The 144,179-nt window shown below is 37.6% G+C and overlaps 1 protein-coding gene across 20 annotated transcripts; it reads left to right on the plus strand.

Annotated features, from left to right (window-relative positions):
* The first annotated feature begins 6,973 nt into the window (after positions 1–6,973).
* Positions 6,974–77,612, plus strand: IL15 (interleukin 15). Of its 20 annotated transcripts, XR_008997876.1 has the most exons (10): positions 7,019–7,419; positions 8,962–9,026; positions 31,536–31,653; positions 61,206–61,304; positions 62,309–62,406; positions 63,752–63,836; positions 68,999–69,043; positions 70,922–71,059; positions 75,538–75,649; positions 76,645–77,612. XR_008997876.1 is itself a non-coding variant. In XM_057502655.1 (9 exons), the coding sequence occupies exons 4-9, from the start codon at positions 61,293–61,295 to the stop codon at positions 75,589–75,591; spliced, it is 432 nt and encodes a 143-aa protein (XP_057358638.1). In that variant the 5' UTR covers positions 7,019–7,419; positions 8,962–9,026; positions 31,536–31,653; positions 61,206–61,292; the 3' UTR covers positions 75,592–76,637. The 20 variants fall into 20 exon arrangements, 18 of the variants coding, with proteins under 18 accessions (XP_057358637.1, XP_057358636.1, XP_057358638.1 ...); XM_057502655.1 differs by lacking the exon at positions 76,645–77,612 and having other exon boundaries at positions 75,538–76,637; XM_057502645.1 differs by lacking the exons at positions 75,538–75,649; positions 76,645–77,612 and adding an exon at positions 73,469–73,893 and having other exon boundaries at positions 7,039–7,419; positions 8,808–9,026.
* Positions 77,613–144,179: the final 66,567 nt, after the last annotated feature.

Genomic DNA, 144,179 nt, shown 5'->3' on the forward strand with positions numbered 1-144,179 from the left:
AATCCTGAGCAGCCTATCTGTGCAGACACCTCTGTAATCCACTGTGGCTAACTCCCTTTGCAATAGTCCCAGACTTTGGTACGCCCAGGTGAGTACAGGAATATCTTAGGTGGGGATGAAAGCATGAGAAGAAAACTACTCCTGGCCAACATGGAACTATACAGAACCAGCTGGACATTTCTCCTCGAGCCTGAGCACTGGTGAGCACACTGCCTACGTAAAAATCTTCAGAGAAGGTCATTGGTTTCAAGCAACTTTACAAATTCTAGGAAATAATGAAACATTCTGTAAGACATGTCAAAAACTCTTTCAAAATGCTGAGTAAAATTTTTTAAAAAAGCAATCACATAAATGACCATCTGAAGAAGAGATGGAAATTCTCAAAAGTCAGGAATGAAGCAAGGATACAAGTCCAGGAGGTAACTGAATGCTGAAGCTGTCTAGTGACCCAGGGAAGTATCTCTGGTAGTTTAGAGCTTTGGTTTTAATGACTGTACCTAAAAGAGAGGGAAAGCAAAGATTAGGGCTATTGATTAGCAAAAGACTAGATCAGAGATCTGTGTAAAGCCCAGACTTATAGAAGACCTAAATCAGGGAAGAAAAAAAAGGAGACGTTTCTGACTGGCTGCAGGTAAAGGGAAAAGCAATAGTTTTCCAAAATATTTCTGTTCACATGCCTGCTCTTTAATAGTCTTTGGACTTGAATTCAAATTATTTGCAATTAAGGAATTTTGTTTTAAAGAAGATCTGGGCTTATAGCTTTAGGGGACAGAGAGAAAGTAGGAAATTCTTTCTTGCTGAACACATCCTTACATCAAACCTCAACAAATTCCCACAGTGTCAACAAACAATGCTCAGAATCAAAGATCATAAAACATGTAAATAAAACAAGGCATTATGAGTGAGAGTGAGAGATAGAACAAATAGCAGATGCAGACAAATATTAGAATTATTGGAAATATAAAATGAGTATAACTAACAAAATTATGCAAAATAAAATATGAAATAAAAAACATGAGTAAGGTCCAAGCATCTATCAAAGATGAGCAGGCATAGTTCCATAAAAGTAAAATTGAGCTTCTAGAAAAGAAAAATATAGTCAGTGAAATTAAAGCTAAGTTCATAAATTAACTGTTTGAGAGAATTAATAAGCTAGAAGATATAAATTCAGAAATCACACAACTGGTGCTCACAAAAGCAAAGGGGTAGAAAGTACAAAAGAAAAGTTGAGAGACCTGGAAAATAGAATGAGCTTCTCCAACACATACCTAATCAAAGTCCTGGAAAATATAACAGACTGAGGAGAGGCAATATCTAAATGGTAATGGCTGAGAATCCCAGGAGAACTAATGAACTCTCCTCAGGAACTCCAACAAATCTCAAATAAGATAAACTATCATATGTATGTACAAAATAAGAAAAGTGGCAGAGCACTGGTGCTAAGATTGCAGGTGATTTTTATATCTTTCTTTATGTAATTCTGTACTCAATTCAAGTAGGAGATAGAGATAGGAGGGGGAAGGAGAAAGAGAGAGGATTCCGGGAGCTGTATTTGGTTACAGTGATACCATTAAATGGGAACAGAGTGTGAATCAGGGAAGGTTGCTGGGTGATGGAAGCAGAGAAAGGGAAGAGACTTGGTGGGGGTGCCCATTCAAGCCCTCTCCATGGAAAGAGCGTCTTGATATAGCATAATTACTTGATTGGTCTATTGAAGAAAAAGCGCACGTTATTACACAATCCTAACACTGTTAAACATTTAAATCATATAATGGAAGCCTGAACTATGTTAAATTTGCTGAATGTAATACAGGAAGGCCTCCTGATAACCAAGCACTGGCCTCCAGCTGGTGCCAAGCCTGACCTCAATTTGTTCACACCAATGAAAACTTTATCATGTAGTGTATCTTACATTAATCTTACAACACTTGGAAAGTGAGGTATGCTTATCATCATTTTATAAATGTGAAAACCTAAGACAAAATTTGACTTGTCTAGGATCACACAGAAATGAAATGGGGAAGCCAGTACTTGAGCCCACATCTTGCTCTCTCTCGCCAATGCCCCATGTCCCCTAGTGTATATTTGCTTCCTCCCATGTGCCAAGCACTCATCTCCAATCCTAAAACCAGCACCACAATGTAACAAACACTCTGCTCTCTTCAATCTGTCCCAGCTCTGAGGCATTTATCAATCTGATTTCTGAGACACCAACCTTCGCCAAGATGGTTCCACTATCTCAGTGAGGAAATCAATATCCAAAACAGCTTGAGAATGAACACATGCCAATACACAAAGAAGCATGTTCAAGTGCAAACAAATTAGCCTCAAGGAAGAAGAACATGAATTGCATGTGGAAAAGTCTCCTTCAAGGAAGTCTCTATGAAATCTCTTAGATGACCTTTGCAAGAACATTTGGCTTAACGTATCAAACATTAGCCAGAAAAGGAGCTAGAGAAGCCCATTTGAAGGGACAGAAGTAGGAGGCAGCAAAAAGAGGTGTTCTTCGGGGTAAGTATAATTATAGAAGATTGTAAGAGGAGATGCAATTCTGTAGATCAAGCTAATGGGAGGCTTTTTGAGATAATGGCCTAAGAAATTGGTATCTGATTTTGTGGACAAATGTCTTAAGGTTCAACTGTGATTGACATCCAGTATGTAAGGTTGGTGTTTGATCTTTCCCTTTGCAAGCCAAAATGCCACTTTATCACTTATTTCTCTCTATGATAATTAAAAAACTACCCAGTAAAACAGTTTTTTCTGCTAATTTGGAGGCTTTTTGTTGAAACCTCAGGTGCAGGTACGCTTTTTCTTTCTCCATATATTAAAGACTATTGAATTCAGATTACACAAAACACCAGATCGCTCAGCTGTAAAGCTGAGTGCTCCATAGGTTTCCACACATAAGTGTTCATTTCACAATTACTTTGAAGAAATATCACATGACCATTTTGACCAATGATATTTGAATCAATGATTATGAGTCTTCTACTGGTATAGTTGATATATGTTAGAGTACTTCTGAAAATTGATTTTGATCAATGTTTTGAAGAGAATTTAGTTAAAAGCTCAATGAAAAGTGACTGTAGGATTAAATATACATATAAACCACAGAATTATTTAAATTATCAAATTATTTCTTGATACTTAAAAAGAGCTGTTATATATATAACACATACACATGTATATACATGTATGTGTATATGTATATATGTACATACATGTACACATGTCTATAAGTTCTCAGATTTTGATTCTAGCAAGGATTTAAAATGATGAAATGATAGGTGAAATTATTTTTGACCAAAATATATTCAACAGACATTTATTGAGGGCCTTGCTGCCAGGCACAGGGTCAAAATCAAAATCATTGTCAGTTTAAGTTTGTTGATGTAGACATATCATTCATTCTGACTTTAGTCTTTTACTGAAATTATTATATGTTGTAAAAAAATGCATGAATGTAAATTATAGAACTAATTCAAGAAATATGTATTTTCCACATGTCAGCAAATTTATGTGATGAAACGTAAAATCCCTCTTTACAGTTAGTCAATGAAATAAATGCCAACACAATTCATATTGTGTACATTTATGATACACTCTCACTATAAAACTAAGGTAATTAATTTTCTGGAACTAGATTTTGATTGGTAAGTTCAGCCTTAAAAGACTGTTCAGCATGGTATTGTTAGCACACTAAATTATATCTTGGTTCTACTTAAAAACCCCTTCTGCCTCACTACTAAGTACCAAAATATTTATGATTCCACATACTTCTAAGTATATTAAAAATTAAGTATGTTATTATTTAACTGGTTCTAATTCCTCTCCAGCTTGAAACTAGAGGTCTTTTCTCCTCCTTTGCCATGGGTACACTCTGACGCTTCAGTTCAAACAAACCCACCCATATCCTGCAGGGACAGGCCAGAATCTGTCAGCTACTTGTTCTGCTGTGTCTGACATGCAGCAGTACCTGCCAGCCCCTTGCTGGCCACTTCATTCAGGTAGCCTGGGCTTGTGGTGGGCTGCGGCACCCAAGGCAGTTTGATTACAGAAACACAGTGAGAACAGGAAGCAGCAATTCAAGGGGACTGAGGAATTTTCTCCCTAGTGGTGGTTCAGATTATCCAGGAGCATACAAAACTGTACTCAAAGACTGTGAGTCTTTTCTTATGAGCTCTTCCCTCATGAGCCCTTTATTTTACAAACTGCAGAGGGTAGTTGCCAATTTAAAGGTGGCAGAGGGGAGGGATATGTACTAAAGCCAGACCACCTGAGTTCAAATCCTTGCTGTGCCACCCAGTTGCGTATGACCTTAGGTAAGCTGTGCAATTTCTCTGGACCTTGGATTCTCCTTCTAGAGATGCAGTTAACAGTAATTTGTATCCTCACAGTCTGAGAATTTAGTGAGTTAATATTTGTACTTAGTAAGCCCCTGGAGTCACACTGTAGGAACTATAGAAGTATTAGCTAGTATTGTTGCACCTCTGAAAAAGCAGCAATGTAAGAAGCTCTTGAAAGCTAAAGCAATCTTGCAGAGGAAGAGTATTATTCCTCTATTATCAGGACCACTGAGAAACTGAGGCAGGAGCGACCTTGTGGTACGGCTGCATTTCAGGAGTGCGTTAGCCAAAATGGAAGCACTGGCCATGTTTTCCAAAGACCAGAAGATTAACTAGCTCTGGGCTTTGGTTTATTCTTGGAGTCATAAATAAAGTCATAGTCATGGACTTTGGACACTTAATCAAGTGAACTTTTAACTTCTTCCATACAGCCTAAAAAGCTACAGAAAACATTTACAAGTATACTTCATTTTACTGTGCTTTGCAGATGTTTGTTTTTTTTCTATTGTTTTTTTTTTTTACAAATTAAAGGTTTATGGCAATCCTACATCAAGCAAGTCCATTGGTACCATTTTTCTAATACCTTTTGCTCACTTTGTGTCTTTGCATCACATCTTGGTAATTCTTGCAGTATTTCAAACTTTTTCATGGTTACTCTATTTGTTATGGTGATCTGTAATCAGTGATTATGACTTACTGAAAAGCTCAGATGATGGTTAGTATTTTTTAGCAAAGGCATATTTTTAAATTAAGGTATGTACATTGATTTTTTTAGACAAAATCCTATTGCCCACCTACTAGACTACAGTGTAGTGTAAACATAACTTTTCTACACACTAGGAAATAAAAAAAATCATATGATTCACTTTATTGTGATATTCACCTTATTGCAGTGGTCTGGAACCAAGCCTGCAATCCCTCTGAAGTATGCCTGTATTAATAATATATATTAAAGACAACTGCTCGTTTAGCAAGCACTGTCCCTGGAATGAAAAATCAGATATTAAATGTTTATTAAACTCTGATTTCATTGATAATTCTTTAAATTTAAGGAAAGATTAGGGTCACTTCTGTGAAGTTTAGTTAACTTTTACTTCTTTACACATTATGATTTTATTAGTTATCTTAGGGCAGTTTCAAATAATTTCATCATACTTGGTCTTCGTTTACTTGCTCACTGGTGTGAGTAATTTTCAATATGTTGCCAAACAGCCTGTGGCAAATGAAAGTGCAAGTTGCATATATTAGAGTTTTTTGTTTGAGCTCAGTGCAACAAAAAACAAATTATGATGAAAACCCAACTTCACTGAATTTCAGGCATTTATATAACGGATTAAAAAATACACCTTTTTCTATAATTAAGAAAACAAATTTGACCTACATATTTGGGAGGAAAATAGAGCAAAGCACATGTCATAATCATTTTCAACTAAAGAAAACAAATTTGACCTACATATTTGGGAGGAAAATAGAGCAAAGCATATGTCATAATCATTTTCAACTTTACTTTATTGTTACCTATGTTATTTTTTTGCTCCCCAATCTGCCTAAAGTCTTTTAATATACCACTTATTTTGTTGATAATGACTACCTAGAGCTCAACTTTTTCATAAATATATGAAATTCTTTTATGTGGAATTTCATGCACATTTGATATTTAAATCACTGCCAATTTTCTATTTTGTTTTAACATAAATGTAATGCAAAGAAAAGGTAGTTGAATATTTTCTATTTGATATTTAAATCACTGCCAATTTTCTATTTTGTTTTAACATAAATGTAATGCAAAGAAAAGGTAGTTGAATATTTTCTATTTGATATTTAAATCACTGCCAATTTTCTATTTTGTTTTAACATAAATGTAATGCAAAGAAAAGGTAGTTGAATATTTTCTATTTGATATTTAAATCACTGCCAATTTTCTATTTTGTTTTAACATAAATGTAATGCAAAGAAAAGGTAGTTGAATATTTTCTATTTGATATTTAAATCACTGCCAATTTTCTATTTTGTTTTAACATAAATGTAATGCAAAGAAAAGGTAGTTGAATGTTTTCTATTTGATATTTAAATCACTGCCAATTTTCTATTTTAACATACATGTAATGCAAAGAAAAGGTAGTTGAATGTTTTCTAAACTCGAGGGAGACTTATTTTTTCTGTGACATTACTGAAAAATTTGGGGATACACCAACCACCAGGGATTTTCAGAGATTCACACGTGTGCAAGGTCCTCCAAAGTGCTTCCAAAACTGGGCACGAAGGCTTTTCTGCTGTGTGGCACGCACATCATTCAGCCTCAAAGAACTCAGACCCTTCCTTCAAATGTAAAATACATTTCACAGGGTCCCATTAAATGATCCCATTAAATGACACCTTGTGTATTAATACTCCATTATGCACTCGACTGGAGAAGTGAATGATCTGCAGACTCATTCCTTCACGTTCACCCTCTGTGTCAACTGTTTGGGAGAAAGTAGTCACCCGGGTGTCTTCCTCCGTTTTCTCGAGTAAAATTTCAGAGCGTTCCTTCTTTCAGTCAACGAAGCGTGCCGAAGGCTGGTCTGGACCAGCCACGCATCCCTATCAAACGCATTTAACCTTCGCGCGCGCAGGTCTCTGGCCTCTCTGGACAAGTCTCCCGTGCCATTCCCATGCGTTTTCTTTGCAGGTGCTCCAGGAGGCGCGGCTCGAGGCCGGAGCTGCGCTCCTGCGAGGCGGGCCAGCTCCCTGGCCTTCCTCAGCCTACCCTCCAGGTTCTGCGCCCCTGGGCGTGGCAATGGTGCAAACTTGCCGGGAGTCCAGCTCCGGCAGCGGGGAGTCGCGACACCTGGGGCACTTTTCTGGAAGCTGCTGCCATCCCGCCCTTCCCCCAGCCTCCGCCGGGGTGTTTATCTTTGCCTCAGCTACTGGCTCTTTCCTCTTTCACTTTTCTTTTCGCTGAAGGTTGGGACTCCCTGGGTTCAGGGCGCCCAGGGGAGCCCCAGCCTACTCGCTCGCAGCAGTCGCAGCCCAAGACCAGGGCAGGGTGCCGGGTGGCCGCCCCCGGCCCTGCAGCCCGGACTCCATGGAGGTACAGAGTGGCGCTTTGAGGGAGGTGACGGTGGCTGGAAGGGCGTTGGAATTTTCCCCGCTCCGGCAGGACCTACCCGTTGTCCGCCGCCCCGCCCTCTTAGGGGAAACACTTGACCGTGTCTTCAGTTCTCGGTTGCGCTACTTGCAGAGGTTTTTCCCCTTCTGACCCTTTATTCCTCTCGTGCACTGTCGCCATCCTCCGCTTCCAGAGGAGCTCAGATTGCGGCTCCCCAGTGCACTGGGCGTTGCTGGCTGTGGGCGACCGGGAGGCTGCGCTCGGTTCTGTGCGCTCCGCCGACTCCGCAGCAGGCTGCCGGAGGGTGGGGGACGTGGTCCTGGCTGTCGCTGCCTCCTCCCCGTGTCGGAGGAGACGCGGTCTGACAACACAGAGCGCTGAGTCCTGCAACTACCTAATCCAGCTCAGAAAGTTTAGAAAGGTACCGCAGCTTTGCACTTCTTTGCCCACTCCCAAACTTCCTGCCGGCCAGTGCAAACTTGGGTGTGAGCCTGCGCGTCTGTCTCCCTCTTTGCAAAATCAAATTACCATCTTCTTTGATCAGGACGCTTGTGTTCCTAGGGAGAGGAATTTTCAGGAATGATCACTGTTGGGTATTCGGGCCTGGGTCTATATTATTAGTTCCAACACTGGACAAGCACTTCTTTCTTAGAAAAGCTGTATTAGAAACTTGGAAGAAATGCAGGAGACTTGTAGTGCAATAAAATGCTTATTTAAGGTGGATTTCAACGAAATCTTGTTAATTTTTTCAAGTGTTGCTCGACGGCATATAGCAACTGTACAATTCACTTGAATTTGTGTAATTCCATGTATTTAAGATTTTGTTAACTTCTACGTATGTATAAGATAAGATTATTCTTAAATAATGCTTATAACAGATTCTTAAACATGGTGAGTCAGAAATTTCAAAACTTGTGATAAAGTGGTTGTCACTAGCTGTTGTCTAATGTTATGATACTATGGCATCTTGTAACAGGCAAACTCATCTTGTCAGTGTTCCTAAAGACACTTTATTGATGCGGCTGAATAAATAAGTCATATATGAATGGTTACAGCCTCCTGCTGTGGCAGAGGCTGCCAGGTGAGCTATCCTACTGAGAGCAAGAAGCTACAATGTAGATTAAAATATTAACTGTCATTTTATTAAAAAACAGTGGGGTAGGCATGGTAGTGGAGGGAGGAGGCTCAAAGAAAAAATAGATACATGAAGGAAAGGACTGAAGACAAAGTAATAACCATTCTAGATGTAAACAGTGATGAAAATTAAAAATTTTAGTTAATAAGGAGTCTCAGAAAGTTCTGAAAGTTTATGATGATTGTATTTTAATGTCACATCCTTATATCTCTCCCTCTGTTTTCTCCTTTCCAAGTTTTAGTGATACTCGGAATGGCTTTCCTGAAGTGTTGTTGGCGCTGTGGCAGTGACAGAGTGACAGAGTGGGGTTAGGCTGGTCACTGGCCTTGCGCCTCATATAGACAGAGTGTTTCCATACTTTGGATTCACTGCTCTGTGCTCATTTGCAGTGGAAACTTCAGAACCTGATTTGAAGCTATAGTTCGGGAATTTGGAATTTTCCTGCAGATTACTGGTGGGTTTAAGAAAAACAATTTGATGCTTTTTGTTTTAGTTCATGAGATTAATACATAAATTTCAACAGCTATATCACAAAACATAATGTTTGTCAGTGAAATACATGTTTATAAACTTCATCGGATGGTGGAGAAAAACAGTGGCTTAAGGTTGATTGAAATAGAGTTTGATAATGGAAAGATTTCAAACCCTAAAAGGTTCTCCATGTCAGATTTTCTGTCTGCATGTACTTCACGAAGGCTGTGAATGAAGCCCTGAAATGTTGGGTATAAGTGGACTTTTTTTGAGGAAAATATCCATAATTCAGCTTTTAAATGGGTCTCAGATCCAAAACAGTTTAAATCATTTTAGAACTTAGTAGATTTTTTTCTTCCTGTCACTTTTAGAGTCTACTGTTAAGTTTTGTTCAGTAAGTAACTGTTCTTTTGAAGGTTAGTTAATGACAATACAGAGATTACTATGTTTAGGCCCACTTGAGTTATGGGATATTGTATGAATCATAGCTAATATTTGGTGAGCTATTACATATCAGACATTGTTTAAAGTATGTATGTATTTTTAAAACTCCTCATAATAAACTTTAAAACATTACATTTTTTAGTTGAAGAAACTGAAGTATAGAGTAATTAAATAACTCTCCCAAGTTACAAAGCTAGAAAGTGGTAGAGCTGGGATTTGAACCCAAATTTAAGATCTCTGTTGTTTATGAAGGATGATGTATTTCCATAGAAATATTTCTCACAATTTGACAGTTATGATCAACCACTATTTTTCATTTTGATGCAGAGTATCATAATGGTAGAATGTTGGTTTTAACGTAATGATTATGTGGCATTCTGTTATTGACAATACTAATTATATACTTAAAGATTATCTTTATAATCAAATAATATCCACATGAGTGTCTGTACGTGTTTGGTCCCTTGGAGAAATTTCTCTTATGGTGCTCTAAAGAAAATATTTGTTTAATTTATATCAGTTTTTGCTGATAGAGCTTAACAAACAGTAAGCACATGTGGATTGATCTATGTGTCTGTATCTATTACCCGTCTGTCCATCCATCAAAATAGAGGCTGAGATTCATGGAAAGATCAGAACAGACTTGCTCATTAGATCACAACGGATGTGGTGTAGTCAACTATTTGAGAAGTGCCCTCTTTGGAAGGCTTTATGGTATAAGGGTTGTCAAAAAGCCAACATCTTTCTTTAGTTCAATATTAGCTCTTAGATTTATTTGCCCAGTGATTATGGGTTACTGCATGAGGCTGTTGAGGCTGAATGTAGCTTAAGTGCTTGCTGCTATCCTATTGGCATGGATTGGATGTGAAAATTACATAGGGAAATTGAAAGAACATTTGTGGCTTTAGCTAATAGTGGAATATATTCACTACTAAACTATTTAATGGTGAATTTTGCTAATTAGCTATGATCAATTATATATATTTATTTATTACTATTTATTACTTTGCTTTAGGTCAAAGAATGTTATCCTTTTTGTTTGTTTGTTTTAAGTTATTCAGTGCTAAAATCAGAAATAGGAAATAAGAAGTTCTTTGAACTCAGTTCAATTCATTAATGTTATTTGTACATATTTTGTATCTAGAGGCACGGTATGTGTATGTGTTTATTTCCCAGTGTCTTATTCCACTGCAAGCCTAGTAGTGCTTTGTGGCTCATTTTTAGAAAGGCAGAGGGCTGTATAAAAACGTATTAAAAAGTCCGAATGTCTATTAGCTAACCATTTTCTAACTAAGTTGTTTCTTCTCCAAATGTGAAGCTTCCTCCAAGTGTTGGCAGGATACATAGATGAACAGGAGAGGGATAGAAAGTATTTTGTTGCAAAAAGGAATTGAAACTGAAAATGATCCTAGAAGAGAAAAATAATGATGGTTGTAAGATTGTTGAGAGCTACTTACCATACCTACGGAGCCCAGTGACATATTTAATTATCCTTGTATCGTTTCATTCTCTTCACTGGGCATTTTGCTCATATACCTTCAAACAGAAATTTGAGAAACAGAATACTCCTTGCACACTGTTAACACTGACCTCTAGAACTTTCAAATAATTATTATTTAATTGAACATTTTACAGCATATTTTTCCAGCGTCTTTTCTTACTCCTCAGCAACAAAAAGTATATGAATTTAAATTCAATTAAACATGGTTTTATTGTAAAAAATCTTTGTTATTTTAAATATTATTTGTATACAATTAGCCAAAATAATCCATTTACATTTGATAAGTAATCATGAGGCATAAAACTAAACTATGTTGTAAACTATATCAGAGACATAGATAGGGGTAGTGTTGCTATCAATGCTTTAATTAAAGAAAGTTTCTCTAATATCAGTTTTTCAAATTGCCCCATTACTTGGCACCCTGGAGAGTTGAGGCACATAGTGAGATTCTGGATAGGGGAGAGACAGGCCTTTCTTTGGTAAAATGGCAGAAGGGTGATTATAAAAGAGGAAGTAAGAAAGAGAACTTGCTAGAAATCGCTCGCCTCAGGCACATTTCAGGCATATCATTTATAAAAAGGGGTGCCTATGGATTGGGAACTGGTTCCTTTAGACCTCTCTGTGCCTGTATAGACCTTGGAAAGTAATGGGGTTCCCAGAGGTGCCTGTTCTTCACTTTGAAGATCTCTGATCTGGTTCAACCTTATCACCCACTTGCTGCCCTTGGTTTCTGGATTACCATGGCTCACTGCAACTGAAACGAAGTGTGGGGAGGCAGGCAGGGAATAGTAAAGACCAAGTCTGGCTGCAGTAAAGGCTCCCCACCAAGAACAGTGGGGAAATAGTTTCCAGGGCTTGGGGCTTGGATAGCATGCAGCCTGGCTCCTCTTCTGACCTTGGCTCCGGTCCATGTCTTTTGTGATCTAGACACACCTGCTACTCCTCTTCACACTGTGTCATCCTTCATGTGATCTGCTCAAAATACCCACTCTCTGTAACTTTTGCTGCCCCCTTCTACTGTCCAGACAGAATTATTTTATCCCTTATATGATTTACTTAGTGCTATCTACATTCCCCTTTTATCTCCGTAAATTCACCTTAGTATATATCTGCCTCTACAGTTAACACTTTGAATAAAGACATGACGATGTGACTGTCCCGTGTGCCCAGCCAAGGGTTGGTCACATAGTTGACTTGGATTGACTTCATTGAGAGTCAGACCATTCAATAGTTGACAGCTAAGCAGAGGAATTTAAAATAGGCTGGAAACAAATGTAACATAGCAAAATATTGTTGCATATTATAATAAAAATAGTATTTGGGGAAAATTAGTCTGAGGTAGGAGTTGTTGAAGAAAAAACAAATTAAGAGATGAGGAAAACAGCCAGAAGAGTATCACAGCCCTTCTAGTGTGCACTCTCATCCCTGTTACCTTCTCGAGGACACAGCTCTAGCGATTACCCTTTCTCTCCATCATTGGCTTTTTCCTCTCTCTGATGGGTCTAACCTGTCACTATACAACCATGCTATAATTACCCCCCCCCCCAAAAACCTCTCTTGACCTCATGTTTCTCTTCAGCTACCTCCTGGTTCTTCTTTCCCTATATTATAGGAAAACTTGCAAAGCCAGTTTCTTTCTTTTCATTTTGTCTTGAATCAGCCAGGCTGCCACCTCACTGCCCTGTGCACCCTGCCATTGGATACAGAGGTCCGTGCTTGGTCCCCTGCCTGTGTGCCCCTCAGCAGGGCCTGGGGCTCTTCATTCGGCTTCCAGGTTACTCCTCTCCTTATTCTCCTCCTACCTCGCCAGCATCCATTTCAGTCCTTTTGCTGGTTCCTTATTTCTCTAACCTCAAAATACAGGAGTCTGAGGGCTCAGTCCTTGAACCTTTCTCTATTTTTACTCAATTTCTGGGTGACTGCATCCACCCTCAAGGCTTTTAATACCTCTCTATACTTGCGATTTATCTCTGGTCATGACATGTCCCTGAACTACACACTCATATACGCATCTAATAACATCTCCTGAGTAGATACCTAGTATTCATTCACTGGCTCCCTGACTTGACTTCTCAGAACTGCTTCTCCCATTTCCTGTCCCATCTTACTTGATGACCGCTCCATTCTTTTAGTTGCATAGATAATCAATCGGTGAATCTTTTGAGTTGTCCTCTTTTTCTCTTGCCCCACATTTAAATAATTTAGCTGTCCCTTTAAATATGACCCACATCTGCCCTTCTCACCATCATTGCTGATCACTCCTGGGTCCAAGCGCTGCCACCAGTTCCCCTGGCATTATTGCCAGAGCTGGTGTCCTTGCTGCTACACCTATACCTCCATCCTCTTCCCACCTCCAGTCTGTCGGTAACACAACGCAGCAGCCAGAGTGTTTCAGTAACCCGTTTTCAGTTATCTGCCCTGCCTGCATTAAACAAACAACACCACCCCCACCCCGCCGCACATAAAAGACCACCCCAGAACTCAATGGCTAAAAAAACAATAGTTTGTTATTTGTCATGATTCTGTGAGTTGAGCTACGTTCAGCTGGTTGGCTCCTCTTAGGCTCCTGGGAACGAAACATCCAAAAAGGTTTCTTCATTCATTTGTCTGCAGGGCAGCTGGGCTGGCTGGAAAGTTAAGGGCCCCTCCTTTGATTCTTTCTTTCTTTTCCATAAGAAATAACTTGTTAACAGTTCAATAGTCTGCTTCCTGCTCCTAAAGTGTTAGGAATCTAGAAACCTTTTGTGTCTTTTTTTAAATGGTGGTGCTTTTTTAGTAATAATTTTCATATAAACCTTAGGGGTTTCCTGTAAAATTTTTGAGACTCACTCCATTAGAAAAAGACACAGCGATAAAACTCTTAAAAGAGGCTCTTTGCTTTGGGTGCAAGTTGGAATGCTGTAGGGAAAACCTTAAAGGTTTTTAGAAGCGCTGTTTACTTGCTGCTGGTCTGTGAGGTGCTACCTTAAATCTTTCCGAGGTCTTGAGGGATCTTCCAACCATATGCTTGATTTGTTCGAGAGCACATGGTACTAATAGATCTTAGATTTGATCTTTGTCATAAGACTGCGCCTTTCTTTGAGAACCTTGTTTCTTCCTGTAAAGACAAAAATGACAGTGTTTTATTTTCCAACGTAGCAAGTCTTGGATTGAATGATTTGTCTAAATTCTGCTAGAACATTTTAGTTCATCTTTCTTTTCCTGTAATTAATCTTAGGAGACTAAATGAAGCCAGTGATCACATTCACAAATCTTCTTAGCTATGTGTACAAGTTCAGTAGATACATTTTCTTTTACCTTATTGCAAGAGACATAGTTGCCAATCATTACGGCACTACATGATTGCCCTCTCCCATCTCCCCCTTTCTAGCTTCACTAACAGGGCTCTTGTTACTCCTCAGGTGTTTACCAACCACCTGGTTTCATATCAGTTTCAGGGTCAGTTACTAATTGCCATGTAATAAACTACCCCAGCATTTAGGGGTGTAAAATAAGAACCATTTTATTTGTTGCAAATTTTGAGGTTAGAAATTTTGATGGGACACAGTGGCAATGACTTATCTCTATTTCACGACGTCTGTGGTCTCAGCTGGTATGACTCCAGTGGTCAAGGATTACCTGAGATGTCCCAGGTCACTGGGTCCGATTATATAGGGCCTCAATTCTGGCTGTTGGCTGGGTTCCTTAGTTCTCTTCCACTTGCCTTTCCACATGGCTAGACTGGGCTTTCTCACAGCATGTGGTCTCAGGGAAGTCAGGCTCCTTACAGAGTCTCCAGCTTCTGTAAAAGAGGAAGTGGGAGCTGCAAATGCTGTTAAGGCCTGGGTTGGGATTTCCCAGAATGTCACGTTTGTCTCATTACACTAGAAAAAGTGAGTTCGAAGAAGGCCTTCCCAGATTCAAGAGAAGATGACATAGATGCTGCCTCTTGCTGGGTAGTATGTCATGCTTGCTCATGGAGGGATGATGCTGATAGATGGCAGCCGTCTTTGAAGATTATCAGCCACACATTGTGATCATGTTAAAACAGGTCATGCCTCTCCTCTATTCGAAACCCTCCATTGCATTCTCATTTCACTTCTATAAAAGCCAAATTCCATTTGCAATGGTTAGTAAGGCTCTAAGTATGTGTGCTCTGCTATCTCATCTACTATTCTTCTTTAGCTCACTGATTCAGCCACACTGACAACCTTTGTATCCATCAGCCGCAATGCTTTGTTCTTACCTAAGCATCTTTGCCCCTGCTGCCACCCCTGCCTAGAATGCTCTTCTCTCAGATCTGGCCTGCTTACCCCTCACCTCACCTCATTCAGGGCTTGGCTCACAGTGTCTTTGCAGTGAGGCTTTGCCTGATTGACATACTTCATACTGAGCTCCCACCAGCACTCTGCTTAAACTCTTCTCCAAACCCTGCTAACTATCTGACATACTGCTAGGTTTATAGTACTCTCTTCAAAACTCTCAAGTTCAAATGTGTTTGGAATTCATATTTTTTTTCAGTTATTGGAAGGCAGTTGTTATGAACTGAATTGTATCTTTGTCCCCCATGCTAGAGAGGTTTACTATTTTAGCAACTTTCAAATACACAATGGTCACCATGCTGTACATCATATCCCCACAACTTATTTATAACTGGAAGTTTGTATCTTTGACTTCCTTTACCATGCCATCACCCTCCCACCCTCCCACCCTGGCAGCTACCAATCTGTTCTCTGTATCTACACGGTCATTTTTCTGTTTTTGGTTTTTGTTCATTTGTTTTTAGTTTAACATACTTATCTTTAAAGAATCATTTCTTGTATGGAGTTCTAAAACCCCAACTTTACCTCCTCTCTAGCCCCCTGGAAAATTGGCCACATCGCGCCTTTGTGCTGTCTCAACCGGAGGGATACCTCTCTAATAGTATCTGTAGTATTTTTCTGTACTGGCTTGTATTCAGATTGCCTTTCTCCTTAGGTAAAAGATAAAGGATGACAACAATTGTGATGGTGAGTTAGAGTTAAGGGCTGAAGTTGGGGAGATACTGCGTGTGTCCTTCTGTGTTTAGCACCTTGCCTGGCACATCATAGACCTTGAATAATGTTATTTTTGTTGCCAGTCATCTATCATATTACTGAGGGGTCAAATACTGTACTGAGGAAAGAAGTTTGACTAGATTTTCCTGGAAGTAAATCATCAGTGATTACATAGCTGTTGGAAAACCATTCCCAGCATGTTCCTGATTGTCAGGATTAGGAAAGGAAATAGAATTTCCTCAGGGCCTAATTTGGACCAGGCTACAGATAAAATCTTTACATTAATTTTAGGATGGTCCTTAAGAGCTTTTTAGAACTAAAGAAAAAATAAGGCTTTATAATGTTTTGTGCCAGTTTTATTATTAAGGGAATAATTTTATAAATTGAAAAGTAAAGCTGCAGTACATGAAACTAGAAACAAGTCATACCCTATTCTCTAAATTCCTTCAAAGAGAAATTCTTTCATTTTCTTAATTCTATTTGCCAAATATTTTGAAAACAAAATGATCTCAGTAGTACAAAAAAGATGAAATTTTATAAAAATAGTAGTATTGTTAATATTTAATTTATTTAGTGCTACTCCTGAGAATCCAAGGGAACAAATAACAGGCATAACAACTTTATTATGTCAGTTTAAAACTTGCAATAACCTGAAATGTCAATTTGTATTTTATATCATTAGATTCCATGACTGGAAAACAAGATCCTTGTTCTCATTGTTCTGTGAAGGAACTCTAAAACTTCAAACATGTGGTTTTACGATGGCTTATTAGATTTGATACTGAGGTGTTTCTCTTCTAAACCTTAACCTTTCTAATTCAAGGGACATTTCTCTGCCTGTGCAGTTTATAAAACATTGGCTTCCAGACTATGGTTCTGAATCAGTGGGCTAACTATAGATACCAGAAGCCCTCCTGAATCATAGCAGATATTTATTGAGAACTTTCTTTGCGCATGGCTCTCTTGCAAGTGCTGTGAAGGATATTAAGATGAGCAAAATGAGACTCCTTTCAGGAACTTATTGTCTGGTGGAGCAGGTAACACTTGTATATGAAGAGCTGAATTATCCAGTGCACAGAATGGACTGTCCATTCTCTAAACAAGCCATGCTTTCTTTCACTGCTAAACATGTGAATATACACACCCCTCATTGGGAGTGCACTGTTTCATTCCATGTCTTTTCCCTGCCCCTTTCTCCTGACCCATTTACCTGGTCCAGAAGTCTCAGTCTGATGTTTTTCTTTGGCAACATTTTTCTTAACCTCTAGTATTGGGTTAGGGATCTCTCATTCTATACTTCATTTAGTAAATATTTCAAGAGTTAACATTTATTGTTAGCCATGGGCCAATTACTTTAACTTGTGTAATGGTCCCAAAGTCCTTGAGGGGCTTTCCTCATCACTTTGAGGGGATTACACTGAGGCACCAGGGCTTCAGCTAACTTGCCCACAATCCACAATCAGGTGTCCCCAGAGCCTATACTCTTCACCTAGAAGTGCTACCTCACTGCACAAACTATAAGAGGCATAAAGATTCAAAAGTAGGAGATAAAATTATCATTATTTATAAATGACAGCCATGGAAATTAACAAACTACTAAAACTAATAAATGAGTTTAGCATGATTGCCAGGCAGAATACCAACACAAGATCAATAGCGTTTTTCAATATAAATAAAATATTAGCTAACATAACACAACAATAAAACACACAGCACAATTTCCCCGGCAGGAAGACAATTTTACCATGATTAAATAAGTCTTACTTGAGGATTGTATAGGATGGTCTGATATTAGAAAATCTAACAATATAATCTTAATGGATGCAGAAAAAGTTATTTCCAAGCTCTTAGATAAGACCTTGATAAAATTAGATGGGAGCTACCAAGTGAATGAATGAATGAATGAATGAATGACAACTACTGAAAAGCTCCTAGTAAACCTCATACTTAATACAGAACTTAAAAAGAATTTCTTTTAGTGGGAACCCTGAGGATGTTAGTATCAGTGCAACTAGCAGAATATTGATGACAAAGATAATGATTGCAGTCCTTTTTCCAGAGTACTTACTATGTGCCAAGCACTATTATAAGTGCTTTATATGTTTTGTTTATTGAAAGAGCAGTGAACTTTAGGTTCTTTATTATCTTGGCTTTCTGTATCTTTTTGCTTCCTCCAGAAATTATTTAAAACGGGGTCAGTAAAGTGTGACTTTTTTTGAGCTCTTACATGCCTGTGAGTATATTAATCTTGCTGCATATTTAAATAATGGTTTGGGTATCTAATTCAAGTACAGCTTATTTTCCTTTGACATTGTGTGGACTATGAATATTTTTTGAAGTTTCTTTTTGGTTTGAATATTCTTGAATGCCAACTGAAATATGCCAGACTGTGAGGGTGTGTTTGTTTTTAATTTATCTTTTTGCCAGTTTATTCTCTTCTTTATTTTGAGGTCTTATGGTTATAATTTTTGGAAAAATATTGATTGTTACTTTCTCATTTATTTCTTTTATTTATATATTTTTCAGACCAAAAGTAGACAGAAGTTGAAATTTCTACTTTCATCCTCCATGTCACTTGACTTCCTTCATTTTCCCCCATGTAATGTTATTCCTAATGCCATCCAGGATACTGCTAATCCAATTGTACAGCCCATTCTTTCACTCTTCAGTGGTATTTGTCTGGCATTCAAGCTATCTACTTAATTCTTTACTTTATCATTTTTGTTTTTTAAATATTTATTATACTCTATTATTTCTGCATAGTTTCTTGCTCTTGGTTCATGTTTCCAAAATCCCCCTTACTACTCTACAAGTTATTATTCTTTTAAATCCTTGTATTACCCATTCCACTAGGCTTTTCTCATTTGGCATACATTTCTCCAGTTTTGTCCCTCTTTATAGAGTTTCCACTGTATATTCTTCCCCATGAATTTCTCTCTCCCTCTCTTTTTTTATTAAAGTATCACTGATACACAATTTTGTGAAGGTTTCATGTGAACAACATTGTTTTCGACATTCACCCATATTATCAAGTCCTCATCCTCCCTCCCCCACTACAGTCAGAGCTTCTCTCTTTTAAATTAAGATCATCATTGGCTAGTGTTATCAGCCAATGACAAAAACCTTGGTCTTCCAAATGGGTTGGTGTGGGTGCCCTTCAGGTTGAAGAGACTAGACTGCTGTATTATGGATTTAACTCCATGACTCTCCATTCTTCCGATGCCTCATTCCCAGTCTCTTGTGCCTAGTGATGTGGTAGTGATGGGATGAGCATACTTAGATCCAGAGTGGGCTTCTGCAAAAAAATCGTGTTGGCAATTTTACAGGTTCTGCGTGCCCCACATTCCAGGCCTCACCAGCAAGTATCACCAAGGTCGACATGCAGTGAAGCAGGGATCTCCCGACCCAGCTTTCAGGGAGAACAAGGGAGAGAACAGGACATGCCATTGAGAGCTTTCTTCCTCATCATGTCCTCCTCTTTTGTCTCCTTGACTCTGTCCAGCTCTGAGCCACCAAACTGAGATACAATTTCTTTCCTTTCCCAAGGGATTTTCATAGATTTGACATTAATTCCTGATCATGGCTTAGCATTCCACAAACCACCTTATTTCTCAGGAATCTACAGGGTGGATTTCCAAAGAGGGAGCCAACTGCCCTTGCTGGTTCTTCATGTAACTAGGAACTGCCTGGGATTGATTGTTGTCTCTGCTCTCAACTGATTCACTCAAGAAAGAGTAGATAAGTAACTATGTGGTGATATTCATAACTGTTATCATCAAGCCACGCTGGGCAAAAGTCTCAAATATCTCAGTGAACAGCCAAAGTGTGGTGGCTTAGCTGTGGTGTGAAGGAGATTGTAAAACTTCCATCTTCCCATTCCTTCAAGGTAGAAAGGTATTAATTGGGATAGTGAGTTAGGAGGAAGCAGAGTTGTTCTAGAGCAGTGGTGGGTGGCATGTTGACTTTGGTGTTCTGACCCAGAAAGCGCTCTCGGGAAATAAGCAAAGTCACTTGCATTGTAGCAGCATTTTGCCCGTGGCAGTGTTGGTACAGGACAGTTAGATATAAGGAGTGAAATTAAACCAATTCAAAATCTACTCATACTGCCCTTTGATTATCATCAATACCTACAGAGCTGTAAGCCCTGTGCAGATTGCAATCCTTGATTTTAGGGCTAAGTAGACATGTTTTGAAATTGAAGCTAATATGGAGAGGCAGCACATGACCTGTGCTCCCTGTTAACCAAATGAACTACTGGAGAAGAATTAAACTAGGAATCCAAGACACACAGCAAACCCCAATTTTACCTCTTTGTAGAAAACTGGACAATACGTTTAGTTTCTCTAGGCTTTTTTTCTCTCCTGGAAAATTAAGAGGATTAGACCAGAGGAATTCATTCTTGCACATGTCAGATCCGATTAACATGACTTGAATGAATTTGATCATATGCTGATAACTAACCTGTGACCTTAATAGATATACTTAGGTACTGGGAAGGAACTTTAGACAGACTCCAGTCTGGCCCTTTTAAAGATAAACTGTGGTTAAGAGATATGAAGGGCCTTGCTAAGGTCACATAGCTGTTTAAAGACAGAGCCAAGACCAGGGTCCAAATCTCTAGATTTCTAGTCCATTTCATGATTTTGGTAAGACTAGGTAGACTCCAGATTTCATCAAGGAGCCTTCACTTTCAATATTACATAAACTACAGTTTTTGAAATTGTATCATTCTAACAATGAATAGAATGGAAAGATGGTAGTCTGCATGGAGTCTAGTAAGAGAAGAGATTGTGAACACCACCACCATTGTTGACACAAATCCAAATAGAAACGCTATGTCTATAGAAATTAATGGTCATGGTCCCAGCACTTGGTAGTGACACATTTAATGCTAGTTTCCTAGAAGGCTGTGTTCTATAACTGAATCAAGACAACCTATTCTGTTTTTTATTCTAACCTAGAAGATAGATCCTACATGGCTTTACAATTTCCTTTGTTCCTATTCCATGTTTGTCAAAAAATCTTCTTCTTAGTAATTTGGCCATTTAAGTTAATCATGCAGCCTCTGTTATTTAGGAATGGCTCTGATGCAAGAAGCAGCCACACACTTTTACTTCTTTATGGTCCCCTTACCCCCAGAAAAGGCTCTGAAAAGAAATCTGACATTTTAGACTGCAGATATGCAGCCATTTAGGTCATCCTATAAAAGTACACCCAGAAAAAGGGTGCTAAGGCTGTAACAAATGTGGAATCCCACAGAAGTCATGAGGCATGTTGAGTGTTTACTGATGTCTTTATAGCCCATTTTTCTTTGCATGAAAGCTGAGGATCATGGAAGAAATGATTGAAAGACAGAAAAATGGAAAGCAAAGATGAGAAAGAATAAAGGAATGGCAGTCTATTGGTGGTAGTGGTTTTGGTAACCACTATTCAAATAAGAGTATTTAATGAGACCAGTGAAAGATGAAGTAAATAACTAAAGCTGATTAAGTCTTCTAATTTTGGGGCAGGCAGTCTGTTAGCTGTATCCCAGGGAATTACACATGGCCTTGGTAGAGGAAAAAGAAACAAACGGTGCTGTAGAAGATAGACAAGTTCTGCTGTGCAGTTCAGAGAAAAGGAGGCCAGCAGCCACCTGGACCGCACTGGAACTCAGGAGTCCAAGCACTCTGTCAGTTGCCAAATAAGTGTTATTAATAGAGGCAGTGTGCCTCTTGGCAATTTTATAAACGCTACTGCTTTGCTTTGTAGAGTTGACCAGTTAGTGGAGCCTGGTGAGTCATGAGTTAGAAACAAGATGTTTGAGATTACTGCAGCACGTGTGAGGCCACTGTGTTGATTCAGAGGTCCACTGTTCAGGGTACATCACTTGATGTATCTTATAAAAATCCAAGTATTTGGAATGGGAGAAACGAGAGGCCTAATGAGCAAGAAAAATAAAACATTAAAAGAATGACAACCAGCTCTAAGGTAAATGTCTGATGGCAGAACTGAGGGATTATGTGGTCTAAAGTACATGGGTATTTAATAAAGGATCAACTTTCCCTTAGATATTTTTTACTTAGTAGTGTTATTTCTGAGGATTGTGGTAATTGTACTTCTTTGCTTCTCTAAGGGATTGGTGAGAAGCAGTAGAGATGTTTGAATCCAGTTATTTGAGAGTAGGAGATATGCTATATAATTAAGCTGTCATTTTCACTGACGAGTTATTATCAGCAGGTAATAAGAAATGTGCATCATTATAAATTGTCATAAGGTGTTTCATGCTGCAACAGATGAAGTATGTCTTCCATGAAAGCACTGAACAATCACGTAGAGATTGGTGCCATTATGGCTGTTATAAATCAGAACATACACTTTCATAGTTAAACAATCATCTATAGTGGCAGTACTGGAAAATTGTTTAGTAATGATTGACTGGTTTTTATGATGAAGAATAATTCTCATATGGATCTTTTAATATAAATATCTGAAGAATTCAAAGAAGAACATTCATTTTAAACACATACTTGGAAACTTTCTGTTTTGAGGCTCATTTATCTTTTACTGTAAGTGTATGAAGAGTCAAAAAGTCACCAAAATAGCTTTTATATCTATTTTTAAAGTTTACAATTATAAATATTTAGTACTCTTATTATGTGAAAATACAGAATAATAGGACAAAAGAGTTCAAAACTGGCCACAATGCTCTTCAGGTCCTTCTGGCTTTCTGTTGTTAGCAGCCACAAGGTATCAACTGAGTGGCTCAGCCTGTGCAGTAAAATTCTTTCTTTTTTAAAAAAATTTTTTATTAAGGTATTATTGATATACACACTCTTATGAAGGTTTCCCATGAAAAAATAATGTGGTTACTACATTTACCCATATTATCAAGTCTCCACCCATAACCCATTGCAGTCACTGTCCATCAGTGTAGTAAGATGCCACAGATTCACTATTTGCCTTCTCTGTGCTACACTGTTCTCCCTGTGATCCCCCATGCCATGAGTACTAAACATAATACCCCTCCATGCCCTTCTCCCTCCCTCCCCACCCACCCTCCCACACCCCACCCCTTTGGTAACCACTAGTTCCTTCTTGGAGTTTCTGAGTCTGCTGCTATTTTGTTCCTTCAGTTTTGCTTTGTTGTTATACTCCATAAATGAGGGAAATCATTTGTCACTTATCTTTCTCTGCCTGACTTATTTCCACTGAGAATAATGTCCTCCAGGTCCCTCCATGTTGTTGCAAATGGTAGGATTTGTTTCTTTCTTATGGCTGAATAGTATTCCAATGTGTATATGTACCACCTCTTCTTTATCCATTCATCTACTGATGGACACTTAGGTTGCTTCCATATCTTGACTATTGTAAAAAGTGCTGTGATGAACATAGGGGTGCATATGTCTTTTTGAATCTGAGAAGTTGTATTCTTTGGGTAAATTCCAAGGAGTGGGATTCTCAGGTCAAATGGTATTTCTGTTTTTAGTTTTTTGAGGAACCTCCATATTGCTTTCCACAATGGTTGAACTAGCTTACATTCCCAACAGCAGTGTAGGAGGGTTCCCCTTTCTCTGCATCCTCACCAGCATTTGTTGTTCTTAGTCTTTTCAATTCTAGCCATCCTAAATAGTGGGAGGTGGTATCTCATTGTGGTTTTAATTTGCATTTCCCTGATGATTAGCAATGTGGAGCATCTTTTCATGTGTCTGTCGGCCAAGTGAATTTCTTCTTTGGAGAACTTTCTCTCCATATCCTCTGCCCATTTGTTAATCGGGTTATTTGTTTTTTGGGTCTTGAGATGCATGAGTTCTTTGTATGTTTTAGATGTTAACCCCTTATTGGATATGTCATTTACAAATATATTCTTCCATACTGTACGATGCCTTTTTGTTCTGTTGATGGTGTCCTTTGCTGTACAGAACCTTATTAGTTTGATGTAGTCCCATGTGTTTATTTTTGCTTTTGTTTCCCTTGCTTGAGGAGATGTGTTCAGGAAGATGTTGCTCATGCTTATATTCAGGAAATTTTTGCCTATGTTGTGTTCTAAGAGTTTTATGGTTTCATGACTTACATTCAGGTCTTTGATCCATTTTGAGTTTACTTTTGTGTATGGGGTTAAACAATAATACAGTTTCATTCTCTGTCATGTAACTGTCCTGTTTTGCCAACACCAGCTGTTGAAGAGGCTGTCATTTCCCCATTGTATGTCCATGGCTCCTTTATTAATGAACCATATAGGGTTGGGTTTATAGCAGGGCTCTCTTGTCTGTTCCATTCATCTATGGGTCTGTTCTTGTGACAGTACCAAATTGTCTTGATTACTAAGGCTTTGTAGTAGAGCTTGAAGTTGGGGAGCATAATCCACCCAGCTTTATTGTTTCTTCTCAGGATTACTTTGACTATTCAGGGTCTTTTGTGGTTCCATATGAATTGTAGAATGATTTTCTCTGTAGTTTGTTGAAGAATGCTGTTGGTATTTTGATTGGAATTGCATTGATTCTGTAGATTGCTTTAGGTAGGATGGCCATTTTGACAATATTAATTCTTCTTATCCATGAGCACAGGATGTGTTTCCATTTATTGGTATTTTCTTTAATTTCTTTCATGAGTGTCTTGTAGTTTTCAGAGTATAGGTGTTTCACTTCCTTGGTTAGGTTTATTCCTAGGTATTTTATTTTTTTTGATGCAATTGTGAATGGGATTGCTTTCCTGATTTCTCTCTCTGCTAGTTCATTGTTAGTATATAGGAATGCCAAAGTTTTCTGTGTATTAATTTTGTATCCTGCAACTTTGCTGAATTCAGATATTAGATCTAGTCATTTTGGAGTGGATTCTTTAGGGTTTTTATGTACAATATCATGTCATCTGCAAACAGGGTCAGTTTAACTTTTTTTTTTTTAGATAATTATTTTTTATTGATTTCATGTGTACAACACAGTGATTCAACATTTATATACATGATACAGTTTAACTTCTTCATTGCCAATCTGGATGCCCTTTATTTTTTTGTGTTTTCTGATTGCTGTGGCTAGGACCTCCAGAACTATGTTGAATAAAAGTGGGGAAAGTGGGTATCCTTGTCTTGTTCCCAATCTTACAGGAAAAACTTTCAGCTTTTCGCCATTAAGTATAATGTTGTCTGTGAGTTTGTCATATATAGCCTTTATTATGGTGAGGTACTTGCCCTCTATACCCATTTTGTTGAGAGTTTTTATCGTGAATGAACGTTGAATTTTGTCAAATGCTTTTTCAGCATCTATGGAGATGATCATGTGGTTTTTGTCCTTCTTTTTGTTGATGTGGTGGATGATGTTGATGGATTTTTGAATGTTGTAGCATCCTTGCATCCCTGGAATAAATCCTACTTGATCATGATGGATGATCTTTTTGATGTATTTTTAAATTCATTTTTCTGATATTTTGTTGAGTATTTTTGCATCTATGTTCATCAGGAATATTGGTCTCTAATTTTCTTGTTTTGTGGTGTCTGCCGGGTTTTGGTATTAGAGTGTTGCTAGCCTCATAGAATGAGTTTGGAAGTATTCCCTCTTCTTCTACTCTTTGGAAAACTTTAAGGAGGATGGGTATTAGGTCTTCAGTAAATGTTTGATAAAATTCAGCATTGAAGTCATTTGGTCCAGGGCTTTTGTTCTTAGGTAAGGTTTTTGATTACCAGTTCAATTTTGTTGCTGGTAATTGGTCTGTTCCAATTTTCCGTTTCTTTCTGGGTCAGCCTTGGAAGGTTGTATTTTTCTAGAAAGTGCTCCGTTTCTTCTAGGTTATCCAATTTGTTAGCATGTAATTTTTCATAGTATTCTCTAATAATTCTTTGTATATCTGTGGTGTCTGTAGTGATTTTTCCTTTCTCATTTCTGATTCTGTTTATGTGAGTAGACCCTCTTTTTATCTTGATAAGTCTGGCTAGGGGTTTATGTATTTTGTTTATTTTCTCAAAGAATCAGCCCTTCCTTTCAATTATTCTATTGTTTTATTCTTCTTGGTTTTATTTATTTCTGCTCTAATCTTTATTATGTACCTCCTTCTACTGACTTTGGGCCTCATTTGTTCTTCTTTTTTCTTGTTTCGTTAATTGTTAGTTTAGATTGCTCATATGGGATTGTTCTTCTTTCCTGAGGTAGGCCTGTATTGCAATATCCTTTCCTCTTAGTAGGGCCTTTACTGTGTCCCACAGATTTTGTGGTGTTAAATTATTGTTGTCATTTGTCTCCATATATTGCTTGACCTCTGTTTGATCCATTGGTTATTTAGGAGCATGTTGTGTAGCCTCCATGTGTTTGTGGGATTTTTCGTTTTCTTTGTGTAATTTCTTTCTGGTTTCATGCCTTTGTGATCTGAGACCTGGTTGGTACAATTTCAATCTTTTTGAATTTACCAAGGCTCTTTTTGTGGCCTTGTATATGATCTGTTCTTGAAAATGTTCCATGTGCACTTGAGAAGAATGTGTATTCTGCTGCTTTTGGGTGTAGAGTTCTTTAGATATCAGTTAGGTCTATCTGTTCTAGTGCGTTGTTCAGTGCCTCTATCTCCTGACATTTTTTCTGTCTGGTTAATCTGTCCTTCAGAGTTAGTGGAGTGTTGAAGTCTCCCAGAATGAATGCATTGCATTCTATTTCCCCTTTTAATTCTGTTAGTATTTGTTTCACAAATGTAGGTGCTCCTCTGTTGGGCTCATAGATATTTATAATGGTTATATCTTCTTGTTGGATTGACCCTTTTATCATTATGTAATGTCCTTCTTTGTCCCTTGTGACTTTCTTTGTTTTCAAGTCTATTTTGTCTGATACAAGCACTGCAACTCCTGCTTTTTTCTCCCTATTAGTTGCATGAAATATCTTTTTCCATCCCTTCACTTTTAGTCTGGGTATGTCTTTGGGTTTAAAGTGAGTTTCTTGAAGGAAGCATGTAGATGGGTCTTGTTTTTTTATCCATTCAGTGACTCTATGTCTTTTGATTGGTGCATTCAGTCCATTTATATTTATTGTGATTATCGATAGGTATGTACTTATTGCCATTGCAGGCTTTATATTCGTGGTTACCAAAGGTTCCAGGTTAACTTCTTTATTATCTAAGATTCTAACTTAACTCACTTAATATGATATTACAGACACAATTTAAAGGTTCTTTTTTTTCCTCCCCCTTTTTCTTCCTCTTCCATTCTTTATATATTAGGTATCATATTCTGTACTCTTTGTCTAGCTCTTGATTGACTTTGAGAACAGTCAATTTAATTTTGCATTTGCTTACTAATTCACTGTTCTACTTTCTTTACTGTGGTTTCATTGCCTTTGGTGTCAGCTATTAAACCTTAGGAACACTTCCATGTAAAGCAGTCCCTCCAAAATAGACTGTAGAGATGATTTGTGGGAGGTAAATTCTCTCAGCGTTTGCTTATGTGGAAATTGTTTAATCCTTCCTTCAAATTTAAATGATAATCTTGTTTGATAAAGTAATCTTGGTTGGAGGTCCTTCTGCTTCATTGCATTAAATACATCATGCCACTCCCTTCTGGCCTGTAAGGTTTCTGCTGAGAAGTCTGATGTTAGCCTGATGGGCTTTCCTTTGTATATGATCTTATTTCTCTCTCTGGCTGCTTTTAATAGTCTGTCCTTATCCTTGATCTTTGCCATTTTAATTACTATATGTCTTGGTGTTGTCTTCCTTGGGTCCCTTGTGTTGGGAGATCTGTGCACCCCCATGGCCTGAGAGAGTATCTCCTTCTCCAGATTGGGGAAGTTTTCACCAATTACCTCCTCAAAGACACTTTCTATCCTTTTTTCTCTGTCTTCTTCTTCTGGTATCCCTATAATGCAAATATTTTTCTGTTTGGATTGGTTACACAGTTTTCTCAATATTCTTTCATTCCTAGAGATCCTTCTTTCTCTCTGTGCCTCAGCTTCTTTATATTCCCCTTCTCTAGTTTCTGTTTTGTTTTTCGTCTCCTCCACTGTTTCTCATCTGCTTTTAATACCCTCCATTGTGCTCTTCAATGATTGGATCTCCGACCTGAATTCATTCCTAAGTTCTTGAATATCTTTCCATACCTCCATGAACATGGTAATGATTTTTATTTTGAATTCCGTTTCAGGAAGTTTCATGATGTCTATGTCATTTTAGTCTTTCTCAGTAGTTGTATTAATAATTTTACTTTGAACTGTCCCTTTGGCATTTCATGTTTGTATATGGCACCATCTTGTGCCCAGAAGCTCTACTCTCTGGACCTGCTCAGCCCCTGAAGCAATGTCAGGGGCCACAGGGGGTGGTATTGGTGCCTGGGGGGAGGAAAGAACTGTTTCCTGCTTCCCGGCTGCTATTCCTATCTCCATTGCCTCAGCCAGTGGGCTGAGCACACAGGTATAATCCCCTATGCTTTGCATTTGTAGTTGCTGTAGACAGATCTTCCCTTTGGCTGGCCTAACACCAGGGTAGGGTTTGCCAGTTCATGAGCCAGGTGGGGCTGGCTGGGATAAAGTTGCAGTAGGCTGCATATCATGGAAGGGATCCTTGGCACTGTGCAGCCAGCCAGGGAGCTGGAGTGCTTGAAGATTGTAAAAGTTCCCAAACTGCTGGGCAGAGTGCACCCAGACAATTTTGTCTACCTGTCCTTTCTCCTGAGCAGTAAGGTCTATGCAATCCTTACCCCTTTAGCAGCCCTCCTGCTAAGGGCTTCCTTGTTATGAAGTTTCTCAGACTGCCTGCCTTTCTTTAGTCCCAGAAGAGCCAGATATGGATCCCTGCTTTCCACAAGCAGCTGGATTCTCAGTATCTCCAGGAATTCTGCCTGTCTTAGCTTTCCAACTCCCTAATCATGACATAAAAGTATTTCTTTATTCTTGAAACTCTAAAGCTGTGAGCGTTCTCCCCATTTCTTTGCTGTCCTTTCTCTTGGTATTGTGCCTTTGTCTTTCTCCACTTATCTCTTTTCCTTTAGCATTGTTTGTATGTTCTTCAGAACTCAGTTTGAATTCACAAGCTATAAAAACTTCACCTTGACTGGCTTGGCTGTCTCTTTCCCTTCAATTCTGCAGTATTAGACTTTGCCCCTTTCATGGCACAGTTTGACAGACTTCTCCTTTATGAGATTTAAGAAATCATATCAAGGGATGTCTAGTCTTCCCAACTAGACCATTGAAATCCAAAGTATGAAAATGTGTGTTCCCAGGATTCAACTCCCAAGAGCTTGTACAGGTGGTAAATTCACCACGTCACTAACACATGTTCAGTTCACCCAATTTTTTTTCATAAAAAGACTTTGCTGAGGAAGGAACGAGTGCAAGTTTTATTCATTGTAAACTGACACTTTAATAGCACTGAACTAGACTCTAAGGATGTCAGTGGCCACTATCTCTTTTGCAAGTCATGGGGGAGAGGTGGAGTTGCCTGGTTGTGAGGGGTGAGAAGACTGGTTCATGTAAGTGGCGATATTCGCTAAGAGGCCACAGTTTCTGAGTGAGTACTCAGTGTGCGTTAAGACCTGCTCTATGGGACTTGCATCAAGGAGCTCCTTGAACCTCACAATGACCCTCTGTGGGTGATTAGGCTTAACCTCTTCCACTCTCTCTGCTCCTCCCTGTGGGATAGCTCACTAGGTCTTATTATGCCAGTCCCCTTGCAAGGGCACTAGCCTTCATCCACAGCTTTGTTGATTCAAACACAAAGTCTGATACTTTTCTCTGTTATTTTTCTCCCTAGTTACATAGGCTTAAGAGCAATTTAGCAATCTCATGAGCTGACAAGATGTCCATCCAGGGAATGAGATGCCTGTCTGTATTCGTTTGCTCAGGCTGCCATAGCAAAATACTATACCTGTACTTGTGAAGACTGAAGTCAGGATCAAGCTGCCAGCCAATTCAGTTTGCTGGCTTCTTGCCTTCATGTGGTGGAGAGAGGAGACACAAGCCCTCTGGTGTCTTTTCTTATAAAGGCACTAATCCCGTCATGAGCCCACCCTCATGACCTCATTTAACCATAATTACTTCCCAACAGTCACACTAGGGGTGAGGGCTTCAACACACACATTTTGGGAAGACACAAGTCAGTCCAGAGCAGCATCTGCCTTGTGCGTGGTCCCACAGCACTTCCCTCCATACCTCCAGCTGGCGATTCCCGCCACCGCCTTTCCATGCCCTTCCTGGTGTTCTGGTCCTCTGTATTTGATCAGGGCTAGGATCTTGGGGGTGGAATTGATGGTTTAGACATAGTAGAAGTAGTAAGGGTTTGCCTACCTCTGAGTTAGCCCTGGAGTGGTGTCTAGACCTAGCTATAAATTTACCTTTAGAATGAGGGAAACTTAATGACTTCTTTATCCCCCAACATGGGGTTCTAGTCACCAATTCCAAGGCAAGAGTAAAGCCACAGTCAAAACCTATTAGAATACCATTCCTTACCTACTGTCTTGAATTTGAGCCTCTGCAAGCAGCATTCCCTTTGTTAGAGTTAGCAGTACTCACTCATTCCGAGGAAGGCCAGCTCACATACCACCGTCTCACTGAAGTCTCTCCACGTCCCTCATCTTCCTCATCTCTACAGTATTAATTGCCTCACACTCTGTTTTTAAGTGGGGCTTTCTTCATACTTCTATAAAACACTAAGAGCATTCATTAGTTGTTTGCAGTTTTCTCCCCTCAACTGGTTGGTGAGTTCCTTAAGGATTGAAACCAGTTATTAGAGCATCTAGTAAAGATGCTTATACACAGTATGTTTTGAGTGAATATTTTTAAATAAATAGTTCAAGAAGGTGCCAGAGTGCAGGCATGCAAATAGATTGGCTACACTTTTGGACTTAAAACTATATTAAAGATTTACTAAATTATGAATAGTCCAAAGTAAGATTATATAGATTTTTAAAAGTTATTCTAATTAATATAAGTATCCTTTATATCACAGACCATACTGAACTTTGGTGAAGATGTTTTCTGATTTATTTTTTAAATTAGGAATTGTGCTACTTACCATTTTAAAATGGCATAAATAAGTTAGACTACCTTTTCTAAAATGGGAAATATACTACTTTAAACTCTGTAATCTTTTGGCATATTCAAACTCCTTCAAATTATGTATCACTTGAAAATTTGATGTTATAATGTTGTGTTTTACTACTGAGTGTCTGAGTGGAGATTTTGCCACTTTACTCTTAGAATAAATGTTTGCAACTTATCTCTCTTAGAGTTGATCAGTAACTTGACATCAAATCCATGAATACATTGGACAGCATATTTGTTTTGTGCTATGTGTTGGGAAAATTGAAAAATGTTTTACTAGAGAATTGTATGAGATGTTACCATTTATTTTCAATGATACATGATTATTTGATTTCCAAAATGAAGTAGCTATAGTCAACATGGATGTTAGTTAAATTACAAAGAAACTGAAGATTTTAGGAAAGAATAATAAAATCCTATCGACTTTTGAAGCTTTCTCTACATGAGTCTTCCTGTCTTTTCTAGCATGATCGTAAAACCAAGGAAGAGGAAGGGAGGATTATTCAATATATAATTTTTAATTTTTTTATCCCTATGTTTGACTCTCACAGCATCTGTTCATACCTATGGCCACCTGGCTCTTAAAGCAATGTCCTGTCATGTGCCATGCTGCTGATGTCACAGGAAGCAAAGTTGGTGTTAGCACATAGCCAGCCTACAGGAGGTTGTGTAAGTAAGGCTTTAAGAATTATGACATGCAGTTGAGACCTTTTATGTAACAATGTAATTAATAATAAGGAGGGTGTGCAAAACAGGTGAGGTTACATGTATACTCAGAATTTTCCAAATGAACATCTTGGTTAAAAAAGAAAATGCCCTTTGTCATCAAATGTTTAACACATTTTCTGAGGGCAAAGAGCATTACACAAAACAGAGGTAAGCAATTTTTTCTTTTGGAAAGAGCCAGATAGTAAAAATTTAAGGCTTTGCAAGCCAAATGATCTCTGTCACAGCTACTCAATTTTGCTTTTCCTACTGGAAAGCAGCTGTAGACAGGGATAGGCTTGGCTCTAATCTGATAAAACTTCATTTACAAAACAGATGGCAGGTAATTTTGGCCTGTGGGTCAATCTGCCAACCCTCAGATGTTAAATTAGTCCTTTAGAAAAATATCCTGCAGTATGTGTATAAATCAGGATAAACAGTAGAGTAAGTAAAGAGGTTTGTGAGAACTAAATCCTACAAGGATGTTAAGAGGAAAAAGGCAAATGCCTCTCTTGCATGATCGTTTCTGGCATCAGAAAATAATAAAGGAAACATGAATTGAAAGAAAAAGCATGAAGAGCATGCCTTTTTCCTGTAACGACCCACAAAGTAAAAGTTATTGTCTGACTTTGTATGCTTCCTTGAAACTGCTCTGTTTCCTAGAATTTTTATTAAGAATTCCCCAATCTCAAGAAACAACTTACTGACCATTTTAGGGATAAACAGACATTAGGTGTTTGCTAGCTCTGAAGCCTCAAAGAAGCAGCAGGAGGGCATTTTGGATGTTGAAGGATAGAACCTGAAAATTTTTACAATAGAACATAGCTCTGAATTGTTTTGTCACTGAGTTATTTATGAAAATGAATAAATATTATTTCTTAAAAACTCCATTATGATTAATTTGGGGGCCAAAAAAAAAGAGGGAATTTTTTTTTTAATGATATCATCCTGGAAATATGCAAGAACTTAAAAAAGAATCTCCTGTCAGTTGTAATGAAGTCAAAAGAAAAGTGTTAGGTGCTGTCTGTTGAGTTTTCCTTGATTCCTGATTTTTAGTTACAGCTTCCTTTGGGGTACTCAAAGCAGAGGAACTTTAATCTGGGTATTTTGTAGTAGCCCATAATAGCTGTTTTTGTCTGCTGTGAGGGTAGGTTGAGAATATAGGCAAGGTGGAATCAAATACTTCATGTATCTCTTCCAGTTTGCACTGTAGAAATCAAGTGTAACCTGTTCCTTAGTACGCACCAGGGTTATTGTAACCAGGACCCAGAAAGACCCTTCTCTGGAGGATGTTTCCTTGAAGGTAGCTTTTTGCGGGGCAAGTGATTGGGAAGCATAGCAGGTTCTATCGTAAAGAAATGTGGCTACAATGACATTTGTGCAAATCCCAACTCACTTGTAGTGTTTACATGATCTTTTTTGTTTTTTTGATCTTCTTTTATCTATTCTGAGAATAAATGTATTTATAAAGCTGAATGTGGGTTTAGACTTGGTTGCCAGGGATCTCATCTGGGCATGCTTTGCTCAAAGCCCGCCTCATCTTTTATTTTGGCTGGGGCTGCAACTTATGGCCTCGAGTAGCCTTGAGACCCTGTCTTTAAATCAACTTGTTTCAAGCTTTTAATTTAAATTTTTTATATTTTTCTAATTACCAAGGAGATCATTATAGTAAGAGTGGAAACTACAGAAAAGTATTAAGAGGGAAAAATAATACCAATTATGCAAGAGAACTTGTTGCTTGATTCTTTCCAGGATTATTTTTTTCTGTATGGTTGTTACAAAAAGACTAAAGATTTGCTTTGTAGTTTTGTTATTTTAACAGCAAACTCTGACATTTCCCTGTGACATTACATAAGTAAATATTGCTTTTGATATATATATAATATTCCATTTTAAAATGTGTCACAATACATTTAGATTTCATTAATTTGTGGTTATTAAAAACAGTATTTCAGCAAATATATTTTTGAATGAATGTCCAGATTTCTGAAAACTTTGCCAAGAAAATTTCGCAGGAGGAGAATTAAGGTGTCTGCCATTACAACTATTTGAGTGATGCTCAACACATACTCCAGAAAATATGTATAAATTTACATTTTTATCATCTCTTTGTTAGTGTTGGTGACATCGCACCCTCATCAGCGGTGACATTTATCAGTTCTACAACAACTCCTCTGGGTTCCATGATGAAGAGGACAGCAGTTTGGGGCTATTGGGGACCATTCAGAATGGGATTGAGGGAGACCCACAAACTAAGTCTATAGCAAAACCCAGAGACAGTGAAAAGCCATAAAGTCCAAACAGGTGTCACTATAGGCAGAGACAACTCTGGTCAGGAATCCCTGCTGGAGTGACACCGAGGGAGACATGCAAGGAACCCAGGGGTAACAGAAGTCAGCGATCACTTAAAGATAAGTACTCTGAGGCAGAAAGAACCAAGCTCCAACAGGAAGTCAGTGCTGGGAGAAATAGAAAAAGATTCTTTATCCCAAAAAGCATGTCTTTCAAAAAGGGGGAAAATGTGTTGGAAGGAAGAGGCTGTGTCCCTGAGTGGCAGTTTTTAGTGACCAAGCTGGAATTGCTCAGAAAATGTGCAGAGGCCGCCTCTTATAGCCTCTGATGAGCTTCGAAGGGCCATCCTGACAGGTGGAGTCATGCCCCTGCCAACACCATGGGCTTACTCCTTGGGCTTTCCTCCCGACACAGAAAGGTGGACGAGTTAATGGGCTGAGTGGCTAATCTTTGACCAGCTGACACAGGAGCTAGTAATAAGTCCTTGCCCTTCTCTCTGCCTGAGGGTGACGACTTAAGGAGCAGGGTGTATGGCTGTCTACCCTCCGAAGTTGCCAGCCTGCTAACTCCGCTCTGCTGGCTTTCAGCTCTCTCTTCTTTCCCATTCTCACTTCCTCCTGTTTTCCTGGAATCGTACTTCTTAATAGAATACTTTTTCTGTGTCTAATGATAATGGCATATCTTTATTGTTTGCTTGATTTCCACTGGGATTTCTCCTCTGATTCATGAGCTATTCAAAAATGTATTGCTTAATTCTCAAGCAATTGAAAATTCCCTCATGCTTTTGTTACACAGCCAGAATTCTGTCAGAAAATAAGCATTGAATAATTTCAGTCCTTTCAATTTTGTAACGACTTGCTATGTGGCCCAACATACGGTCAACTTTGGCACATATTCCAGTAGTACTGAAAAAGTGTGAATTTTGTCATTGGTGGTACAATCACCATACATGATAGGTAGATCAAGTTTGTTCATGATTTTTTCAGACCTTTCTATCCTTCTGGAATTTTTCTTTTATTGTTGCTCTGTTAGCTTTTGAGAGAGATATTTTAAAATCACCCACCATAATGTGAATTTGCCTATTTCTCCTTTCTCTAGTTTTGTTCATTGTGATTTATAAAATTTAAAGCTATGATCCTAAGAGGCAGTCTTTTGGATTGTGTTGGTAGATCAATCTCTTCCATGGGAGTGAAATAGCCCTGTCTTTCTAATAAAGTTTCTTGCCTTGAAGTATGGCTTTTCCAATCTTAGTATAACTACCCCAGGTTATTTATTGTTTGCATCATATTTATTTTCCCTTCTATTTACTTTCAGCCTATCTTTGTTCTTCTATTACAGATGTGTCTTTTGTAAACAGCATGTAGCTGTGCTTCATGTTTTTGTGTAGTCATTTTCATTGAGTATTTAGTCCATTTTCATGTAACATAATTACTGATATAATTGTGCCTGTCTCTACCATCTTTTCTTTTGTATTCGACATCTCTTTATGTAGCTTTTTCCTCCTTTCTTGCTTTTATTTGAATTAGTCAACTTTCTATCATCCTTTTTTCCTCTATTAATTGTTAATTAATATTATTTTACTCTTCTTTTGTTAGCTTATTATTATAACATGTTTTTTAAAGTTGTTACCCTAGATACTAGTTGTTACTTAGATATGACAACATGCATTATTTGTGTATTGCATATTATCTAATGGTTAATTTAAGAAGAGATCATTTCAGTATAATGTAACCCCTTCCAGAGGGATATAAACTTCAAGTTATTTTCATGAGGTGAGAATATCATTGACACCTAAGCTTGGTTAAAATTTCACAAGTAGAAAAGTAGTATTCCCAATTTAATTTATGAATATCAATTCAAAGCTCTTCAGAAAAACTATTAGCAGAAATAATCCAGCAACTCACTAAAAGATATATTATGATGTAGTAGGATTCATTCTAGGAATGAAAGATTATGAGCTCTATTAAAATAATTGATCATGTTAATTAGTCTAAGGGGAAAAGTCATATGTTAATATCTATAGATACTGAATATTCATTTGACAAAATTCAACAGCCATTCTAAATGTTTACAGAAAAAGAGACAGCTCAATAAAGTAAGAGTTGAACATCTTATAATCACAGCAAACTATGTGCTCACCCATACACGCACACGCAAATTCAGCCCAAAGACAGCATCATAAGTAGTGGCAAGATGCTAGAGCACTTCTGTTATTTCTGCTAAAAGTACAAAGAAAGATAAGGGTACACCACTACTAGTGATGCTATACCAGAGTTATTAGTCAACAAAGCTAGACAAGAGAAAGAAACTCAAAGTATAAAATTTTAAAAAGGTGGAAGCAAAACTGTTATTTGTAGATGAGTTAAGACCTAGAAAACCCCAAAGAATCTAACTAAAAAAAATTTCTATGACCCAATTTTAGCATGTAAAAGAGAGAAAAAAAGATAAATCTGACTCATTAAAAAAAAATCCATTGGTTGTCCAAAAAACAGAGAAACAGACAAAAAGGCAAGTACTATGAGGAAATTCAAAAGAGAATGATAAATTGGGAAAAAACATTTGCCTCTCAAATCACCCAGAGTTTTCTGTCTAATATATGTTAGAAATTGTGGGGGGTATAATAATGTACCAACCAACAGAATGATGGGCACAGATCATGAATGGACAATTTGCATAAAAAGAAATACAAGTAGTATTTCAATTCACAAAGAATATTCCACCTCACATAAACTGCTAATTGCTATTTAATCTTATTGAAGAGATGTGGAAATATAAGTATACATTTCTAAATTTGCTTACATTTCATTAGGAAGCTTTCAGAATCCACAGACACTAATAACAATGGTTGTGGGTGGACAGGGAGAGAAATAAAGACACAATTTCCAAATAAATATCTTTTTTTATTGTTTTGTTTTTTTAACCACATGAACATATAACCTTTACAGAAAAAATAAAATGACATGTAATTTTCTGAAAACTTGTAAAATGAGAAATTTCATCTCATTTTATTTTGTGTTCTTGATTGCTGTAGACATTCAATTCCTTTAAGAGTTCATTTGTTATTTTTATTTTCACTCTTTGAAGTTATCTGTTCTTTTATTCAAAGATATTTTTGTTTTTATTAACCAAATTTTATAATCCATTAATTAATATATAAAGAACCAGTACATTTTAACATTTTTATTTCACTTTTTAAAGTCCGTTCATCCAATCATTTTGCTCATTTTACATTCACTTGTAGAACTTAATCGTTTTTACTTTTTCAAATTATCAATCTTTGTTGAATTTTATTAAAATTGCTCTAATGCTTATCCAGAAAACATATACTTTACTTATATACTTTTTTCTACACATCTTTTTTTAAAAGCTGGAATTTGTCATGTGAAGTGAAATGAGAATATAATTTTTCTCAGAAATAGCTAACCAATGGCTTCACAGAGTCCTTGTTAAACAGTAACTATTCCCTTACCTGCTACTCAACGAAACATTATAATGCTGAATCTTGAAGCAACAAGTAAGGGAAAAGGGCCAAAAAATAGTCACCAGGGTATCTTATTACTGAGTACAATGGAGATAGATACCTATAGTGGTTTGCTAATAGTTTTGAAGTTGGTATTACTTAAGGAAGATTTGATTATATTAGAAATTGTTATTCTATTTCTATTATTAAGAATTTATTATTTAAAAAAACAATGGGTGCTGAATTTTGTCAAATATATTGTTAGGACATAGTTGGTGCTGTATTGAACAGGTTGGGTTGTCTGGGATTTGAAACCTTCTCTACCACATTCCCACATATTAGCATTACATCACAGCCTCAGGCTAGGGGTTTATGCTGTCAGTTTCATCATTGGTAAAATGAAGAAAGCAATCATATCTGCCTCACAGGGGTTTTAGAAATGGCACATGTGTTTTGCATCCCCCTTGAAATACAGTAGGCACTCAATCAGCAATGACTAGTATTATCATCTGTTGAGATTATGGTGTGATTTTTTTATGGGACAACTTAAAGTGAAAGAACTTTAGCAAAGCAAGTCTGACTGGCATCCCAGCACTCTCATCTTATTAAGATCACACATCTCTCCACCCTGTGTTTGCTCACCTATGGTTAAATTAGTACCTGTTTTTTACTCTCAGTATACTGCTCACTTTAAAAAAAAAAAAGCATGTGCTTTGTCCAGTCAGCAAAATTAAGAAACTGCTTTGCCTTCTGCTTCTCAGGACTCTGTTATTTCAATCATAGGAAGGAAGGGTGGAGTTGATACTAATTCTTAAAACACTAGTTTTTCTTTTAGTTCTCTTATAGTGGGTGATAATGCGGAGTGTATTTCTTTTTTCTTGATATTCTAATCTACCTAATATTTAGAAAGTTGTCAAAACAGTCTCAAGATTAGTCATTTACACATATATACTGAGGGTCAGTCCTATATGCATATATGCATGAACATCACTATTGCCATCTCCCAGTACTCAGCATATTTATTTAATCCTTTATCTTAATTTTAATTTTCTGATACAATAGGTTATTTAAGTATTCTGTGGAAATGTAACCTGACATTGTTAACATTTTTTTATGGGATGTTAAGCTTTATCTACTGATAGGGCTATTCAGGTAGAAATACCCATTGGGCAGGGATTGGCCAACTTTTTATGTAAAGGGCAGATAGTAAATATTTTGTGGGCCAAGTATAGTCTTTGTTACATAAGCTTCTTTAAGAAGTTTTCTTTTTAACTACCCTTTTAATTTAAAAAAAAGTGTATGAAAAACAGATTGCAACCTCATTTACTCCATAAAGCTGTAGTTTGCCAGTCCATTACAGTTTATTGCAAAAGAACGGACCCTTGACAGAGATGTTGGGGTTACAGATCTAGATGTCTTTAGCATTAGCATGTATATAATTTGGAAAATCAATAGTGAGCGTGGACACTATATGCAGTACCTTCATTAAAATAGAATATTATTGTGAAAATAAAACTACATAAATAAATAAATTAAAGGTTTTTGCCCAGAAATAGATTTTATAAAATTATGTCCTACTTTTTGTGATCCCTGAAGTTACATCAGAAGGATTTTCATCAACTAGATACAAAAGTTGGCTAAATAAAATTAACATAATTTTTAAAAAGTATAATTTAGAATTTAACATAATAGTTTGAGAGAATTCCTAACTTCTTGATTTTGTGGAAATTAACGCAAAATAAGGTTTGACTTAACTGGGTGTCATGGGGGCAAAAAGTGATGCTTTTGGTTTATGATGCTGTTATCTTGACAAACAATAGAAGGAAATGAGGTGCAAGGGCTGTGGCCGGCTGCACTGCGGCGCAGAATGGGACTGGGGTCATCTGTGTTTACCTGGGCTGGGGTGGGTATACTCTTTTAAAACTGGCCAAATTAATGCATTATAAAAGGAATTTAATAGGACAACTTGAGTTCTTTAATTCTATCCAAATTAATGAAAATCAATGGTACAGTTTAAAGAAGCCTCTTAAACTAACCAAAATTAATGAGTCCATTTATTCTCTCAATTCAAGTAGATTACTACAGAGTAAGTACATTTTCCCAACTAAATTTTATTGATCATTAGTTTAGCCAAGGCATTTTGTTTTTTTAAAGCAGATTTTTAGGGAGATTCAATCTTTTCCTATTACAACTTAAAAACTATTTTAGTTTTAGTTAGGATAATACCTATTTCAGATAAACTTGAAATCTATGAAGAAGTATTATTTTCTTATAGATTCAGAGTTCAGATTGTAGAAAGCAGTTTTAGATAAATTCAGTATTATGTTTAGCTTCAAGAACTCAGTTCTGAGAGAAACATGGGTAAACTGGATTTTACTTAGAAGACAACAAGGATTATAAAGTATCTAAGTACTATCTCAAATAAAAAATAACCCAAACAACCAGCATGGGAAAGAAAGACCCTGGTTTTTACTGGGCATGGGAATGGGCTAAATATCAATTTTCTTAAATATTTAAAATAGCAGAGGAAGCAGCATATTGATTTGTCCATCCATCCATCCATCCATTCACCCTTTTAAAAATAACTTGTGTGTTGGTCATCATGCATATGCTCGAGATACAGACATGAGTAGGATAACCCCTACCTACAGAAGATCAGAGACTAATGGGGATACTCAGTTTTGTGGGCACACTTATTAGCTAGGGTAAACTAATCAGCTTTTGTTTCCTCTGTGAGTCTAACCATAACTAGCCCATGAGGTTATGGTTAGGAAAAGATGAGGTTGTGAAAAGTACTGCAAAGCACTGTAGAAGGTTAAATGATTTTACATTATAGACTGAGGGATTTATTAACAAGACATTACTAACTCATTTTCCAAATTTTTTTACTTAAAATATATATTATAGTGAATCAATGATCTCCTGCTGTGTAACAAACCACCAAGTTTAGTGGCCTAAAGTCACCACATTTTATTATTGCTCATGATTCTGCTGGTTGACTGGGCAGTTTTCCTGCTAGTCTTGTCTGGGCTCATTTAAGATTTCCTCATATGGGGCCTGGGGCTGGCTGTGGTTCTGAGTTTTTCTCTCCATGTAATTTCTTCACTTAGTAGTTTTAATAGTTTAGCTGCATTTTCTTTCATGAGAGCAGAAGCATTCAAAGATAGAGGAAACAGAGTGACAGGCCCTCTTAAGACCTAGCCTTGGAAGTTGCACATTATTTCTACTACATCCACTCAGTCATAGCAAGTTAGAGGGACAGGGCCATCCTGGATTAATGGGAGGAGAAAAACTCCACCTCTGATGGGAGGAGAGGTGTGGTCACATTGCATAAGGACACAGGAATTAGAGAGCTTGTTATGCTATCATTATAACACAGTAGGCTTTCATTTCACTATTGATAAATGTAAATACTTTTCTGTATACAGTGGCTAACAGTTGTCTTTATTTTCTTGTATTTCAGTCATCTATACTAACAAATAATAATAGGAAATAAGATAGAGTTTAAGGCCTTCTTTCATAGTAATTCTTTATAATTATTGCAGCAACTTCTAATTGTGTTATGAATAATGAATCTGTATATATGAGAAAATCTACTAATTTGAGTGTTTTGAAGTTTTGTTAATCGATCATTACACTGCCTTCAGTGGTTTATCAATAAGAAACAAATTCTGTCTCTTAATAGCAGTCACTTTTATTCTTTCCTGACAAAAAGATAAATACATTTTAATTCAGTTTTCCTTTTATTTCAGCATATGAACCAAAGCTTAGAGAGCATAGAATAGGGGGTAGGGAGTAATTTTTGTTATCTTTTTTGTTTTAGTCTGATAGTTTCAATGTCATTTCTACTTGGCTAATCTCCTTGCTTTTTAAGTGACCTCACAACAAAATAATATTTTGTCACATTAATCTATCATTGTTTTATTGTCTGAGTAACTTTATAATATGTATATAGCACAATATCTAGAGGGTATGTATGACAAAGCAGAAATATAAACTTGTCCATTTTGCTAAAAACCAGGAATTTCAAACATTAGAGAATAGCAAGAATTTTCCACTGAAAAATATACAGGATCTAGATGGAATGGTAGACTTAATACATAAAAGCAGGGAGTACTACTAATCACTTCTGCTTTGGTGCTCCCAATTAAAAACAAAATGCAGAAAAGCAGTGGTAACAGAGTTAAAATATTCCAGTTTATAGACAATTATTTATGTATCTTGATTATAGTCTCTAGCTATAGGGAATGTCTTTCATTTTCTTGAAAATGCAACATAGCTGCTTATCTTCTAGCCTTTAGATATGTTGTCCCCTTAGCTTGAAACACTCGCTGTCCCCTACTCTCTTAAGGTGTGTCTACTTGTCCTGTAGGTCCCAGCTTGGCTGTTAGCCCTCCAGAAAATCTTTCTCAGAGGAGCTACCTCTCTTGCATGTCAATAGCACCTTCCTGTAATACTTCCCAATATTACATAATAGCTGTGGATTTGTTTACCTTTGTCACTGGACTGTGAGCACAGAAAAGACAGGTATGACATTGACCTTTATCAGGTTTTGGGGGGTAGGATGTATAAGTCTGCTGGCCACACCCTATTACTCAAAATGGTAATTGACAGATTTGGAGTCTACCTGGATTTAGTTGAACTACAGAGCTTTGTCCCTATATTCATCAGAGACCCTGACTTTATCCATAAGCATTATGGAAACCAACCTTTTTGCTATATAACCAGACTATACTGGTAATGTAAAAAGTACTGCTTTACTGGTTCCAACACAAACCATACAGCACACTGGTCCTATAAAATAGGAGATCCACATAGCCAAGAATCATGTAAAGTAAGTTTTCTATGCTTTACATATTTCTGTGATCTGCACTTACAGCAGTTTAGTCTACCCTACTTTATTACAAGCTTTGGTTTCTACTTTGTACTCGTCTCCTTTCTGCTTATCTTATGAATATGCCCTAAAGACTTGGTTAACTAAGTCATGCTCATTTCCATTTCTTTAGGAAATTTGAATGCAATCATAGTTTTTCTCCTTGTTTATGTCCTTTACACAGGTAATGAAGTGACTATAATTCCTATAGCAGTGTGCTAAGGGAACTGCAAAAGGTATAAATCAAGAAAAATCCCATTCTTGATCATAAAAAGCTATCATTAGCTAAAGACCACATGGATTTTTATGAAGCAGAGTATTTGATCTGGTGCACCCAATGAAAAGAAAAAAAATAGATTTGTCACTTTGTTTATTTTAAATAACACAAGCAAATATATAACATATATTCCTTAGGCTGTTGAGTATAATTTTTTTTGAGAGAACCGTTGATTCCCTGGCAGCTTTTGAATCTTCCATTTTTTACCCCATTAAGACAGGGGTAGGAATCTGTATTTTTCCCATGATTTACCAAGTCAGACAGAGCCTCACAGACTATAACCAACTCACTTGTACGTTGTAGCTCGTGTGTTGAACTAAATCCAATCCTGGTTTAGTAACCTGGGACACTTCACTGAACATCTCTAAACCTCGTTGTCCCCCACTATAAAATCAGCAGTTCCAAAATTCTTTTGTTTTAAACACATCAATGACATACTTTGGTCAGTTTCTAAGTTGCTGGAAATATTTATTTTAGTTTGACTGCTTACAAATTTGTTTGCTAGATATAAAGACATATGAAAACATTTTACTGAATTTCACTGTGTGTGAAAATGATACTAAAATTGGAATGTGCATGGGGCTTGTCATAATTAAGTTGTGAGATTTTTTTTCTTCTTCACATAATAAAATGCTTTCTTGGGTTCCAGTTTTTTGCTCACAGTTTTTTTTTTCCTTTTTCTTTTATTTCACCAGAAATAGCTTTTATTTTGAATTTTGTTTGGTCACAACTTATGCATGACTGTTCTTACTTAATGAAACATTAATATTTTTGCTGTGTTTGCTGTCTAGGAAAATTGACTTAAATACTAAACCACAGATACCATGTTAGTAGACTATGGCCAGTGTTTGCATACTGTCTTAAGCAAACTTGGTTTTGCCTTTGTGAAATATGTTCTGTGAAACAGTGGTGCTATTGTACTGATGGTTTCTCCTCCAGATTGATGGCCCAGTTGTGGTAAGTCAAAACATCCACTTGATGTTTTAAAGTGTTGGAGGAAATTAAATGAACTGGAGTCTGAGCTCTAATGTATCTCACTGAAAGGGAAGATATTATGGGTAATGTGCACATACGAAATGATTTTTCTGGTAATAAAGCTTGGAAAATAGCAACCAAAACATAACAAAACTATTCATGCTGTCATTCAGCATGTAGAGAACAAAAAGAGTTTTCACTACATAGGAACCTATACCGCTGCTGTATGTTTGCAATGATGTTTTAGTGCAAGGGAAACAGCTGTTTATCTGTTTTTCTTTTGGTTTTATTTTCTTTTTACACTGCCATTCTGTCAGGACGTCGCTTCATAAAGCTGTAGGATTCTGATAGGAAAACTACTGAGTCTATGTGTTTTGGAAGCCAATGTGTTGATTTTCGAGCTGGATAGCAATATTTTATTATAGCTATAGGGAGAGTGTGAGCACGGGTATTAAGAGGCAGGAAGCCTAATGCCACCCATACTATGTCCAGAAGTGAGCTCTCTCCTGCGTTTTAAGTGCTTCATTCTACTGAATGAATGTTGTAGTACTGCTTTTATTTATTTTATTTGTTTGACTACAGAGACTTGTCAGATGGTTCTGGTTCTATTGAACACTTGATGAAAAGTTTTGTTGTATAGCTTCCTTCATTTAGATTGCTTTATGCCTTGGCTATAAAAGAAAGTTCCATAAAATTTGATTGAAAATTATCTTTATGATGCTGCCCTGTGTGCTATTAAAAGCTCAGAACCTGAGTGTTAGTTTTAATCCATAGCTGTGCTTGCTCACTATATGGACATGTCCTTCACTTACCATGAATGTCTCTCCCACCAGCCTTTCCCCAGGGGCACAACAGCCTTGTTCAGCCTATCCTCGCTGTATATTGAAACCAAGATTTTGGGGTGTCTTCCTGAGGTATTTGCATTTTCAAGGACCAGATTCCACTTACACTCAGTAATTTACCTCTTTTTTACCCAAGCATAGCTCTTAAGAAGGACTTCATTCAGGTAGTCCTCAGTGAGAACTAACTAAACATTTTGGGGAGATTTTTTAATTGAAATGAGCATACTTTATTGCCAATTCTTCCGTATTGAAACTTCTTGTTCTCCACTTCCATTTTGTGTCCACGTCACCCCAGCTTGCATCCTTTTTGGCTGACATCTGTGATGTCCAACTCAGCCAGTACAGATCTGTACTTTCCCTGTAATTCTACGACTTGTTAGTGGCCCTGTTTTAACTTAGTTAAGCAGATCCTGAGAGAGTACTTGTCTTCTGTTATTGTGTGCATTTCTTCTTTCCCCAGAATACCTTTCAATTCTTGTTCTGAAATCTTACATAAGATGCAATGAGAAACAAAGTTTCTTACTTTTTTTCCTTTTAATTTACCTTTTTTAATTAACCTGACTATAAAGAAGGAGAAGACATTCTGTTTAAGGGTAATAGAAGTCATGATTATCTTTTGCTTTGCCTGAAAACCAGTTGCTTGGCTTCCAAAGGGAGTCTAAGCTATACAGAGATTTCTTCACATTTTCCTTTAAAAATAAATTAATGAAAAGATAAGTTAAGTGGCAATCCAGATAGGATGTTTCAGCATTCCTTAATGGCCCATGGTAGCCCAGATTTTGAAATGCTCTAAATGGGAAAAGAATTTTCTGTCATTTTATTTTCTGTGAATAGTGTCGGTTTGATGTAAATATTCAGTTCAAGCATGATAATGGGTGCCCAGGGGAATCAAGGTGAAATAACAGGATTCTTAACATATTTTTCATTCCTGTATAATTTGTTTCATATATTTCTTTGGAAACTGAGAAAACATATTTTCCCCCTAAAGGCAATTACTCTATGTGACCTTTTTACCCTACTACAGGGCCTTCCTCTTTTCAGAGAGTAACCCACAGAATCTCTGAGTGCTCAAGTTAAGTCCTTAATTGGCTTGGTAAGGCATTGTTAGTGCAGAAAGCTTATTCTCTCCACTGATTGTATATAACTCCCAGACAATAAGTGACCCATTTTGTCATTCCTAAGCCTGAGAATCCTGACTTTCTTTTGGCACCATATAGAATGTGGATTCCAATTTAATTCGCAGACTTATAGCTCATATTGAAGTAATTTCTGCCAAGAGGTGATTTTTCTAGACAGTTGTTCAAAATTTTTGATTAAGAGTCAACATTAGATACAACATTTGAATGGGTACACTGTACTATAGAGATTATTAATGTAAGACTATTCTTTTAGTGCACTTTGCTCTTTCAGAAATAGTTTTTGCTGAGCTGCAGGGTTTTTTCTGAGCATTTGTTCAAAGTTAACACCAAAGGCAAGTTTAACTATTCTCTTCCCATACAAATTATTAATATATTAATATTCAACTTTGTTCTCCTTATCTATATACCTTCCTCCTCTTAAGTTAAGATGCGTATTTGTTGAAAGATAATGTAAACAATGGAAAAATTACTTATTGGTGACTCACTCTGAATTTTCTTTGTTGAGCCTAATTTGGAAAATAATGATAAATGAATTCCACAAAATTAATTTTACCTAGTTACAGATTTTTTCCCCCATCAAACTTTGATCCAAACTATTTAAGCTATAAGGTACTAGCTAGAATTTTTCCATCAGAAAATCAGTGCTGTTAATATCCCTGTGACTACAACACACGTACATAATATTTAGTCACATTAAAAAATGCATGAGCTCTGTAAGAGCAGAGATTTTATCTCTTGTTCTCTGCAGTGGCAAATGTGCTCATGTGTAGGTATGCATGCTCACACACGCACACATATGCACAGTAAGAAGTCAATGTTGGAAAGTTGCCTGGATGGTTAGGGAAAGATTAGGAAAACATGGTGCAAAAGAAACAATATGAATTTGATATCTCCTCTGGGTTGCTCTGATAACTGCACCATGGGAATCTGGAACAACATCATTTAATAACTTCTGCCTCACTTTTATCTTGTCTGTGTATTAGGACAACAATCCCAAGTCTACTTTCACACACAGGCATTGTAATAATAGTTGTCTGATGGTGGAGAAAGTGATACTGAAGGGGAAGAATAAACTTTCAGGCTGAGAGGGGTACACACCTAGTACAAACTTTGTGGAAAAAAAAAGCACTGCTCCCTTTTCAATTTTATCTATAGTAAAGGAGGCTATAACCCAAACATATTGTATATTGATTTGTAGAGATACTAGTGACCAGCTTTAGTAGGCACATCAAAATACAGAGAAAGTATGAATACTTGAAAAGCCAATTTTAAAAAATACCCTTTGGGAGGCAAGAATGACAAAGGGAGCCACAGTCTAGAGGGAAACTGCTATCGGACGTGTGTGCTGAGGAGGCTAGGAGATTTCTTGTAGGATCAAAACTAATTATGACCCAACCCCATAAGTACTTATGACTTACACAGCTATTAATTAACACGTGGGCAATCAATACCACTTTTCAGTTTTGAATAATTGACAGTCTTTCCTGGAAAAGGATGACTATTGGTGACCAGTAATCATAAACTAGTTTATTAAAGTAGAAGGACTATTTGTGAGATTAAGGTAATAGTTTGTAATGTTAGGGTTGGGACTCCGGGGCTTCTCCAGAGAACAAGCCACGCAGGCACGGAGATGTAAATCCAAGCAAAGTCTTTATTCAGCCAGCTAGCTGGGGCCGACAGCACCTCCCGTGACACGCAGGTCGAGTCCGAGCTGTCGACCCCCAAGCAACTTTAGGTATAGATTATATAGGATTTCCACAGCCATTACACCAACGCCCATACATTACCACAACCAATGAAGTTAAAACACACCCCATGTTTTAACCAATAAAGTTGAAACAGGGACCTGCCACTTGTCTGACCTTCGCACAAGCATCCCTTAACGTCTTGTCAGGAGTCTATGGAAACTGGGTGGTTCTCGCTCTAGGGTGTTTCCTGCATTGCTTTACAGTAATAGGTAAAAAACTGGTCTGAGTGTTTATATATTAGTTGATGTTGAAAAATGATATGTGTGATTTTTTTCTTCAGTTACACATTTAGTCATTAATTCCTGTCAAGTACAACTGTTAGGTACCTAATATCACTATCTAAGAGTCTAAAATGCATCTCACTGCCCAGAAAATCAAATCAGTTTCCTCAGTTTGACTGTGAAGGTCATGTGCAATCTGATTGCAACCTGCCTATTTATATTTTGTTGGGGAGGGAAAATTTTCCTCTACCCTTCAAGATTTATTCTGCCTGGTCTAAGAATTATATTGACATGAGACAGATCAACAGGAGAAAGTAAAATTTAATTACATCCCTACAAGGGGCTCCATAATAGTATGAGGCTCGCTGACAGGCAATTGAGTCTTGTAAGCCATCCTGAGATAAAGAGAAGGGGATAGGCATCTGGGACTTCAAAGTGGAGGAAGACAATTCACAGGAAGATGAAAGGAGTTAATGTTTGGTAAACAAATATTTGCTGGGCCACAGAAAATCAATGGGACAAAGAAAGTCAATTTAACAAACAGGCTTTGCTAAGCATCTCCCTGTCTGCCACAACTAATTCATATTACACTGTAGTTATCTATGGTGATGGCTCCCTTCCTGGTGCAGGTCCTCTATTCAAATTCTTCTAGGCTATTAGGGGGAAAGTCAAAGCCTCTTCCTAAACCTTCTGTTTCTTAATAATAACCAGCCTAAAATAATCCATATGCCAGCGAGACACATTTTGGGGTAGCAACATTCAGGGTAGCAATTTCTTTTGACTTCCTTGTTTTCAAGTTAGTGGCACCTCTTAGGTTTTCTCATACTCGAATGGTATTATTTATGCTGCATTTGTATAAGCTGAAATCTCCTCCTCTTCCTATTCAAATTTTATTCACTCTTCAATACTAGCCTCAGTTGCCACCCTGTCTAAAAGCCTGCTCCATTTGTAGCAGCATTTGCTCATTCTTATTTATTATTCATTTATTCATGTATTCACAATCACTCCACAAATATTTACTGAGTACTTTTTATGTTACAGGTGCTGCCCTCTCCTAAATGTGACTTTTTATTGCATACATAGTCATATCCAAGTAGTTATAGGGAGTTTCTACTTTAATGTTTATTTTACCTGCACTATAAAACTTACCCATCGTGGCAATGGTTATGTTTCTTCTTTTAGAAAAATCATGAAATAGTGTAAGACATGACCAGGCAAGGAATTATAAGACTGGTTCCATGCCTCCTGTTGGCTGCTACTTTGTTCTTGGTAATTCAAATTAATGGACATTTATTAAGCTTCTATCATGTTTATTGCAATGTTAGGCACTATAGGAGATACACAGATAAATGTATTTTATGTATGTGTTATGAACATGCATAAGAAAAAGTCATTTTATGGAGCCAATAATCTAGAAGAAAGATCCTTAGCCTGGTATCGAGTCCTCTAGAGGACTGAATATTTTAGCTGCAGAGGACTTTATCTAAATTTTGGCTTCATGCTTATTTGCATTTTTCTGAGGAAAAAGCACATAAACTTTTAGACATTAAAGGTGTTGTTGATCATAAAAAAATAGAGGTTAAGATGTTCATGATCTTGAGATGTGCACAAAACAAGCTCCCAACTAAAGAACAGTAGTCCTAGATGAGCAATATCGTAAGCTGGGTAAAGAAAAAGGTAAAATGGTATCTGACTGTGATCACTTCAGGAAAAGATTCCTGAAAGGGAATTGTCTTAGAATATTGCCATGCATCTTTTAGCCTCAGGTTCCTCTTGGAAAAAGAGGGTAGATTATAGAATCTCTGTTAGTCTTTCCAGTTATAAAATTGTTTTTTATTGACTCAATCATCAAATGCATATCAAAATCCCAGTTGCCTCATGGGAACTCAGAAGACATTTTAGTTACTTCTGAAACTTTAAAAATTTGTCCAAAATTTATCCATTATCTTGAGTTGAAATTTTAGATTGAAATTATAGCATTAGCTTCCCAGTGTTCTGTAAATGAGAAGACTTATCAGATGTTTATACACCATTACTCACACTCTTTCACTTGGTAGATCAGAATGTTTAGTTCATTATTTCACTTTCTTTATTTGTAACATTTTAAAATATCTTTGTGTTTTATTATGCTTTCTGTTAGAGCATTTTGGATCTGCTCCTTAGTCTTGATGCTTTGGGAGGAAGGAACTATCTCTGTTGGATTCTCCCAGAGGAGGACGCCGCCCCAAATCACTCACGGAAGGCGTCTCTTGATGCAACAAGCAAGAGGAATTTATTCAGAGGCCAGCTAGCTGGGGTCCATGCATTAGCCCAACGCAGTGGGTCTCAGCGAGGACCCCGAACTCACAAAGCCAGAAGTTTTTTTAGCATTTTCAAAGGGGCAGTATTTTCTACAGTCACAATACAGTGTTTTTTTTTTTTTCATAGACACATAAATTTTCGGCTGACGCCTCATCCTGGGGGTCTGATTAGATAAAATCACTTTCGGAATGTTTAGGGTGGTTCTAGCAAGATAAGCTTAACTGATTGAGGTTGGCTAACTAAAGGTCACTGCAATTAACACTGGCTGACTAACTTGTTTTTCAAAGTTCTAGTAATTTTTCTCCTTCTAGGTTAGAAAATGGTGTTTGAGCCTTTAAGATGGCTGTGCTTATGCTAACTTTTGATTCTTCAGGTTCTACATTTCAGATCTGCCTGATGTGATGTACACCTGAATGTTCACCAAACACATTCCCTTAACCCTTTAAGAACCCCTTAAAAAGGAGCTTTATAAATGTTGAATGAGGAATGATAGGATGCATATCAAAGTACATCAAAATGATCAATAAATTGCTTATTTCAGTATAGCACAGAGTTTAAGAGCATGGGCTCAGGAGTGACACAGCAGGTTCAAATCTGGGCGCTGCTGGTCCTCCGTGAGTCATCTTTGGCAAGTTGCTTAAAGTCTGTGTCTTCAACTTCCTCATCTGTAAAGTGGGATAATGACAGCATCCACCACATACATTTACTTGATTTAAAATATTTGGAAGACTTTCTAGTACATCACAAGTAAGAGAGAATCCAAGTTTGCATAAGCTTTTTATAATGTTGGTCCCCTTTAAGAATAAGATTACTGAATTATAAATACAAAGTGACTCAACTAGAACATTTTTTATGTATCTACACTGGGAAGAGAAATCACTAATTACAGATATAAAAAAACTGAAGAATACCACAAACACTGCAAAGTATTATCAGCATCATTAATAAGCATCCTGTATCCTTATATACTTTATTTCCTACAAACTTTTGTCTTGGTACACTCAGATTTTCTCTTTTATGTGATAATTATTTTTAATATTTTTCTATACAGAGAATAGAAGGAAAATTTATGCTTTTCTCTAGCAAGTAGATTGAGATTTGTTTTTCATTATTGATGGTTTAGGAAATACTCATTGACCTTCATAACGAATTATCAGAAACACCACATTTCTAACTGCCCCCACTGCTTTGTGCTTGGGGGTCCTTCTTGTTTGGAAGGAAGCCTCAGAGAAGTCTGGCTTGTAGGTCTCACTTGGCATGATCTCAGGCCAGTGCCTCTGTGGTGGAACCACCCGTTTCCTCACTGCTGCCTCTTGACTCTCCATCTCTGCCGTTTATTTATCTTAGGCAGGTCTGGCTGTGAGAGATGTGGCTGAGGGAGGGAGTGGCTGAGAGCCTGGGACAGAGGGGCCCTGGTACACTTTGTTCACATCCTTAGAGCCTCAGGTAAGGTCCAGATTCTCCACGAGGTCTACTGGGATTAGATAGTCACCGGAGTCAAAATGATTGAGGAAGTACTGGCCTGCCTGCTGATAATACCTGCTACAAACCCAGGATGACTTCTAGGAGGTGGAGGAGACCACCAGGCTGGGGCTAGCCTCCACGTCCCACTGCTGCTTCCTCACCACAGGCAATACAAGACAGAGGCGTTGGAGCGCCACTGATGTTGTGGTAACTCTGCCACTCACGTTAAGGGCTAAAGGCTAAATTAGCATTTACCATTGTATTTTACTCTTGCAAAATTTTCCATAAATCCCTAGGAATTTGGTGGTGAATATCCTTTTTTGATCATATATATATATATATATATATATATATTTAATTTTCAGGAATAATTATCTTGTTCCACTTTGTCCCAAACAGGGTAAGATTTCAAATTACCTGCTTTAACTAAAATGGATTTTGAAGTGGGTTGTGCCAGAGAAAATTATTGTTTAATATTTCCTTTTCATATTAAGATCAGATCATGCTGAGCTAAAACTGTTACATACCTTCATTGTCAAGTATTTGTAGCGGATGTTGTATTCTCCGTCAGGAACAAAGTTCGTTATCCCAGCTCCTGTCGACTGACAGTCCTTTCTGGGGGAAACCCCCGCCACTCAGCACACACTCACTCACTAGGGGCAGCCAGCATCCGCGGTGACCCGGTGACGGGGGTGTCAAAAAGGCCGTAACTTCCCCTGCCTGGTGCAGTCCGGAGGGCCGCCGCAGCTACAGGACCCCGCAAAGCCCGGTCAGGGGCTGCAGAGCAGCTTCACTTCTCCCTCTGCCCAATTCAGCTCTCTTCCTGCCCCCACAGGTAGCGGTCCTGGAGACATTTCTCAGTATAGATCCTGCACATAAATCTGTCAGAGTCCCTTTCGCAGAGAACCCTCCCTGAACCATCATCAGGTTTTTAAAAAGCACATCTTTGCAATAACAGCTTTTCTGTAGGTGAGGATAGAGATCACTTAAGACCCTATTTCAGAAACGTTCTGATTGAAAACGTGCTTCTAACATTCCAGGCAGTGTACTGTTAGAGCCCACAAGCATGTTGTGATTGCCTCATGACCCTGGTAGCTGTGACTGATAACCCGCAGCAGTCAGAAGCCTTTCACGGAGGCCAGCATTTGAAGAAAGGCCAAGGATTGTCCTTTCCTTTCTCACCGCAGTTTTCTCTTTACACGCTCTCCTTGCTTGATCTTGTCTGAATGTGTGATTTTAAGCCAGTCAGTGTGTTGTATCTCCAACTCTGCCATCTCCTGAGCTTCTAATCTGCATATTCATCTGTCTGCCCTACGTTTTCTCTGGTATCCCACCAGCCTTCCAAGCTTAACATGTCCGACGCCGGGTGAATCATATTCCTCTCAAACCGGCCCTGTCTTGTCCAGTCTCAGTGGCCCCACTACCCTGATATTCCAATCCATAAGGCCTGTCATTCACCCTAGACTCACCCTCCACCGTGACTCCACATGCCTAGACTGTCGACAAGACCTGCCGGTTCTGCTGGGAACTATTACTCCAACAAGTAGTACTCTTTACTTCTTTTCAATTCCTATTCCTACTTCCTCAGTTTGGATCCTTAAACGGACTACTAGAATAATAATTGATTCATTTTCCTACCATCGGTCTTGTCTCACCTCACAGTGGTCAAGATGATCTGTATCAAATGCAGATTTGATCATGCCATTTCATTCATAAACAGAGTGAACAGCAAATTCTCCTGTTAAGCAAGGCTTTCCATGACATAACCCATTTGTCATTTACTTTATTTCTGTTCCATTTCTTATAAATAGCATATTTAAAAATTTTTTATGTCTATTATTCTACCTCTGTACTGTTCAAATTCAATACAAATGTTTTAATGAGCAGATATAATTTTCATCACACCTCTGCTTGTGTGGTGAATGCACTTGTATGTTTAGTCTTACTGCTGCCACTTTATTTTGTACTTTTTACTGTTCTGTCTTTGTTAAATTGTATCCTTTTTGTCCTACCACCACCTTCTGTTAGATGGCTCAAGGTTTTTTTTTTGTCTTTCTCCTTTATTTTGTGGTTTAGAAATTATAATAATATAATTAGGTTTTATTTTTTCCTGTAGTAAACTTTTATCTTGATTTTTGCAATAGTCATCATGAATTCAGTTCATATTCTCCAAACAAAATAATAATCTTAGCATGAGTTTGCTGCTTATTCTTCTTCCACATTATTTCCCACATGGAGATTATCTGTAATCTTCCTTCCATATTTGGAAGAGTACATATTAGGTCAGTTGTTGCCTGGTGTTGACATGGGGGTGGAGTGACCTTAAAGGGACATGAGAAAAATTTTTGATTACAGATATGTTTTATATCATAGCTGTAATGGTGATTTTAAAGGTGTACACAATTTTTAAAACTTTGCATACTGTATACCTAAATTAGGTGTATATTAGTATCTTGAAATTATATCTCAATAAAGTTGACTTGAAAGTGTGGCAGAGAATGTCAGAAAGAGCAACAAATCATTAGCAGACTATAGAGAAAGCCCAGTAGAAATTGCATCTCAAGAAGTTGTAATGGCACAGTTTTTCTCTCAATGCTTTGTAGCTTGGAATTTGAAGTTGGCGAAATAAAATAGCAGAAAAATGACTTGTGGAGGGTGCTATTTAGGATAGTGTTACAGTGACTGAGACATGCTGGATGGGGAGACACATGCAGCTAAGAGGCTGAGAGTTCTGAGAATGGGAACAATGTCATCATAAACAAATGAAAAATCAAATACAGCAAACATCTAATCTGTGCTTATCATGTATCTAGTAAGCTAGGTTGGATATACAGTAATGAACAAGATAAACGAGGTTTCTAACAAGAATCTCATGTTTGTAAAATAAATGAATGAGTGGGGTAAAAAGAAGCAATGTACTTTTAAAAATGTTGCCATTAGTTATTTAGACACAAATATAAATATTACTTGTTTTATGCTCCGCACTTTCTTATATACCACATCTTTTTCTTTTTGCTGGTATAACCTTTTTCTTCCCCTGAAATGGCATTTTCACATAATTATTTCACAGACATTCTGTGGATCTTATGTTTTCTAAGGTCTGGTATGAAATAATGTTCTTTGCCCTCTTTCTCAAATATCAATAGCTTTCTAGTTTCAAACTTACTTACTCTTAAACTTTGAATATTAGTTCTATTGCCTTGTAACCATGATCAGATTCATTCTGATTCTTGTCCTTAAGTCATTTGTTTTTACTCCATGGATGCTATCAGCATGTTTTTCTTTATCCTGGAGTTAGGAAATTTAATTAAAAATTAGTATGTTTTTTATTTATCCTTTTTGTACCCATTCATTGTGAAAGCTAGTGTCTTCCTCTAACTGTGAAATTTTCTTTTATCATTTTTTGGAAATATTTCCTTTTCTCCATTCTCTTTGTTCCTTCTAGAGTTCCTTTTCAATACTATGTTGGAATTTCCAGACCTGTCTCAAAATTTCTGGCTCTTCATCCTTTTGTGGGCTGGGGTAATTTCTTCACCTTCTCAAGTGTTGTGAACTTACAGAAAGTGGTCTAGAGGAACAGATCTCATTGGCTATTCCTGAACAGTAGATTAAATGCCATAGCTGTGATGCTTTGAGAAAGCTCTATTTTTTATATGTATGTATGTATGTGTGTATATATATATATATATTGCTACATAGAACTGTGATCAGAGAGTGGTAAGACCATCTATCATGTATGCTGTGTAGCTACATGTATGTATCATTGTTGTCTGTCTTAAATGATAAACTATTTGAGGTATTTCTATATGAACATTTTATAATACCATCTATTTAATTAGTGCTTTTTCAGTAGTTGTGGTAACTAAAGTGTCTAAATTTTACCACTGCCTTTGTCCTTCCTTGGCAATACAGATATTAAATGGTTATGATTTGCTTTGGAAGCATTTCAATATAATTAAACAATTTGTCTGGTTTTAAGTATTCCTAAGAACTTAAATAAAAACTAAGAGATCCACATCATCAGAAGTTCACAAACTATATAACCTGTGAGTCAAATCCTCCAACCATCTGCATTGATGGTTGAAGTTGTATTGGAACACAGTAATACCTATTCATGCATACATTGTCTGTAGCTGTTTTCACATTGTATTGGCAGAGTTAAGTAGTTGTGACGGACTGTAAGACCTACAAAGCCAGAATTATTTAATTATGTGGTGCTTTAGAAAAAATGTTCAACAATTCCTGCTTTGTACAATTGTACAGTTCTGTCCACTCTTACTTACCACTACTTTCACTGTCATCAAATGACTCACCTTTCTCAGTATACACACTACTATAACCTATTTACATAGGTCCTTGCTCAGGCTTTGTCATCCAGCTAGAATATTGTTTTTCTCCTTTTACTCAATTCTAAAATCTACCCATTCTTCAAGGTATGATTCCAATAACACTCCATGAAGTCCTATAATAAAAAAAGAAAATTAAATATGCTGGACACAGCTTCCTTACATATGCCCTAAAATTCCTTGATTCTCTCTTGCTTGTACTTGGTGGGCATACACCACCATGAGTAAATCCAGTTTTCTCCCTATTTCAGGCCTACCTATTCCTTGGCACTCAATGTGCCTGGAGAAGACGCACACAAGCATGCTGACTGATCTTATTTTCTGACCTTTGACCACGGACTTCCATTAGGCATGGTTCTCTTAGCATATTTATATTTATTCATTTTCCGTCTTACCCTGATGACTGTTTCATATGTTCTCCTCTGTCCTCAAACTGTAACATTCTTTCTTTTGTCCTCTTTCTCATTCTCTGCAGATGACTTTTTGTCCTAATTCACTGAAAATATTCAAGTGAGAGTTGAGGACTCAGCCACCATATCTACCTACCTCTCAGGTACTGCATCCATCCTGACACTTAGCTTTCTTTCTGAGACAATAGATGTCTCAGCTTCCACCCACTTGTGCAGGAGATACTATCCTCATCAAAAATATCACTCTGGCAAGAGGCCCATCTCTCTCTAGCTCTGTTTCCCTCAGGATGAAGACATGCTGTTATTTCCTCCACCTCTACCACCTATCACCACCCCACTCATTTCTCCTTTTTGCATTGGTATTCTTCAAAGTTGAAGCTTTGAACATTGCCTGCACTAACAATTCAAAAATTCCTTCCTCCCACTTCTCCTCAACCCATTTCAGGCATGCTTCCACCTCTGTCATTCCGCTGAAAGTGTTCTTTTCAGAGTCACTGTGCCCTCCAGGTTGTTAAGTCCCACTGGTCAGTGATCAGTCTGTGTTTTCCGTGACCTGGAAGCACATTTAACATGATCATCATTTCTTTCCCTGGTTATGATCGCTTCACTTGATTTCACACACTCTTGATTTTTCCCTTTTTCGCTGGTGTTCCCTTTGAGTTTTTCCTTTTCTGGTTCTTCTTTTTCTCCCTAATATTGAAACTCCTTGGCTCGGTTTTTGGCCCTTTCCTCTACCTTCCCTTGGCGTCTCAAACAGTGGCGCTAATCCCCAATCAATATATTTCAGGCTCAAACAACCTTCCTGAACTCAAGATTCATATATCCAATAGCCTATTTGACATTTCCATGTGGCTATCTAATAGACCTCTCAAACTCAACACACGTCCTAAACTAAAACTCCTGGCTTTCCCCTTCCATTCACAGCGTCCGCTCCACCCACAACCTGCCTCCTTTCTGTTGATGGCAGCTCCATTTCTCAGTTGCTTAGGGCAAAAGACTTGGAGCAATTCTTTCTCTTGGACCCCACATCCAGTCTGCCAGGAAATCCTATTGTTTCTGTCCTTAAAGTGTTTCCAGACTCCAACCACAGCTCCTAGCTCCACTGCCATCCCTTTCGTTGTAGCCATCATGCCTCTCACCTGGTTTCCTGTAGTTGCAAGATTCCCTGCGTGAATCCTGCCCTGCCCTGACAGCCTGGCCTTAATAGAAGCCCAGAGGCATTCTTAAAAAGGCCATTCAGATGGTATCAATTATCTGCTCAAAATGCTGCAATGTTTTCTTACTTCAGATCTTTAGAGGGGTTGAAAGGGCCCAACCTGATGCCCCTCCAGCTCTGCCTTTCTGGCGTCATCTCAGACAACCCTCTGCTTTTCTCCCTCGATTGGCCCTTTTTTCCCAGTCCACAAACTCAGGCCTGCAGCTGTCTTTGTGCCTCTGCTCCAGCCGTCCCTCTGCTTCAGATGCTCTTCCCTGAATCTCACTGGGGCCCATGCCCCAGCTGCCTTTATATCTTTGAACAGATTTTGTTTTACCTAAACCTTACCCTAACCACTCTACCTAAAACTGCAACCCTACCCTTCTTACTTCAGTCTGCATTTTCTTTTTCCTGTATCATGTATCACACTCTGATAAAATATATAACTTAACTTATGTATATTGCAAGTGGGCTTTTCACCTGAAGTCAAGGTTCTTTGTCTTCTGCATTCATTGATGTATCCCAAGGTCACACAAAAATGCCTAGCACATGGTAAGTACTTGATAATTATTTACTAAATGAATGGACAGCTACATTGTTGTACATTCTTTATATTCCACAGAAGTACTCAACCTTGATTTGCTCTCATTTTTAGCTATTTGATGGAATAGATGAACATGTTTTCCAAATAAACCAATACTTGTAACTCTTCTTTTGTTGCTAAGTCTATTGGAATTTGTTTTAAATGTGTGACTAAGCATGTAAATAATTAAACAGAATAAAACAAAACAGAACAGCAGTGTGTTAGATTATATTTCCATGCTAGTAAGAACTGTAATATTGGTATAGAATTTAACATGTTTACAGTTATTTTCACAAGTCACCCCAGGACTAAAGCTGTTAGAACTACCCAGTTGTGTTGATTTGTCAGCCCTTACCAATGCCTTGATGTCTCAGGCCTGGGCAGTGGCATCCCACTTGGATAGCAGTGCTGCTGTAAGGTCAACAGGCACCCTGGAGTGAGGAGACCCAATCACAAGATTAGAAAAAAAAAAAAAATCCTGCTTAAGCTCAGTGAGCTCCTTGAGGCTAGGCCTGGAATTTAGTCTTTTTTTATTCCCAGGTCCCGGCATCCAGGGGAATGAAGGAAAAACCAAAGATGGCAGTTGTGAGGGCAAATCATGACCGTGCGTAGTTGGTGTGCCAGCATTAAACACTGCTTCCTGTCATCCAGAGCCATGGCATAGAAGGAGTGGAAAATCCATTCCAGCCCTGTGTTTGCCTGCTCAGAAAGTGATTGGCTTGGTTTTGGCCACTTCCCTCCACCAGTTATTTTGTGAGAGGCGAATGAGATGATGTGTGTGAAAGAACTTGAGTTATGTTTCAGATCAGAACAATTTGAGACCTGTTTTTAAGTTTTCAGAGAGCAGTGGCTTTTGATTATTTACATGGGATGGGTGGTGTACTTTCTATATATATAGAAGGGGCCTACATTTCTCAACCACAAAGTTTGTGAAATTTACTGCTTCCCTCCTTCCCTTACCCCACCTATATTGTGAGGTAAATTTTTGATGGCTACATGCAGGGTATTTAGCTGAAGCAAGTCATTTAATCTCTCAGAATCTCATTTTCTTACCATAAGATAAGAATAATATATCTCATTTAAAGATATTGCCAGGATTGAATGTGATAGTATATATATTTGAAATAATTTTATAAATCTGAGAGCACTAGGTAAACACTTACTCTAATTAATATAACATCATTAATAATTTTTATAGTAAAAGTTAACATTGAACCCTAACTAAGGTGAAAGCAATAGAGTATTATACTTTTTCCAGTCTTTTTGACCCACATGGATTACACACACACACACATACACACACACAATTTCTAGTAAAATTATTGGTCCACAGAAGTTTAGTAAGAGGCAGGTTAATTGCTTCCAAAGTTGCTATGAAAACCAGATTCTCTGCTGTCAACCCAGTCTATTTGACATTTCCATGTGGTTATTTAAAAGACCATATCAGTTCTTTTGGCAAGTGATAATCAAAACTGTAAAAGTTTCCTTTTCAGCTACACTGGTCTCCATTATCATTTTTTAGTTAGAGAGTTTTGAGGCAATGTCCTGCCCAATTCCTCCATGCTTTGCACTGAGCGTTTTGGTTATATCACTTAGACATCCTTGACTTACGCTAGCTGGAGCTAGTTGAGCAGAGCGATGAAAGTCCACTGTGACCTTGGTAGGAATTAAACACCCTGCATGTGTGGAGACTCACTGCTGCAAAAGCCCAGGAGTGAAACCCCCGTTGTTTACTGAAGTAGCTTCATATGGCCGTATTAACACGTGTATCTTCCTTAGTATGACTTGGTCCCAAGACAGTAACTACAGTTTTTTTAACCATGTGGAGTTTGGGGTATAACAATTTAAAAGGATACAGGGAATTTAAGAGGGTTTGGATGAAATTACAGATAATTCTGAAGTTTCAAAAATTGGAGCACTGAGATAATATAGACAAAGAGAATGATTATGAGAGTAACAGAGAGTTTGCTTTAATTAAACCAATTAGATCATATGCAACAGGTGATTTAGATCATATGCAACAGGATTAGATTTAATGTAGGTTAGACTAGATTTAATATGTTGTAGGAAAAAATGGCATTCCTATTAGATGTACTCTTCTAGTATCTGTAACACCTAGATAAATGCTCATTTGTCTTTTAAAAAGTTGATACATCATGTATTATAAAGCAATCATTTTTATATTTCAGAAACATCTGAATAATAAAATAATTTGTAAAATAAAAATTACATTAAATATTTGTTTTTATTATGTTAATGTTATGGAAAATACTGAAAAAAAGCCTGGACTGGATCACCGACGGAAAAAACTAAGCGGCACTCGGAGGTCTTGGAGTGTTGAGGCTTTATTTCACACAGGCGGGCTCAGAGGGGAGTAATCTCCCAAAAAGTCTGAGCCCCGAACAAAGGAAAAGGGAGCAATTTATACCTTTCTGCTTCCTTATCTGTAACATTCCTACGTGCACAGCAAGCGAACAGGCAAGGGGGAGGGAGTTCAGAGAGCGAACCTTGGGACCCGGTGCGGCAACACGGGGAAACCAAGGGAGTGTTTTTTTTTGTTTGGGTTGAGGAGGGGGCGAGGCAGCGGGGGAGCCACCTCGTAAATTGTTGTCCTTGTAGTGTTGTTTATGTTGAGGAGGGAGGGGTGCGAGACTGAGTGGAGCCACCCGCTAGGTTGCTGTCCTTGTAAATTTTCCCTTTCATTAACATGAGTATGTAAATTAAATACAAATTAAAATTAAAGAAAATTAAATAATAAAATTAGTATAGTTTATAAACTTAATTGTTGTGACTATGTCAAGGGACATGGCCTATTTTTATTTTGGGGGGAGGTCAACAAATACATACTATTTTAAAAGGAAAAGTTTGTATTTTATATACTTTAAAATTTTTATTTAATAAAATGGAATTGAATATGGGAATGTGTAAACTTTGCCTTCTTTGATGATTTCAATTAGAAAAATAGAAATTTTTTTGTTACTTATGAAATTCTCAAATGGTGTTTCAATTAACAGTGATTTATTTCAAAGACTTAACAGTCAGTAATTTATATGACTCCAGGTATTTGGTTGCTTCACTTTTCACTAATATGACTTTGCAATTTGTTGATTTAGGAGCATGGTGGAAAGGGTTCAGGCTTTGTAATCAGAGACCTGGCCTCAAATCCTGGCTGTCTTGACTTGCAAGGGGCTTGGAAAGCTTACCCAAATGCTACCAACCCCACCCTACAGGATAGCTGTGAGGATTAAATGTGATGCATATATTAAAGTGACTAATAGGATGTCCATAGAAAAGTACATGCTCAATAAATATTAATTCCCTTCCCTTTCTTTTCCCCACTAGTCTACTGTGTTTTTAACAGATCATCCTTTACCCTGGATTGTATTGTAGGAAGTATTCTGAATGGATGGCTGCTGGAAACCCATTGCCATAGCCAGCTCTTCTTCAATACTTAAGGATTTACCCTGTCATTGAGTAATGAGAATTTCGGTAAGAAAAATCAGATGAAGAGAGTATATGGATTTTTTCTTAAAAGGTCACTTCAATCTCAGATACTTTATAATGTTACATGACTCTTCTCTGAAGATCTTGGGATGTCACAGATGTCTTTTCACACACAGATTGTTCTTATTTTGAAAATGAATAAAATAGCTTTTTAACTCTACTAACATCTTGATGTGCTTTTCATGTCATAAATGTGTTGCTTCACTTATGTCTCCCTGTTTTGTTCTTTGAATGTTTACTCAGATAATTATGTAGGGCAAGTTAATGGAGGGCAGGATCTGGGTATTATTCATCCCTGCAGTTTAGACTAAATGAAGCACTGATTCTAGTGGTTAAGGTGGAAATCAGCACTGCTTTCTGAAGTTATAAAGGTTTTTCCAACATGAAAGAGACAATCAACAGTATCAAAACTCCAGGAAGTTTGAAGTGATTTTCCTAAATTACCAAGAGACCTTATTTTATATTGGCTCTTAGGATGGCATAGAGTATCTTTAATTGGTTCCTTTTCTGTCTGGTTTTTCTCCAGGTAATATTGATTATATAACTAATTTTCATAGCATTACATGAAATTAATATATAACTAGTACACCTATATTAATTATTCATGGTATTAATCTGTGCTATATAAAATATGTTGGACTATTAAAAAGGAAAAAAGAGATGAGAGGGAGCTTAAGGATAATAGAAACAAATGAAGTGCTGCTGTTAGTATATATGTAATTTAGTAAATATGTAAATTTTCTTAAAATTATTATCATTGAAATGCATCTGGAGAAATACATATGAAAGAATTTTGCACACAGGAGACAGAGCCAGAGGTGGGGGAGAAAGCAAAAAGATAAATTTGTTTCATTAATTCTGATAAGGAACATTCAGTCTGAAATTTTGATAAGGTTACATTTTGGGACCTCGAAACATGACAAAATATTATTTTAAATCTCTCTTTCTAACTGAAAACAATTTACTCATTTTGCGATTGTATCTTTCAGAAACCATATCTGAGAAGTACTTCCATCCAGTGCTACTTGTGTTTACTTCTGAACAGTCATTTTTTAACGGAGGCTGGCATTCATGTCTTCATTTTGGGGTAATTTTATCTTTCAGCATAAATATCATACTGATAGCCATAGTCATTATTCTTCAGTATCTCCTCTGTTGAATTGGTTTATGTTCAGCTTCTTTGAATCCTTAGGTGCTCAGCATTTGAGTGATGATAAAGAGCAAATTGTGGAGATTCAGGGAAGGTTTAGTAATCACCCTACTGAGCATTTTTATATCCTGATGTACTCCAGATGATGTTATATCCTTCACATAAATTGGACCTCTTGGTATCTAACTGAACTTGGAAGTTGATTCCTTATTAATATCCTGCATGATTTTCACAGCAGTAAAAAAAAATAGATACATAAGGCTAGCCCACATTACTTCTTTATCTATTCCTAGCACTTCTCCTATCCTTTGAGCCCTATCCTAGTTCAGTGTGAACCAGTTCTTTCTTTAGTTAGGCCTTCTGTTTTTATTCCAATTAAATACTCATATTTTTGTTAAAATGCCTATTAAGTTTTTTCTTCCTTCTTAGAAGCAGCTAATACAGTGCACAGTTAGCCCAAAGTACCCAACCTGTAGTTGTATAATCTGACTCTCAACTCAGTTTTACTCTACTATTGCCTGCATACTATGGGGCGCCATAGATTTGTGCAGGTAAATCTTTCTCCCAGGAAAGATTAGTGTTGGTTCTCATGCTTCTGTACAAGATCCGCCAGGGAGCAACTATTTCTCCTGAAGCTCTAAGAATCATTCCACAGCCACTTATCAGTACAGGAGTCTTTTGTCTTGGTATTAAATTTTGGTTTTACCAAAATAACTAAGTATATAATCATGCAACTTAGACTGGGCTCAAGTCTGTAATGTTTGTGAAGGAAACTGCTACAAGCATAGTAATAGTGTGAGCAGCATTCAAGGGGCATGTTTAATCTACTGCAAAGATGATCTGTTGTCAAAATGATTACATGAGAATGATTATTAAGAGTTAATTTATTTATTAGACTAAAAAGTCTGATGAGACCGCCACTTAAAAAAAGAAATAGTAATTCATTCAAAAATATTTACGATAGCACTACTATAGCACTACCACACATAAGGCACTATTTTTATTTCATTATGATAAATTGCACTAGGTTATTTATTAGTTATCACTTTCACTTTCTCTAATCCATGTTGGTAAGTCCCCAGGTAGCCTAAAGTATCAAAGTTGTACTGGGTGTTCAGGCCTTCTATTTATCTACAAGGCTGTCAAATGCCCGAAGACAGGGACAGCACTCATCTTTTCACTAGTCATAATAAAACATTCTTGGTTGCTCCTTTGCCCATGGTAGTCATCAGGACAATATTATGCTTATTCAATATGCTTCACCCTTTGGTTTTGCTTTCAGCTGTATCAGTGCAGGTCTTCCTAAAACAGAGGCACAATGGCAGGATGTAATAAGTGATTTGAAAAGAATTGACAGTCTCATTCAAGTGAGTACTCATTTTTCTGAAAATATCTGGTATAATTGCTTTTGAGTATTCCTCTCCCTGTGTTTTGCTGTTAATCTTAATGAAATCTTTCTGGAAACAATATTTTTGTAGAAATTGTGAGCCTTGTAAGACCTCAAATGAAATCTTACTACAATTATCAGATCCCAATTGTCTTTAAAACTCAATTTGCAAGTGGTTCAGCATAAAGAACTCTCTGTCGCAGGAGATACTCTCTTCTCCTACCAGAGAAACCAGGTGACTTAGTGGCATTTGCAGGAGGAAAAGCCCTTCCAGGGCCTGAGCCAAGGAAAGGCTTTCTGTCCTGAGAGGTAGAGAGCCCCTTCTCCCACCTAGAGACACCAGCTGGCCTGGCAGAATCTGCAGTGGGGTGGGGAGCAGGAGACTCACTGACAAGTGTGGGCAGGCAAGGGCTTTTGCCCTGTGGGTGACACAACAGGGACCAGTGGGAGGCCCAGGGGCACCCAGTGAACCAAGCCTTCCAAATGGAAACCAAACTGCCATGGGAATCACAGCATACAAACAGAAGCCAGAACCTGTGTGCTAAACCCAATCAAGGTGGCTGCACACCAAAATGGAAGATTGAAATAGGACCAGGGTCTCCCCCAACATAATCTCCAAGATACTGGAATACAGTTGAAAATCAGTCATCTTACCAAGAAGCAGGAAAATCACAACTTGAATGAGGAAGACTCTGAAACAAATGGATTAGATATCCAGCTAATTACTTGACAAAGACTTCAAACCAGCCATCATAAAATATGCCGCCAAACAATTACACGTACCCTTGAAACAACTGAAAAAAATCAGAAAGTCTTAGCAAAGAAATACAATATGTAAAAGGAAACAAACAAATGGAAATCATAGAACTGAAAAATACAATAACTGAAATATAAAACAAACTGGAGATGAGAATGAATATGACAGAGTATAAACAGTGAACTTGATGATAGAGTAATAGAGAGAAAACCTACCAAAAAATGTATAAGCCTCAGGGATCTTTGGGACAATAAGTGATCCAGCATTCTTTGCATTAACATCTCAGTGGAGAGAAGAGAATACAACTAAAACACAAAGATGGACCGGATTGCTAACAAAACCAAACCAACTTTATGCTGTGTACAAGGATTTCACTTCAAATACAATGACATAGGTGGATTGAAATTAGAAAGAAAGAGGAAATATGCCATATTGTAATGGGTTGAAAAGTGTCCCCCAAATAAATGTATGTCCACCCAGAATCCCAGAACGTGACCTTATTTGGAAAAAGGGTCTATGCAAACATAATTAGTTATGATGAGGTCATGCTGGGGTGGGATGGACCCTAATCCAATGCTAGCTGTCCTTATAAGAAGAGGACGTAAGACAGAGAGACTGACATGGGAGAAGACCATGTACAAACAGAGGCAGCTACAGCCAAACAAGATTCAAATGATATATTTACAAGCCAAAGATTGCCAGGGGCCACTAGAGCCTGGGAGAGGTAAGGAAGGATTGTTCTCTAGAACCTTCAGAGGCAGCATGGCCCTATGACACCTTGATCTTAGACTTCTAGCTTCCAAAACTGTAAGAGAATAAATTGTTATTTTAAGCCATATACTTTGTGATGCTTTGTTACAGCAGCTCCAGGAAACTGTACATACACACACAGTAATTATAAGAAATCAGAAGTGGCTGTATTATTACCAGATGAAGCAGACTTTGTAGCAAATAAAATTACTAGAAACAAGAGGAACATTATGTAATGGTAAAAAGATTAATACACCAGGAAAACAGTGATCTTAAGTGGGTACACACAGAACAATTGAGCTTCAAAATGCAAGAAGTAAAAACTAATAGAACTGAAAGGAGAAACAGCAAACCCACCATCACAGCTGAGGCTGTTGTCACCTCACCAATGATGAGCAGAACTATGAAACAGGTAATTAGGAAGGGTACAGAACTGAATGACACAGTCAACCAACAATATCTAATTCACATAGATAGAACAGTTCACCTAACCACAGTGAATAAACACTTTTTTAGGCGCCATTCACCAAGACTGAGCATATGCTAGGCCATAAAACAAATTTTAACAAATTTATCACAACCACAATCATGCAAAGTATGTTCTCCCACCTCAGTAAATCAAATAGAAGTCAGTTATGCAAATACAACAGTAAAATCTCCAAACACTTGAAAATTAAATAAAACACTCATAAATATTCCATTGGTCAAAGAGTAACTCTCAAAGGATATAAAAAATTACTTAGAACTGAAGGCAAATGAAAATCAAGATATGTGGAGTTCAGTTAAATTCTTATTTAGATTGAGCAGTTATTACTTGTAGTCACTTTTTAAATAAGTTTAAGTTATAAAATTTTAATAATTACTTATGGGGAAATTTATAAAACTAAATGATTATGTTAGGAAAGAGGACCAATGTCATATCAGCAATCTTAAGTTCCTGCCTCAAGAGGGTGGAGAAAGAGGAGCAAAATAAACCCATCACAAACAGAAGGAAGGAAAGAATAAATATTAAAAGCAGTAATTAATGAAACTGAAGTCAGGAAAAAAATAGAGAAAATCGATGAAACATAAAACTCAACTGGGGACAAAAAATGAATAAAATGAAAAACCTCTAGTTAGACTGACAAAGATTTAAAATGACACAGACCATCAATATCAGGACTGAAATCGAGGGCTATCACCACAAAACCTGAAGCCATCAAAAGGCTAATGAAGAAAAACTAAGAACAAATTTACTCTTATAAATTTAACAACTTAGACAAAATAGACAAATTTCTCAAAAACCACAAACCACCAAAATGTAATAAAGATGAAACAGATGATCCTAGAACTCCCGTAATTGCTAAAGACATTGAATTCACCATTTATAAGCTCCCAGAAAAGAATTCCAGGGACAGCTGGTTTCACTGTAGCATTCTACCAAACATTTAGAGAAAAACTAAAGAATTTTACACAATCTCTTCCAAAAATAGAAGAGGGAACACTTTCCAACTCATTTTAGGAGGCAAGTATTACCTTGAGGATAAAAACCAAAGAGCATCAAAAAGAAAGCTAAAAATACCACTCATAAACTCAGATGTAAAAATTCTCAATAAATGGTGTATTAAAAGAATTATGTATTATGACCAAGTGAGAGTTATTCCAGTTATACAGGACTGGTTCAGTACTTTAAAGTCAATCAATGTAACCCACCATGTCAACCATCTAAATTACAAAATCATATAATCATACCAATTGATACAGAAAAGGCATTTAAAAACACAATACCTATTCGTGATAAAATTTCTCGGTAAGCAAGGAACAGAGGGGGAACTTCCTCAACTTGATAGAGAGCAGCAAAGATACAGATACAAAAATCTAGAGCTAACATCATACTTAATGGGGAAAGACTGAATGCTTTTACAGGAAACAAGGCAAGGATGTCTTCTCTCACCACTCTTACTCAACATAGTATTGGAACTTCAGCTAAATTGGCAGGACAAGAAAAAGAAAAAGTAGATACATTAAAAAGGAAGAAATTACAAATCACCCCAAGTCTTTTTTGGGAGACAGTACCAGTAAATAGTTATATTTTGTTTTCAGAGTGCAAATTAAAACCACAATATCTATCACTATGCACCTATAAGAATATTTAAAATAAAATAGAATGATAGTGCCAAATGCTGGCAAGGATGTGGAGAAAGTGTATCACTCATATTTTTCTGGTACACTAAAATAGTTTGGCTGTTTCTTATAAAGCAAAACGTGCATTTGCCATATGACTCAACAATTGCACTCTTGATCATTTGTATGAGAGATGTAAACTTACATCTACACAAAAACATGCACATGAATGTTCATAAAGCTTTATTTATAATAGCTAAAATAAAACTACCAAACATCCTTCAACAGGTGAATAGTTTGTGGTACATTATATCATGGAATAATACTGAATAATACTAAGCAACAAATTACTGATACAAGTTACTGATACAAATTACTGAATAGACCTCCAGAATATTATTATACTGTGTGAAAGAAGCCAGTCTTGACAGACAAACCAGAGTACATCCATACATTGGGATATATACTCAGCAATGAAAAGAAATGGGCTATCTAACCATGAAAAGACATAGAGGAACCTTGAAAGCACATGACAAAATGAAAGAAGCCAATCTAAAAAGGTTACATATTAGATGACTCCAACTTTCTTCTGGAAAAGGTAAAACTATGGATACAGTAAAAATATCAGTAGCTGCCAGGGGTTAGAAGAGAGAGAGAAACAAATAGATGGAACACAGATGATTCTGAAGACAGTAGAACTATTTTGTGTGATACTGTATGGAGGATACATGTCATTATGTATTTGTTAAATCACACAGGACAGACGACACCAAGAGTGAATTCTGATGTAATCTGCATTTGTAGTTTAAAAATGCATCAGTATTGATTCATCAGTTTTAATAGATGTACCACACTAATGCAAGATATTAATGAGGGGAAGGTGGGGATGGAGGTAGGCAAGGGGATATATGGGAACTTTCTATACTTTCTGCTCATGTCCTATAAAATCTCAAAAAATAAAAGTATATTAATTTTTTCAAAAAGCCAATCTCAAAAGTTTATACTGTATGATTCTATTGACATAACATTCTTGAACTTATATCATAGAAATAGAGAGTGGAGAATTGGTTGCCAGAGATTAGAAGGAAGGGGGTGCAGGAATGTGTGGGGATGAAGGTGGTTTTGGCTATACAAAACTAGCAGGAGGATCCTTCTGATGATGGCCCTGTTCTGTATATTAACTGTGGTGGTGGTTACATGAATTTACACATATGATAAAATTGCATACAACTACACACCACACATTCATTAATGTATATAAAACTAGTAAAATCTGAATAAGGTGGATAGGTTGCATTGATGTTAATTTCCTAGTTGTGAAGTTGTACTCTGCTCATGCAGGATATACTACTGGGGGAAATAGTGAAGGGTACACAGGATCTCTCTGTATTTTCTCTTACAATGGCATATGAATCTAAAATTACCTCAAAATAAAGAATTAATTTTAAAAGATTAATGTTTTCAGTATATTGTTCTCATTATATCTAATGCAGGCATAGTTTTTCATTTTATCTAATTTTGTTTCCTTTCAGTCTGTGCATATTGATGCCACTTTATATACTGAAAGTGATGCTCATGTGAGTATTGTTTTTTTTCTCAAAATTGCTATATTATTGAGTTTTCAAAAATCTGTGAAGTGTATATTCATAAATTGATTGAAATATGTATAGTTTTAATCTAACTTTTGGTGTGTTCTTATAGCATAGATCAATGAATTTATGACTAATTATTGTGGTTCTAGGATTTGGGGACAAAGCTACATATGGATGCTATTTTTTAAAGGTGCCATATCAAAATATAAAAAAGCCTTTTCCATCAATGTCAAACAAAATATGTTATACATTTTGAGCATGCAGTTGGATCATCATGCAATTAAATGCAAGAATCATGTTGACTGATGCAATTTCAAAGTATTCAGCATATCGTTTGTTTCCAGTGCTGAGGTGTACCACCATCTTTAATCATATTTTCTACAAATTGCCTAAAAGCTTCATGTTCTACACTTTGCATAAATATCTACAATTGTCAGAAAAAGATTTTGGCTGGTTGGTTACTCTCTCTGTGGGAAAGAAAGAAACACAACCCAAAAAACCTGTCAGAGTTCGAGAATGATCTTGACCTTGTTTCATTACACACCTACATTTCCTAAGGCACATGTTATTTCAGTCACACTGCTGGTCCTTTCCCTCTGGATTGGTCACTAAAAACCAGGAAACAGATCCCCTACTTCTTCACCTCATGGAAAACAAATTCTGTGCTGTGTGCATTCAGAACAGTAAGTCTTCTTTCATTATTCCTCACCTAGAACTTCTATGAAATAGAAGGCTTTGCCCCCACCAAGACTTTCTAAGCACTGAAAAGAAACCATAGTCAGAAACCAGAAAAGACAGATAGCCGCCAGCCACTTAGGGCTGCTGCCCTTGGAAGCCGTTTCCCTGCCTGGGCTTCAGCATGTTTCCCCTGCTTCTTTGCATTGTTTCAAAGTAGGGAGCAGTCAGTTAACCACCAACACTCAGTGTCCTGAGATATTTTTTTTTGCAAGAAGATAACCTTGCAACTCATGGTTTGTAGAAAGAAACTGAGACAGAAATTGAGATTTAAAGCCTGACTCATGTTCTTCCTAGCTGTGTTAGCTTGGAATTCACTAAACTTTTCTGAACCTCAGTTTTATTATTTATTTTATTATTAACATGGTGACAGTATTTACCCTTTCAATCCTAAGCAGCTGCAGTGAGGGATAAGGAATACTGTCAGAGCCAGGTACATGGGTGTGTTCCTTCATTGATTCATCTGTTCAGAAGCATTTATTCAGTGCCTGCAGGGTCCCAGGCATTGTGAACACAAAGTCAAAGACGTCATGGTCAAATCCCCAATATTCATTAACTGCTTCATTTCTCTTAAGTTTAAGTTTTTGTTCAAGTAATTATTGTGGAAAATGTATTTGGGTGGTATCTGAAAGGTATCTTTCTGATTTAGCCAGTCTGTGAGTAGATAATACTCTTTCTTTGATTTTTCTGATAAATTTCTTGGAATCACATCTGCCTCTCAAACTTTGGAATTTGCAGAAATAGTGTGATTAGCAGCTACCACTGTTTAAAATGTTAACAATACAGTATGATTCTAAAAATTCTCACATTAAGTATCTATATTAATGTTTTGAGAGTATTATCATCCGTTTAAGTGGCTTATAATTTCCATGTGTTCTAATTTTATGTTCTTTCTTCTGTACAATGTTGCCATCATTCTTGACTGTTTGTTCTCTCTTTTGGTTTTGATTTTCAAAGCCAAAAGAGAGAAAAAAAAATCAAACAACTTCCTTTGTAAAACTCTTCAGGGGTATTGTATTTTTTTATAAAATATTTGGATTGACTTTCTAAAAAATGAAAATTACATCTATATGAAAGTGAATAAGAGCAATTTTTTTTCAAAATGGCTTTTTGTAACTCTATTTTTAGCCCAATTGCAAAGTTACAGCAATGAAGTGCTTTCTCCTGGAGTTACACGTTATTTTGCGTGAGTCCAGAAATCCGGGCATTGATGAAACAGTTGAAAACCTCATCATTCTAGCAAACAGCAGTTTATCTTCCAGTGGGGTGAGTTACCAATACTCATACAGAGCTACGTTGGATGTTTTTGCTTGATTGGGAGAACTCATTAGTAATAATGGACAAGCAAACCCTCCAAAGGGCACTCGTGAGAGGGAGCTAATTCTAGGAGTGACATACAGAAGAGGCACCATCACTAGTGTGCATACAATCCTAAACCATTCATTCACACTCATTCAACGTTTACTGCATGATGCCAGGTATTGTGCCTCGGAGCTGGAGTGGCAGTGGAGGAAAGGTCAGGTCACTGACTTCAAGGTGTTTACTTACCACCAGGTATGGTGGATAGATGTTAATCTAATTACCTAAGTAAGTGTTTAGCATTAATAACTGCAGCCCATGTTATTGGGTTGTTACTCTGTGCCAGACCTGTTCTTTAAGGGCTAAATGGTTATTCATTAAATCCACACAGTAACTTTTTATGATAGATACCTTTGTTTTAAGACTGAAGAAATTGGAGCATGGAGAGCTTGAAGCCTCCCTGCTATCCACACAGCTAGTAAAATGGGGAGCCAGGATTCGTATGCAAGCAGTTTCACCCCATAGTCTGTCTTCCTATCTGTGAAAGAATAAATGTGGCAAAGGGATAATAATAAGATTATTAATAATCTGGGTCAATTCAGGAAACATTAGCAGTATGGTTCCAGGAGAGCAAACCCTAGGGACTGCCGTGGCAGGCTGGGGGGCAGCTGTGCAAAGGCACCGAAGCACAGAGGATCATGGCTTTCATGGTGAGACAGTAGTTGCCAAAGCAAAGTGGATCAATGTTTTATAAACGAGGAAGGTATAATAATTATTTGTTAATTTAACAAAATCTTTTTAGGCCCAGTTGAAGGCCCTAAGAATAAAAGAAGTGAAAAAATATACATAATTCCAGCTCTTAAGAAGGGAAGAAGCATATATAAACCAATCAATAAGCAAATGAGTAAGTCAGTTACATAGTAAAGGTCCAATGGCTGAAAAGAAGGCAGATAAGGGACAGGGCTTCTACTTTGGAGATTTACTTACTAAGCTGACATTTGACAAGAATGTGAGCAGGGGGGATGAGCCTGAAGGACACCTGGGGAAGTATCTGCAGGCAGAGGCAATTGAGAGTGCAAAGACCCTGGGCTTGTGAGGCTGCACACATTGGATTTTCCCCACAAATGCCAGGCTGAGTCCAGTTTGTGCTTAGACGTCACCTTCTCATGATATCACTTCTTCATAGTTGCTGTCCCATCCCCACATCAATGCTCCCTGTCCCCTTCTCTGCATGTCCCTCTATCTGACATACCACAAGTTTAGTGGGTATTAGCTGCTTTTCCCGGCTAGAATGCCCACTCAAAGGGGCAGGCACTTCTGGCTTTGTCCGTACTATATCCCAATTCCCAGAATAATGCCTGGCATATACTAGACCCTTGATATATTTGTGAAATGAATATACTAATGTTTAAAATACCCTTGTGATGTTATCTTTATGTTATCAATTGAAAGACTGAACCATGCAATGGATAAGTCATAACAACATCAATGGTGAATCTAATGTGCACGTTCATAGTCCCCCTCCTCATGATCCAGTGTGGCATATACAATGGAAGGAAGGGCAGGAGACATAGTCAAAAGACCTGGACAGGGCCAGTTTCATTGATTATATCAACTGAGATGAGTCATTTGGTATCTCTGCTATTCTGTCTGACACGATGATTTTTCAGAACCAAAAGGGTAGCATTATATGGGATATGACAGTGCCTGGCATAGAGTATGTGCTTGATAAAAATTGGTGAATCTCACTTTCAAATGCTTGCAAAATATAATTTTGATTTCTGCTGGTACAGCTTTCATGGTTCAGATCATCTCTAAAAAGTTAATTTATGATTGCTGCATTTGGAATATTCTAGTTATCCATGAAACTATGTTTGAGTGACATCAGTTTGTGGTATTTGTCTGAATAGTTGTGAGTAGCAGTAGCTGGAACAGGAAGTGTGGATCAGCAAAGAGGAATAGTCCGATGTGTGCATGGGGGGTAAAGGCATGAGCTCAGAGTTCCTAGGGCATAACCTTTGAGGTAGTGGGGAAATGTGAAAGAAATAGGTAAGGAGTAGCTTAAGGGTGATACTGGAGGCATGGACATTGTGCTAGAGTAGATGACTGGAAACTATTGAAAGGCTCTAATCAGGAAGTCCATGGTCTGATAGGCATGGCTATTTTTTTCAATGTCCTTAATCTATTATAGGACATTTGATAGCCCGTATCAAATCCCTCAGTTCTTTTTTCCTTTAGTTCTTCCTAATAGCATAGTAATTTGCCAAAGTTTTTATGTCTTGAGACCTCACCTTATAGTTCAAATGATGTAATGTTCCCAGGAAAGAAATACATTAGACTTTCTAAGCTAATTGATCCTCTCTTTTTATCTGGCAGAATGTAACTGAATTAGGATGCAAAGAATGTGAGGAACTGGAGGAAAAAAATATTAAAGAATTTTTACGGAGTTTTGTACATATAGTGCAAATGTTCATCAACCCTTCTTGATCGCAACTGATTGTCTTCAGCATTTCTATTTTTAACAAACATCTTTCCACTGCTTAGAAGGAAGGAAACACTCTGCATGTCAGATGTGCTGCCAAAAAGTTTTACTAGCAAGAAGATGATCTGGATCCTAGATCAGATGAACTGTTAGAAATGAAGACATAAAAATGGCATTGAGTAACACAGTGTCAATGAACTGGCCTCATGCTTATTTTTTCATGCTTTATTTTTAATTTATTATTGAAATTGTACATATTTGTAGCATAATATAAAATTTTGAATAAAATGGTGTACATATTTTATTCTTTGAAATTGCACTTATATTTTACCTTTTGTAAGAAAGTAGGGAACATCTGTTCAAGGGTGAGAATCAAATTATTTAACAACGAGCAGGACTGGACACCACTGCTACAGGTAAACAATATGCTCCAGCCAATGTGGAACTCTTATCAGCCTTCATTTACTTCTCTGTTATGTGTAGCCCCCAGAGGAAGAATTGACTACCAATGAAAAAGGAGGAACTAGCTGTGAACCATTGCTATACTCTCAAATTTAATTATTGATATATAAAGCCCTGTTATGAAAAAAAAAGAGATTGCAAGTACCTGGCATGTAATATGCATCAGCAAACCTTAGGTGGGGGTGGCAATAATAAACCTTCACTGATAGATAGAATTGAGTATAGAAAACTAATGGTTGTAACAATGTTTATATTTCCACTTTCCCAAGTACAGATACTTTATTTTCCTTTTTGCCATGTTTGTCTAATTAAATCCTGCTGATTTGGTAGAGTCAATATTGCCTGACGTAAAATTATTGTTTATACATTTTTTGCAAATACAATGTCTAAAATTTGCAAGTTCTTTTTTAATGGAACTATGACTCAAATGAAATATTCTTGTCTCATCATAAATTAATTTCACTCACTTCATTTCTGGCAGCCTTCACTGAGACACTAGAGGGTAGGAATTTATCTCCTAAGAATTCCATTTCTCTCCATTTCACAGTACAAACCAGTTCAATATTGAAACATTCTTTTATTGCCTGATGTCTCATCATGTTCATGTACCCCATTGCTCTAGCCAGTGTATGCTTAAAACATTTCTTTCAAGGTAGTTTTGGAGCAATGTGTATCCTGTCTGACTTTCAAAGAGTTATGTGCTGACTCAGCATGTGTCCTGCTCTTAAGCCAGACAAATTGTGTTCAGCAGCCACACTTCAGAGTTTAGAGATTGGCATTGTGACCATTTTTTAAAAAATTTCATCTGGAATAGAATTTATTAAGTCTATGTTTTATTTTAAAAAGTGTTCTAGCTGTTCTGTTGATGAGGAATAGGAAAAATGTCCATTTTTAACTATAAGTTTCCAGTCCAATCCTTAAAGAAAAGTTAGGCTCCATCCAGTATTTGTTGGGTTGGGTGAAGAAAAATCATAATGGAGTGACCTTACCCATAATATTTTATAGTGATCAGGAATCCATTCTGGTTTTATAGGCACACAAGTAGGTTTAAATTTCGGCATTTTCCAGTGCTCAAAATTAAGATTGCTCCCACATTAGATACTTAATAAGGATCACTTTAGTTGACCTTACTAATTCAAGACATGTGTGTGCTACTTCTTAAAACACTCTTAGCTAACTAAGACAAAAACAAAGTAATTATGTACAACAATCTGAATTTTATTTTCATACTTGTATTCTTAACTCTTTCATTTCTGTTTTTTTTTTCCTACTTGAACTGTTCTCCTTATTTAACCAGCCTAATGTTATTTGCCTAGACTTGGATACTATGTTGATGTCTCACACTGCTCTAAATGCTGAAAGTATTTGCCTTATATTACACATAGTAAAAAAAGCACAAATCCATAGAGTTAGAACCTCAAATAGTAAAAGCAAGATAATAAAAATCAAGTTTATGGTTCAAAGTCATATTGATTATATTCTTACCTTTTCTTAATTGTAGGTAAAGGAAAAAACATATTATAAAATATTATTTCTACATTCTCCCTGGCAATAAGTATAAAGAGCAAACAGGCAAAGGGTCTGGAATTGCAAACAGAACCAATACATAATTGGTGAGCCCAGAGATTTTTAAAACCCATTGACAAGTCTAACTTTATATACTCTCATTTTTTATCTTACAACAAAGAATCAATAAAATCATTTTGTTTTGCTGTTGCTGTGAAGGGCTTTTACATTTTTGATGTGTTACTCTTACTGTCCATCAAATTCAATGGCTCATATGGGCAAACTGATATATACAGTAAGAAAATCAAGTAATGGAATTGATCACTCTCCTCCCACACACACAGATATACTAGAGAACACATTTTTTTCCCTTCATCAGTGTTAAACCAGGCTTAGCATAAGCTCTCTGCATTCATATGTGAGTTATGGTTAACATATGCATGTCATGTATAAATATTTTGCCCCAAGGAAATCCCATTTCCATAGAGATTTAGTTCAATGCTTCTGAATGTGTCTGATGACTGAATTTCATCTTCACTAAGGAATTTATTATGCAAAGTAAACTTTAGCTTCATTGAAAAGTCCCCTAATTGTATAATCTGTCTGATATAATCAACATAAAAGAAAAATTAAGGAATCATTAATAAAGAATTATAATTTTTCCCTTATTAAAATCAAAAACAGAAACCAGCCTTGAAAATTCCCTGAGCAGACAAAACTAGTTTAGTCATACAAAGCTTAATTTGGCTTACTTTGCAAGATTAACTTGACATGAGTCATTTCTTGCTTATGCTTCTGAAAATCATAAATAAAACAGTTTCCTAAGGTTCATAAGAGGTAACCACTGACCTATTCCCTATTACTTAAGAAAATTCTATTATAACCACTATGAAGAATAAATAGTCACTGCTTTTTGAGTATATAAGCTGCTTTATAAAAAGGTACCCCTGAACCTCATTCCGTATTTTGGGTTAAGTGCACTCTGTCGCAAACTCGTTTTGGTGTTTGATGTGTGCACAATAAACTTTTACTAATTACTACTTTAGTGATTCACTCATTTTGCTTCTGTTATTTCTGAACTTATAACATTCTATGGTATCAGAAGTGGGATCCAAAGAAGACTTCCAAAGACTCCAAGTATGGTGAACAAATACGTGCTCGTACCCACAGAGCCCATGGAGCTCACTGCTTACTTGCTGACCCTGGAACTGAGGGTAAGTCTCTGGGATGTGGGCTCCACTCTGCATTCTGAGCTCTCCTACTTTATTGTGCACACTTCCTTTCAACTTCTTGGTAAGTCACCCTATTCCATTCTATAGTGGGGAAAATGCATGATTCCCTGCATTTTGGAACAACTATTGGAAAATAGTGCCTCTCATAGTTAAGATGTCTTGCAGAATCCAGGGGTAAAAATGGGTTCCACTTGGTCTGTGAATCAGGTTCTCATGTCTTTTGGAAAAATGGATGAACTTTTGAAATTATAATGGCCATTTTGGGTAACCATTGGCTTATGTAAGTTTGGATTCCAAACCTCTCAGAGACAATGGAAAGCATTTTCTGACTGATACGCAGAAGCCTTTGAAAGATAAAATGACTCCAAAAACAGTTCTAAAAAGAGCCTTACAACATGCAAATAAAAAATCTTTAATAAAAAGCCTTGACCGTCTGAGCAGGTAAACTTAGTTTATCTGCCAGAAACACAAGGGTGATCCAAATGTTCTTTAGAGGTTTATACCACAGATGGCTAAAATTTTCAAAACAAAAGCTATAAGATGTCTATCAGTACATTTATGTATGTCTATGTGTGCTATATTTCTATCTCTGGGTGGCATTACCAGAGTTAACTTTTAAAAAGCTCTATTTAATTGGCTTAAAGAAAGTTAAACATTTATATAAATCAACTATACTCTCAGAAAAAAATGTTTTCAAGTTCACATGATCTGGTATAATCTTAAATAAATAAAATCTAGTTTAATAAATGCAGGCATGCCTTAGAAATTTGTTAACAATAGAAAAATTTAATATGGTTAGCTATTTGAGGTCTAATCCAAGCATAATTGTTAAAAACAAGTAATGTAAATAAATATTAAGTTAAAAGTTTATACTAAGTTAAACTAAAAAAATAGATATTCATTGACTATCTAAATCATTTCCCAATAACAAAAATTAAACATGAGTTTGAGTTTTATCTACTTTGGGCTTTTAAATTTTTTTCCAGAGAGACAAAAGATATTTGTGTCTATAAATAAACATGTTTTGTGTCACATTGAAAATTTTACTGTGAGGAAGAATATACTAGCAACCGTGAAGTGTATTTCTAAATTTCCTAATCTACTACAGGATGCTAAAGATGATAAGCAGTTCACATTTGTCTGCCTCCTAGTTTCCACTGAAAAGCACAGATTACAAATAGTTCAAATTTATAATCAATATGTAAAAATAAACCACTAGAAATACTAAGGGTGGAAAAAAATGAGTGTTTATGGAAGGTAGGCAAATAAAAAGGAGTGTGTTTTTCAGATAAGGAAAAATATGAAGGACATGTTTTTTTGTTTTGTTTTTATAAGGGAAAAAAAGAAAGTAATTTTGTGCTAAAGTAAAATGATTGTTCCAGAATAAGAAAGGAACAAGATAAGATAGTCAAATTAGATATAGAAAGCTGAAGATTTATAGACAAAGAATCTTCAGAAAGGAATTTTATGTGTATTCAAGCTTAGATTGGAATAGATTTATTTACTTAAAAATATTTAATATCAAAAGCTACTAGTACAAAATTAGAATTTTGTTCCCTCTCTGTTAAAATCACATTTTTAAAGAAAGATTATTGGTCTACTCTTAAAAAAAACTGTAAGAAAAGATTTTTCTGTGCCTTTTGTGTAATCTGCCTAGAGAACAGATTCTGTGTTTTTTCTTCATCAGGTCTTTGATTACTTAGAAAAAAAGAGTATTTTCTATTAAAAGGTCTAAGTGTTTTTGTTTTGCTTTGTTTTGTTTTTACAGTTCTATAACCTTCTGTATATGCTTTTGAAATCTTTCAATTGTTACTTTCGTTGAGTGGATGGCTAAGTATTGTTTGACAATGACTTATCATAATTTTAACCCTTTTGTGTTTTAAACCTTTTAATATTTTTGACAGACTTCTCAGAAATGAAATTTTAAATGAAGCTTCTTTTTTTAAAACTTGAAATAACTTTGAGATTTTCTAGAGGGTCCTTGGAACATCTCAAAAGACTTGTTTTCTTTCCTTGTAGGAGATATTAAACTAATTAGACTTATTTGGTATGTTAGGTTACATGAGAAGCATTGTATAATGCTTCATCTTCAAAGAGATTCATGGAAAAGACCCTGACACATACACAACTAAAATTCAGGCTTCAGATAATTATAAGATCATAACAGTGAACTGGGTAAGATTTTCTAAAACTTTTCATGAAAACATTTTGATTGATTCATAAAGCTGATAAACCAAGATAAAGCAAAACAAAAATTAATTATAGGAGACTGAATCAATTGATGCAGATGATTATAATTTTATAATTTCATTTAAATCATTGCTAGTTCTTTAATGTTTTGTTATGCAAACTTAAAGGATTCCTTTTTCTCCTCTCTTTAAAGCTATCTATAACTAACAGCAATTTGGTAAAATATACCTTTGCAACGAAGTTGAAAACGTTTTTCTTTTTCTCCCTACCTGATCCTTCCACAGTTCAGAAACTCATTAAATATTCTTATTTTTCATGACAATGTAAGTATTTGCAGAAATTCAGCAAGAATCTCTTCTTACAAGAGGACATGATTGGTCAAGTTCTTGGCTTGGCTTCCCAGCCTTGAGAGGCTTTTGAAAGTTCAATCTGAGATTCCTTACAAAAAGTTCCAACAAGGAAATTTAAAGGAGCCTCTATAGTCACTCATTATTCTTCATGCACTTATGTAAATAATCAAGCCAAATTTATTGAAACTAGGCTTAGTTTGCAAATGAATTAGTCTTAATGAGTCTATCTTTGATAGGAATGGGGATGATTCTAGAGAGAAAAATTATGTTTCAGTAATACACCTTTGTGGATGTCAAATTCTGGTGCTGTTGTCTTTGGGCTTTTGTTTTCTACCTATAAACTACACTAGATCCCAAATTCTTCTAGTTTCCTCCAATATCTGGCTAGATCTCTCCAAACTAATTAAAATTTCCAATTTTTGGAGTCACTGTAAAAGTAAAAATGCCTTTTTCCTGAATCCATGCAATTTAAAGCTGGCCAGCTTGATTTAAATTTCAGAGATCTCCGTAACAGCTTATGTGTGGATGATGTTTGTGTCTGTTGCTAAGTGGTCACTCACCAGAGGTATTCACATCACAAACCAGGGAAATCTATCCCATGTCACCTGCCCACTCTCACCCCATCTGAAGGTGCTTGGAATCTGGCATCTAGAAATGTTCTCAAATTTCTAGTCTCAGCCTCACAGTCTGAGGCTGCTCTCCAGACTTAGAAACTGAATGTATAATTTGCTCAAACTATTAACCTTTGTTTTACTTTTGTTTCCATGGAAATGCCTCTCATTCAATTACCTGATTGCTCACATCATACAGAGACCTAATTCAGGTGAAAACTCACCTGCCACACAGCCTCCTGAAATAAAACATTCACATTAGTCCTGTCCTAAATAATCATAAGGATATGTGATTGCTAATATATCATGTTATGTCTATGTAAATAACTTAAAAAAATCGAAGCCCATTTGATTTTTTAATTGGTTAAATTTTGGCTACTGGGAATCTCTTTTCTGGAAAACTTTTCAATCCTTGGCTATTATTCTTCTTATTGTCATGCTATTAACCTCTTACATGCATTGTATATTCTCAAGGGTTTTAAATTCCTACTGTGAGCCACTCACCAAATGGTATGCATCAGGATCAGACACCTGGATGAAATCGCAATGAACACATAAAAGATAAAAATGGTGACTACCTGCCTTCCAGCACAACCCTACTAGTGGAAACACCAAATGTGTGATTCTTTGCACTGTCTACATCCATGATGGTAACTGAGAATAACACTATATTGGTGGGTCATACTCTCAGCCTCTTGAGAGAATGAGCAAAAGGGCGACATTGTCAGAATAAAAAACAGACCAGCATTGAGCAGACAAAACCAGTATAGACATTCAAACAAAGACAAATTTAGCTGATTTTGCAAGACTAACTTGATCAGGGCCACTAGTTGTATATGGTTCTGAAAATCCTAAGCAAAACTTGAACTGTTTCCCAAGATTGATATGAGGTAATCACTGGCCAATTCCCTATCATTGAAAAAATCTTTAATATTGTAACTAGTCATTGTGAAGAATCAACAGTCATTGCTTTCCACCCTATAAGCTGCTTTGTAACAGGCTCAGTGGTAGCCAAATTCCACTTTTTGATTTGAGGGCTCTCAGTTTGCAGACTTCTTGGTGCATGCACAATAAATTTTTATTAATTACTACTTTGAGGAATCACTGGTTTTACTTCTGTTATTTCTTAACTTTTGACAGTCTTGTGTCAGTCCTGGATTTCAAAATAAGTTGACTATTAGAAGAATCAAAGAGGAAATTGTAACACAGAAGCAGAGTTGAAAATAGCACGTTTGGTTTTTACAAACTGTGTTAACATTTCCAGAATATCATCATCAGAGAGCCCAGGGCCACCTCACGGGTGGGTCACCTTCATCAGCATCCTCACCATGAAGGGATTCTCCCCTTCAGTCACCTTGTGACCCTATTGTTTGGATACCTGCTGTGTGTAAACATGCTGCAGTTACTACTATGAATAAGGCAGCCATAGTCTCAGCCCTCATAGGATTTACCTTTTAGCAGGAAAGTCATATTATCATATTCATGACTGAAGTGCTTACTCAGTTATCCGTTCTATGAAGGGCACCAGGTGAGATATAAAGAGAGGAGCTGATTCATCCAAGGTATCATGGAGAGACAGTGATAGCTGAGCTCTGCTCTGAATTATAAAGAATTATTTGGTGGGGAGAAGAGTCGGAAGAATCAACTGGAGAAACAGCATGCCCAGTCCTTCAGTCAAGAAGAATGACACCACCATGTGCAGAGAGTGGAAGGAAGGCCGGAGTGGCCAGGGGCAGAGAAAGCACTGAAAAGAGCTAGAAAGGTAGGGATAGGCTGGTCTCAGGCTCTGCTAAGGGTTTTACTTTATACTAAAAAACAACAGCAACCAAAAAAAGACTCTTATTCTGGCATGTATAAAAAATATAGGGGTTGTTTCTGCTGTTGAGAGTAGTTGAAATCAAAATCTTTACCACTAAATCCCAGGATAATAAAATTACTTTGAATAACATCATCTTACATGGGCCTCATTACTGCAGTCATTTAATGAATTCCTTGCTACACTTAATGGAGATCAACTTCAGCACATAATTATTCATTCACTGTCAAAACCAACAAACCTGTTTTTGGTACCTATGTCATGAGAGTTCAAGGTCATGAAGATTAACATGTAAGTCCAGTGTTGGTTTCTGAAGGAGGTACTCCATGGTCAAAATCCTCATATTGGAAAGGCTTCTTGAAAGAAGGACTTCCTAAATCACTTTTTAATGACAACTATTTGATACAAGGAAGGCCAATTACTCTCATCAAGAAAAATGAGGTAGAGGAAGGAACCAGGATATAATGGCAGTGGTCTGCTAATGGATGACAGAGTACACTTAAAATGGGAAGTGAAAAGATTCGAGATAGGTGTGATTGGGTTGGAGAGAAAGAAAGCTTCACAGCACGATTGTACTACATATGATCAGAGACTCATCAGGTTAGGCTGTACAATAGCTTAGAAGAGATAAACTCTGATGTTTTTAAGAACAATAAGAAAAAGCAACATTTCTCAAGAAGTGAATGCTAGGAGCCTGAAGGTGAGACATGAATGTCACCGCAGTGGTGGTTTAACATGACAAGTACTGTCTTTCCAAGGGTTTTAAACATCCTGGTCATCAGCCAGGTTCAGTTTCCTGAATTGATTTAATAAGATAGAAGCCCCTAATGTGTCTCTGACTCCTGCTCTCTAAGGACAGAACAGGCTGATGGAAATAGTAATAATCTTACACTTTTATACTTCTTAAAGTTCACCAAGCACTTTTATCTCTATTACTTTTTTAATCCTTTTATTTTTTTATGTTTATTTTTATTTTATTAAAGTATCATTGATTTACATTCTTACGAAGGTGTGACATGAAAAACATTGTGGTTACTACATTAACACATATTATCAAGTCCCCCCCCCAACACATTGAAGTCACTGCCCATCAGCGGAGTAAGATGCCACAGAGTCACTACTTGTCTTCTCTGTGCTACACTGTCTTCCCCGTGACCCCACACACACCACGTGTACTAATCATAATACCCCCCAATCTCCTCCCTTCCTCCCCACTTGCACTCTCCAAACCCTTCCCTTTCATAACCGTTAGTCCCTTCTTGAAGTCTGTAAACCTGCTACTGTTTTTTTTATATCATTAATCTACAATTACATGAGGAACATTATGTTTACTAGACACCCCCCATCATCAAGTCCCTCCCACATACCCCATTACAGCCTCTGTCCATCAGCATAGTAAGATGCTATAGAGTCACTACTGGTCTTCTCTCTGTTGTACAGCCCTCGCCTTGACCCCCCCCGCCAATACACATGCTAATCACAATGCTCCCTTTCTCTTTTCCAACCCCTAATCCCTCCCTTCCCACCCATCCTCCCCAGTCCCTTTCCCTTTGGTAACTATTAGTCCATTCTTGGGTTCTGTGAGTCTGCTGCTGTTATGCTCCTTCAGTTTTTTCTTTGTTCTTATACTCCACAGATGAGTGAAATCATTTGATACTTGTCTTTCTCTGCTTGGCTTATTTTACTGAGCATAATACCAACTAGCTCCATTCACCTTGTTGCAAATGGTAGGATTTCTTTTCTTCTTATAGCTGAATAATATTCCATTGTATATATGTACCATATCTATCCATCTACTGATGGACAGGTAGGTTGCTTCCAATTCTTGGCTATTGTAAATAGTGCAGCGATAAACATAGGGGTGCATCTGTCTTTTTCAAACTGGCTGCTGCATTCTTAGGGTAAATTCCTAGAAGTGGAATTCCTGGGTCAAATGGTATTTGTATTTTGAGCTTTTTGAGGAATGTCCATACCGCTTTCCACAATGGCTGAACTAATTTACATTCTCACCAGCAGTGCAGGAGGGTTTCCCTTTCTCCACAACCTCACCAACATTTGTTGTTGTTTGTCTTTTGGATGGTGGTGATCCTTACTGGTGTGAGATGATATCTCACTGTGGTTTTAATTTGCATTTCTCTGATGACTAGCGATGTGGAGCATCTTTTCATGTGTCTGTTGGCCATCTAAATTTCTTCTTTGGAAAACTGTCTGTTCAACTCCTCTGCCCATTTTGTAAATTAGATTATTTGCTTTTGTTGAGGTGTGAGAGTTCTTTATATATTTTGGATGTCAACCCTTTATCAGATCTGCCATTTATGAATATATTCTCCCAAATTGTAGGATGCCTTTTGTTCTATTGATGGTGTCCTTTGCTGTACAGAAGCTTTTCAGCTTGATATAGTCCCACTTGTTCATTTTTGCTTTTCGTTCCCTTGCCCAGGAAGATATGTTCACGAAGAAGTTGTTCATGTTTATGTTCAAGAGATTTTTGCCTATGTTTTTTCTAAGAGTTTTATGGTTTCATGACTTACATTCAGGTCTTTGATCCATTTCGAATTTACTTTTGTGTATGGGGTTAGACAATGGTCCAGTTTCATTCTCTTACATGTAGCTGTCCAGTTTTGCCCAAACCAGCTGTTGAAGATGCTGTCATTTCCCCATTGTATGTCCATGGCTCCTTTATTGTATATTAATTGACCACATATGTTTGGGTTAATATCTGGACTCTCTATTCTATTCCACTGGTCTTTGGGTACCAAATTGTCTTGATTACTGTGGCTTTGTAGTAGAATTTGAAGTTGGAAAGCGAGATCCCCTCTGCTTTATTCTTCCTTCTCAGGATTGCTTTGGCTATTGTATGATCTTCTTGATGTATTGACTTTGGTTTGCTAATATTTTGTTGAGTATTTTTGCATCTATATTCATCAGGGACATTGGTATGTAATTTTCTTTTTTGGTGCAGTCATTGCCTGGTTTTGGTATTGGAGTGATGGGAGCTTCATAGAATGAGTTTGGGAGTATTCCCTCCTCTTTTATTTTTTGGAAAACTTTAAGAAGAATGGGTATTATGTGTTCTCTATATGTCTGATAAAATTCTGCGGTAAATACATCTTGCCTGGGGGTTTTGTTCTTGGGTAGTTTTTGATTACTGATTCAATTTCATTGCTGGTAATTGGTCTGTTTAGATTTTCTGTTTCTTCCTTGGTCAGTCTTGGAAGGTTGTATTTTTCTAGGAAGTTGTCCATTTCTTCTAGGTTTTCCAGTTTGTTAGCATATAGATTCTTATAGTATTCTCTAATAATTCTTTGTATTTCTCTGGGGTCTGTCATGGTTTTTCCTTTCTCATTTCTGATTCTGTTGATGTGTGTAGATTCTCTTTTTCTCTTAATAAGTCTGGCTAGGGGCTTATCTATATTGTTTATTTTCTCAAAGAACCAGCTCTTGGTTTCACTGATTTTTTTCTATTGTTTTATTCTTCTCAGTTTTATTTATTTCTTCTCTGATCTTTATTATGTCTTTCATTCTGCTGACTTTGGGGCTCCTTTGTTCTTCTTTTTCCAGTTTCAATAATTTTGACTTTACATTATTCTTTTGGAATTGTTCTTCCTTCTTTAAATAGACCTGGACTGCTAAATACTTTCCTCTCCAAACTGCCTTTGCTATGTCCCACAGAAGATAGGGCTTTGTGTTGTTGTTGTCATTTGTCTCCATATATTGCTTGATCTCTATTTTAATTTGGTCATTGATCCACTGATTATTCAGGGGCATGTTGTTAAGACTCCATGTGTTTGTGAGCTTTTTTGCTTTCTTGGTAAAATTTATTTCTAGTTTCACACCTTTGTGGTCTGAGAAGTTGGTTGGTAGAATTTCAATCTTTTTTAATATACTGAGGCTCTTTTTGTGGCCTAGTATGTGGTCTATTCTGGAAAATGTTCCATGTGCACTTGAGAAGAATGTTTATCCTGCTGCTTTTGGGTGTAGAGTTCTGTAGATGTCTGTTAGGTCCATCTGTTCTAGTGCGTTGTTCAGTGCCTCTGTGTCCTTACTTATTTTCTGTCTGGTGGGTCTGTCCTTTGAAATGAGTGGTGTGTTGATGTCTCCTAGAATGAATGCCTTGCATTCTATTTCCTCCTTTAATTCTGTTAGTATTTCTTTCACATATGTTGGTGCCCCTGTATTGGGTGCATATATAATTATAGTGGTTATACCCTCTTGTTGGACTGAACCCTTTATCATTATGTAATGTCCTTCTTTATCTCTTGTTACTTTCTTTGTTTTGAAGTCTATTTTGTCTGATACTAGTATTGCCACACCTGCTTTTTTTTCCCTGTTGTTTGCATGAAATATCTTTTTCCATCCCTTAACTTTTAATCTGTGCATGTCTTTGGGTTTGAGGTGAGTGTCTTGTAAGCAGCATATAAATGGATCTTGCTTTTTTATCCATTCTATTACTCTATGTCTTTTGATTGGTGCATTCAGTCCATTTACATTTAGGGTGATTATTGAAATATATGTACTTATTGCCATTGCAGGCTTTAAGTTTGTGGTTACCAAAGGTTCAAGGGTAGCTTCTTTACTATCTGATCATCTAACTTAACTGTCTTACTGAGCTATTATCAACACAGTCTGATGATTCTTTATTTCTCTCCCTTCTTATTCCTCCTCCTCTATTCTTTATATGTTAGGTGTTTTATTCTGTACTCTTTTGTGTTTCCTTTGAATGTGCATAGTTGACTTTATTTTTTGCCTTTAGTTAGTATTTGGTTGGTCTGCTTTCTTTTTTGTAATTTTATTTTCTCTGATTACATCTATTTTGCCTTAGGAGTGCTTCCATCTAGAGCACTCCCTTTGAAATATCCTGTATAGGTGGTTTGTGGGAGGCAGATTCCCTCAACTTTTGCTTGTCTGGGAATTGTTTAATCCCTCCTTCTATTTAAATGATAATCGTGCTGGATGCAGTGTTCTTGGTTCAAGGCCCTTCTGTTTTATTGCATTAAATATATCATGCCATTCTCTCTGGCCTGTAAGGTTTCTGTTGAGAAGTCTGATGATAGCCTGATGGGTCTTCCTTTTTTAGGTGACCTTTTTTCTCTCTCTGGCTGTCTTTAGTACTCTGTCCTTGTCTTTGATCTTTGCCATTTTGGTTGTTATATGTCTTGGTATTGTCCTCCTTGGCTCCCTTGTTTTGGGAGATCTGTGGGCTTCCATGTTCTGAGAGACTATTTCCTCCCCCGGGTTGAGGAAGTTTTCAGCAATTATTTCTTCAAAAACACTTTCTATCCCTTTTTCTCTCTCTTCTTCTGGTACCGCTCTAATGCAAATATTGTTCCTTTTGGATATTGGTCACAGAGTTCTCTTAATATTCTTTCATTCCTGGAGATCCTTTTATCTCTCTCAGCCTCAGCTTCTCTGTATTCCTGTTCTCTGATTTCTATTCCATTGATGGCCTTTGCACCTCATACATTCTACTCTTAAGTCCTTCCAGAGATTGTTTTATTTCTGTATTCTCCTTCCCAACTTGATCCTTTAGCTCTTGCATATTTCTCTGTATGTCCATCGGCATGGTTATGACCTTTATTTTTAATTCTTTTTCAGGAAGACTGGTTAAATGCATATTACCCGGTCCTCTCTCAGGGGTTATGTGGGTGATTCTGGACTGGATCAAGTTCTTCTGCCTTTTCATGGCAATAGAGGTATTTGTAGGCAGGTAACACATGTGTTAGCTTGCAGAACAAAGTCCCTTTGCTTGCTGGTCAGCTTGCCCTTCTCCACTGCCTGTGCCCATTACCTGCACACCAGAAGCAGCCCTTGGGGCAGCCCAGAGCCCTGCAGGGAGAGGCCAGTGTGCCGGATGTGCTCTCCTGTGAGAACAATGCCCCTTCGAGCCCTGCCCAAGCCAGCTTCACGCCTGCGGCAGCCCCGGGTCTGTCCCGGGTGGCTGCGTGCTGGGAGGAGGCTCTGAGTGATTGCTCTGTGTGTGAACGCACCCAGGCTGCTCTGCTGGGGCCACGTGGGAGGGAGAATGAACAGCAGGCTGCTTATCACCATGAGGGGCTTCAGGGCTGTGTTGCCTCCCAGAGGGCTGGGGCATATGGAGTTCTCTGGGATTCCCAGCTACTGGGCTGAGTGCTCCAGGATGATTCTGTCCAGCTGTGAGGCTCTTGTCCCTTTAAGACTTTCAAAAAGCACTCGCTTTTCTTTTGTCGCAGGGGAGCTGGTTGCCGGGACATGCTCGCATATTTTACTTTTCTGTTTCCTTAATATCCAGCACACCATACAATGTGTGTCTGCACTCCCGGTGCAGATGACTAGGGCTGGGTATTTAGCTGTCCTGGCCTCCCACTCCCTCCCTGCTCTGACTTCTCTGTTTCCGCCAGTGGGCTGGGGTGGGGGAAGTGCTCAGTTCCCACCAGACCGTGGCTTGTATCTTACCCCCTTAATGAGATGCCGAGTTCTCGCAGATGTAGATGTAGCCTGGCTGTTGTACTGTATCCTCTGTTCTCTCTGTTATGCATAGTTTTATTTGTTGTATTTTCAAAAACATATGTGGTTTTGGAGGAGATTTCCACTGCCCTACTCATGCCGCCATCTTCCCCTCTCTCTGCTACTGTTTTGTTCCTTCACTTTTGCTTTGTTGTTATACTCCATAAATGAGGGAAATCATTTGGCACTTGTCTTTCTCCACCTGACTTATTTCACTGAGCATAATACCCTCTAGCTCCATCCATGTTGTTGCAAAACCTAGGACTTGTTTTCTACTTATGACTGGATAGTATTCCATTGGGTATATGTCCCACCTCTTCTTTATCCATTCATCTACTGATGGACACTTAGGTTGCTTCCATATCTTGGCTATTGTAAATAGTGCTGCAATAAACATAGGGGTGCATATATCTTTTTGAATCTGGAACCTTGTTTTCTTTGGGGAAATTCCTATGAATAGAATTCCTGGGTTAAATATTATTTCTATTTTTAATTTTTTGAGGGACCTCCATATTGCTTTCCATGATGGTTGAACTGATTTACATTTCCCCCAGCAGTGTAGGAGGGTTCCCCTTTCTCTGCATCCTCACCAGAATTTGTTGTTCCTAGTCTTTTAGATGCTGGCCATCCTAACTGGTATGAGGTGACATCTCACTGTGGTTTTAATTTGTATTTCCCTGATGATTAGCAATGTGGAGCATCTTTTCATGTGCCTGTTGACCATCTGAAATTGTTCTGTGGAGAAGTGTCTGTTCACATCTTCTGCCCATTTTTTAATAGGGTTATTTGCATTTTAGGTGTTGAGGCACGTGAGCTCTTCATATATTTTGGATGTCAAACCCATATTGGATATGTCATTTATGAGTATAGTCTCCTATACTCTAGGATGCCTTTTTGTTCTACTGATGGTGTCCTTTGCTGTACAGAAGATTTTTAGTTTGATGTAGTCCCATTTGTTCATTTTTTCTTTTGTTTCCCTTGCCCAAGGAGATATGTTCATGAAAAACGTGCTCATGTTTATATTCAAGAGAGTGTTGCCTATGTTTTCTTCTAAGATTTTTATGGTTTCATGACTTACATTAAGGTCTTTGATCCATTTGTGTATGGAGAATAATCCCATTTCATTGTCTTGCATGTAGCTGTCCAGTTTTGCCAACACCAGCTATTGAAGTGGCTGTCACTTCCCCATTGTATATCCATAGCTCCTTTATCATATATTAATTGGCCATATATGTGTGGGTTTATATCTGGGCTCTCTCTTCTGTTCCATTGATCTATATGGTCCTGTTCTTGTGCCAGTACCAAACTGTCTTGATTTCTGTGGCATTGTAATAGAGCTTGAAGTTGGGGACCATAATCCTCCACATTTTATTTTTCCTTCTTAGGATTGCTTTGGCTTTTTGGAGTCTTTTGTGATTCCATATGAATTTAAGAACTATTTGTTCTAGTTCATTGAATAATGCTGTCAGTATTTTGATAGGAACAATTAATATTTTCAAAATGGCCATCCTGGCTAAAACAATCTGCAGATTCAGTGCAATCCCTATCTATGAGCACAGGATGTAATTCCATTTGTTGGTATCTTCTTTAATTTCTCTCATGAGTGTCTTGTAGTTTTCAGAGTGGTTAGGTTTATTCCTAGGTATTTTGTTCTGTTTGATGCAATTGTGAATGGAAATGTCTTCTTGGTTTCTCTTTCTACTAGTTCATCATTATATATAGTAATGCAACAGGTTTCTGTGTATTACTTTTGTATCCTGCAACTTTTCTGAATTCAGCTATTAGATCTAGTTGTTTTTGGGTGGACTCTTTAGGGTATGTTTATGTACAATATCATGTTATTTGCAAACAGGGACAGTTTAACTTCTTCCTTACCAATATGGATGCCTTTCATGTCTTTGTGTTGTCTGATTGCTGTGACTGGGACCTCCAGAACTACGTTGAATAAAAGTGGGGAAAGTGGGCAACTTTATCTTATTCCCGATCGTAAAGGAAAAGCTTTCAGCTTCTCACTGTTAAGTATGATATTGGCTGTGGGTTTGTCATATATGGCTTTTATTATGTTGAGATACTTGCCCTCTATGCCAATTTTGTTGAGAGTTTGTATCATGAACTGATTTTGAATTTTGTTGAATGCTTTTTCAGCATCTATGGAGATAATCATGTGGTTTTTGTTCTTTTATTTCTTGATGTGGTGGGTGATGTTGATGCATTTTTGAATATTTTACAATCCTTGTATCCCTGGAATAAATTGCACTTGATCATAATGGATGATCTTTTTGATGTATTTTTGAGTTTGGTTTGCTAATATTTTGTTTAATGTTTTGCATCTATGTTTATTAGGGATATTGGTCTGTACTTTTCTTTTTTTTGTGGTGTCTTTGCTCTTTTTGGTAATAGAGTGATGATCTAGTATTTGGTATAGAATGAGTTTGGAAATATTCCTTCCTCTTTTACTTTTTGGAAAACTAAAGAGGATGGGTATTAGGTCTTCACTAAATGTTTGATAAAATTCAGTAATGAAGCCATCTGGTCCATGGATTTTGTTCTTTCATATTTTTCTGATTACCAGTTCAGTTTCATTGCTGGTAATTTGTCTGTTCATATTTTCTGTTTCTTCCTGGTCAGCCTTGGGAAGTTGTACTGTTCTTGAAAGGTGTCCATTTCTTTTTGATTATTCAGTTTGTTAGCATATAATTTTTCATAGTACTCTCTAATAATACTTTGTATTTCTGTGGTGTCCATAGTGATTTTTCTTTTTTCATTTCTGATTCTGTTTATGTGTGTAACTCTCTTTTTTCTTGATAAGTTTGGCTAGGGATTTATCTATTTTGTTTATTTTCTCAAAGAACCAGCTCCTGTTTTCATTGATTCTTTCTATTGTTGTATTCTTCTCAATTTTATTTATTGCTGCCCTAATCTATATTATGTCCCTCCTTCTACTGACTCATTTTTTCTTCTTTTTATAGTATCATTAACTGTGAGTTTAGATGTTTCATGTGGGATTGTTCTTCTTTCCTGAGGTAGGCCTGTATTGTAGTATACTTCCACTTAGCACAGCCTTCACTGTGTCGCACAGATTTTGCAGTGTTGAGTTCTTCTTGTCATTTGTCTCTATATATTGCTTGATTTATGTTTTTATTTGGTCATTGATCCATTGATTAGTTAGGAGCGTGTTGTTAAGCCTCCATGTGTTTGTGGGCTTTTTTGTTTTCTTCACATTATTTATTCCTAGTTTCATTCCTTTGTGGTCTGAGGAACTGGTTGGTAAAATTTCAATCTTCTTGAATTTACTTAGGCTCATTTTGTGGCCTAGTATATGATCTATTCTAGAAAATGCTCCATGTGTACTTGTGAAGTATGTGTATCTTGTTGCTTTGGGGTGGAATGTTCTGTAGATGTCTATTAGGTCCATCTGTTCTAATGTGCTGTTCAGTGCCTCTGTCTCCTTACTTATTTTCTGTCTGGTTGATATGTCCTTTGGAGTGAGTGGAGTGTTGAAGTCTCCTAGAATGAATGCATTGCATTGTATTTCCCCTTTTAATACTGTTAGTATTTGTTTCACATATGTAGGTGCTCCTGTGTTGGGTGCATAGATATTTATAATGGTTATATCCTCTTGTTGGATTGACCCCTTTATCATTATGTAACGTTCTTTGTCTCTTATGACTTTATTTGTTTTGAAGTCTATTATGTCTGATACAAGTACTGGAACTCCTGCTTTTTTTTCCCCTATTCATTGCATGAAATATCTTTTTCCATTCCTTCACTTAAACTGTGTATGTCTTTGGGTTTGAAGTGAGTCTTTTGTAGGCAGCATATAGATGGGTCTTGTTTTCTTATCCATTCAGGGACTGTATGTCTTTTTTAAAATTCATTTTGTTATCATTAATCTACAATTACATGAAGAACATTATATTTACTAGACCACCGACTTCACCAAGTCCCCCTGACAAATCCCATTACAGTCACTGTCCATCAGAATAGTAAGATGCTGTAGATTCACTACTTATCTTCTCTGTATTGCACATCCCTTCATACAACCCCCCCACAATATATATGCTAATTGTAAAGTTCCCTTTCTTTTTCCCTGCCCTTATCCGTCACTTCCCACCCATCCTTCCCAGTCCCATTCCCTTTGATAAATGTTAATCCATTCTTGGGTTCTGTGAGTCTGCTGCTGTTTTGTTCCTTCAGTTTTCCTTTGTTCTTATACTCCACATGAGTGAAATAATTTGGTACTTGTCTTTCTCTGCCTGGCTTATTTCACTGAGCATAATACCCTCTAGCTCCATCCATGTTGTTGCAAATGGTAGGATTTGTTTTCTTCTTATTGGTTGAATAATATTCCATTGTGTATATGTACCACATCTTATTTATCCATTCATCTACTCATGGACACCTAGGTTGCTTCCATTTCTTGGCTATTGTAAGTAGTGCTGCGATCAACATAGGGGTGCATCTGTCTTTTTCAAACTGGGCTGCTGCATTCTTAGGGTAAATTCCTAGAAGTGGAATTCCTGGGTCAAATGGTATTTCTATTTTGAGCTTTTTAAGGAACTTACATACTGCTTTCCACAATGGTTGAACTAATTTACATTCCCACCAGCAGTGTAGGAGGGTTCCATTTACTCCACAACCTCACCAACAGTTGTTGTTTGTCTTTTGGATGGTGGTGATCCTTACTAGTGTGAGATGATATCTCATTGTGGTTTTAATTTGCATTTTTCTGATGACTAGCGATGTGGAGCATCTTTTCATGTGTCTATTGGCCATCTAAACTTCTTCTTTGGAGAACTGTCTGTTCAGCTCCTCTGCCCATTTTTTAATTGGATTATTTGCTTTTTGTTTGTTGAGGTACGTGAGGTCTTTATATATTTTGGATGTCAACCCTTTATCGGATATGTCATTTATGAATATATTCTCTCATACTGTAGGACACCTTTATGTTCTATTGATGGTGTCCTTTGCTGTACAGAAACTTTTCAGCTTGATATAGTTCCACTTATTCATTTTTGCTTTTGTTTCTCTTGCCTGGGGAGATATGATCATGAAGAAGTTGCTTACATTTATGTCCAAGAGATTTTTGCCTATGTTTTTGTCTAAGAGTTTTATGGTTTCATGACTTACATTCAGGTCTTTGATCCATTTTGAATTAACTTTTGTGTATGGGGTTAGACAGTGATCCAGTATCATTCTCTTACATGTAGCTGTCCAGTTTTGCCAGCACCATCTGTTGAAGAGACTTTCATTTCCCCATTGTATGTCCATGGCTCCTTTATCATATATTAATTGACCATATATGTTTGAGTAAATGTCTGGAGTCTCTATTCTGTTCCACTGGTCTGTGGCTCTGTTCTTGTGCCAGTACCAAACTGTCTTGATTACTGTGGCTTTTATAGTAGAGCTTGAAGTTGGGGAGGGGGATCTCCCCTACTGTATTCATCCTTCTCAGGATTGCTTGGGCTATTCAGGGTCTTTGTTGTTTCCATATGAATTTTTTAACTATTTGTACCATTTTGTTGAAGAATGCTGTTGGTAATTTGATAGGGATTGCATCAAATCTGTATATTGCTTTGGGCAGGATGGCCCTTTTGACTATATTAATTCTTCCTAGCCAAGAACAGGGATGAGTTCCCATTTGTTAGTGTCCTCTTTAATTTCTCTTAAGAGTGTCTGATAGTTTTCAGGGTATAGGTCTTTCACTTCTTGGTTAGGTTTATTCCTAAGTATTTTATTCTTTCTTATGCAATTGTGTATGGAATTGTTTTCCTGATTTCTCTTTCTATTAGTTCATTGTTAGTGCATAGGAAAACCACAGATTTCTGTGTGTTAATTTTGTATACTGCAACTTTGCTGTATTCCGATATTAGTTCTAGTAGTTTTGGAGTGGAGCCTTTAGGATTTTTTATATACAATATCATTACGTCTGCAAATACTGACAGCTTAACTTCTTCTTTACCAATTTGGATTTGTTGTATTTCTTTGTTTTGTCTATTTTCAATGGCTAGGACCTCCAGTACTATGTTGAATAACAGTGGGTATAGTGAGCATCCCTGTCTTGTTCCTGATCTCAGAGGAAAAGCTTTCAGCTTCTCACTGTTCAGTATGATGTTGGCTGTGGGTTTATCATATATGGCCTTTATTATGTTGAGCTACTTGCCCACTATACCCATTTTGTTGAGAGTTTTTATCATGAATGGATGTTGACTTCTGTTGGATGCTTTTTCAGCATCTATAGAGATGATCATGTGGTTTTTGTCCTTTTTGTTTATATGGTGGATGATGTTGATGGATTTTCAAATGTTGTACCATCCTTGCATCCCTGGGATGAAATCCCACTTGGTTATGGTGTATGATCCTTCTGAAGTATTTTTGAATTCGGTTTGCTATTATTTTGTTGAGTATTTCTGCACCTACATTCATCAGGGATATTGGTCTGTAATTTTCTTTTTTGGTGGGGTCTTTGCCTGGTTTTGATATTAGGGTGTTGTTGGCTTCATAGAATGAGATTGGGAGTATTCCGTCCTCTTCTATTTTTTGGAAAACTTTAAGGAGAATGGGTATTATATCTTTTCTGTATGTCTGATAAAATTCTGAGGTAAATCCATCTGGCCTGGGGGTTTTGTTCTTGGGTAGTTTTTTGATTACCACTTCAATTTTGTTGCTGGTAATTGGTTTGTTTAGATTTTGTATTTCTTCCATGGTCAGTCTTGGAAGGTTGCATTTTTCTAGGAAGTTGTCCATTTCTTCTAGGTTTTCCAGCTTGTTCGCATATAGGTTTTCATAGTAGTCTTTAATAATTCTTTGTATTTCTGTTGGTTCCGTCATGATGTTTCCTTTCTCGTTTCTGATACAGTTGATGTGTTTGGTTCTCTTTTTCTCTTAATAAGTCTGGCTAGAGGCTTATCTATTTTGTTTATTTTCTCAAAGAACCTGCTCTTGGTTTCATTGATTTTTTTCTATTGTTTTATTCTTCTCAATTTTATGTATTTTTTCTCTGATCTTTATTATATCCCTCCTTCTGCTGACATTAGGCCTCTTTAGTTCTTCTTTTTCTAATTACGATAATTGTGGCATTAGACTATTCATTTCAGTTTATTCTTCCTTCTTTAAATATGCCTGGATTGCTGTATACATTCCTCTTAAGACTGCTTTTGCTGCGTCCCACAGAAGTTGGGGCTTTGTGTTGTTGTTTGTTTCCATATATTGCTTGATCTCTATTTTAATTTGGTTATTGATCCATTGATTATTTAGGAGCATGTTGTTAAGCTTCCATGTGTTTGTGGGCCTTTTTGCTTTCTTTGTACAATTTAGTTCCAGTTTTATACCTTTGTGGTCTGAAAAGTTGGTTGGTAGAATTTCAATCTTTTTGAATTTACTGAGGCTCTTTTTGTGCCCTGGTATGTGGTCTATTCTGAAGAACGTTCCATGTGCCCTTGAGAAGAATGTGTATCCTGTTGCTTTTGGATGTAGAGTTCTGTAGATATTTATTAGGTCCATCTTTTCTAGTGTGTTGTTCAGTGCCTCTGTGTCCTTACTTATTTTCTGTCTGGTTGATCTGTCCTTTGGAGTGAGTGGTGTGTTAAAGTCTCCTAAAATGAATGCATTGCACTCCATTTCCTCCTTTAGTTCTGTTAGTATTTGTTTCACATATGCTGGTGCTCCTATTGTGTGCATATATATTTATAATGGTTTTATCTTCTTGTTTGATTGACCCCTTTATCATCATGTAATGTCCTTCTTTATCTCTTGTTACTTTCTGTGTTTTGAAGTCTATTTTGTCTGATCCAAATACTGCAACATCTGCTTTTTTCTCTCTGTTAGTTGCATGAAATATCTTTTTCCATTCCTTCATTTTTAGTCTGTGTATGTCTTTCGGTTTTAGGTGAATCTCTTGTAATCAGCATATAGATGAGTCTTGTTTTTTTTAATCCATTCTATGACTCTATATCTTTTGATTGGTGCATTCATTCCATTTACATTTAGGGTGATTATAGATAGGTATGTACTTATTGCCATTACATGCTTTTGATTTGTGGTTACAAAAGATTCAATGTTATTTTCCTTACTATTTAAGAGTCTAACTTAACTCACTTAATATTTTGTTATAAACACAATCTAAAGGTTCTTTTCTTTATCTCCTCCTTTTTCTTCCTCCTCCATTCTTTATATATTAGATATCATATTCTGTATTCTTTTTCTATCCTTTGATTGACTTTGGGGATAGTTAATTTAATTTTGCATTTGCTTAGTAATTAGCTGTTTTACTTTCTTTACTGGGGTTTTATTTCCTCTGGTGGCAGCTATTAAACCTTAGGAACACTTCCATCTATAGCAGTCCCTCCAAAATACACTATAGAGATGGTTTGTGGGAGGTAAATTCTCTCAGCTTTTGCTTATCTGGAAGTTGTTTAATCTCTCCTTCAAATTTAAATGATAATTTTGTGGGATAAAGTAATCTTGGCTCCAGGCCCTTCTGTTTCATTGCATTAAGTACATCATGCCACTCCCTTCTGACCTGTAAGGTTTCTGCTAAGAAGTCTGATGTTAGCCTGATGGGCTTTCCTTCGTATGTGATCTTATTTCTCTCTCTGACTGCTTTTAATAGTCCGTTCTTATCCTTGATCTTTGCCAGTTTGATTACTATATGTCTTGGTGTTGTCTTCCTTCGGTCCCTTGTGTTGGGAGATATGTGCACCTCCATGGCTTGAGAGACTATCTCCTTCCCCAGATTGGGGAATTTTTCAGCAAGTACCTCCTCATAGACACTTTGTGTCCTTTTCTCTCTCTCTTCTTCTTCTGGTATCCCTATAATGCAAATATTGTTCCATTTAAACTGGTCACACAGTTCTCTCAATATTTTCATTCTTAGAGATCCTTTTTTCTCTCTGTACCTCAGCTTCTTTGTATTGCTCTTCTCTAGTTTCTATTTCATTTATCATCTCCACCATATCCAACCTTTTTTTAATACCCTCCATCGTGTTCTTCAATAATTGGATCTCTGACCTGAATTCATTCCTGAGTTCTTAGATGTCTTTCTGTACCTCCATTAGCATGTTGATGATTTTTATTTTGAACTCCCTTTCAGGAAGATTCACGAGGTCCATATCATTTAAATCTTTCTCAGGAGTTGTATTAATAATTTTACTCTAGACCAGGTTTCTTTGGCGTTTCATATTTGTATATGGTGCCCTCTATTGTCCAGAAGCTCTATTCTGGAACTGCTCAGCCCCTGAAGTGATGTCGGGGGTCGCATGGGAGCGGTATTGGTGTCTGGGGAGAGGAAAGAGCTGTTCCCCACCTCCTGGCTGCTGTGCCTGTCTCCACAGCCTGAACCAGTGGGCCAAGCACACAGATATAAGCTTTTGTCCCAGAGCAGCTGGATATGGATCCCTGCTTTCCACAAGTGGCCAGAATCCCAGTCTCTACAGGTACTCAAACTGTCCCAGCTTTCCATCCCCGTAATCAGAAGAGTATGATGAAAGCACCATGAAATGTAGGTTTTTGCTCCCAGCGCAGATCTCTGGAGTTGATATTCAGCAGTCCCAAGCCTTCCACTCCCTCCCTGCTCAGTTTCTCTTCCTCCCACCAGTGAGCTGGGGTAGGGGAAGGGCTCGGGTCCCGCTGAGCCCCAGCTTTTGTAATATACCCCATTCAGTGACATCTGCTCTTTTCTCCAGATTTATGCAGTCTGGCACCATCCTCTTTCCTATTGCTCTCTCAGGATTGGTTATGCCAACTATATTTACTAATTGTATCCAGCTTTAGGAGGAAGCCTCTGTCTCTCCTCTCATGCAGACATGTTTAATCCTCTCTCTCTCTCTATGGTTTTTAAGTGGTTTTCAGGTGTATCAGAAACTATAGGGCAGCTAAAATCTTCAACCTTCCCTTTCTGGGTTCCCCCTAACACCTAATTCAAAAGCTCAGCAAGACCAGGGTCACAAGCTGGGCCAGGCTTTTGGCATTATGTAGACCTGGGGTAGCAAATGGTCCTTACTCATTGGTAGAGGCTCCCTGATGAGATATGCTGAGGATTCTGCTCAGTGTGGGAGTGTATGGTAGTGAATTGGTGATGTCTGACTCTATGTCTTTTGATTGGTGCATTCAGACCATTTAAATTTAGGGTGATTATCAATACGTATGTACCCTTGCAGGCTTTAGATTCACGGTTCCCGAAGTTCAAAAAGGTAACTTCCTTGCTATCTAAACATTCTAATTTAACTCATTTAGTATGCTATTACAAACACAGTCTAAAGGTTCTTTTTTTTTTCCTCATTTTTCTTTCTCCTCCATTCTTTATATATTAGGCATCATATTCTCTACTCTTCGTCTATCTCAACTGAATTTAGAGGTGGTTGATTTGATTTTGCATCTGCTTAGTGATTAATTGGTCTACTTCTTTTACTGTGACTTTATTTTCTCTGGTGACAGGTATTTAGTCTTCGGAACACTTCCATCTATAGCAGTACTTCCAAAATACACTGTAGAGACAGTTTATGGGAGGTAAATTCTCTCAGCTTATGCTTATCTGGAAATTGTTTAATCCCTCCTTCAAATTTAAATGATAATATTTCCAGGTAGAGCATTCTTATTTTGAGGCCCTTCTGCTTCATTGTATTATATATAGCATGCCACTCCATTCTGTCCTTTAAGGTTTTTGTTGAGAAGTCTAATGATAGCCTGATTGGTTTTCCTTTGTATGTTATCTGTTTTCTTTTTCTGGCTCCTTTTAATACTCTGTCTTTATCCTTGATCTTTGCCATTTAATTATTATCTGTCTTGGTTTTGCTTCCTTTGGTCCCTTGTGTTGGGAGATCTGTTCACCTCCATGGCCTGAGAGACTATCTCCTTCCCCAGTTTGGGGGTTTTCAGCAATTACCTCCTCAAAGACCCTTCCAAGCCTTTTTCCTTTTTCTCTCTCTTCTTCTGGTACCCCTAAAATGCAAGTATTTTTCCATTTTTGATTGGTCACACAATTTTCTCAATGTTCTTTTGATCCTAGAGATTCTTTTTTCCTCTCTGTGACTCAGCTTCTTTGTATTCCTGTTCTCTAAGTTCTATTTTATTTACTCTCTCCTTTACTTTATCTAATCTACTTTTAATCCCTCCATTGTGTGTTTCATTTCAGATGCTGTATCCTTCAACATTTGTATCTCATTCCTGAATTCCTCCCTGAGTTCTTGAAGATGTTTCTATAGCTCTGTGAGCATGTTTATGATTTTTATTTTGAAATCTCTTTAAGGAAGATTGATGAGTTCAGTTTCACTGGCCCTCTTTCTGGTGTTTGTGGGATTTTGGGTTGAACCAGATTCCTTTGACATTTCATATTTGTAGGTGGAGCCCTCTAGTGCCCAGAAGCTCTACTCTCTGGTGCTGCTCAGCCCCTGGAGTGATGGGGTGAGCAGCACTTGTGCCTGCCAGGAGTAAAGGGGTAATTCCTGCTTCCCGGCTACAGTGCCTGTCTCCACTCTAGGACCAGCAGACCAAGAATGCGGGTAGAAGCCTCAATGCTTTGCACTTGTAGCAGCTGTTGATGGGGCCACCCTCTGTCTGGCCTGGCACGACGGTGGGGGCATCTGGTTTGTATGCCTTCTCCAGCTAGGATGAAGGCACAGTACACTGCATATTGCAGTGGGGGGTCCTTGGAGCTGTGTAGCCAGCCAGAGGAATGGAGCACCTGAAGCTCCTGAAAGTTCTTAACCTGCTGGGCAGAGTGCACCTGGACAATTTTTTCCACCTGTCCTTTCTCCTGAGCAGCAAGCTCTGCAAAATTTGCCCCTTTATCAGCTCACCTTTATTTTTTCTCAGAGCAGCTGGATGTGGAGGCTTTTTGTTTCCACAAGCAGCTGGAATCTCAGTCTCTCCAAGTATTCTGCCTGTTTTAACTTTCCAACCCCACTAATCTCCAGGACACCACATAATGTAGATTCTTGCTTCCAGAGAAGATCTCCAGGGCTGGGTGTTCAGCAGTCCTAGGCCTCCACCCCCTCTGCACTCTGTTTCTCTTCCTCACTCAGGTGAGCTGGGATGGGGGAAGGGCTTGGGTCCCTCTAGATCACGGCTTTGGTATGTTACCCTTTTTCTTGAGGGCTGCTGGTTTCTCCAGGTGTAGACAGTCTGCCACAGCCTTATTTCTTGTTGCTTTTTCAGAACTTGTTTATATATATAGTTTTTGGAGGAGGTTTTTGTCTCACCTCTCATTCCACCATCTTTATTCCCTCTTATCTATATTATTTTATTCAATAAGAGATTCCTGACCCTCATGGGTAGAGATGAGAAGTGATACAAAGCCGATGAAATATTTTGCTTATGTTGCTGATGTATAAAAAACAAAGAAAAAAACACCTGAAATTTTTGTCCATACTCAGCTATGTATTTTTATATGCCTTATTGCCTTCTATTTTTTCTTTCTAATAATCATGAGCATAATACTTAGAGTGGAAAATTATTTGTTGTTAAAGAAATAAAAACAGAGTTTAAGCATGCCTTTTATTCCATATTTTGATATTTTTCCTTCATATAATTCTATTCTGGTATTTTGTTTGCTTGGCCCAGATGGCAAATGAACCATTAAGTTTATGCATCCTGAATTAATTATCTTTTTATAGCAAAAGTAAATCCTCCCCTTTGACAAGTAAAATGTTTCTGCTGTATTTATGAATAAATAAAGGCAGCTGTTATACACACAATTATTAATAGCACTGCTTCAGACATCTTATCTGAACAGAAATCCATGCTTTTCAATGTATGTAAGCTCTTGGTGTCCCAGAGTTTCTGAAAGAGGGAAACCACAACCTGTTAAGCACACTGCAGCATAATAAGAAAAATATCACACTTTTCATAGAAGAGGCACTCAGTTCAAATTGCAGACATAAGGCAGTACTCTTAAATGGATATTGTCTTTGCTGGTCATTTGGACTGGATTTTTCATTGCATCACAAGATAAGAGTCTAGAGAAGAGCAAAGCAGCTCACCTAGAAACAGAAAGTTAACAGGCAGCTGCAGACTTCGTCTAAATGCTCACAAGGATACAGGTTCCTACTTGTTCAGTGGAATGGCTTTTTAGTGGATGAAACAGACACTGCAGCAGGGATTTTTCCTTTGGGAAGACAAGACAGGTTTGCAAAGCAGAGGAATCTTTTCCCCCAACAGACAGGACTTCTGAACTCTGAGCCAGGAAAGGTGCAACCCCTTGTCACCATGAGGAGATCCTAACTCTCTGAGGCCTCTGCTTGGGCTCCAGACTTCCTTTTTAAAAGAACTTGGATTCCTAGGAAGCCATACTGTTTCTCAGAAGAACTGATGTGCCCCTCATTCATTTCTTAGTCAACTTCATTTCCACAAACAACCATAAACATGCTAAAAGGAAGGAATATGTGCAAGCAGTGCCATACTGAGGGCCCTCTGTGGAAGCCTCAGGTGTAGGCTTCAAGTGGGTGCATTGTCTATAAAGAACTGAAAAACAATAATAAAACTGAATGGAAGGGAGGGCTCAAGATGGCGTGAGCAGGGTGGCAGAAGTCTCCTTGCAAAACCATATATATTTTTGAAAATACAACAAACACAACTATTCCTAAAAGAGAGACCAGAGGATACAGTACAACAGCCAGGCTACATCTACATCTGCAAGAACTCAGCATCTCACAAAGTGGGTAAGCCGTGGCTGGCAGATCTGAGCACTCCCCCCACCGCAGCTCAATGGCAGGAGGAAAGGAGCCAGAGTGAGGAGGGAGTGGGAGCACAGGACTGCTAAATAACCAGCCCTAGTAATCTGCACCAGGAGTGAAGACACACATTGCATGGTGTGCTGGATATTAGAGAAATAGAAAAGTAAAATCCTAGATGGAGAGACTACGAGTGGGTCCCCACAGCCGGCTCTCCTGGGTCAACAGAAAAGTGGGCGATTTTTAAAAGTCTTGAAGGGACAAGGGCTCAACAGCTGAAAAAAATCATCCCAGCACACTCAGCCAAGCAGGTTGGGAATTTTTGAGGATCTTCAGGCACCCTAACCCCTTGATGGGGAAAGCATCCCCCAAACCCCTCACAGCGATAAGCAGCCTGCCATTCGGTCCCCCTGGCCAGTGCTGCAGATGGGAACAGCCTGCCATGGCAACCATACAGAGCCTCCTCCAAGCGCACAGCAAGCCAGGATGGGTAGCGGAAGTTGGTGTAATGCCAGGGAGGCACAAAGGGGCACCGTTCACATGGTAGAACACCCCCGGCATGACTCCACACAGTGCTCTAGGCTAGCCTGAAGGCAGCACTGCCCAGGGCAGCTCAGATGATCCCAGACACTGCTTTCTGGTGCGCAGATAACCGGCGCAGGCAGTAGAAGCTGGAGCAAGGCCCGGGAGGCACAAAGGGGTGCCATTCTCGTGGGAGAACATGCCCGGTGTGGCTGCGACCCCACACAGTGCGCTAAGCTAGTCCGCAGAGCTTGAAGCTAGTCTGAATGCGGCCCTCCCAGGGCAGCTCAGGAGATCCTAGAGACCACTTACAGGTGTGTGGATAAATGGCGCAGGTGGCAGAGAAGGGCGTGGTGAATAACAAGCAGGAAAGGACTTTGTTCTCCCAGCTGACACATGTGCCACCTGCCTGCGACCCTTCTATCACCACGAAAAGGCAGAAGAATCTGGTCCAAAGATCACCAATGCAATCCCAGAGAGAGGGCCTAATGGGATAGATTTAACCAGTCTTCCTGAAAAAGAATTCAAAATAAAGGTCATAACCATGCTGAAGGACCTGCACAGAAGTATGCAAGAGCGAAGGGATGAAGGGAGGAGAGAAAATACAGAAATAAAACAAACTCTGGAAGGATGTAAGAGTAGACTGAATGAGGTGCAAGAGATTGTTAATGGAATAGAAATCAGACAAAAAAAAGAATACAAAGAAGCTGAGGCTGAGAGAGATAAAAGGATCTCCAGGAATGAAAGAATATTAAGAGAACTCTGTGACCAATATCCAAAAGGAACAATATTTGCATTAGAGCGGTACCAGAAGAAGAGAGAGAAAAAGGGATAGAAAGTGTTTTTGAAGAAATAATTGCTGAAAACTTCCTCAACCCGGGGGAGGAAATAGTCTCTCAGAACATGGAAGCCCACAGATCTCCCAAAACAAGGGAGCCAAGGAGGACAATACCAAGACATATAACAACCAAAATGGCAAAGATCAAAGACAAGGACAGAGTACTAAAGACAGCCAGAGAGAGAAAAAAGGTCACCTAAAAAAGGAAGACCCATCAGGCTATCATCAGACTTCTCAACAGAAACCTTACAGGCCAGAGAGAATGGCATGATATATTTAATGCAATAAAACAGAAGGGCCTTGAACCAAGAACACTGCATCCAGCACGATTATCATTTAAATAGAAGGAGGGATTAAACAATTCCCAGACAAGCAAAAGTTGAGGGAATCTGCCTCCCACAAACCACCTATACAGGATATTTCAAAGGGAGTGCTCTAGATGGAAGCACTCCTAAGGCAAAATAGATGTAATCAGAGAAAATAAAATTACAAAAAAGAAAGCAGACCAACCAAATACTAACTAAAGGCAAAAAATAAAGTCAACTATGCACATTCAAAGGAAACACAAAAGAGTACAGAATAAAACACCTAACATATAAAGAATAGAGGAGGAGGAATAAGAAGGGAGAGAAATAAAGAATCATCAGACTGTGTTGATAATAGCTCAGTAAGACAGTTAAGTTAGATGATCAGATAGTAAAGAAGCTACCCTTGAACCTTTGGTAACCACAAACTTAAAGCCTGCAATGGCAATAAGTACATATATTTCAATAATCACCCTAAATGTAAATGGACTGAATGCACCAATCAAAAGACATAGAGTAATAGAATGGATAAAAAAGCAAGAACCATCTGTATGCTGCTTACAAGAGACTCACCTCAAACCCAAAGACACAGACAAAAAGTCGAGGAATGGAAAAAGATATTTCATGCAAACAATAAGGAGAGAAAAACAGGTGTTGCAATACTTATATCAGACATAATAGATTTTAAAACAAAGAATGTAAGAAGAGATAAAGAAGGACATTATATAATGATAAAAGGTTCAATCCAACAAGAGGATATAACCATTATAAATATATATACACCCAATACAGGAGCACCAACATATGTGAAAGAAATGCTAACAGAATTAAAAGAGGAAATAGAATGCAAGGCATTCGTTCTAGGAGACTTCAACACACCACTCATTTCAAAGGACAGATCCACCAGACAGTAAATAAGTAAGGACACAGAGGCACTTAACAACACACTAGAACAGATGGACCTAATAGACATCTACAGCACTCTACACCCAAAAGCAGCAGGATAAACATTCTTCTCAAGTGCACATGGAACATTTTCCAGAATAGACCACATACTAGGCCACAAAAAGAGCCTCAGTATATTAAAAAAGATTGAAATTCTACCAACCAACTTCTCAGACCACAAAGGTATAAAACTAGAAATAAATTGTAAAAAGAAAGCAAAAAGGCTCACAAACACATAGAGGCTTAAAAACATGCCCCTAAATAATCAATGGATCAATGACCAAATTAAAATAGAGATCAAGCAATATATGGAGACAAATGACAACAACAGCACAAAGTCCCAACTTCTGTGGGACGCAGTTCTGAGAGGAAAGTATGTAGCAAGCCAGGCCTATTCAAAGAAGGAAGAAAAATCCCAAATGAATAGTCTAAAGTCACAATTATTGAAAATGGAAAAAGAAGAACAAAGGATCCCCAAAGTCAGCAGAATGAAAGACATAATAAAGATCAGAGAAGAAATAAATAAAATTGAGAAGAATAAAACAATAGAAGAAAATCAATGAAACCAAGAGCTGGTTCTTTGAGAAAATAAACAAAATAGATAAGCCCCTAGCCAGACTTATTAAGAGAAAAAGAGAATCTACAAACATCAACAGAATCAGAAATGAGAAAGGAAAAACCACGACAGACCCCAGAGAAATACAAAGAATTATTAGAGAATACTATGAGAATCTATATGCTTACAAACTGGAAAACCTAGAAGAAATGGACAACTTCCTAGAAAAATACAACCTTCCAAGACTGACCAAGGAAGAAACAGAAAATCTGAACAGACCAATTACCAGCAAAGATATTGAATGTAATCAGAAAACTACCCAAGAACAAAACCCCCTGGCCAGATGGACTGACTGCTGAATTTTTATCAGACATATAGAGAAGACATATTACCCATTCTTCTTAAAGTTTTCCAAAAAATAAAAGAGGAGGGAATACTTCCAAACTCATTCTATGAAGTCAGCATCACCCTAATACCAAAATCAGGTGAAGACCCCACCGAAAAAGAAAATTACAGACCAATTTCCCTGATGGACATAGATGCAAAAATACTGAACAAAATATTAGCAAACTGAATTCAAAAATACATCAAGAGGATCGTACACCATGAACAATTGGGATTCATCTTAGGGATGCAAGGATTGCACAACATTCGAAAATCCATCAACATCACCCACCACATAAAAAAAAGAAGAACAAAAACCACATGATCATCTCCATAGATGCTGAAAAAGCATTTGACAAAATCCGGCATCCATTCATGATAAAAATTCTCAACAAAATGGGTATAGAGGGCAAGTACCTCAACATAATAAAGGCCATATATGACAAACCCACAGCCAACATCATACTTAACAGCGAGAAGCTGAAAGCTTTTCCTTTAAGGTCGGGAACAAGACAAGGATGCCCACTCTCCCCACTGTTATTCAACATAGTACTGGAGGTCCTAGCCATGGCAATCAGAACAAAAGAAATACAAGGAATCCAGGTTGGTAAAGAAGAAGTCAAACTGACACTATTTGCAGATGACATGATATTGTACACATAAAACCCTAAAGACTCCACTCCAAAACTACTAGAACTAGTATCTGAATTCAGCAAAGTTTCAGGATACAAAATTAACACACAGTAGTATTTTGCACTCCTTTACACTAACAATGAACTAGCAGAAAGAGAAATTAGGAAAACAATTCCATTCATAATTGCATCAAAAAAGAATAAAATACTTAGGAAAAAACGTAACCAAGGAAGTGAAAGACCTATACCCTGAAAACTACAAAGACACACTTAAGAGAAATTATAGAGGACACTAATAAATGGAAATTCATCCCATGCTCTTGGCTAGGAAGAATTAATATTGTCAAAATGGCCATCCTGCCTAAAGCAATCTACAAATTCAACACAATTCCTACCAAATACCAACAGCATTCTTCAACAAACTGGAACAAAGAGTGTTAAATTTCATATGGAACCATGAAAGATCCCGAATAGCCAAAGCAATCCTGAGAAGGGAGAATAAAGCAGGAGGGATCTTGCATCCCAACTTCAAGCTGTAGTACAAAGACACAGTAATCAATACAATTTGGCACTGGCACAAGAAGAGACCCATGGACCACTGGAACAGGATAGAGAGTCCAGATATTAACCCAAATATATATGGTCAATAAATGAGCCATAGACATACAATGGGGAAATGATAGCCTTTTCAATAGTTGGTGTTGGCAAAACTGGACAGCTACATGTAAGAGAATGAAACTGGACCATTTTCTAACCCCATACACAAAAGTAAATTTGAAATGGATCAAAGACCTGAATGTAAGTCATGAAACAATAAAACTCTTAGAAAAAAACAGGCAAAAATCTCTTGGACATAAAAAAGAAAACTTCTTCATGAACATATCTCCCTGGGCAAGGGAAAAAAAAGCAAAAATGAACAAGTGGGACTATATCAAGCTGAAAAGCTTCTGTACAGCAAAGGACACCATCAATAGAACAATAAGGCATCCTATAGTATGAGAGAATATATTCACAAATGACAGATCCGATAAAGGGTTGACATCCAAAATATATAAAGACCTCACGTACCTCAACAAACAAAAAGCAAATAATCCAATTAAAAAATGGGCAGAGGATCTGAACAGACACTTCTCCAAAGAAGAAATTCAGATGGCCAACACACATGAAAAGATGCTCCATATTGCTAGTCATCAGAGAAATGCAAATTAAAACCACAATGAGATACCACCTCACACCAGTAAGGATTGCCACCATCCAAAAGACAAACAACAACAAATGTTGGCGAGGATGTGGATAAAGGGGAACTCTCCTACACTGCTGGCGGGAATGTAACTTAGTTCAACCATTGTGGAAAGCAGTGGAGGTTACTCAAAAAACTAAAAATAGAAATACCATTTGACCCAGGAATTCCACTACTAGGAATTTACCCTAAGAATGCAGCAGCCCAGTTTGAAAAAGACATATGCACCCCTATGTTTATCGCAGCACTATTTACAATACCAAGAAATGGAAGCAACCTAAGTGTCCATGTGTAGATGACTGGATGAAGAAGACGTGGTACATATACACAATGAAATATTATTCAACCATAAGAAGAAAACAAATCCTACCATTTGCAACAATGTGGATGAAACTAGAGGGTATTATGCTCAGTGAAATAAGCCAGGCGGAGAAAGACAAGTGTCAAATGCTTTCACTCATCTGGAGTATAAAACAAAGAAAAAACTAAAGGAGCAAAACAGCAGCAGACTCATAGAACCCACGAAAGGATTAACAGTTACCAAAGGTGAAGGGACCGGGGAGGATGGGTGGGAAGGTAGGGATAAGGGTGGAGGTATAAGAAATCGGGCATTATGATTAGCATGTATAATGTGTGAGGGAGCACGGGGAGGGCTGTACAACAAAGAGAAGACAAGTATTGCTTTTACAGTATCTTATTATGCTGATGGACAGTGACTGCAATGGGGTATGTGGGGGGATGTTGGTGATTGGGGAAGTCTAGTAAACATAATGTTCCTCATGTAACTGTAGATTAATGATACCAAAAAAAAGAAGCTGAATGGAAAGCTGTCTGCCTTTGTGATCATTGTGTGCCAGTAGACTCTAAACAATGCTAGTGGCAAAACACCTTCCCTTAAAAACAATTGCTCAGATTACAGTTGTTTCCAATAATATGTACATAATCTGCAAATTAGCACACATTTATTCCTTATTCTTCAGTAAACATTATATTCTGCATGGAAGTGAATTTGGACACCTCAGTTTCGTGGTTGGCTTACCCTCCTGCCCCAGTGCAATCAGTTGACTATCACTCCTGAAGAGTTCAGCCCTCACACTGGCTCAGGTCTTGTTTTCACTGCTCAGGTCTTATATTCTTTACACAGATTGAAATTAGCCATGATAACACAGCAACTGTGAAGGTTAAGAAACTGAATCATACCTCCAAGTTGATTTGTGTTAATGTTTAAAACTAAAGAAGAGAGAAAACCCTGAGGTGTAATAATTTATAGTGAACTTAGATTTTACTTCATTCATGAGATTACTGACTGAGATTAATATCCTTGGACTTGAAGTTTGCTTTTTAAAAATTGTTGTTTCATTTTAAACTCTAGAAAAAATGAAGAAAATGAAGTGTTTCATCCATTGTATGATTTAGTAATTGTCTAAACTGTATCTTTTGTAGATGCTTCAGCTTTATTAAAATTTACTATTTAGTTACTAGTCAGTTATTTACGTTAAATGTTTCTTTATCAGATTGTTACTAAAGACCCAAAGTCTAAACTGTTTTGCAGATTTAAATCAATTAAATAGTTGTGGGTTTTTTTTCTACAGAATCTTAGAGGAATTTTATATTTGCAGTATTCTTGTGAAAGTAGCAACCAGTACATAATTATCCTGAATTTTGTAAAGAAATCTGTGTGGGGTATCCATACCAACATGAAGTTACCTTCACAGTGAATCCTCTTCTAGGGACACTGATAGTGATGAAGAGAAAGAAAATGTTAACAACATTCAGCATCTGACCATTCACAGCTGACCAGTAAACTGCCAAAACAAGCTTTCCATTTGCTATGCTTTTTGGCTTAGTAGTTGTTTGCCTGGGAGAATGTTGCCTTTAAGTCAATTTGACTACTGCCCTCTCTCATCCCTATTTCAAATCAACACTTATTTGCACCAGTTAAATTGGTTAACTGTCTGCTACAATTATATTGGTTAATTACTGACTATAGTGAATATCGAGATATTCTAAACTCTTACCCATTTTCCAAATCATTTTCAAGCCATTCTTTCTATCTGCTAGATGTCACCTACCTCACAAAAATTAACCTGTGGTGTTTACCCTATTACTGTTGCTGAGGGTAATAGTTTACATTATTTATGTTAATTATGGATATGATATATGACCTTGGTTTTTCATCTTATCTTCTAACTTTCTAAGATTGTCAAGAATCAAATATGTCTAAGTTGCATTGCAACACAGCTCCCAAGTGTCAGGTGAAGCTGGGGGTTCAAATGCTTAGGAATAGGTCATGGTTATTCCTTCATGTAGTTTAGCTAGTTCACTGCCCTTTCTAGCAAATGATTTCATGTTATCATCATTAAACTACAAAGGCAGGAAAATTTGGTCACTACTTTTTTTTAGCAAAAGATCAAGGCCATGATTAACATGGAATTTACATTAATCTGACCTACTATCAAATTCTCATCATTGATAAAGTCTTTCAGCAGATGGTAGTAAACAAATGTGGTAGAAAACAGAGGTCCTTATCCATAAATTTTCAATTCTTGAAGTTGCCGTTTGTAAAAAGGAGCCACAGGTAAAAAATGGAGGGAAAGAAAGACTGGTGTGTTATTCCTGAAGACTATTAAAGCTCAAGGTCAGCAGCCAAACATAATTCTTGTTTAATTCTCCCATTACTACCTAATCCTGTTTTGTCAGGAACACTTTTAATGGAATGTCACTTCAAATCACCAAATACAAAGACAGGCATGGTAATTTACATTAGCTACAAAATGAATACCCTTTCCATGGGGACCCCCAAGCAAGCAAGTACATCAGTGACCATGTACGTTGTCTCTGAGATCTCCCTGGAAGCCACAGCTATTTACTTGATAAATACCATAAAAAAAAAAAAGTCACTTCTTTTTTTCTGGGATATAGGTCAGAGTGCTCTCATCTCCCTTTCTGATGTGCTCATCCTGGAAAAAAAAAAAAAAGAAACTTTTGGTTTCTAAAACTGCTGCTTAATTTTGAAGCCTCCATCTAAAAAGGGAGGATTTATTTTCTGCAGTCCAGGGTGTTTTGATGTTCTCAAGAGTCTCCAACTATATTCAATGAGCAGAGTGACCCCATGAGAGACTGGCTGCTCAGATTTAACTGAAGAGATTTTTACTAGTATCTGTAACACTGCAGTGTTCCTAATATACTTATAGAGGCCATGCATGTAGTCGGTCATTGGCAGTAAGACAAGAAAATACAACAGAGTAAAATTCATTGGTAGCTCCTTAGAGAGACAATTTGAAGAACAAATCTCTAGGAATGAAGCCCCTTATAGATATATCATATGATTTTTCACTAACTCAACTACATTACATTGATAAACAAGGATATAAATTGTTGACTATGACATTTGACTACAAGAACAAACCTAATGTTTACTCTTTGCCATGTATAGGGCAGTATAATATTCTTTGATTCTAAAAGTAATTGAGGTTTATGGAAACCATTGTTAGGATGGATAATAGAATTTGTTGCATGGCCAAAATATTTCCACAGTAAGTTTACCATCTTATAGCTAACTTCTCATTGGACACAGTTTGCAAATGCAAAACTACAACTGCTCCTTTGTCTCTGTCATGTACTACAGAACTTTGGGTGTCAGAACTCTGAGTTTCCCATCTTTCAGAGCTAAGTTGCCCAAACCTCAAAGAGGATGAGGTGGGGGAAACGAAGGCAGAGTCACACTTCTATCTCGGTGTAACTCAATAGAGTTTTAATAAATGGAATTTATTTTTATACACATTCTTGGAAATGTTACAGGAACTCCAGAATCTTGAAGGGAACATGATGATGGCTTAAGTATGTCTCTTGAAGGAATAAAAAATTTAAAGGATGAGAAGAAATTTACCAAAAAAAAAAAAAAAAAAGTGGGTGGAGAAGGACAAGCCAATACCTTTGCCCTCACCACAGGACTTCGCCTACATCACTTTCACCTCTTGGATGCTCTTTCCCTGCCCCTGTGCCTGTCTCTGCCTTCCTCACTCTCACCGGAGACCAGCAGCAGATGTACGTCTGTTCAGTATATATCTCTCATTCCAGGATCATATTGGAGTAAAGTTCTTATGATTTTTTAAAATCTTAAATGCTGAATAGGTTGTTTTCTGTTAGAACAAGGACAAAATTATTTTTCATTTTCTGCCCACCATCAGTTTCTCCAAGTACTAATTATTTGAGCTTCTCTGTGCAGCCCAAATGACTTAAATACAACATTGTTATTGAGGGTGATCTTGCTTTAACATCAGAGCAATCACACACAGGAAAATTAATCAAACTGAAATGATGGCTGGTGTTTGAGGAAGAAAGCAGAGTCCACAGAGAGGCTGCTTCTGAACAATCTGTGAGAATTCAGGTGGCTCATCTGACACAGAGGCTGTGTTTTCAGAACATATTCATAGCCATATTCTGGGAGGAATTATCAAGAGAGCATGACCCCTGGCTTTCCTGGTCATCTCTGAGAGTAGCTTAAATTCTTCTGTGCTCTTGACATTTCAGACATTTCTCATAGATTTTGGTGACTTTTGAGTTCCCTTTGTGGTTCTATATAAAATACTTAGCTTAGTCCAATGTCTCTTACATGAGCAAGATAGGCTCTGTGTAGTCACTGGACCCACACCTGGTGGGGTTCACACCTCAGTAACTCCCTGGTCACTGCAGCCATGTGACTGCACATTTGCTGAAATACCATGACATTTATATTTTACATTAGGTGGTCAACACAGGAACTCTGGGGTCAAAGCACAAAGCCTGGCTGCCAGAGCCACCTCCTCCAAAGAGGATTCTGAGAGTGATACAGGCATCCAAGAAGGAACTTGCAATAGAGGCTTTCACTAGTTTGGGTTTTGACACCTACAGACCTCAGGACGGCACTCTTGCAAGCTATCTGGGTTGATGGCACCACGTTCCTCTTACCTTTGACACTATAAGCCCATTCCCTGAATCTCAAAGCTCAGCACGAAGGCCGAGAAAGGAAAAATAAACTATTAGGAAAGACAAATAATTAAACATTTATTTAATCCTTAGACAGAGGAGAGTTAGCTTGGCTTCCCAGTCCAAGAATCCTTAAAGTCATTAACATTGCCAGCTCCATGAGAAGCAGACTTCCTTGAGAGACAAGAGTCAAAAAAGACTCCTCCCCCTATGCCCACATTGACTGAGACCTTTAGTCCCTTCCCTATTACATAAACCCACTAGTCTAACATCCCTGTGCCTAATCCTGCTTTGTCTTGGGGTTTACAGGGTGTTTCTGTGTAGCTGGAGAGGTGTTCAACTTGTGTAATTGTCCAGGTGAGGATCTTGTTGGTTGGGGATTATATTGCCTGAAAGTGGCAGTGAGGAAAAGGAACAGTCGAAGTCCACCTTGAGTGTTCAACATTGGGTTCCATAGAAAAACTGTAGGAGAATTATGGAGAGTTGAATTATGCAGACCAGTTTTAAAAATTTCTGATTTTTGAAATCAAATAAAAATGCCTCGTCTGGTTTCTGAAACTTTCCATTAAATGGATGTACTTTAATTCTCCACACTTTTCTCTCGAATTTCCCAAAACTTCCTCCTCCACTAAACCTCTTCAGTAATGCCATCTTCGAATGACTGAACCCCTCCTTCCCACCCTTCCACAAATCCCATTCCCACACTCTGTATGTCTCAGGGTAAACTGCATCTCCCTCAGGAAACTTTAACCACAACCCCTAGGGTATCTGGGTCTGTCCCACTCTTCAGAGTCCACAGTAAAAATGTATGCATTGTGTCACACTATTACATTACTTCTTGAGTGTAATCAAGTTATTTCAAGTGGGTATGATTTGTTTCTCAAAATAGGCAGCATATTCATAGCCAGTTTCTCTCAGGAGAAATATTTTTTCTTTTATGCATCTCTAGGGCGCTAGTAAATCATTCATTCATTACACCTGCAAATGTGTGTGACTAGATGGATTGATGAATGGACCTAGAGATCTCCAAAATTAGTTCATCTAAAGGTGAGAGTGAATAATGTAGGGTCAAAAAGGACAAGATAAAGCCAGATACCATTTACTTTAGAAAAAACACATGTAAGAGAGACCCACAGCAAATCCCTAAGAGGAGGTCCAAAGTAAGCATTCTGAATCAATTACTGAGCTGTTGGAGAGGCTCCTGCATAAGCCGGATATTTCTTTTCTTCCCTGGTTTCTCACACAGCAGTCTTTCATCATAATTGACCCAATCAACTGTTCTTCACTCATTATTTTTTTTCTTAAATTAGGTAAGTCCTCCATGTTTGTTTTGGGAAACTTAGCAAATTCAAATTTTAATAGGGAAAAAATTAAAATCACACATAATACTACCACTTAGAGATAATCACTACAAATAATTGTTTTTGTAATTTTTCATTTTTTGTGTATGTACACTTAATAAGATTTATTGTATATAACATTTTCTGATTTACTTTCACCTAATTTGTTGTTAACCTCATTTTAGTGGCCATAAAGCAGTCTATTGTATTAATGTAATATGCTTTCTTATTAAAAGCTTTTTTTTTCTACTGTTAGACATTGGTTACTTTATGCTATTTCAATGTTATGAATTATCTGTTCAGTGAGTACCCTTGAGACAAATATTTTTTTTGCATACTTTTAATTACATTTCAAAGATATATGCTTTTCAAAAAAGGGTATGGACAAGTTTAAGAATGCAATGGTAGTCTTCTCCATTTTTCACATTTCTGTTTCTGTCCATAAGAAAGACTTATGAACATGCCCCAGATTTTTCACTTAGAAAACTATGGAGGAGATATATCTGATCTTCTGCACCCCATTTTCCAGGCCTCTAATTGATAAGAGGACTCTTTCAAACTAGTTTTGGGATTGTTAAATTAAAAGTCAGATCTGAGTGCACTGTGGCCTTCTGCCTTGTCTCATGTTTCCAGCACCTTGTACTTGGGTCTGGGCTGGACCATCTAACTAGCTTTCTTTGAATGGGCTGCACTCTCAGCTCCTTTGTTCTGATCGTGACTGAGTGGGTAGGTGAGTTGAAACCAGAATTCTTTCTCTTGATTTTAGGTTCTTGTGTTTGTGTAGATAAGTAGAGTCAGGTTCAAAGATGAAGGATTAGGAGATGAGAAGTCTTACCTAAGACTCCTGACTTAAACCAGACTCTCAGTTTGTGTCAGTGTTTCTGTGAAAGGCATAAAGGCAGGAGTGGTATTAAACATAGGCTAATACTAAATAGACCAGCACTTTACTTCCTCATAATTTCTTTTGTGCATCCTCTGTCATTAGTGAAACCTACAGCAGAGAATGGATGAGTAGAAGACTGAAATCTGTGCCTGCTTCCTTCAGAACGTTCTAATGGGCATGAAAGGACTCAAAGCATGTTATCAAGTGCATTTGTCATGTTTTTGACAAGAAGTTTTAAGTGTCCCTGTAGTCATGGTCAAATCCATCAAATGTTTTCTTTATGGTTTGAGCCCTTGTGTCTTGGACAGGCTTTCCTCACTCCTAATGCAAGTCCAGGGATCTTTCCTTCAGGTACATTTTTGGTTTCATTTTGGTTTTCAAATAGTTTGACCCATTACTTTGGTTCTAGGTATGAAGCAGGGGGTCTCAGTTCATTATTTCCCCCAAAATATTAGCCAATTACATTTTATTAAATGATCATTCTTCTACATATATACATTTAGACTCCTTTCTGGCCTCTTTTTATTCTTTCTAATTTACCTGCCTGTTATTCATGTTATTTGAGCCAACCAAGAACATTCTGCTGGCCTTAGCAATATGAACAAGTAAATATGTTGAGAAAAAACATTTAAATAATAGATTGGGAAAAAATTTAAGGGTAAAGTTTTACTCTGCACAGAATGATGAATTCAGAGTTTTGCAAAATCTTTTATAAAGGGAAACAAAGGGAATATAACTGTATGAATAGAATTCATATAACTAAAAAAGGAGTGTGTCTATGACAAGAAGCTTTGGTCTTAAATAGACAAAGATAAAGGAGAGTTACGGAGGCAAGCAAATGTAGAGAAAAATCATGTATTGGCTCCTTGGGAAAAGGGTTCCTTGGCTCAACACTTGGTTTACCATTTCCAGAGACAGCTATATTCCTGTCAAGGTGACCCAGGAACCAGCCTCTCAGTGCCTGAACTTCACTTAACATCTGAATTTATTTGCTCCCTTTGCTCTGACTTGCTCAGTGCGCAAATCTCTGAGTAAAAGCTAGCTTCCTGTTGGTTTTTCTACAGGGAAAGCAAATGCTGTACTGAGGAGGCATGTGTCTGGTCCCCTGGAAGTTACACATCTCATTGTAAATTTTTCAGCTACCTGCCTCTTATGAGCTAGTTGATGTTGGTGTCACTGAGATATTGGTCTGTACATATAGAAACAGCACAATGACTCTAAATAGTTTTATTTAGTTTTGTTTCCCTGAACAGAGCTAATAAAGCTAATGTAATAATCAGATATTCAACCTTGGTCTCAACTGAACTAAACAGTCTAGGTACTTAATATAAGTACACTTACTCTATTTCCATAAATTAGAGTTCATTTTCACTTTTTTTGGATTTTAAATGGGAAGAGAACAGGGTCTCTGGGCCCCCCACTTAAAAATGCCAAATGATTTTAAGAAATATTTAAATAAGAACATACAGATACTGATTACTTCCCCCAAGAAAACATCTTCACATTAAAAATGTATTAACTCCTTATATAAAAATTCCAAGAATGTGCCCACAGCTACTTGTATTGCGTCAACTCCAAGAGGTCCTCAAGTTTAAGTAAAATTTTGCAGACTACTCAAAGAAAGAAAAGTAGTGTTAATATATGTGGAAGAATCTTATTTAATTTATTTTTCAAGCTCTGAAAAATAAATAAGTGGATCTAATTGCCTAGCAATTATCTATCCATCAAGTAGGAGGTGAGAAGAAGGGAATTTCTTTGCAAATCAGTTTCTTTTCTTTTTGAGATAATCTAGTTCAAAATGATGGCTCAAAAAGTACTTGTCTTCTCTCGAGTTCTTTTCTCAGTGATCCAATAAAAGTGGAAATTATTTTTGAAAGATTTGTTATATGGGTAAAGAAATATGGTGCATTTATGTTGGTCTTCAACTTTGATGGGGGGGGGGCAGGTGGCACTTTATAACAAGTTGGCAGTTCCAGAAGACACTAAAAAATTTCTAACTAGATAATAAACTAACTTACCTTCTTTCCTTTCTCATTCTATCTGACCCACTTAATTTCCTTCCTCGTCAAGTTAAAGATTGGAATGCCCCCTCCTTCAGTGTATGCCTTTTCAGCTAACATTATGCCTTTTGTTCCCTTCTAGTGTTGTCTTCAGTGTGTTTTTACCTGTACACAAATATTAGAAAGAGGGGACGATATATTTATTTGGAGTGATGCATTACGTGTGATTATCTAAACTCAGGAGTTGGTATTACAAAATAAACTATGTTCCCATCTGTTCATGCAATTTTTTTCTACAGATAATTTTCCTCTACTTATTTAAAAATAAAAGGACTGAAATTTCACTAATATTCAAATTTGAGAAATTATGTTTTGGTGTAACATGTATCAGGGAGAAAAGGTAACTTTGTACAGACTTATCTATAGGACCCACACATGCTGCTCTGCTCTATTAAATTGTCTCTTTTTATTAATCAGAATAATCCATGTACACATTTTTTCACAAGCCAAATAGCATAAAAGTGTTAATTTGAAATAAAAGTGCCCATGCTTGAGTCCTGCTCCCAGCTCACATCCACTAGTAATGATTTTAATACTTTCATTTTTCCTATTTCTAAATACTAAGTTTATACTTCATTTCTAAATAGAATAGAAATTTTAATCCTAGATATTATCTATTAACTCTCTTTTCTGGCAAATGAGGATTTTTTGCTTTCACTTACCCCTATTCCTACCATAAACTTCCCCTCAAGCCATTACAGAAATACTAAAATCTTTGGTTAAATTAATATTCAAGGCTTCATAATTGTGACTCTAGATGCTGTTCGCTGATGAGCCAACAGTGCAGTCTGCAACTGGATATGGGGCAGGATAGCTGAGGAAGACCCTTCTGAGGTGCACACATATGGGCCTGCCTGATTATGATGACAGGAAGGATCTGCAAGAAACCTCCAGCCTCCAACCAAGGCTAAGTAAGGACTGTCAACCATTGGGTGGAGGGACTAAGAGCTGAAACTGCAGGGCAGAGACATTGTAGTTAAGAAGGAAAAAGTAGAACCCCCAGCATCCCATGTTTCATACTGGAGACCAAACAGTGACTTCTACTACCTGGAAGGTCTGGAAGCATACCTGTATATATATATATGCTCAAATGGTTTCAAGTGAAGTTGTCAAAACAATTCAGTGGGGAATCAGATCTTTTCAAAAGTAGTTCCTGAAGAATTGGATATCTACATTGAAAAAAAGAACATCTCACACCATAAAGGAAAAATAATTTGAAATGGATTATAAATTTGGACCTAAAGCTAAAACTGTAAAACTTCCAGAAGATTACACAGGAGAATCTTCACAGCTTTGATTTAGACAAAGGTTTCTTAGAGCAGATTCATTAAGCATTAACCATTAAAGAAAAATGTTGATAAACTGTGCATTGCCAAAACTAAAACTTCTGCTCATGAAAATTCACCATAAAAAAATAGAGGCAAGCCTCAGACTGGAGAAAGTATTAGTAACACAAATAACCAACAAAGGATTTGTTTTTCAGAATATATAAAGAACTCTTGCAGCTTTTAATAAAAAGATAAAGAAACCAATGTGTAAAAGACCTGACAGATACCACCCCAGAGAAAATATTCAAATGGCCAATAAGTACATAAAATGGGGCTCTACATCACTTTTCATAAGGGAAGTGCAATTCAAAAACCACAAAGAGAAAGTACTGCATACCTACTAGAATGGTTACAATGAAAAAGATCGGTAACACCAAATGTTGGAAAGGATGTTGAGCAACTAGAACTCTTGTTCCTTGCTTCTGGGTGTGTTAAATAGTATAACATCATTGGAAAACAATTTGACAATTTCTTATGAAGTTAAGCATGTGCTTATACAACTCAGCAATTGCATTCCTAGGTACAATAATTTTTATAGTCATTATATTTGCAAAAGCCCCTGTGGGTAAAATTGCAGTATTTCCAGAATCTCTTGCCTGGCCTTAGTGCATCTCTATATCAATAGGTCATTACAAGGGAGAGGGAGAGCTTACCTGGACCAAAGAGTTTGAGTGGGGTCCCTTCTCGTGCAGTCAGGTCACGAGAGACATGGGAGGGCAGAAGTGGACAACTGCTTGTAAGAAATAAATAGTTTCTCCCACTTTGTTTCTCCCTTTGACTGATTTTGGTTTCAACGGTATTTTGCTCTGGGATTTCTCTCCTACCCTGGAGTTACAGCCCCAAACTGGAAACAGACCAGGGGTCCTCCAAAAAGAGAATAGATTAACATATTGCTGTAGAGTCATACAATTAATTATTATCCAGTAGTAAAAAGAGCAAATTGCTGAAACATGCAACAATATGGATAAATCTTGAGATTTACCATTAAAAAATTCACCAAAATCATTATGTTAAATGAAAGAAGACAGACTCAACAAAGTACTTACTGTAATATTCCATTTATATAATGTTCTAGAGCAGGCAAAACAAATCTATGATATCTGCTTCAGGAGGGGCTTTAACTGGGAGAGGTCACAACGGAAATTTCTGTTGTGATGAAAATATTCTGCAGCTTGATAGGGGTGTGGATTAAACTAATGTGTGCATTTGTCAAAACCTTTGACATGCACACTTAAGAGTTCTGTACATTGCTGTATGTAAATTATATTCAACAATTTTTAAAAATAAATTTTCCAATCTTACTTTTTATGAAATAGACATGACCTGATATATTTCCTCCTCTACGGAGTTAACTTACTTAGCCAGATTTGAGTTACCCTTTAAGAAACTTTAAAGAATGTCTTTTTCTCCAAAAGACTTTGGGGATTTAAATAATTCATGTTCACAGATATGAGCCCAACTTTAAATTGAACTCAGCATACGGAGTGAGTGAAGTGCACTTGCTAACAGTGTAAGGCAGCTCTTCAGTGCAGAGGAGCTTGAGCATCAGAAGAAGCCTGCCTCATGGACCCATTATCATATGGAGCATGATTTTACAGGGATATAAATGTGTTTAACCTTGAAAGCCAGGGGACTTAATCCCTGTTTTGGTGCATTGCCTTAAACAATGAAATATCTAAAATATTTAGTCAAAATATGTTTACCAAGAAAGCAAAGAAGACATAGCCCCTACCCAGAGCTGCTTTGCAAACACCATTAGAATGCTGAAACTAATTTTTTAATAAACATATCAATCTCATTTACCTAAGTCCAGTGTTGTCCTTGTATGTCCCTGGATCTAGGTCCTCATTTAAATGATATACTGTTTATTTAAAACCTTAAGAGCTAATTTTAAAAATCACATGAGAAAACTTATTACAGATTTAAAAAAATTGGTTTAATCATATTTGATTAAAATATAGTTCCAAATTATACTTGACCATTATTTTTAAAAATTCTTCCCTCAAAAGATGATGATTTGCTACCAATGAGAAAACTTAAGAACTCCATTTATCTGTCCCGGTATTATATTAAGAACAGCATCTTTAATTTAGTTGAAAAATAATAAAGGAGTAGTTTCAAAGTAATTGGCACTCTTTTGGGTCCAAGAAGATAACATGAGAAATATGCAACCCCTGCCTACTCCTGTTTCAATCCTCAGGAGACTCAGAAACACCCTGAGACAGGGACCGTGGATGTAGTGAGAGTAGGGTGAGGGCCTCTGGAGGGGGCAGAGTGGGATATTTGCAGTCAGAGCAATGTAACTACATGCAAGGAAACCCCCCTACTGAAACTCTATGTTAAACATTAAGCTCTAGAATCATTCTTCAGTAAGATCAGTTAATGTTTCCCAAAGAAGTATAGCAATGTTTTATTACGCTAACCATTTATAATCATGTGTAAGATTCACTTTAGCATACTAAAAAGCCCAGGCCTATGTGCTGTCTTTCCTCCTTCAGATCTGATGAAGTGATTTTGCAAACTGGGCAACTAATTTAGCAGGTAAGCCCAGGCATAAACAACACAGTAAAAGGCAGGAAGGATTCCACCTTAAAGATAAGATTGCATTTTAATACCTAAAAAGTTAAGACGTTAGAAATTCTTAACTTACTCTTTAGCAAACAATACCTCAGCCCACCTTGGGGGCTGAGCAGGTGACCTTGTTTCATATGTTCCCAGACCAAGATGCTGGTATCTCAGAGAGAAATCATCAGAGGAAGTTGCTTGTGTTAAGTTAGTTCTAAATAATCAGGGACCACTTAACAAGTTCACACCCCTAAGCTTTTTTCATGTTCTTGAAAAATCCTCAACTGCCTATAAAACCCCCTAGACAACGCACCACTACGGGCTCTCTTGTCCCCTCCTGGCATGAGCCAGGAGCTCTATTCTTTCACTTAATTTCTAAATAAAAGCCTGTACCTTGCTCTCCTACCTTGAGTGTTTGTGAAGGTCATTCTTCGGCTTCGTGAACTAGAACCCTGGCATCAACCCCATGATAAAAGAATTCTATGACTCTATGCTACAATTATGTAAAAAATCACTATGTGGCCAGTGAAGGAGTAAATAACTCTGTGGGATCACAGAGGCAGCAACTAAGAAGGAATATGAGTTTGGTGGGCAAACAAGGCAGGGAAAGTATCCCCAAGAGAAGGAATAGCATGTGTGCTGACATGAAGGCACAGAGCCAGGGAAGATAGGTTGTATTAAGAGATTTGCAATACTCCAGTATGTCTGAATTGCAGAGGCACAGAAAAATAGTGAGGTGTCAGATTACATTAGCTATTGGGCATCTTAATAGGACAAGTTAGGAGTTTCAGTTTTATTCTTTGTGAGAACAAGAAGCAAAGATTCTTAAACAGGGAAGTAGTTATGTTCATATTTTGTGTTTTAGAACAATCTCTCTACTTGCCAGTGACCAAAATGCTCTTAAAATTCCCTTCAGCTTGATTAAACTTTAGATGGAATTCTTCCTGTCTATAGGCTCCTGACTCCCTTTTTCTTAGGGCATTTATTGTAAAAAACTGGCAATTGCAAAATCTTTCCTTGCCCCTTAGAAATCATGTAAATCTCCTTAAAAGCCTCTTGTCAGTTTTACATCCCAGAGAATGTCTTTCTCAAGAACCTGGGAGACATGCCTTTGAAATGTCATTATCAATGAAGATAGCTCCCCATCTCTGAGTTTTTGTGGGAGGTAGGGGAGCCTAAATTCCCTGGGGTACTTGTTCCACTTTATAAAACCACCTCCTGTCTTGAAGATAGGAGAGTTTACTTTTCCTTTGGGTACGGCCAATTAGCAAACACAGGTGGCAGGGCGGCATACCATCTTCCAACCCCAGCTCTTGCAATGGTCTTGAATAACGTCTTCCTTGCCTGTTAAACTTTGTCCGGTGCAATATTTTACTTTGAATAATGGTTTTATAGGTATGGATTGTAAGATAAATTCCAATAAATTCCAACTGAAATAAGCAGGCAAAGAGAGGCAACAAAGAGCCAGGTAGTTTATTTGAGTGCAATTCCAGGGTGATATTCTCCAGTCTGGTTATCACAGGCTGGGGAAGTCACACCCGGCAGGGCAGGCAGTGAACATTTAAAGAAGGTAGGTGGAGGGAGACCATAGGTTTACAGCATCTCGAGGATTGGCTAGCCTAAGGCACCTGTTTCAGATTGGGAGGGGGCAGAGCCGGGGACTTTGGCACGTCATCAGTGTCCCACGTGCTCACCCCTCCCCCCAAGTGCCTCCAACCTTACATGGATAAGGGAAAGGGGAACAGGGTACAGGTGATTAATTATGAATCTATTGCCATAAGGCAAGCAGAGCTATTGAGACTTCATAAAGAAATTAGCAGAAGAGACAGAAGTAAACAATATTTAGAGGGTAGAATCTCTAGGAGTTGGTGACCATGAATCTTTAAAGACATGAATGGAGAAGGAGTTTTGAAAAACAAGAACGGAGAATCAAAGCTTTTGGTTGGGTTACTGATGAAGAGAATAAAAAAAAAAATTCATGTATGAAAATGGGGATGGAAAATCTGAAAGTTTTTCTCATTTCAACTTTCTGGTTGATATTTGGAGACCTGTATGAACTGTATACCTCAGATAAATTCCTCTACATGTATTGAAGATGCAGTCTGTAAAGAAAAGAATATGGCTGTAGGCCGTGTTGGCAGACCTCATTGTCTGGAGAAGAATGGACATTCTCTCACATAGTTCTCCCTTTCAGAACTGACCACGAGTTTTTGTAAATACATCGCTGGTTGTTGAGAAGTATTAGGGATAGGTCCATTGTATCTGACCTCTGCATTGATCAAGGCAATCTCATCCTTTCTTATTTGATTAGATTTAATGCTGGAACCCAGAGTATATCTGAGAGATATCGTCAAATAACAGCATTGAACAGATTCAGATGTTCTGCATATTTTCAACCAGAACATAATACTCTGTCTCCAGGGCCATTCTCCGTATTTCGTGAACAGACGGTGTCACAGTCGATTGCTGTCCTCATGAACCAGCATATAAAATCTAAAGCAGCTATCCAAGGGTACATTAAGTATAAAATGCCTGAGTCATTCTGCCTTACACGGAAACATATGGGAATCTTTGCTTCTTAATAAAGAAAACAATAGGGGTGGAGGCGGTCGCCATGGGATTAATCTGAATCACAAAGCTTCCAGACTCAGCAAACAGCTTGAAATGTACAACAGTTTTAGGCTATTAGCTTTCAAGTATAATGGAAATTTGGCGAAGGAGTATTTATTTCCCTAAAATTTCCCATAAACTCAATTCCTCATTGGACCCCAAAGCCTAATGGGCTCCTTAGCTTAATATTAAGCTTGTTTAGGCAATACTTTATTAATCATGTTCAGCACACACTTTATTTCTCTGAATATTAATCCTAATTTACTTCCAAATTTTAGGCACTGTCCCACCAAGGAAAATCCAGAAAGAATGTGCTTGATTTCACCTTCCCATTTCAAACTTTTTAAGAGTCAACCTGATGTGGATTAGGCCATTTGGCTCTATCACTTGGAATGAGGACAGAAGTTCAAGAACAGAGCAAAAGCTCTGAAACTGCGATGATTCTTAAATTCCAGAGTTCTTGTCTTTGCTTTAGGGACAATTGAACTGGTGGTATCATATGCATGGAATTGGATTTGAGCAGCTGCATGATGAACTAACTGTGTTCTTCTTGCTTCAAAAAGTTCAGACAAGAGAAAGAATACTTTTGCCTTTCCAGATGTAAACTTCCGGAAGCTTATCCTCTGTGATTTTATGCAAGTTCAATATTAAACCAATAGGTTAGAAAATGGAGCTGCTTTGTACATGTTGACCCTCCTTCTGCCCTCCCTTCCTCCCTTCCTTCCTTCCTTTTATCCATTTGTTCTTGTATCCTTCCTGAGTAGTTAGAGATGACTAAGGTGTCCTATGGCTGTTAGATACTGTTGGCAAATCATTAAGGTCTTTAAAACAGTTACAACCTAATTTCCAAAAATTCCATTTCCCACTAAAAATAAAACTGTGAGGCCTCTAGTAGAAATCCCTACCTTTGAAGGTCTAGACATCAATCGTGTTGAGTGTTATTTACTATGTTCTAGTTCTCAAGTATTGAGAAGTAGTTTGTTTTCATGTCAGTAGTCATATAGCCAGTGCACTCTTGTATAGAAAATTCATTCCTGCTTTCACTGCTCAGTACCATAATCCAAAACAATAGAACTCCAAATAGCTGGGCCTCAGGAACATAGGTAGAATGAATGTGCAGTTCTAAGCTAGAGTACGAAAAATGTTGGTTACAGTTGAAATGGTCAAAAGTACCATTCAGTTATCACTGGGGACCTGGTTTATAGCAGTTTATGTTCCCTGGAGGCATATACCCCTTGTTCTATATACCCATCAACCACCTGCACTTTCCAGGTCACCCATGTCAGCCCATGATGACAACTCCAACATAGGTCCAGTTCCATTTATAGGAATTTAGTGGATATTCCAAGAAAGCACAAGAGGTTCAAGCTATAAACAATGAAAAAAAGAGAACAAAACTCTGCAGATAATGGGTTTTCAAGGCATAAGCTGATAAATATTGCTGGCCTAACATGGTTTTCTCTTATGCATTTGAGGTTTACTATCCAGTTACCAACACTCTGTTTCTCTGTCCACTTCAGGAAGGTAAATGCCAAGGCACACTCTTGAAGTAGGACATGTAAACTGTCACCCTCTCATCAATGACTTCAAGGGAGTGAAAAGGGTATTTTAAGCCTTCATGTTAAGCATCAGGTTAAGCATTGGCTGACTGAATAGTTACTGGACTTCAGCAAAGTACTTGGTCCATCTACTTGACAGTCAGACAAGTCTGCTCTAAGTGGAAAGCAAAATAACTTACACCTAAATTAATGTATGGTAAGATATTTTAATAGCTTACAGTATAAATTAATCACAAATAGATCCTTAATGATGACATGCTCATCTGTTAGTATGAAAAGCTTAAAAATTGCCAAAGCACTTTCTCTCAAAGATTTTTGTTTTTCAAAAGAACTGAAATTTCCAATAAATCATAAATTCCAAGAAAAGGAATAATATTTATAATTACTGATTTTCATTCACACTTGGATACATGTGTTAAGCCATATTTTCCTGGGAAGAAATGAAATAGAGGAACAATATGTTAATCAGTAGTTCCAGGATAGTATTTTTGTGTTTAAATTCCTACAAAAAGAATGAATGTTTCATTTGCATGAAAAATATGCTATGTTAAAAAAATATATATTTTTAACTTCAAAATGTAGATAGCTCAATCATTGCTAAAAGCTTCAAAGACACACGTGATCATCTATATTTGCTTTCTTACAGCACTACACTATGCTTTTTACCTTTATCTTGCATCTACCTACCGCTTCAGCATTTTATTTAAAAAAAAATAATAATAATAATAATAAGGGAGAAATGTGGGATTCACATATAAATCAAGTATAAAAATCAAACGAATATTCATATTTGACCTGATTGTTTATAGTTCATAATGCGTGATCAAAACCGAAAGTTTCTGTGATGACTGCCCTTGCACTGTTCACCATGTAAGAACTTATTCACTATGTAAGAATTTGTTCACCATGTTAGAACTTGTTCGTTATGCTTCAGAAGATTGGAGACTGATGAGAATTAGGCTTGGGGTGGATTAATGATTGTGCATTGAGTCCCCTATAGAGAATTTTATTGTTGTTAACAACCATTTGATCAATAAGTATGAGAGATGCCCTTTAAAAAAATAAATAAAGAAAATAAAAAAATAAATAAATTAGTCACAGGGTTGAAAGTATAGCATAGTTAATAATATTTTAAATACTCTGTATGATAACAGATGGTGACTACACTTATTGTGGTGACCACTTTGTAACATATATAATTGTTGAATCATTATGTTATATACCTGAAACTAACACAGGATCGTGTGTCAACTATACTTTAATTAAAAATTTAGCTGCATTAAAAAAAATAAATAAATAAAATAAAATAAAATAAAAAATAAAAGCTTCAAAGAACTTTTATGAGAGTCCAATGCTACCAATATAACTTTTACAATTATTACAAAATCATGCATAGAGAATGCATTGTTTTCTGTTTAAAAGTGTATATTTTATTGAAGTGTGTATTTTAAGATCATGCTCTAATATTGCTGACATTTTAAATTTCCAAAGTCTTCAATAAAATATTCTGGCTCAAAAAGGAGATGATGCAAGTTTCAAGGTCTAGCAATGTTTGTAGGGGAAAAGGTGAATGTGGAAACTTAAGCATACTTACAAACCGTGGCAATAACTTCACGTAGAAGATAAAAAAGAGGCCTTAAAAACAAACAAAAAGGTAGCTCTTCCATAGGAAGGAAGCAATAATATATTCTACTAGACAAGGGATCATGGTTTTGCATACTATGAAATTACAAACGTTACATGGTGAGCATCTTTTTCTGCCTCTTTTGTGAAAAAGCTGCTACTTTCTGTTTCTGGGATTTTTTTTTAATGGGAAAACACGAATGAAGAAGCACGTAGAAAGAGGCATGATCCTTTTCTGTACTATCTAAAAGGATTAAAAGATAGTTTTTCCTTTGTTTTCCTTCCTTCTTGGTTTTAGCTACCAACATACACTCCCCCTCACATTTTTCTTAACTAACAAATTGAAAGACTTGCAAAAACTGTTCACAGGAAGTCTGGGATAGAATTGCACTAACAAACCTGACTGAGCAAAGGAAAAAATCCAGGAAAGCTCCAACTGCAAGCTTCTGAGCAGTTCAGGCTGAAACTGCTGCTCGAGCCCAGCCACGAGGACGCGTGTCCCCCTCCTCTCCTTACCTTTTTTTGAAACCCGGACCTGCTTCTCTGGCAGTCCTCTGTCACCGGTCACTTCCTGATGCTCATCAGCAGAGTAAGACCTTAACCTTGGTTTGTCACACCGCTTTTTTTAATTCTCCTGCAGAATAATCTATTTCTGTTGCTGATAAATGGAAGTCTGAAAAAATATAAAAACACTATCTGAAAGGAATTTGATACCAGGAGTGCTCTGAAGAATCAAAGGAAAGTATAAGATACATATGTCTTAAAAAGGTGTGATTATAAACTAAAAGATTAAAGGAATGAGGTTTCTCTCAAGCCTGGGGACATAAGTTGAGTAAATAAACTCCTAAATACAAAGAAGCACTCTCTATAAATCATGTTTGGTCTAGCATGAGCAGTATTGAACAAAAGGTTTTATTTGTACAGTGGAACACATTTGTGAGTGGAAAGACAGCATTCTCTTTTATTCAGATAAACATCCAAGGGATAGTGAACCCAACTAAGACAGTGCCTTTCAACACCTGCCTGGTGACTTTATTTAGAAGCAACAAATCTAGCAAGAGATAGAGACTATTATCAAACAATATAAATATTTTTCTTCTTTATTGCTTGATTAGAACATTCTTTAGACATCTTCATTATAAAACCACTTACGTTTTTTAATACACATGACTATTTAGAATCGCACCACAATAATAACACATGTATACCCTTGTGGCCCTTATTCTAGGGCTTTATGAAATTCTGAAGTCTGTGAAGAGCATGGACACTTGTAGGGTTAAGTATTTTGTTAGAAATAAATTTTCTACCCCTCATAAGAAAATGTGTCTGTATACTTTTAGGTGGTTAGATCTTTCTACTTCTAATCAGTTTAATTGACATTATCTAGAGAAATCAAATTGCATGATATACCAAGATATTTATACTTAGGAATTCATTTAGAAAGCAGCTATGATGATAAGGTTTGTTTATGCATTCAGTTGTAAGTCAGAATTGATCAAGCAATTCCAAATGGCTACTTATAATGAAGTGTTCCAATTTGGTTGTATTCTAAGAGGCCCTGGAGAGTAAATAGTAAATGAAAAAACATCTAAATGAAATATGCTTTGTTAAGGCATGGTTTTTCTTTTTCCATTTGTAGGTTTGCATTTCACTTGTTTTAGAAAATTGAAGTTTTAAACAGTTTAGGTAGGCTAATGAACTACAAATAGCTAATGGAAATGGATTTGTAATTCACTATGAATTTTGGAAAAACATTGAAAGTATTATTGCCATATCAAACTACAGAAGAACATATGAATGAAGAAATGTCAAAGAACCATGATTACACTGTAGGGAAAAGACAGGCTCTTCAACAGCTGGTGTTGGCAAAACTGAATAGCTACATGCAAGAGAATGAAACTGGGTTATTGTCTAACTCCATACACAAAAGTAAGCCCTAAATGGATCAAAGACCTGAATGTAAATCATGAAACCATGAAAGTCTTATAAGAAAACATAGGCAAAAATCTCTTGAATATAAACATGAGCAATTTTCCCTGAACACATCTCCTTGGACAAGGGAATCAAAATAAAAAATGAACAAGCAGGACTACACCAAGCTAAAAAGCTTCTGTACAGCAAAGGACACCAATGGCAGAACAAAAAGGCATCCTACAGTATGGGAGGATATATTCATAAATGACATACCTGAGAAGGGGTTAACATCCAAAATATATAAAGAGCTTATACTCCTTAATGCCCAAAAAACAAATGATCCAATCAGAAAATGGCAGAGGACCTGTATAGATACTTCTCCAAAGAAGAAATACATTTGGCCAACAGGCACAGAAAAAGATGCTCCACATCACTAATTGTCAGGGAAATGCAAATTAAAACCACAATGAGATATCACCTCACACCAGTTAGAATGGACACTATGCAAAAGAGAAGAAACAACAAACTAATGCTGGCAAGGATGCAGAGAAATAAGAACCCTCCTATACTGTTGGTGGGACTGCAAATTGGTACAACCACTGTGGAAAGCAGTATGGAGGTACCTCAAAAAACTAAAAAGAAAAATACCATTTGATCCAGTAATTCCACTCTTAGGATTTTACCTGAAGAAAACAAAATCCCTGATTCAAAAAAAAATATATATGCACACTTATGTTTATCAGTGCACTGTTTGCAATAGCCAAGATATGGAAGCAACCTTAAGTGTCCATCAGTAGATGAATGGATAAAGAAGATGTGCTACATATACACAATGGAATATTATTCAGCCATTAAAAATAAAAGAAATCTTGCCATTTCCAACAACATGAATGTATCTAGAGGGTATTATGCTTAGTGAAATAACCCAGGCAGAGAAAGACAAACACCACATAATTTCACTTATTTTTTGGAATATAAAAACAAAGCAAAACAGAAGGAACAAAACACCATTAGACTCTCATAGGCAATGAGAAGTGACTGGTGTTTACTAAAGGGTAAGGGAGTAGATGGTGGGAGGGAGAGGGGAACTGTTGAACCACTGTGATGTACATTTGGTAATAAAAAAACCATAATAATAATAATAATAAATAAATTTTCTGTCTTTTTATTACTACTATATTTTTAGTCTTGTCTGACTTTATAGCAACATCCAAAGCTGTAAGAGGAAGAGATCATACTTTGGGTTACTATTTTGTGCCAGGCACTGCTTTAAGGAAACTTTTTCTATAATCTTTAAACAGCTTTAACATGTAGGCATTATCACCTGGAAAACATCATGCTCATAAAGGCCAAATAATTCACCCAAGGGAATAAAACTTAAGGATATGAAAATCAAGATTGTAAACTAAATCTTTTTTTACTTAGGCACTTGTTTGACAGTGAAAAGATTAAATATCTTGACATACAGTTTGAGATTTCCTTTCGATTTAGTTAGCTGTCTTTTTTTTGTGTGTGTGTATGTGTATATATATACATATATATAGATATACACAATTGTAATATGTGCAAGTATAATTTTACCATATAGTTATAATATTATACATATTATAATTTCCCAAAAGTAACAGAAAGTTATTTTTTATGTCAAATCCATAACAGGTAGTCCTGATTGTCAGGTGGCTCTCCTCCTAGTGATGTTCCAGTCAGGCTTTTTACATCTTATTGCTCTATCATTTTCAGCACTTGGTTTCCAAGCTACCCCTGTTCACTGCTTCAAGATGGCAGAAGAAGAAAGAGCATGAGAAGTGTTTTCTTTTTTTTTTTGGGTCGGTCCACTTTTTTTTAAGCATTTTCAAATGTGCAATTCACTGGCGTTAATTATATTCTAAATGTTGTGCAATCACCACTATTTCCAAAAAGGCTTTACATTTTAAAGAGTTGTAAACTGATATTGTGATAATATTGAGTCTTTTTATCCATGAACATAGACTATATCCATTTATTCAGTTTGTCTTATAGTTTTCCTATATATATCTTGTACATATTTTGTTAGATTTATATCTAAGTGTTGCATTTTTGGGGTGCTTATATAAATTGTATTTTGTTTTTAATTTGAAATTCCACCTGTTCATTGCTTGTGTATAGGAAAACAATTGACTTTTGTATAGTAACCTTATATTCTGCAACCTTGCCGTAATTGCTTTTTAGTTCCAAGAGTTCTTATTAGTTCTTTTGGATTTTCTCCATAGATGATCATATCACCTACAAACAAGGGCAGTTTTATTTCTTCCTTCCCCATCCATATACCTTTGATTTCCTTTTCTTGACTGACTGCATTAGCTAGAACTGACAGTACATTGTTGAAAAAGAATGGTGAGAGGAAACATCCTTGCCTTGTGCCTGATCTTAATAGGAAAGTTTCAAAATTCTCTCCATTATGTTAGCTGTAGTTTTTGGTAGATTATCTTTATTACACAAGAGGTTTTTAGGCATGTGGATTGAAAGAGGTGCATACAACCCTTTCAAATTCCATTGACTAGAAATTAGTTCTGGTAACATCAAACTACAAGGGATCTGGAAAACGTCATCTAACTATCTTCCCAGGAATAAGAGTAACTAGATTTATTGAATAGAATGTATTTATTGACTAACTGTCCTTAGTTATATCAGAGATAACATTTTCCATATGAATTATAGACTGTGTTATTACAAAAATGCTGCCATATACACATGAATGTCAACAGAGAATAAAGAATAATTGAGAGGAAAGCGGACACTATGTTAAAATCAGAAAAACTGAGGTTCAGTCTCTCTTCTGACACATACAGGCCACAACACCTCTCTGGATCTGCACTGTCAAATGGAAATAACAAATCATCCCCATGTAATTGTAAAAAGAAAATATATGTGAAGGGATTTGGTAAAATATTAGCTCCTAAATTATAAACCATTGTTTTTTGCCTGCCTATAAAGGCTGATAGGAAATAATTTCCTAAAAGATAATTATGTTACTCACATCCTTAAAACCTTTATTGCTTCTACAGTGTCTATGGAGTATACTTCTATATACAGTTCCAGAAAATTAATTCCAAATTGTTTAGTGTGGCAAACAAAGTCTTACAATATGGCTCAATAAATGTGTTTATTTAAGATAATTTTTTTCTCTTTTTCTTTGTTATATTTTTTCCCTACAATATTTTCTGCATTTTTTAAATTTTGGAATTCTTATTAATTGGATATTGGTATAATACTTGTCCTCTGTCTCTAATGTTCTTTCTCATTTGTTGTGTATTTAACTTTTCTTTTTCATTCTCCAGGATGTCTTTTGCTTTATCTTCTAGGTAACCTAGTATCTTCTAGCTGTTCTATTTTAATAATTGTATTTTTAGCTTTTGTGTACATTACATTATCTCCTCAAATTTCTCTCAGGATAATAATTAGATTTAAATTCTCTTGTCCTTTCTGCGTATGTGAGGTCATTTCTTCTCTTTGTCTTTTATATTAGGACACTGTTTTCCTTATACATCTGGTTATCCTTGGTCCTTTTACATTTAAGAATTTTGGGCTACATTTGTTTTTTTTTTTTGTAGCTATTGATGCCTGTGGGTAAAATTGCAGTATTTCCAGATCAATAGGTGTTTCCAAGGGATGAGGAGAAGTAGACCATCTCCATATCAAAAGGTAATTACAAGGGGGAGAGAGGTCATATCTGGACCTGAGAGGTTGAGTGGGGCCCTTTCTTCTGCAGCCCAGTCACGAGAGACACAGGCAAGCAGAAGTCGATGAGTGCTTGTAAGCAATAAATGGATTTTTCCCATTTTATTTCTCCCTTTGACTGATTTCAGTTTCAAAAGCATTTTGTCCTGGGATTTTACCCCCGGAGTTATAGTGCCTTTCTTCATTGTTGTGTGGGTGTTGTTCCCCCATTTTTTTCTTTACCTTAAACAGGAAGAAGTTCTTGAGAGATCTGTGTACCTGGCCTCATTGGCTGGTTGACACCACTTTGGTGACAAGTAAGTAACTGTTAGACTTTAATTAGAAGTGCTTACTGCTGAAAGGAATTGCATAATATCCAAAGCCCTTGCTCCTCCCAAATTATTTATTTAATTCTTTTAGAAGTTAAACACTCTAAGGACTGGTGGAATATCATCACAAATATTTCATAGCCGGATCTTCAATTAATTCCTGTTTTGAAATATATGTAAAAGTTTTAAATGTGTAAGATTTAAAAGTCTGATGATAGTAAACCTATTAAAAGCACTTTAAAATATCTGAGAAATTGAGAATAGCCAAAAAAATTAAGAAAGGGAATGGAGGACTTGAATAACATAACTGATGAGCTACCTCTAATAACTTGTTTCTTCTTTCTGGAGTGTTCTTCTCCAAGATCTCCACAGGCCCATTCTCTAACCATATATGGGTCTCTTCTCAATGTCTTATTTGAAGACAACTTTTCTTGGCTACTCTGTTAAAACTAGTGCCTCTGTTACACACAATCTCCTTATTTTTCTTCATAGATATTATGATGAAAAATACATTTATTTACTGGTTGGTTGTTTCCTGCACCAGATTATCAATGTGTAAATGTATGCCCAACCCCCGAAAAGGGAAACCTCAGCATACACAACCATTTGAAATAGAAGCATACCTTCATTTTACTGAGCTTCATTTTATTGCACTTTGCAAATATTGCTCTTTTACATATTGAAGATTTTTTGAAACCCTGCATCAAGCAAGTCTATAGGTATTATTTTTCCAATGGCAAAATCTCACTTCAGTTTCTCTCATGTGTGGGTAATTCTCACATTTCAAACTTTTTCATTATTATTATATTTGTCATCAGTGATTTTTGATGTGAGGGCATGATATTGTTCTGAGTCATCATGAACCATGCCCATATAAGACAGCCAATTTAATTGATACATATTAGTGCTCTGAATCCTCCACCTACTAACCATTCATTCCCCCATCTCTCTCCTTCTTTCATGTTTCCTTATTTCCTGAAATATAACAATATTAGAATTAGGTCAATTAATAACCCTACAATGGCCTCTAAGTGTTCAAGTGAAAGAGAGAGTCACATATCTCTTTCTGTAAGTGAAAAGCTAGAAATGATTAAGCTTAGTAAAGAAGGAACGTTGAAAGCAAAGAGAGGCCAAAGCTAGGCCTCTTATGCCAAGCAGTTAGCCACGTAGTGAATTCAAAGGAAAAGTTCTTGAAGGAAATGAAAAGTGCTACTCCACTGAACACATGAATGATAAGAAAGCCAAACAAACTTGTTGCTGATAGGGAGAAAATTTTAGTGGTCTGGAGAGAATATAAACCAAACATAATATTCTTTTAAACCAGGGCATAATCCAGAGGAAGGCCCTAACTCTCTTCAGTTCTATGAAGGCTGAAAGATGTGAGAAAGCTACAGAAGAAAAATTTTAAACTGGCAGACATTTTAATTCTAGTTTTAGAATTAAACTGTGTTTTTAAAACTAGTTCATGAGGTTTAAGGAAATACATTGTTTCCATATTATAAACATGTAAGGTGAAGCCACAAGTGCTAATGTAGAAGCTGCAGCAAGTTATCCAGAAGATCTAGCTTAGGTAATCAGTGAAAGTGGCTACACTAAGCAACAGATTTTCAAAGTAGGTGAAATAGCCCTTTATTTAAAGTAGATCTCATTTAGGAATTTCATAACTAAAAGGAAGAGTCAGTGCCTGACTTCCAAGCTTCAAAGGACAGACTGACTCTCTTCTTAGGGACAAATTCAGCTGGTGGCTTCAAGTTGAAGCCATTGCTCATTTACCTTTCTGAGATCCTAGACTCCTTAATAATTAGGCTAAATCTATTCTTCCTATGCTCTTTAAATGAAACAACAAGGCCTGGATGACAGTGAATCTGTTTTTTTAAAAAAAGATTTAGTTAAAAATATTAATTCTCATTGATAATGTACCTGGTCACCCAAAGAGCTCTGATAGTGATGTACAAGGAGAGTGTTGTTTTCTTCTTGCTCACACAACATCCATCCATTCTGCAGCCTCATGGATCAAGGAGTCATTTCAACTTCCATGTCTTCCTATTTAAGAAATGTATTTGTAAGGCTGTAGCCTCCCTAGATGGTGATTATTCTGAGTGACCTGCACAAAGCAACTTAAAAACCTCTGGAAAAGATTCACCATTCTCAATGCCCTTAAGAGCGTTTGTGATCCATGGGAAGATGTCAAAATGTCAACATTAACAGGAGTTTGGAAGTTGTTTCCAACCCTCATGGGTGACTTTGAGGGGTTCAAGTCTTCAGTGGAGAAAGTCACAGCAAATGTGGTGGAAATAGCAAAAGAACTGGAATTAGAAGAAGAGTGTGAAGATGTGATGGAATTGTGTCATGACACACTTCAACACATTAAAGAGGAGGAGTTGCTTCTTATGAATGAGTAAAGAATGTGGTTTTTTGAAATGTAATCTACTCCTCATGAAGGTTGTTGAAATGTTAGAATATTTCATAAACTTAGTTGGCACAGCAGTGCCAGGGTTTGGTCAGATTGACTCTAATTGTGAAGGAAGTTATACTGAGGGTAAAATGTTATCAAGCAGCCTCACTTGCAACAGAGAAGTCATTCATGAAAGAAGTCAGTCAATGAGGCAAACTTTGTCATAGGGTTATTTTAAGAAATTGCCACAGCCACCCCAACCTTCAACAACCACCATTCTGATCAGTCAGTAGCCATCCACACCAAGGCAACACTGTCCACTAGCAAAAAAGACTATGACTCATTGAAAGTTCAGATGATGGTGAGCATTTCTTAGCAATTAAGTTTTCCTTAATTAAGATATGTCCATTGGGTCTTGGATTAAAGATGGCAGCATGATAGGTGAAACAGATGTCTCCTCCTAAAACAGCATGTAATATGAAAATATAATTAATACAACTAATCCTGAAAGAGCAACAAGAAAGGAGGCTGTGCCAGAATACATTCACCTGGAGAAAAGAACAGACCTCATGGAACAGTGTAACATACCAAAACCATGACCCAGTGGGATGCAAGCCCTTCCCCCACCCCAGCTCATGGGTGGGAGGAAGAGAAACAGAGTGGGAAGGGAGTGGAGGCCTAGAACAGCTGAACACCTAGCTCTGGAGATCTGCTCTGGGAGCACAAACCTACATTGTATGGTGCTCTGGTGATTGAGGGGGTAGAAAGCTAAGACAGGCAGAATACCTAGAGAGACTGAGATTCCAGCCACTTGTGGAAAACAGGGATCCATATCAGCTGCTCTGAGACAAAAAAAGGCCGGCAGTTGGAGAGACTTCCTAACAGTGAGAGGACTGCTAAAGGGGCAAGGATTGCACAGAGCTTATGGCTCAGGACAGAAAACAGGTAGACAAAATTGTCCAGGTGCACTCTTCCCAGCAGGTTGGGAACTATCATGATCTTCAGGCACTCCAGCCCCCTGGCTGGCTACACAGCTGCAAAACACCCTCCGTGATATTCAGCCAGCTGTGCCTTTCTCCCGGCCACCCCGCGCCTGGCTCACAAACTGAAAAACCCTGCCCTAGATTCAGGCCAGCCAGAGGGAAGCCCTACCTACAGTAGCTAAAACTCAAAGCATAGAGGCTTATACCTGTGTGCTCGGCCCACTGGTTCTGGGAGTGGGAACAAGCATAGCAACCGGGAAGCAGATAACAGCTCTTTCTTCCCCCAAGGCACCAACTCCGCTTCCCTGAGACCCACAACATTGCTCCATGGGGTGAGCAGCTCCAGAGAGTAGACCTTCTGGGAACTAAAGGGAACCACATTCAAATATGAAAGGTCAAAGGAACCTGGTTCAAAGTAAAATCCTTCATACACCAGAGAAAGAGTCAAAATGAAACTGATCCCATGAATCTTCCTGAAAGAGATTTCAAAATAGATATCATAAACTTGCTCATGGAGGTACAGAAAAATATTGAAGAACTCAGGAATGAATTCCGATCAGAGATCCAATCATTATGGAACACAGTATCAGAAATGAAACACAATGGAAGATTTTTAAAAGCAGATTAGATAAGGTGGAGGAGACAATAACTGAAATAGAAATTAAAGAGGAATACAAAGAAGCTGAGGCACAGAGAGAAAAAAGAGAGAACTGTGTGACAATTTGAAATGGAACAATATTTGTATTATAGGGGTACCAGAAGAAGAGGAAAGAAAAAAGGGATAGAAAGTGTCTTTGAGGAGGTAATTACTGAGAACTTCCCCAATCTGGATATGGAGATGGCCATGGAAGTACAGATCTCAAAACACAAGGGACCCAAGGAAGACAACACCAAGACATATAATAATTAAACTGGCACAGATCAAGGATAAGGACAGACTATTAAAAGCAGCCAGAGAGAGAAATAAGATCACATACAAAGGACAACCCATCAGGCTATCATCAGACTTCTCAGCAGAAACCTTACAGGCCAGAAGTGAGTGCCATGACATATTTAATGCAATGAAGCAGAAGGTCTAAACAAAGAATACTTTATCTGGCAAGATTATCATTTAAATTTGAAGGAGAGACTAAACTTATGAAGGCCATGCTAAGAGGCAAGTATATTGCAATACAGGCCTACAAAGAACAATCCCACATGAACAGTCTAAACTCACAATTAATGAAATTAGAAAAAGAAGAACAAATGAGGCCCAAAGTCAGTAGAAGGAGGGACATAATAAAGCTTATAGTGGAAATTTAAAAATCGAGAAGAATAAAACAATAGAAAAAAATCAATGAAAGCTAGAGCTGGTTCTTCAAGAAAATAAACAAAATAGATAAACCCCTAGTCAGACATATCAAGGAAAAAAGACTAAACACATAAACAGAATCAGAAATGAGAAAGGAAAAATCACTATGACACCACGGAAATAGAAAGAATTTTTAGAGAATACTATAAAAAATTATATGTTTACAAAGGGAATAAACTAGGAGAAATGGACAACTTTCTAGAAAAATAAAACATTCCAAAGCTGACCCAGAAAGAAACAGAAAATTTCAGCAGACCAATTAACAGCAATGAAATTGAACTGGTAATAAAAAAATCACCTAAGAGCAAAATTAGTGGTCCAGATGGCTTCACCACTGAATTGTATCAAACATTTAGTGAAGACCTAATAACCATCCTCCTTAAAGTTTTCCAAAAAGTAGGAGAAGAGGGAATAACTCCAAACTCATTCTATGAGGCCAGCATCACTCTAATACCCAAACCACACAAAGACACCACAAAAAAAGAAAATTACAGACCAATGTCCCTGATGAACATGCATGCAAACATACTCATCAAAATATTAGCAAACCAAATTCAAAAATATATGAAAAAGATCATCCACCACGATCAAGTAGGATTTATTCCAGGGATGCAAGTTTGGTACAATATTAGAAAATCCATCAACATCATCCACCACATCAACAAAAAGAAGGACAAAAACCACATGATCATCTCCATAGATGCTGAAAAAGCATTCAACAAAATTCAACATCCATTCATGATAAGAATTGTCAACAAAATGGGTATAGAGGGCAAGTACCTCAACATAATAAAAGCCACATATGACAAACCCACAGTCAATATCATACTTAACAGCGAGAAGCTGAAAGCTTTTCCTTTAAGATTGGGAACAAGAGAAGGATGCCCATTTTCTCTACTTTTATTCAACCTATTTCTGGAGTTCCTTGCTACAACAATTAGACAACACAAAGAAATAAAGGGCATCCAAATTGGTGAGGAAGAATTTAAACTGTCACTGTTTGCAGATGACATGATATTGTATATAAAAAACCCTAAAGAATCCACTCCAAAACCATGAGATCTTATATATGAATTCAGCAAAGTTATAGGATACAAAATTAATACACAGAAATCTGTTGCATTCCTATACACTAATGATGAACCAGCAGAAAGAAATATCAGACAAACAATTCCATTCACAATTGCATCAAAAAGAATAAAATACCTAGGAATAAACCTGTATATATAGTATAGGAAGTGAAAAGTAGTATAGTATAGGAAATAAACCTATATATAAAGTATAGGAAATGAAAGACCTATACTTTGAAAACTATAAGATATTCATGAGAGAAATTAAAGAAGATACTAACAAATGGAAACACACCCTGTGCTCATGGATAAGAAGAATTAATTTAGTCAAAATGGCTATCCTGCCTAAAGCAATCTACAGATTCAATGCAATTCCTATCCAAATATCAACAGCATTCTTCAATAAACTAGAGAAAATCATTCTAAAATTCATATGGAGTCACAAAAGACCCCGAATAGCCAAAGCAATCCTGAGAAGGAAGAATAAAGCTGGAGGGATTATGCTCCCCAACTTCAAGCTCTACTACAAAGCCACAGTAATCAAGACAATTTGGTACTGACACAAGAGCCGAACAATAGACAAATGGAACAGACCAGAGAGCCCACATATAAACCCAATCATATGTGGACAATTAATATATGATAAAGGAGCCATGGACATACAATGAAGAAATGACAGCCTCTTCAACAACTGGTGTTGGCAAAACTGGACAGGTACATACAAGAGAATGAAACTGGATTATTGTTTAACTTCATGCACAGAAATAAACTCAAAATGGATCAAAGACCTGAATGTAAGTCATGAAACCTTAAAACTCTTAGAAGCCAACATAGGCAAAAATATCCTGAATATAAGCATGAGCAACTTCTTCCTGAATGCATCTCCTCCAGCAAGGGAAACAGAAGCAAAAATGAACACATGGGACTACATCAAACTAATAAGTTTCTGTACAGCAAAGGACACCATCAACAGAACAAAAAGGCATCATACAGTAAGGAAGAATATATTTGTAAATGACATATCCAACAAGGGGTTAACATCCAAAACATACAAAGAACTCACACATCTCAAGACCCAAAAAACAAATAACCTGATTAACAAATGGGCAGAGGATATGGAGAGACAGTTTTCCAAAGAAGAAATTCAGATGGTGAACAGACACATGAAAAGATGCTCCACATCGCTAATCATCAGGGAAATGCAAATTAAAACCACAATGAGATATCACCTCCCATTATAAAGGATGGTCAGAATTGAAAAGACTAAGAACAACAAATGCTGGTGAGGATGCAGAGAAAGGGGAACCCTCCTACACTGCTGTTGGGAATGTAAGCTAGTTCAACCATTGTGGAAAGCAATATGGAGGTCCCTCAAAAAACTAAAAATAGAAATACCATTTGGCCTGGGAAGGCCACTCCTTGGAATTTACCCAAAGAATACAAGTTCTTAGGTTCCAAAAGATATATGCACACCTTTGTTTATCGCAGCACTATTTATAATAGCCAAGATATGGAAGCGACCTAAGTGTCTATCAGTAGATGAATGGATAAAGAAAATGTGGTACATATACACATTGGAATACTCTTCAGCCATAAGAAAGAAACAAATCCTACCATTTGCAACAACATGGATGGACCTGGAGGATATGCTCAGTGAAATAAGCCAGGTGGAGAAAGACGAGTGCCAAATGATTTCCCTCTTTTGTGGAGTATACAAAGCAAAACTGATGGAACGCAACAGTAGCAGACTCACAGACTCAAAGAAGGAACTAGTGGTTACCAAAGGGAAGGGTTGGTGGAGGGCGGGTGGTGGGGGAAGGGAGAAGGGGATTGAAGGGTAATATGTTAAGTACACGAAGGAGATATTGAAGCACAGTAAAGGCAGACAGTGAATCTGTGGCATCTTAGTACACTGATGGATGTTGGTAGCCATACCTGCCGCACCCAAAAATGGCGCCCAGCTTGAGAAAAAGTTGTAGGTAAAACAAAGACTACTTCTGGATAATCCCGCCACTTCCTGGCCGCATACCACATGCTAATTAGACCTTCACCTACTAGCCAATTGGCGTATCGTAGCAGCTATGCTAATGAAACATCTCAGGCAGCGCGCAATCAGCTTGGAGCATGAGAGCTATATAGCTAGCCCAGTCTTTCCCTTTGTGTCCTTCCCCTGATGATTGTATCACAAAAGAGCTGAAGATTAAAGCTTTCTGCAGAAGAATCCTGCTGTTGTTGCGTGCTGTTCTTGCCGGCGAGGACGGGGCGCGCGACAAGTGGTGCCGAAACCCGGGAACCAGAACATCACCGGCACCGGGAGGACCCTTCAGACATCTGGAGAAGATTCAGAACTGCAGAGATAGCCAGGAGAGGTAAGTTCCGAGAGACGCGCTTTTAAGGGAGGTGGCTGATGGTTCTCTGTAAATAAAGAGGCACCATGGGAAACGCACCATCGTTAGTCTCAGCATTACAGGCAGTTCTCAAAGAGCGAAATTTGAAGGTCTCCACCAAAGTTTTAGGATCATTTGTAAAAGAAGTAGACCGTGTTGCCCCCTGGTTTATCTGTTCAGGGTCCCTCTCCATCCCGAGCTGGGACAAGTTAGGGAAAGATCTTGATAGAGAGGAAGACGAGGGACACTTGAGAGGAGGCACTAGACCACTATGGAAACTAATTAGAGCTTGCCTGCAGGATGAAAAATGTGAAAAGGTGATAAAAGCAGGTCAGAGAGCCTTGTCAGACATCCAAGAAAGCATGTCAGAAACGGAACGGGAGACAGAGCTAGCTCGCGGCCGAAAGAGGACCGCTAAAACGAAAGTTAAGAAACCCCAGAGTGAGGGAGAGAGCCCGTCTAGGGCAAAAGCGAAAGAGCCCCGAGAAGCAGGTGACGACCGCCTCGGAGAAAATAGCAAATACCCCTGGAAAGAGTTGAGAGAGCTCCAACTTTCCAATAACGAATCAGAGGATGAATTAATATCCTCGGAGGAGGAAGAAGAGACTAAAAAAGCGAAAGACGGAAGTAAGGGAACCAGCAAGACGGAGAGACAGTCTAAAGAGAAAGTAAAACCAGGGCGCTCCTCATCGCCCTCTGCCCCGCCGCCATATGCGAGCGGCGCGCATTCCTTTTGTGCTCCAGAAGATTTAAGAGCAATTAGACAGATGTTCCCCGTAATAGAGGACAATGCAGGGGTACGTGCCCATCAACCCCTTACCCATAAAGAGGTTAAAGACCTCGCAGAGGCTGTTCGGACCTATGGAGTCAGTGCTAATTACACCCTAGCGCAGATTGAAAGGCTGGCGGAATCAGCTATGACACCCTCAGACTGGCAATATGTAGCAAAAGCTTGTCTTTCTAGCATGGGACAGTATATAGAGTGGAAGGCACTATGGCATGATATAAGCATGACCCAGGCGCGTGATAACGCTGCTGCGGGGGAACCCGCGTGTCATTGGTCCTATGATATGTTGACAGGCCAGGGACAGTGGGTAGCCAACCAGACCGCTTTTCCTGTACCATTGTACACACAGATAAATGCATGTGCTACTAAGGCATGGAAGGCCCTCACTAATAAAGGACAAGTGTCAGGTAATTTAACAAAAATAATTCAGGGACCAAGCGAGCCATTCTCAGACTTCGTCGCTCGCATGATGGAAGCTGCAGGCCAAGTGTTTGGAGATCAAGAACAGGCCATGCCCCTTGTCCAACAACTTGTGTTTGAACAGTGCACCAGAGAATGCAGACAGGCAATTACCCCCTGGAAACAGAAAGGATTGACTGCGTGGCTGAAAGCTTGCAGGGAGATAGGAGGGCCCCTCACCAATGCAGGCCTAGCCGCCGCTATATTGCAAAGCCATAAACAAGCAAAAACCCTTAATAGGAATGTTAAGTGTTTTCAATGTGGACAACTAGGTCACATGAAGAGAGACTGTAGAGGCCCAAACTTCGAACAGACGGCCCAGAAAACCCCTGGAGTGTGCCCAAGATGTAAGAAGGGCAGGCATTGGGCTAAAGAATGCCAATCTGTCAAGGACATAGATGGCAAACCTTTAGAGCCGCCAAAAAACTCCCAGAGGGGCCCTCGCCGCCAGGGCCCGCAAATATATGGGGCAGCCAGCACACCAGTGTCCTTCAGGAGCAGCACAGCCCCCCAAGGAGAGCTACTCCAGGTTCAGCAGGATTGGACATCCGTGCCACCACCAGAATAGTGCTGACCCCGCAGATGGGAGTTCAACCCATTCCATCAGACTTTAAAGGCCCCTTACCACCAGATACAGTTGGGTTGCTCTTGGGGCGCTCTTCTGCTACCTTGAAAGGCCTTGTAGTCCATCCCGGAGTTATTGATCAAGACTATGAAGGACAGGTAAAAATCATGTGTTCAGCCCCCAGAGGAATTTACCCTATCTCCTCTGGGGATCGCATTGCCCAACTTTTAGTTTTGCCTAGTTTCCATGCCAAATATTCAGCTGCCACAGATAAGAGAGGAGAAAAAGGTTTTGGTTCTTCTGATTACAGTTCAGCCTTTATAGCGCTAGACCTGGCAGATAGACCTAAGTTGACCCTTACTGTAGAGGGAAAGAGTTTTGAAGGGATCTTAGACACTGGAGCAGATAAAAGTATCATCTCCGCCACCTGGTGGCCTTCGAAGTGGCCAGTAATCCAGTCTTCTCACTCTCTACAAGGCCTAGGGTATGAAGCTAGCCCCACCATTAGCGCCAGACCATTAAAATGGCGGGCGCCTGAGGGGCAAGAAGGTACAGTTACCCCTTATGTGCTCCCCCTACCGGTCAATTTATGGGGAAGAGATGTGATGCAAGTATTGGGACTGAAACTCATTAATGAATACTCCTCCCGTGCCCAAAGCATAATGATGGATATGGGATATATCCCTGGTAAAGGTCTAGGGAAGCACCAACAGGGACGTACAGAGCCTATCCTTCCCAAAGTAAAAAATGACCGTCATGGCCTGGGTTTTTCCTAGGGGCCATTGAACACGCCATGCCCATACCTTGGCTTACAGAGGAGGCCATATGGGTTCCTCAGTGGCCCCTATCCTCTGAGAAATTAGAAGTAGCTCACCATTTAGTACAAGAACAGCTCCAATTAGGACATTTAGAGCCCTCTGTATCTCCATGGAATACGCCAATATTTATGATCAGAAAAAAGTCAGGAGCATGGAGATTGCTTCATGACTTGAGAGCAGTAAATGCTCAAATGAGGCTATTTGGACCTGTCCAGCGAGGACTGCCACTCCTCTCTGCTCTACCCAAAGAATGGAAAGTAATCATAATAGACATCAAACATTGTTTCTTCTCCATACTCCTAAACACCAAAGATAGAGAAAGGTTTGCTTTCACCCTGCCAGCTATTAATCATGAGCAACCAGACGCCAGATTTCAGTGGAAAGTCCTTCCTCAAGGGATGGCAAATAGCCCCACCTTATGTCAACTGTATGTTCAACAAGCGCTAGCACCAGTCCGTGAAAACTACCCCAAACTAAAAATCATTCACTATATGGATGATATCCTTCTCTGCTCCCCACAATCAGCAGAAGTAGAAGAGGCCTATGTAAGGCTCACTAAATCCCTAGAGACTTGGGGACTGAATATAGCCAGTGAGAAGGTCCAAAAATCTAGTGTTAGCAAATTCCTAGGAGCCACCATTTATACAGATGTGATTTGCCCCCAAAAGCTTGAGATAAGACATGATCAGCTGCGAACTTTGAATGATTTCCAGAAACTCCTAGGAGACATTAATTGGTTGCGGCCATTTTTAAAGATACCTACCACTGACTTGAAACCACTGTTTAAAATCTTAGAAGGAGACTCACAACTAACATCTCCGCGCTCCCTTACACCTGAGGCAGTGCAGGCTATCCATAAGGTAGAACAGGCCTTAATGACAGCACAATTGAATAGGATACAATTAAATGAACCTTTTGAATTATGCATCCTTCCTACTCCGGGACTGCCAACTGCAGTCTTGTGGCAGCAAGGACCACTGATCTGGATCCATCCCCAGGCCTCTCAGGCTAGAACAATAGAATATTACCCTGCTACCATAGCCAATCTCGCTCTAAAGGGAATAAAAACCTCAGTCACACATTTTGGAAAAGCTCCAAATACAATCATAACACCCTACAACAAAGAGCAAATACAAACATTATGCGCTATGAATGACGATTGGGCAATACTTGCTT

Source organism: Manis pentadactyla, chromosome 5, assembly GCF_030020395.1.
Source record: "Manis pentadactyla isolate mManPen7 chromosome 5, mManPen7.hap1, whole genome shotgun sequence".
Lineage (NCBI taxonomy): Eukaryota > Metazoa > Chordata > Mammalia > Pholidota > Manidae > Manis > Manis pentadactyla.

Bases quoted from the DNA above. Each gene is read 5' to 3' on its own strand.
- IL15 (XM_057502645.1), top strand. The intron at 63,837-68,998 runs GTGAGTACTCAT...GTTTCCTTTCAG, and splicing joins GAATTGACAGTCTCATTCAA to TCTGTGCATATTGATGCCAC. The intron at 69,044-70,921 runs GTGAGTATTGTT...CTCTATTTTTAG, and splicing joins ATACTGAAAGTGATGCTCAT to CCCAATTGCAAAGTTACAGC.